Source organism: Phalacrocorax carbo, chromosome 7, assembly GCF_963921805.1.
Source record: "Phalacrocorax carbo chromosome 7, bPhaCar2.1, whole genome shotgun sequence".
In the NCBI taxonomy this organism is placed as follows: Eukaryota; Metazoa; Chordata; class Aves; order Suliformes; family Phalacrocoracidae; genus Phalacrocorax; species Phalacrocorax carbo.
The window spans coordinates 31,491,218-31,635,396 of record NC_087519.1 but is presented as its reverse complement, the minus strand read 5'-3'; the positions used below and the strand labels follow the sequence as shown (position 1 = coordinate 31,635,396).

At 38.0% G+C, this 144,179-nt stretch overlaps 3 protein-coding genes and 1 long non-coding RNA gene across 4 annotated transcripts; 3 read left to right on the top strand and 1 right to left on the bottom strand.

Annotated features, from left to right (window-relative positions):
* Positions 1-4,248: 4,248 nt before the first annotated feature.
* Positions 4,249-15,110, top strand: RBP2 (retinol binding protein 2). The gene is made up of 4 exons (XM_009507399.2): positions 4,249-4,321; positions 10,079-10,257; positions 13,146-13,247; positions 14,865-15,110. The coding sequence occupies exons 1-4, from the start codon at positions 4,249-4,251 to the stop codon at positions 14,916-14,918; spliced, it is 408 nt and encodes a 135-aa protein (XP_009505694.1). The 3' UTR covers positions 14,919-15,110.
* Positions 15,111-31,946: 16,836 nt separating this feature from the next.
* COPB2 (COPI coat complex subunit beta 2) lies at positions 31,947-47,252 on the top strand. Its single transcript, XM_064457334.1, has 22 exons — positions 31,947-32,065; positions 33,758-33,895; positions 34,521-34,607; positions 35,818-35,944; positions 37,053-37,201; positions 38,342-38,488; positions 39,536-39,635; positions 39,770-39,912; positions 40,135-40,334; positions 40,920-41,030; positions 41,305-41,393; positions 41,475-41,581; positions 41,879-42,022; positions 42,722-42,852; positions 43,157-43,364; positions 43,579-43,689; positions 44,494-44,708; positions 44,983-45,075; positions 45,155-45,335; positions 45,484-45,552; positions 46,412-46,483; positions 46,907-47,252. The coding sequence occupies exons 1-22, from the start codon at positions 32,063-32,065 to the stop codon at positions 47,000-47,002; spliced, it is 2,721 nt and encodes a 906-aa protein (XP_064313404.1). The 5' UTR covers positions 31,947-32,062; the 3' UTR covers positions 47,003-47,252.
* Positions 47,253-47,756: 504 nt separating this feature from the next.
* On the bottom strand, positions 47,757-54,036 carry MRPS22 (mitochondrial ribosomal protein S22). Its single transcript, XM_064457336.1, has 8 exons — positions 53,891-54,036; positions 53,478-53,632; positions 52,577-52,741; positions 51,230-51,373; positions 50,646-50,729; positions 49,544-49,689; positions 48,214-48,328; positions 47,757-47,934 (listed from the first exon to the last, which is right to left on the bottom strand). The coding sequence occupies exons 1-8, from the start codon at positions 54,009-54,011 to the stop codon at positions 47,842-47,844; spliced, it is 1,023 nt and encodes a 340-aa protein (XP_064313406.1). The 5' UTR covers positions 54,012-54,036; the 3' UTR covers positions 47,757-47,841.
* Positions 54,037-54,039: 3 nt separating this feature from the next.
* Positions 54,040-135,175, top strand: LOC135314346 (uncharacterized). The gene is made up of 3 exons (XR_010373863.1): positions 54,040-54,265; positions 61,359-61,485; positions 135,087-135,175. It is a non-coding gene; the product is annotated as an uncharacterized LOC135314346 (long non-coding RNA).
* Positions 135,176-144,179: the final 9,004 nt, after the last annotated feature.

Sequence of the window (144,179 nt, the reverse complement as noted above, 5' to 3'; positions counted from 1 at the left end):
GCTACTTCTTAGTAAATTTCTCTGCCCAGTAGCTGATGACTATTTCACACAGCTGAATCTCCAAGGCCTGCAAGCCATCTTACATACTGACATGAAGCGGATTGCCTCCCTCCAACTTACTTTTAGTTATCATAATGTGACTCCTCATGTTTGTGCTGAACAGAGCCGTGAGCCTGGTGAGATAGCACCTCTGACAGTTTTTGCAGTAGCAGCCATCACTGAATACATTTCAAGTGATTAATTTTCTTAAAAATAAAAATAAACCTAGTGAGTGCACATGTGCTAACAAGTTAAAAATAATAATAGGTGTCTGTGACCATGCTGCTTCTGCCTGAATCCTCCAGAATTCAGTTGCTAAGAACAACTTACGCAGCTTGCCATATTTCTATGTGTTAAACAACAACCAAATAACTATAGGCAAAAGTCCCAGCTGTCAAGCATGAGGAGTGTAGGGGCTGATCGGGGGAGTACAAGGCATTTTTCTCCTGTGTTATATATGCATATTAGATCATTTAAAAGGAAAATGAAATGAGGCAAGGACAGAGTGGGAAGCATGCTACCATGTCTTCAAAAGTACCATGTCCAAAAGTTTACAGAAAAAAAACCTGTTTGACCAGTAGCTCTTTTCTTTATATAGTGCTTTACAGCATAATCTTTCCCAAGGGGACTGCACTAGCAGCTCTTTCAGACAGCAAGCTACCCCAGGTAGCAAGCTACCCCACATAGGATTTCTCTTCCGGGCAGGTCTCAGATACAGTGAGAGGAACTGGAGGCAGGTGTCAGAAGTAGCATCCATGACTGCTGTCTCATTCCACAGAAACAACATTTGGGCCTCGCTTTTCAATCTTGTCAGTCTAGGATCTTTCTGTGAGCTGTTTTGTTTCAAACTGCCACTAATCAATATTGATTTGTAGGACAGAGGCAAGAAAAGCCATCTTTGTTTCTTTGCATACAAATAAAGGCTGAAAAAGTTACTTAGGCTTTAACAAAAGTCTTTTGATTTTTCATGACTTTATTTCCAAGTTCTTACTACTCAGCCATAAAACTTATCCCTCGGTTGAAACCTAACACACCAGCTGTGAGCTCACAGCTTTGGTTTTTAACATACATATAGGAAAACCTGAGGAAGACACCTCCCTCCCCCGTTCCCAGGGTTCAATACATGGAATCCCTAGTGATTTTACTGGTGGTCTTACAAGGAAAGGATGCTGAGAACAAAATAATATGACAATTACAAGAGGGCACCTTTTCTTCATTTCCCCAAACTTACATTCGTGGCATAGGAAGGAAATATTGTTTTGCCATTTTGAGAGTTTGTGTATGTACTATATAAACAATACACACCGAGCAAATAGATTAATTTCTAAGATTTGAAGTGGATAATAAGTCAAAATTTTAAAGCTGAAATGTGACGAGAGGCAGGTCAGTATAACTAGCAAGGCACAGACGCAAGAGAATGCTGAGGATACAGTGAGTCAGTGATCTGCAGACTTACAATTATTCACATAGGGCTTAAAAAAATTGTGTTAACAGCATCTGTACTGTCTCTTGGCTCCGGGTGAGTTAGGTAGGCATTTGAATGTGGTAGAGGTTTTACTGCCTATCAAGATATTGATTCGTAAATAGAAAATTCTCTTTGTGGACCTTAACACAATGGTCTTTAAAAGCTCATGAAGCATCACAGAACTCTGTCAAGCCAGTATTTCATGTTTTCTTAATTCCCTACTCAGCCAGTTCTTTGACTGGTTAAATTTAGTGTCTGTAAACCTCCTAGTTGCATACCTGCAAAGGCTCAAGCTCAAGCTATTTCAGGCTGATGTATAAACACGTGCTTAAAGAATTCCTAATATGGAGTTTACATAATACACACAAGGAAAAAAAGTTATTTAAACAGATAATAAGGGATGGGCATAAACAAAGCATCATTGTGAAAACCTGTGTAATTACATGTGTACGCTGTTAGTTAATTATGGCCTTACATGTAACAGATGTTCTCATCTCGTAATTCATTTCCTCTGAATGTGGCTAGCTCTGCGTATCTACAGCAATAGAACCACCTATTTCTTTATTAGTTCTTAATGGATGTTAATTGTTGATGATCACATGGTACAGTTTCAGTCAGTTCTGCATCCTACCAAAATGACTGTTATATAGGAAGCAAACTACTTCAGAACTAAAATCAATGAGCATATAAAATCTCTCACCATGAGCTTCTAGCATGTGCTCTGATTTTAGAAGGTGATTGTAGACATTCAGTCTGATTCATTCCTTATAAATGCACCGCTAGGCATTTGGAAATATAAGGCAAAACACTGAGTATCTGCTTATAAATTGGACATCATCTCTTTAGCACACTGAAGGAGAGAATAACTTCCAGTTGGAAAAACAGTGTGATAATGCACCTAAAGATTATTATGTATGTGCACAAGGGAACTCATGTAGCTTACACAACTGATTTTGAGTGGTTGTGAGTGGCTGACTTGGGAACAATAACCTTTTCTTTTTCTTGTTTTTATACAATCTTTTAGTGTATACATAAAATGTATAAATAATAATAATAATGTATTTATTAACATTGATGCAATGTGGAGGCTAAGAAAGTACACAAAGATGTGTAAAATCAAATATATTGCATAAATATTACCTATCACCACAGAACAATATTGTAAGCACAAAAATTTTCAAGTTTCACTTTCAACATAACATCATTCAGAGTGCTTCATCTAGAAATTCTTATAGTAGAAGCAAATACATAGTAGATGTATTCAGCCCAATAAATTGTGCTTGAAATGAGGCATATGTTTTAGAAAGCCACCCTCTGCCTATTTAAGGATTTCAGTGATTACCAGTTTCCCTGGGCAAACTGGTCTATAGACAAACTACGCTCTACAGTTAAGAATGCACTTATCTTCCTATGTGCATTCAAGTAGGAATTCACCTAGCTTCAGCTTTCAGTCACTGCAGTTCCTTTAGCCTTTGTCTGATGTCTGACTGAAAACCCTCTTAATACCTCTTGTAATTATAGGTCAATACTTCTTTTCTTTCTCTTAAATTAGCTCCTTAGGTATCACGCAAGGCATTTTAAGAACTCAGCTCCCAGAAACTCTCAACATTTTTTAGTTTTTTCTTTTTAATCTCTGTAAAATTTTTCAGCATTTGTGGATTACATTAAACTTTAACAAAGTGAAAGCATACAGAAGACGTAAGATCAGTAACTCTTCAACTTACTTATTTCTGAGTTGGAGTTCTAGAACTTACTACTTTTCTACTAAAGTTTTTAATACTATTCCCATAAAAAAAAAAAGAGAGAGAGAAAGAAAAGCAAGGAGTTTTGGGCTCTTGATCACTTCAATCTGTAGAGCTGTCTGAGTTATCTTGACTAATTAAATGCAAAGAATTTAAAACTTTAACTTACATTAATTTGCTTTTAGTGCTTACTTTAAATTCCAATGAAGTTCTACTGCACATTCCAATTCTCCATTCAGACACATTCTGAATGTGCTTATTTGCACAACTGAAATCTGTGCTTTTCCCCACAACAATATGATGCTACTGGATGAAAAATGCCTTTCTAACACAAACTGCTATGTTTCAGAGTAATTAAAAAATAATTTTAAGCTAGGATTGATACTAAATATGATTGATTTCAATTTACATTTGCTAAACCTGCTGCTACATTAAAGCAAAAACATAGAAGTGCAGCTGGTGTAAGTGCAGCTATTGGTATACAGATATTTTGAAAAACAAAGAAAAACAAAAATATTTTCAACGGAAATATTCCCTTTTCTGCTCTCCCTTACATTTGTTGCACATTCAAGCCTTCCTTCAATTTTAAGTGGGAGTTCTGGGTGTGCCAGCTCTGTAAGACTGGTGCTTCATAGGGGAAGGAACTGAAAAAGAGAATTCACCTTGGAAACTTTAGCTGGGTTGTACAATTTGCCACTGTGTTCAATATATTTCAAAGGTATTCCATAATGGCTAGTAGTTCTTTACAAAGGTCACTGTAAAATCATATCCTGTATTACTACATATTTCAGAAAGTGTTCCTTGTCTGCCAGCTGTTCAGCTGAACTTTGTTAATGAAGGCGAAGTCTTCTGAGGTTATCACTCTGACCCTTAAACTGTATTATCTAGAAAACCATAAACCCTATAAAAAAAGATATAAAAAGGTTTATAAAGCATTCTCTGAGCAGATCCTGTTTCCAGACTCACCTTTTGATCTGAAGTTGGTTTTAAGCTCTTACCACCATGCCTGCTGATTACAATGGAACGTGGGAAATGGAAAGCAGTGAAAACTTTGAAGGCTACATGGTTGCTTTAGGTAAATGAAAAAATATTAACTATATAAAGAGAAAATGTTTCAATTATAAGTAAAATCCTTCTAAAAATTAATGAGACTATTTCTGTAATGTGTGTTGGGGCATAAGGGTTTCTGCCAATGACATTAAAAATCAAGTAATTGTAATATGCCTATAATTACAATGATCTAAGCATATAAGCAAGAGAAGACTTGTAGCCAAAGATATTAGTCTTTATTTAGATAAATGAAAAAACAGAAACCAATGGGAAAATAAACAAAACAACCAAACAGGCTTTCAGAATCGTAAGCTCTTTTTTATTCCTGGTATATACTTACTGTACCAGTCCAGCCACAACCCCGTTGGCTCTGTTAAAGAGGAATAGGATATTCTATATCACTAAAGCAACAGTAGTGTTTAGTTCTTAATTAGTGCTTTGAACTAATAGAAGTTATATGTACCAGTTGCATGGTAAAGGCAATAAAAGCCTTTGAAAGCATTTAAGGATAAGCGGGCAGATATTTCTGACAATTTTTGTGGGAGTCATCCCTGCACAGCAAGGAACCTTAAGTCACAGGAGTTCTTAAACCTATGTTTATGTAGTTAACTAAGCTTAATTTCACTTGGTTATGACAATCATTGATGACAACAATATACATGTACATGCAAAAAGAGATGTTCTGCTCTTTAGGCAACTTTCATTTACTACTTTGTTAGCCTCTTTATCATTAGAGGCCTGATAGCAGCACTTTGTGTATCGGTTGTGTAGGATATTGAGCATACTCTTTGTAGATGCTAGAATACTAAAACACTGTTAACGGAATGCAAGCAATATACTTGTTGATTCATATCAAGATTAAGTTTGTGTTGTTTGTAGATGTATTTTTCTCCACACTGACAGACTCAGTTCTTGTAGTGACTGAAGACAATTTTATGAAGAAATGTCTTTTGTTGCACCTATTATTTTCAATATAAATTGCCTTTCAAGCATTTTTGTTCTTGTAAAGGCATAAACATTTTGTTCCAGGTCATTATGATTATGCGAGTAGTGTGCAGGAAATCCTTAATCTACTTAGGTTAGCAGAGATGCAGATCATTAATTTGCTGAAAAGAAGAAATAATAGAAGACATCAACATTTCCCAATAATTTCTTCAGTACACTCTGGATTGGCATTGAAAGAACAGTTATCACCTTTCTGGCACTGCAGCAATATAGCTGCATTCCAGAAACTGCAAAAAGTATGGGAGCTAGATTTATACATGTATGAGAAGTGTAATCTTTAGAATCGAGAATCTTCTCCCAGCTCTACTACGTCACAGATGAAGGGCATAAAGGGCTGTTGCTTCCTTACCACACATGGTGTCTATAAAACTTACAAAGAAAAGGAGTCATTACAGTTGGCTAATTTAACCTAGATTGGAGGAGTCTGCCTGGCTCTGAATCACAAATTAGCATGTGGCAAAAATCAAACCTGTATTTTATTTTTATGCTTAAAATTGATAGCCCTCAGGGGCCCAACTGGGTCTATGCACTCCTCATTCCCAGGTGTCTCATTGTTTCCTGTCTCATGGTCATTGATTTCTATCTTCTGTTTAACATTTGCTCTTCTTATTTCTCTGCCTTTCTACAGTAGCTGACACCACTGTAAGAGTGATGCTGATAAACAGGAGCTTTTTCAGGCCAAAGTATCTTGCACTTTTCACCAGAAGTCAAGATCAGACTTGTGGCTTCTTGTGCTTTGTTCAAAAGGTGTTGAGTCAAGTTAATGGAGATCTAAAGAACTTGCCTGCTCAGATTGCAAAATATTTATTTGTAAAGATGTAGATTATAAAAACAATTCAGTGGTTCAAAATCAATAAGTACACTGTATAGCCATTTTCCACAAGCTAAGAAAATATATTTGTTAGGAAGAAGAGTACAACACATGGAAAGTAATCAGGTAATTAAATCTAACAATTTTCAAGTCATTCTCAATGCCTACACTAGCGACTGATTTAGGAATAACTACCAAAAAATCCTTAACTGAGATGAAAAATTTCATGCTTTAACTGATTTTCTACTAGTTTTACTGTCATCAGAGAATCTTAACCCTAATTTATTTATCTGTTCAGATTGAAAGAGAAGAAATACACATAAACTCTCATCATTATTCAACAAGAATTGAAAATAGTTATCATTTCCTTAAAGCTTCAACTCCTTTGAGAGAGAAAAGCAACTTTCATTATTCATAGTTTTTAGCCTTTGGATTTATGGAGAAAAGCTCAATAAGTTTAGGGAAGTCTATAAATACACACATACACCTGCAGGGTACAAAAAAAATCCATTTTTTAGAAATAAGAAAGGTTAAGCCAATATTAATTTCAGGAGAAAGATACACACTAACTGAAGTGATTTGAGCACTGGGGTTCGACAGTTATACATAAAGAATAATTACTACTTTATATGCAACTGAAATGTGATTTCAGCGTTGAATACGCCAACTGCAAGTGAGCCATGGGGCCTGTTGGTCTAGATGATACTTAAGTCAACTCCTAGTTGTCACACATTGACTGTTCCAGGCCATCTTCATCTACCTCAGGCTTCTCGCACTGCCTGCCTCAGCCTCTGGTCATACATACAATTCGTGCCTCTAATCCAGTTCTCTCTGCTTTGGCTCTGCTTCAGTCCTGTCTCAGCTCTTTGCTCCAAAACCTGACCTACTTTTGTCGGGTGTTACTCTAAACACCAGTCATGATGGTCATCCTGCTCTAGTTCTGCCTTGCTTTCTAGCGATAAATTTCATCGTATTTGGTAACTCTCTTTGGATAATTTTCTTTATAAAATCTCTTTACCTTTTAGGTTTATTCTTTCCTTATTTTTTTAGGATGCAAATTAAACACTTGTGGTGTGCATATTTCCTTTCAAAAAGGATTTGCAATTATGATGATATCTTTTCATTTGGTTGTAGTGACCATCTCATTATTGTTCCTTTCTTCCGTTCCAGGGTATCATTGGATGAGATTCTTGTATTGTTTATTTCAGTTGAGCTATAACATTTCACTTGTGTTTGTCCTAAAATTCAGGAAAAATGTCAGGGAAAAGAATACCCGCTGCTTAATAGCATACATTTCTTTGAATTTTAATTTACTCACTGTAGAATTTAAACTGTGATTTTCACTCAAATTCGATAAAATTTTGGTGTCTGTCATAATACAAATATTAATTATATCTGCTTTAAACTAAACTTTAATTATTATCATCCTTATATTCTGATCCTTTTTTATTAAGTAATCCATTTTCCAATTTTATAATTCTTTTCTGTATCTCAAATGCTAGTATGAGTTGGTCTACAGCACTTCTTCATTGCATTTCAGTGGCACCCTTAGAACCATTTCAGTCAGCGGATAAATTATTACTTAGTTATTGTTCAAGGAGGTGGATTTTTGATCCCTTTCTGATCTTATATATCCCAATGGAAACTGGGAGAAAAATGGATGGATCCAGCCTACAACAGGGTCTGGACTACAGGCATCCAATACTGGGAAGCCTGCAGTTCATGAGCATAAAAGAGCTTGATCCACTCAATAGTCTAAAAAAAACCAAGGGGAAGAATGTGTTAGGATGAGGAATGTAATATAGGTGTATTTTTCCTCTGGTTCATTGCCTACCCTGGGCAGACTGTACTGGAGAGGTACTCACTGAACTTTCTGATAAAACTTTCAAACTACTTTCCCAATAAGAATGCCAGCAACTGGTTGGGATGAAGGAGGTATTTGCACCAGTTGTCTGGCTCTGGCCCTTCAAAGTATGTCATGATTTTTTGTGTATAAAGGCATATATGTAAGTTATAATAATTAAAAACTGCCAATAAATTAGCAAAAAAAAAAAGCAACACCAAAACCAATGCAAAGATTCATACGGCTATAGGTGATTCTCAGAATGGAAAGAAATTACGTGGAAAGGGTAAAAAGACATTCTTCTGCACTGTCTCTCACAGTTTTACATGTGATTGGTATTTTAAGTATTCAAGCGCTCAGGTTCAAAGCACGCTGAGGTTTCGGTTTTTTAAAATTCATCAATCCTTTTAATTAATGCATATGCATTTCTATACTTTAATTAAAGAATAGTTTTGCCCTTGAAGCCAGAAACTTTGATTTTATTATAAACATGTTACAAAGTATTTTAATCTACTATAATAGAACAATATATCATTTTTATTGCTTGTATTGTTCAAAATGCAGTTATGAAAACCATGCTTTAATAAAGCCTCCCCTGATTTTTCTCCAGGAGCTACAAGACTAATATATTAGTCAGAAATAGCATTTCTTTAGAAGTCTAGACATTTTTTTTCCCTCATAGAGAACTAAATTTTATTTTGCCTGGCTATAAATCAGACCCAGAGATGCCTTTAATCCACCACAGCAGATAAAATATACCTGAGAAGTCTTGAATATAAATACTGAACAAGAACATTATGCCCCATGTTAAAAAGTCACAATTTTTTGCAAGCCAATCCTCTTTCTCAATTTGATTAGTACTTCACAAGTAGTATAATGAATCTACCAAAAGAAAAAGGGCTCCATTAGTATGTGGCATTGGTGAGTTGACAATGATTAATTCACATGTGAAACCACTAAAGGATGGCTAACAAACCAAAACCATTTTTCAATCTCTTGCAGAAGCATGTGAGATTATTTCATTTGCATATAGCACCATAATAAGATTCACTGCCAGCTGGTCAGAAATATTTATTGCAGATGGTAATGCAGCTGGCATTAGGTGGATTGTCTGGGGCAAACTGTCATCATGGTAATATATATTCCCCTTCTGGTAACTTTCAATGCATTCAGTTGCAAGCAGTTGTTTACATTATAATGTTAGTCTTCATCATGAACAAAATAAGGATGTTAAGGAGATTGGTACGGCGTAAAATGTTGACAGAATATTAAACAGGAACTGTCAAATGCTGTCGTTTGATACTTTTTTGACTTTGAATTTATCTCCCTTTAACATCTAAACTACAATTTATTTCTGTCTAACAATAATGGATAAGCCAGGCTTTTATTTGATTGTTTCTTTTTTATTTGTTAGTATAATTTTCATTATTTTTAAATTAATTAATTAACCTTTTGTATACTCCCACAGACTGTAGGTTCATCATAAAAGTCACATGCCAAAATCCCCTCGATTACATACTCATTCTAACATGCTTCTTTGCTGAAAATTAATATTATTCTGAGATCCTTCTTTTGGGGGTGGCCAACATTTGTAACCCTGCAGGACACATACCAGTACCCTCATATGCCTAAGAACTACATGATTTACACTGCACGCTTAGAAAAGGGAATGGCTCCCAGGCATAAGAATAGCACTCCTGGCATCCCACAGCTTCATGTGTGAGTGAGGCCAAAAAGGCAATGTTTGTCTTAATAGCCCCTGTTGTTCCACATTATCCAAAAAACTGGAGATTTGGGTGATTTAACATGCCAGCATCTGTTCACTACTGGTTGTAAGTTGTAGATCTGCTCACAATATTCCCACAGATATCCTGCTAATAAATACATTTATAATCAGTGGAAGATCCTCAAATTGAAAGCCTACTTGCAAACACAAGATTCTTTTTGTTTGAAATTGTCTTTTTCTCTGCAAAATGTTGCAGGTAAAAGCATCATTTGTGGAACTATGTCCCACATAAAATGTATTTTTTAATTATGTGTAAATATAAGTGCTTTGGTTTTTTATTTTTGGTAATGAATATTGGAATTTTCAGTGTGATACTCTCCTTGCTGTTTTTTGGCAGGTATTGATTTTGCAACTCGTAAGATTGCAAAACACTTGAAACAAACAAAGGAGATTGTTCAAGATGGAGATAATTTTAAAACAAAAACACTGAGTACTTTCAGAAACTATGAACTGAATTACACTGTGGGAGTGGAGTTTGAAGAACATACCAAAGGACTGGATAACCGAGTGGTAAAGGTAAAAATTCAGCACCTGATATGTGTTTACACTTACTGTCAGCATTAGGAGTGAGCAGTTCCAAAAATCAGCTGAATACATAAAAAAAAACCCCACAACACAATATTTTACAGACATCAGAGGTTTTTTATAAAGCAGAAATAATTGGCATCTTGAGACAGTTTTCTTTCCTGCTACAAGGATTTATTATAAATGCAAATCAGGATGGTTACTCAGATACGTGAGGACAATCATTAATTACATGGTTTTCTACTAGGGGATTTTTCCAGCTTTTCTATGGTACACCTTTATGTATTTAGAAAGTAGCAAAACTGTATTTTTGCCTACGTATCTTCCTTAATGAAACTGGAAATTCATCCCTTTGAATTTAGGACTTTATCTGCGTCAAGATAAATTTTCCGTTCTAGATGGCTAGGGTCACACTGTATTTTTAATCTGAGCCTGCCCAACCTCAGTTGGACAGTTTAACAGTTGGAAACTGTTAAAAATAATCCTGCACTCAGCTATTAACCTTAAGGGAGCTTTGGGAAGGGACAAGAGAAAAATGTGAGCCAAAGTTACCACTGATACAGGTAGCAGGCCTACTGACAGTGGTAGACAGGCAAGGAAGCCCAGCAGTGCATGCTTTAATATCTTCAGGATTATAGGAGGAACCTGAGATCAGGATTCCCCTAGGAAACTGTGGGCATATGTTCAGACACCTTTCAGTGAGATATGTGGAAAGTAATGTTTAGATCAAGGACCTTATTGTGTGCTAGCCCATGCCCTACCTCCTGCAACAGACAGAGACAACTAATAAGTCTGTTCCTGTGAGGCATTCAGACAGGACAGTACTTAATCAAGATTTTCAAAGGTAGAAAGGCCTTAAATTTCCCTTGACTGTCCACGTCAGTCTTGCTAATCTCACATCACCTGCCTGTCTTTATCATCAGCCACGGAATCTACCTGCATCAACACTCCTGCCAATTACCTCAGTTTTGTTCTTCCACTCAGCTTTCAGCTCTCTTGCTCTTCGCCAAACATATGCTGTCTTTTCCATCAGTATCTTCTCAATAAACAAGGTTTCAGAACTTGTTGCCAAACTCTGAGAAGCTGAGATCAAAGCTCACTGTCAATGAGACCTGTTTTGTTTTGGCAATTGCCACAGGAGATTGGCAGCATAAAGGACATGTTTACATTTGAACTCACATTATCCGTCACTGCAGTGCCACAAATTTAACAGAGGCATTGTTTATTCACTATGGATCACTCCTCATTCTCAAACTAACTTTGTGCAGTGACTATGACTTCTTCCAAATTATTTCTCACTCGCAGCACTGCAAGCCATCAAATAATAAGACCCATTTTTTCCAGTATCCTGAATATCCCTATTTCTAAATTTTCTTCCTATCACTTTCTCCAGTGGGTGGGACATATTTCTGTGACAGAATTTATGCTTTAAAACATTGCTCCCAAATCTCTTTAGATCAGTTGAAGGCATTACTAAGGATCTAAGAACTCATTAGTTGCATCCCTCCTTAAATCCATAGACTAAAGCTCCTGTAGTGCTCTTCACCACTATCAAAGCCATTGACTTTCTGTGCAAAATCATTTCACTTGCAGACTCCCCTCTTCACTATCCATTATTTGGAAGGAAGGGGAAAAAACCAGCTTGTACAATTATAACCCTACCTGATTTAATCATTTTTGCCTAATATACTTTTCTAAACAAATTATATTATTTGTTTCTAACAAGAGAAGAAAGAAAAAGGAAGCGTGTCGAGCCATTATTCTCTGGACGGCTCTAAAATAATTTCCTGGTCATTTTACTAACAAAATAATGCTTCAAACACATTGAAGTTAGATGAAGGCAATAAAACTACTAGGCAACATTTAAATATAAAGAGGGCATGGATAATTTAAAGAGCATGTAGCTTAAAAATTCCGTAAATAAGAAAGAAGTTAAATGAAATTAGTTTTGTCTCATTATTAATAGAAAGCTCCCTCATAAGAGAAATAAATCATCCAGTGCTGAACTAGAAAATTAATTAAGCTCCCAATACTCTTAGAGCTTTTTAATAACTGAACTTCTACTGACTATAACTGGTCTCTGATGAGGATTTGCCTATGATACATGGTTAAATGTCTCCCTAAAGTACAATGGTTCAAATCTAGAACAATTCAAAGTTGCTTTGAATGTACTCTAGTGTATCTGGGTAGAGAATTTAGCCTGTAAAGAGAACTTTTCCTAATAGATATGGTCATCCTGCTCCTGGACAAGAATCAGCATATCCAAAACCCTGTATAAGTAATAGACTCCGAATCACACCAAATCATGAAATGGTTGAGGATGGAAGGGACCTCTTGAGATGACCTGGTCCAACCCTGCTCAGGCAGGGTCAGATAGAGCATGTTGCCCAGCTGATGATCATATTTTTTTAAAGGTCTTTTGTGAAAGTGCATGAAAATAAAGAAACTTATTGCATGAGATGATATTAACATACACTTCCTCTTGTTATTTTCTGCAGAGCTAGAAAAGGTGTTAGCACAGCACTAGTTGCTATAAGCCGCCAGGTCTTCGCTCATGACACCCTATAATCTTTTTATTAATTTCTTTAAACAGCAAGGAAAAAAGATACAATCTGCATACATTGCACAAGTATCTGTTAATTCACTCAGCTGTTCACTAGTTAGTATGAATCTATATTCATAGATGTGAAGAAATGCATGGAAATGACAACAAAACAGTAAAAGCTTGACATCAAAACGCTGTTTTTATCTTGAATGGTAGGAAGCATTTTCATCTTGAATGGTAGGAATTGTGTCTTCTGATTGTTTGATTGAGCTTATTTTCATGTATTTGTAAACTTCTCGTTAATGTATCTGAGTTAATTATCTGATTCACGCAGACACTAGTGACCTGGGATGGTGACAAACTGGTATGTGTTCAGCAAGGTGAAAAGAAAAATAGGGGCTGGAAGCACTGGATCGAAGGAGACCTACTGCATCTGGTAAGGGCTGCTATACAGATACGTAGCATGTAACTGAGACTGCAACAAAGTATGGTTTTCCGTTTCAAAGGGTTTATTACTTGTTCTAGTTAGAATGGTCTTTATTTAGACAGCTTTGATCTCTGAACTCTAAGAAAATCCCCTCCTCTGCTACAACTCAGGAATGCTTGGTTTCTTTCCATCTGCTCCCAATTAAGTCATAACCCTGCAGTGGTTTTTTTTGCTCCACCCCACTGCCCTCTAGCTATTAACCCTTCTTGTTACACTGCACCTCTAACATCATCTTGTTCGTATATAATCACTGGTAGGGGGGAAAAATTTTTTTAAAAGCCAGTATGGCACAGATTGCAAGAAAAAAAATAATTTTACATGGAGGCACTATGAAATCGTAGCATATCTCTGGATACTCAAGAGGATCCTGAAAACAACATACACTGCAATTATCTTGTGCTAGTACAATAAAAAGTCAAAATATTCATACATCTGAGTATGAAGTAAGCTGGAGCCCAAAGATAAAAGAGGTGAGTCCAAGAGAGGCCAGAAGAGCCTGTGCAGGAAATCAGCAGTCAGTGAAATCCAGAAAGATTACAAAATAATAGATACATAATGATAATTATTCCAGAGTTTCTTGGGAAGGCAATCAAGAAATGGGCGTGATAATGTTGGGTGGTGCAATAGGTGGGTGCCGAAAGATTATGGAAGAGACTTCATTGTTCTTTCTCGTGGTTTGCGTCTAGACTTGTACTCCTTCATCAGTTTACCCTCCAGATAGTTGGCATGGCCAACCACATTGCCTCAAGTCTGTATGCTTGAAAGGTCAAAGCAATGAATTAAAAAACACTACCTGCCACCTAACTTAAAGCCAACTGTCCAGTACACTCTTGCAACTCTAGTTTAACACATATTCAAAACCTGACCTGAAAAATGTTCTACATGCTGGCACTAGGATTCAGGCTAAGACTGGAGGAAACATAGAGGGAGAGCAAAGAGATACTTACAACAATCTTTAGAAACTCTGTTGCAGGTTTGGCCAACTACTGGACAAAACACCAGCTTCAGCTCACTTCAAACTCTTGTTTGGCACAGCAATGCTGGCTAATCAGAAGACTAAGCAAACTGCATTGCAATGTGCAGGTGTGCCAACCTTTACAAGGTCGGCTGCAACACCAGGCAAAAATGGCGTGTTGTTCTGGCCCCTGAAAAATGGCTGGGCACATCTCTGAAGCAAATGTCCTCATCTTTTAAAGATTCCTCCATATTTTTTTTTATTTCATTGCTTCTCATGAATTATGAGGTAACATGTGAATTATAAACTATTACAGTATAGTGCTCTAATAACAGAGCATGAAAAAACCTTGCATTAAAGAGCAAACTTTAGGCATTTTTCATGTTTATTCTTCTTAGTGGTTAATTCAAGTGTTAAAAACTAATTACTGCAACATGTGGTGTGTGCCTGCTGATTGGTTACATATACTACACTATTCTTTCTGTTCCCTTTCTCATAAGCATATCTTTTTAATGCAGTTGCTCAGTTGTAGTAATTTCTGGTGGGGTCTGCTGTGTATGCAAAATACAACCTGTACCAGTATATACTTACTAATTGTTTTAATACTGTAGGAACTGACATGTGAAGACCAGGTGTGCCATCAGATATTTAAGAAGAAAAACTAAAACTGACCCAAAAGCCACCCAGATCTTCATCACACTATTATGGTATTATGTTTTGTCTAAAAAGAAGAACCGAGCTAGATTTGCAATAATTCTTTGACACTGCTATGTGAATATATTTTGTGCCTGTTTCTGGAAACAAACATTTTATAGAAATAACATCAGTTACAAACATATAAATTCCTTTGCCTTTCAGTCTGGAGTTAAATAAAAGTAATTTTCTCTCAAATAATGCTTTCCTACATTTTTGTAATCATTTCCAGAGGAACGTCCTTTAGCAATAAGGCTGAAAATTAACAGTCACAATTATCGCAACTATAGTGTATCTCTCTGCAGTGCTGTAATATCATAATATATTTGGATGACTGAGTAAAACTGGGCATTCACTGGACTGTTTCTATTTGATTTAGTCCTTGATCACTTAGTCCACATTTTCAGGCAACACAATGGTTCACTGAACACAATATATGGCCTTTCATGTGTAGGTTATTCATTTGAATTTGGCCCAGGTCTACAGCTGCTAGTAGTTACCACCTGATAAATGTCTCACGGCCAATGTGAAATGCTGTAGCTCTTTAATATGGTCCTATGATCACTGACAATGCTGCTTAACACCAGTTAGAACAGGCATTCCACTAATAATCCCAGGGGAGAAGTCCACTGTCTGAAGCAAACTCTACATTCGAGTTGCTCCATGATGTGAAAACTAAGGCATGCTTATGGCTATAAGAGGAAAACCGCAGAGTATACACAGACTGCACACATCCTGTGCATCAAAAGTACCCAGCATGCTGCAATCTTCACCTTGTACCTACCTTTCACAGACTTCAAATCAAAAAGCCATCTCCATACAACTCTTCTCAGTTTTATTTAGGGTTTTTCAAAAGAATTCATGTTCTTTGCTAAAGGCAAGTTTAAGTTAACCATGGATGGTGAGTGCTACTTCAGTAGATGGAAACTGAAATTATTCAACAAAATCTGTGCACGCATTCTGCAGAACTGAAGAGGGGCTTGTATGCCTGAAAGTTCATTTGCTTTTTCCCCAACTATATGAATTATATGAATTTCAATTCCATCTTGTCCATAGGCCCCCATCTTCTGTTTAGTATGGGAGGAGTGGAAATTCACCAAACAGATCAGTGGTAGGAAATTAGAGAAAAGATGTGGAAAAAAACTTTGCAGAAATGGAGGAACATATGCTGTCTCCCCATCCCCACCTGCTGCTTAGCCTACTCACTGTCAATAGCTCAGGATAGGAAAGGAGTGAGACAAGTCTCCCAGCTGAAAACAAGGTTACATCTGCAAAAATCCAACTAATATGTCACTAATGCTTACATGGCCATGGGCATATAAGTACATACGTAGGGATATTTTTATGAATTGAATTTTGCTTCTCCTCATAAAAGTTGACCTGGTATCAAACTTCCTGCATACTTCAGCTGAGCAATGCTCTAATGTTAGTTTGCATAGAAGAAAATGCACTTGGAGTTGGTAAATTCCTTATTTTTCCTTATTCAGCCCTGACCTGGACTTTCCAATAGAAACATATTTAATTCTTATTTCTAAGTCTCTGCTACTTCCTAGGCTAAGAAGTACCACAGTTCATTAAGCTTTCGAAATGCTATCAGAGCAAAGTAATCACTAGGAAACAAAATGTGCATGTTTTAATCAGTGACATTTCCCTTAGCTGGTTCTTGCCAGGAGTAAGCCTGCACAATGCAGGGTTTCATAACTTCACACCAAATCATAAAACAAATTAAAAGCTTTTATATATCACAAAGAATTATCATTAATTCACAAATTATGAGTTTGAAGGTGGAAAGCAAGCATCCTTCGGTTGTTTTCCTATTATGCTTACAAGTTTTATGTAATAGATATAGTTGGGAAGTAAATCAAGTCGGCAGTTGGGCACTTGGGTAGACTTTGATTAGGATAAAACTGGATCTGACCCTGGGTTTTTTGCCAATTTTGGAAAAGAAAATTCCAGACTTTTTAACAGGGGGTGAGAAAATGTGCAAGATTTTTTACGCTCCAAAACAACATTGTCTTCCTGCACCTACTGATATTCAAGAACTTGCAGCTTCCTTTACAACTGTATGCACAGAACTGGAAGCAGAGAAGACATTCATCATGTTGCATTATAATTACTTCCAAAGGTATACTTGTATCATATTTGTGACATTAGGTTGGTCTTTAAGCTGTACAAAGTCCCTTATCTCCTTGTCAGCAGATTAAATACTTGCACTGGAGGAACAGACCTGGCTGGTAAATCAGAGAATGTTCATTCACATTTTTTCAGCCCTCTGGCATGCAGTGCTGTCTCAGCTCTTTTGAAGGATTACCATTTGCATTGATTCTTTTCCTCGTAGAGAATATTACTCAAATACAGATAACAGGAAGGGAATTTACTAGCAACCTTCTGATCCAGAAAACAGAAAAGCCTGTTCTCTAAGAAAAGCACTTTCTAGTGAGTACATTACTGGGCTGAGTCAGTACCATTACCTGCCACTGGACTTTTCAAGTGACAAAGACAAAGGTGTGTGTAAGAAGTGTTTATGGTAGAATTTCTAAAAATCCTCTGCATTGAGCCAATTTTTCTCCCTAAAAGTCAACTAGCATTTTCTTGTCAACTGTTAAAAGAAGCAGCACAGGCAAACACTGGAGAATAATGTTGTAAATGCTCCTACCAAAAATATTCTGTGGCTAGTTCCTAAGATGCTATCTTTCGATTAAGCTCTGAAGGGTCACCTAGGTACTATGTGCACAGAATGGCTTTCAAAGTTTCCATGAATATCCTATGCGCTCTGCTGATTTGCTGCTTGGGAAAGATGTCTACTCTACTGTCATCTGGCAAGAAGTCTGAGGTTTCTAAATCAGCATTTAATTCTAGAGCTGATGAAGACATAAAATTTCACAAAGAAGAAAAAGATGTTTAATTACATTTATTTGTATTGTTTTTAAATATAGGTACATATTTTGCCTTTGTAGCAGATGATTAATAGAAAGGATTTCTTTGGAAGGTTTTTTTTCCCCACTAGAACACATTTTTTTCAGGTTTAATTTGTGATTGATTTGAAGGGCAGAGGTTGCAGATATTTTAATTTCAGCTTGCTGATTACACTTGTTATGCAGATGGTGAAGATTAGAAGAAATAATTTTGTGAAAATGAGATTTAAAATAAAATTAACCACACAAGCTTTTCAATAGCTGCAAAACTTTTGTCAGTTATTCTCTAAATATCACACTTGCTTTATTTATATCTCATACTGCAGTGCTTCAGTCATCATTAAACAGAAACGAGAATGCAACAGAGGACAGTACATATTCCAGAATTCTTAGAGGTGGAGGAATCCATGCAAAGATTAGGAGTTTTGCCTTATGTGACAGCAAACAGAGACTCCATAAGAACATAAACATGAAAGGCTAAAGGAATGAGGGCACAGTATCAACCATATCCAAAGCCAGGAAAAGAAAGACAGAACAAGAAGTAACAGACTTAATTTGCAGTATGGAAACTTCAGGTGGACATTAGGCAACATCTCTGCACTCAAAAGATAGTGAGGGACTGGAAGAGGCTAGCAGATGAGCTTGTGGACACTCTAAGGTCCAATGATAGTATCCACTTTCTTCCACTAGCAAGTCAAGCTGAGTCTTTCATTGTACCTGCAGTAATAGTTGACAAATAATATCTCAAAGATATTATATTCTTACCATTTGTATGGAAAAAATGGCCAAATAGAGTACCTGCAGTAAGAAAAAGCCTACAACATAAACTCATGTTTACCAAGACCCAGAAACAAGCCTTAAGAACCATTGGAGATTCTCTTGTTTTTGTGCTGCTATACTTTGGATTCCTGCTGGTTTTAGTTTAGGTAACAGTCTGTCATCAAAAGGCTTTCTGAAAGTCTGATAAATACTTCACGAAGGCTTTTTCTGTAAACTTAGCTATGACTTCAGAATTAAACCATGGTATGAAAGTTAAATAGGATATTCTCCTGTAAAAGCTGCAAAAGGCATTCCTGTGAACTGCTTTTAATATGTAGTGCCCTTTGCTGCCTTTCATCACTGCACACAAAGTCAAGTATTTTCCTATAGTTTCTTAATTGTTTTTTCTGACACCTCTATTTAATTCACTTTTGGATTCATACATATGCACCTTTTCACACACACATATTTACATTGTGAGGAGAGGGGTTCGGTGGCCTAATTTGTTAAGAAAATGAGGCATAGGTGTCCACAATATTTGTTTGCCCACATCCCCACAGCTTTTGAGCCAGTTGCCCAGTGTAGATTGGCCAACTAAATCTGACAAAGGACAAAGACTCTTTAAGATATAATGGTTCTATAATTTTGTATGAAAATTAATGACCAGATAGAATGCCTTTATGGGGTGAACTCATGCTTATCAAGTCCCAAAAAAATCACTTACATAAAAACACAATAAACGCATGTAACCATGGAAAACCTTTGGCTGGAGTTCATATCTTGATGCAAATGAATTCAACCATGAAACAAAATCCATAGGAAACAAGCATCAGTAGTTCTGCTGCTCACAGTAGTACTGGTTTTATTGACTACTTTACCATATTTAATATTTTTGCTACTTACTCAATTCTCTGATTTGTCTTTTTCAGGCTATCTATCTCTAGTATCTAATCACTTGGGTTTTTTTCTAAATTTGCTCATCTCTTCCTACACATGAAAAAGAACTTTAATACCTGAATTGTAAGTTTTTTCCTGGAGGTGCCCTAAAGCCAAAGACAGCTTAAATTTTCTGCTGACCAGACTAAAGCAATGCTCTTCTAGCATGCCATCCAATGCGATAGTCCTAAAACCCAACTGAATACTGTAGTATGTCTTTTCAACACATTGATTCATTGACTGAAAAATACCATACTCCGTGGCCATACATTCTAGCTTGTTCAGAGAAAGACTATTGAGCCTTTGTTGCAAAAGCAAATAGTCTTAGTAAAATTCATTTGGCAAGACAAGTGAGCCAACAGTATATTCTCAAAATATATAATTTTATCTTTTCTTTACACCTTTTAATTAAATGTCAACTTCTGAAATAATTATAAAGGCCTCTAACTAGATTGGAGCTGGTTTTGCAAGTAGTTCTACTTCAATCAGAGCACTTCTGTGGAGGCATTTATTCCATTTAGCCATATCAGATTCTGAGTCAGGTCATACACATCTACTGATAACACAGACTATAGACTCTACACTTAATGCATTCTGAATTTAATGAATTCAAAGTATCAGTGTCAGAAAAATGTGTATTACTATTCACTGTTACTGATGTCTGCTTCAAAAGATTCAACAACTAACAAATTGAATAAACTTTCTGAATGTTTAGGGAAAAGGTTTTTAAGTTAAACATTTTTCTTTCCACTTAGATGTTCAAAACATGCTACATGTGACATATGACAATTTTTTTCTGTTATCTCAAAAAATATTTGAGAATTTACATTTATTTATATAGATATATATCACATTGTACTTTTTTAATAAGTCACAAACAAAATCTAAATTAGACTTTCATTTTCTAAACATTTATGAGAAGCCAATACCAGTAAAAGAGTCAGAATAACACCTGGAAGATGAGCTTTACTGGTTAGAGGGTTAAGGCAGAGTTGAATGGCTCCCTTTGTGAAATAACAGCCTTGGTTCTCTAAAAACACAGATTGCTGTTTGCTACTAATGGGTGCCTTGAGTAGCATTACAGCAAATTGCTTTCCTTGATGGCATAAACTGAATACACAGAAAACAAGAACACTTAGTTAAAATGTTAGCACATCAAAAGTGACTAAAGGAAAATAACTGTTTTCTAGAGAAGGGCTTTGTATGATCATAATTGAACTATTTCTGTTTTAGTGAACTTGTGAACAGGAAACAGAACCAGATTTTCTACCACCATGCTGATTGCATAGTCGTTCTGCAGCAGCGCAAAATGAATGCAGACTGTGAGTAAATTACAATGGCAGGAATAAATTAACTGTTAGCCATCAGGCTGCAGGATCCAGTGCAGTCTCCAGTGGAATTCTAGAGAGCTCCAGCCCTTGCCCCGAACTGGAGTTCCAGATACAACATCTGCTCACAGCAATAGGGTTATCAGACTGTTTTGGTTACACCTTTTCCTACCTGACTCACCTTGCTTAGCTTGTATTGTACTTGCTCTATGAGATTCTACAGGGAGAATGCAGTACTGCAAGAGGGTAATATTTATCAGGAGATGTTCTCATACCAACTGGCTGAACTCTTTCAGTGGAAGAAGTTAACTGAAAAGAACAGCAAAACATATTTTAGTATAGCAATTTAAACCTCTGTAGTGTTGCATTGTCACAGCATGAAGTGCAAGGCAATGAAAATTCTGGCCCTTGAGCTCAGACTTGGGTTTACAGGTTTTCATAACCTGTTTTTTCACAAGGATAAATCTCTGTATTCTGTTGATACAGTTTATGCTTGCCTTTTGTTTCAAAGAAGAAAGTCAATCCTTCCCAAAGTCATAAAGAAAAAAAATCTGTTTGGCTTACTATAGATCTCAATATAAACAAACTATAAGCAGGGCTGTGCATGAAAACGCTATAACAACTTCTCAGATAGGTGTTTTTATTTATAAAGTATATGACAGAACTCTAGCTGTCCTAGTACAAATAATTTAAATAAAATAAGACCTAGAACATATTAGGAATCTTCCAATGAAAAGCAGAAGATATTTTGGCACCTTGGAATAGGGTTAAAAAAGGTACAAATAATACAGCTCTCACTACAGATTTGTTTTGTAATGGAAATAGACACAGATTAAAATTCTTTCATAGGATAAATCGGTATCATTCTATTGGATATAACAGTGCGACAACTTATCTATAAATCCAGGCCTCCAAAATACCTAAAATTTATGTAGTGCTTTGCCTAGATTACACACAATAGTAACAATCAAGACTTCTAAATATATACACTGTGTATATAGTTCTGCAATCACATATGTATACATATTCACATAGAACAGTCAGTTTCACCTTAAGCAGTTTACAGTCCAAATCACTTTCTCAAATATTAGATCAATGCTAGAGCATTCAGGCTGCATGTTTTAGTTGTTTTCTGGATTCCACTTTGACTAAAAAACAAAAGATGGAAACATTTCAATCAGTTGGTCTCAGATTTTTACAACATTACAACTTACCCTTCTTTCCTGACCACTCCATTACATTTTGGTAATGAAAATGATTACTACTCCTATCCTTTCCTGTCAGCTGCATCAGCAGTAATTAATCTCCACTGACTGAAGACCATAAAGGTAACCTGGTCCTTTTATCACCTTTTTTTTCCCCGGCATTATAATGATTATGTATCAAAAAAAGATGCCAGAGACATCTTTAGGTAGGAGAGGATTCAATCTGAGAACTTCTACATCTAGTTCAATGCCAGGTCTTATTATCTGGCAGTATTAATTAGAGAGGTGGGGGGGGGAAATCCTGGTTTATTTAGCTCTCATTAATGTGTAAGATTGTAACCATGCCACTGTACAGTGAAATGAGCTGCAAAGTAAAGAGTGCCTGTCCTATATAATGCATGCTATAGGTAAGCTTTCTTAAATACATAATACATAATACAGAAATGCTCTGTGGCCCTTTATGAAGTTATCTGAAGCCACAGAAGAATTTGCAGCACTTCTCTGAAGACATACGTTTTAATTTAGTGATTATTTTTAGAAGAGAATTTATATAATGATAATTTTAATTTAAAAAATAATATAATAAGCATATATGTTTTTCTATTCTATCATCTTCAGCATAGAAAAACTTCCTTAAAATTCTGGTCTACACCGCAAAGACTTATTGCCTCCTTTTGTCACTGAAAGTATAAATACAAATCCGATGTAAGCTAGTAAAACCCAGTTTTTGCCTTGTCCAAATCACACCTCCTTTCTCAAACAGCAGAATTCTCTCAGCCAAACAGAATCACCAGAAATACAGCTGACAAAATAACCCTGGCTCCCAGTGTTATTTTATATAAGCTCCCAGGTTCTATTTGCTGTTGGAGCCAGTCTTCTGAGTCCCATCCCTGAGAAGCCCCTCCAGTAATTCCATCACTAATTTCTATTACATTTAACATAACATTATTCATCAATTGTCATGAAACAGTTCACATTAAAAAATCAAACAGTGGATAGCATCTCTTCCAGTTACAAACCCATCTAATGAGGCTGGATTTTGTCAGCAAAATGGTCAGCTATGCATAGGAACATAGCAGCGTCCTATCATACACGATCTGTTACAGTAAGCTTTTTGTAAAGGATGGCCTACTGCATCCCTTTGACACACAAAAAAGTTATCACAAAGAAAATAGCTCCTGTTGGTCAACTTGATGCCAGGAACTGCCCACATGCAACAGTCTACCTGCAAATGTCTACACTGAAGTACTGCTTAATCAAAAATGAGGAAATTCCCCGTCTTTCACTGAAAGGGAGGCTGCTGTGATTTTTCTTAGATTAATGGCAAGAAACTGCCAGGTAGAATGTGCACACAGTTTAGTGTGGAGCAGCTGACCCACGTTAATTTGTTATACCGTGGTAACTTGCCTGTGTATCACAGACTACAGACCTGAAGTTTATTAGTGCAGAGACTAACAAATAAGGAATAGGAACTACAATGCTTGCCTTGATCCATAGTTAAACAGAAGATTTCAGTCTCTCTCTAGCCTGGTCCACAGAAGAAATGTTTATGGAAATAAAAATGTCAGCACCAGGATCAGTGATAATTTTTACAAAAGTATGAGTACATATCATAAAATGGATACAGTTACGCCAGTATTACAATGCTTTACAGGAGTATAGTTTATTCCCCACCCCTAGTGGTATTTTTCGTACCTCCCAGTACAGAAAAATGTGCACCAAATGAAACATATTTATACAAGCATTTACCTACACATGCTAAATGTCTGTTAACAGGTAGTGTAAAGGACGCTCTCCTGACCTGCTTCTACCTTTAAGTTACTCTTGTGAAGCAGAGGAACATGAAGAAAATAATTTTTTTAAGAAGTATGAAGAAAAACTGTTTGTAAAAGGGTTTTGTCCAAGACAAATAAATTATCAGTGTAATAGAAGAAGAAAACCAATGACCAAAAGAAAAACCAAAACCCAAAACCCCCACAAAACAGGCTGGAGTTAAAAGCAGCAGTGAAAATTGAAATAAGCATTCTTTCCCAGCCGGGTTTACTAAAGAAACAGTTTCAGGGTTTCAGGCCCAGACATCAGTCAGGGGAAAAGAAAAGGATTAACAGAATCTAGGCGTCATCTAGTGGCTAATCTTTTAAGCACACAGTGGGGGGGGGGGGCACCCTGTGGTTTTGTTTTCTGTTTCCAATCCTTTTCACAGACTCAAAACATAAAATATTGTCATTATCGCAATTTTATATCTCCATAGTAAATGGAATAACATTTTAATAATTTTTTAAAGAACAGAAGTATTAAGAAAATGTGTGTAGTCTAAACCACATGACAACTTTACAAGTGCTTTTTCTTTGAAGGGATTAAATTCAAACTACATACTAGCTACATATTATTAAAATTAATCAGTTTTCATTTGGGTAGCCATATAAAAATAGTATATATCCATTTTTGATAGGAGAATTCAATGTGCTTCTTCATGAAGGCTATAAAACCTTATGTAGGTGATAGTTATTATTACTAATTAGAGGGAGGGGGGAGGCTGACTATGTGTTAGAGAATGGTACCGTTTTCAAGAATAGCAGCATAACAGGAGTTGAACCAGAAATCTCTAGGATTAAAAGCCTAAACTTTTTTAGCTTGAACTAAGACTACATTGACCCTCACTCATCAACAGATTATATACTTCATCTTTGAGAGTGATTCTGTCCAGAAGATCTGAATGCTGCAAATCCTGTGTCAGGTTCCATTTATGTAATATATTGACAAAGGACTGAAAAAGAGATATTCAAAGGTAAAAGCATTAATTGCTGCAGTCTGAGTTTAAAAATTCAAACATTGGACGGGTATGGTTGTGATACCTTGCAGTCTTCAGACTAGATGAAGAGGGTACATAGCACACGCTGTTACTATTGAATTACATACATAACCATCTCTGAGAAATGTAATGATTCAGGTTCTACTAGAAATGGGAAAACAAAAGAAACAGAGCTTGTATAGGTTTTGTGTGTATAAATACATTGTTACATTTGCCTCTGGCAATACATTACTTATGTGTGATTATTATAAAACAGCAAGGATAAAATCTAATACAGCTTTCATCACTGCCTCATCTCCTACATAAATAACTTGTTACTGTGTCATTCTGAAGAAAAAGCTTCAAATACAAAGACATACATTCAGTCCTACAGAAATGCCATACAATTCTGTGATTGCTAATTGTTTGAACTACAATACAAACTGGGAAACCATGTAACTGCAGCTGAAATCACTAATATAGAGTGGGTTTAACCTTTCCAAAAAAACCACCCTACTTATTACAACTACTGAAAACATTTTTTTTTTAATAATTTTTTAAAAAGCCCCAAACCTGTTGACAGAGCTGCTTTCAATTTGACAGGCATACCTTGAGACAATGGTTCTGGGCTACAGTCACATTTTGGGTTTCCAAAAGCTTCTTGTGACAGCCTGTGTAAATTAGCCTGTCCTGAAAACAAAACTTAGTAAGCAGGGTTTTGGTTTTATGTGCCTAGTGCACAACAAGCCTGACCTGCGCTTGAGCCCATGGTGAAACAACTGCTATCAAACTATAAAACAAAAGACTGCTCGTAGCAGAGCATTAGGTCATGTGGGCTAAGTGCCTAAGCAATAGGATCTTAGTAACAAGAATGATAGCTACTCTTTAACCTCAATTTCCTTCCCTTTGTTTGTTGAGAAAATACTCAACTGAAAGATACTGTCTTTTATCATTGCAGTCCCATAATAGTAGTTTCAACATCATTACTCTTCCTTTGAAACAGATCCTAATGTAGAATATTTAGATATTAATACTGTTCAGTTCATTTTAACTAAATAAATGTGCCTTTACAGTTTGATTTGGTATTGCTACATACATTGTATATGCAGTTGTTACACCAGGGGCTGAAACCTCACCTCTGCATCTGGAAAACACAAAACTGCCTTATCAAGAGAAAACAAACACCTTTGTTCATTCACAAGCTATAGACAATTATCAAAGTCTGGCCACTAGCCATTCACATTGACTAAGTGTCCATAGAGCTGTTCTTAAACTTCCTTTTATTACTGCTTTATATCGAGATAAAAAAATGACTGGCAACAGTTCATTCTGATGAGTGGTAATACTATTCAATAAACCTTTTTTGCAAGCTTTTGGAAAACCCTATGCTGAACCATTTCTCAAGCACACTCCAACTCTGTGGTCAGCAGAGATAAGGTAAGAGTATATAATATGCATATTTTTGTCCTGAAATCAGGAATATCCCTATAGAAATTTTTAAGTAGCTACTGGACTGATACTCCTCAGACAAGAAGAAATAATTTAATAGGTTTTCCAGTTCATGTTATCTCAAGATTATATTCAGGGCAAACTAAACTGCTTGCTGAATCAGATCTTAGAAATAGTTTGACAGGTTTAAAGAAGAGTAGAGAAAATGGAATAAGTTTATCTGAAGCCTCAAAACTCAATAAAAGAACCAACGTCCTGCCATAGTGGAAGGCATTGTAAATCTGATAAAAAAAAGAAATTATATGCCCTAAACTTGGAATACCTGGGAGGATATATACTGCTGCATTCCAAACCGCTTCTGTGGCCTTTTGCCACTGATCTTAATGGAATTGGAATCATGCCAAAATTGTGACTATGGCCTCCAGAAAATAAACCATGAAGAAGCAAGTGTTAATAAATCAGAAGCGCTAGCAGGTCAATCAAGATTTTTCCTGCTAAGTGATTACATAATGACATAAAGATAGCACTTCTCTAATGGACCAAATATACTCAAAGAAGCTGTAGCACAGAGGGTAAGAACTGGAATCTTTATATTATATAGAACACTTCATTCTCTCTCACCAATAACCTTTCTTTCCTCAGAGCTTCCTGTTTATGGACACGTCTCTCCTCATTATTAGCATGCAGGTAACCTACTGTGCTACCACGATTAATACTTTATGTTATATTTTCTGCTTAAAATAAGTCCGTTACCAGATGCTGCTCAAAACAGTGATGATTTTCCTGTTTCTGATTTTAAGGAAGCTGGCATTCTGTGCTCCCTTAATACCTTTTAAAAAATGACTACACATTTCTACTGAAACTTGAAAATACAAGCAGACATAGGTCCTTTGTCCAGATGAAAAAATCCAATATACAAAACTCTAAACCCACACAGCTGAAGTTTGGCAGAATTTTAAGTTGAAAAGGCAGGCCTGTAATAAAAGTGTCAGGTGATATTACTTTAGGTGACTTCAAATATAAAACTTCCAATCCCTTCTTTACATACTGCAGTATCTATTTTCTCCGTATGCACCACATATGATTGAAGCAGCAGCTATTTTTTTAAACGATCGGTTTATGCACCATCAGGCTGCTACTGGCAGGTTGCATGTTTTGGAGAGGACGGGATTATTTTTTTCTAATATGAATTCTATGGTTTTGACAGTTCTGCTAAAAGTTCTGGGTTCTTTACTGGTACTGTAATTCCTCATTATCCTAGTGAGTTTAATATTCTGATCTCTGTATATGATTCAGGATTGTATCCAAGGCTAGTATGTTTCCAAGAGAGTGAGAAAAGACAAAGGCTGGGCATCTCAGACTCAGAGACAAACTACATTCCTCAACACTGCTGTATCCCTGATCTGCAACAAAGTGAAATACTGTCATTTCAAGGGAGCTTTTAATTCAGATTTACAGTGGTTTTTGTCTCACAGCTCTGCCACTTACATGTTAATAACACCTTTCCTTTAAACCCGCTGTGTTCCATCAATCTTTACTATCTTCCAAGTTAAGGCTGCAATGAGTTCTACTTCAGTTCACTGCACTGCAGGTATTAACTCTTGCCAATGAACAGCACTTCCCATTAATTTTGCATATGAAATAAACACTTTACAATGCTATAGAGCTGACCTAAATATATAAAAGCCTCGTTATATTCTAAAAGAACAGATCTACTGAGAATAATGCAGTAATTCAGGTTACAATATAACTCACAGAATACTCTGGGAATTAGTAAGCCATACTACCTCAAGATAATAAAGTTAGTCAAGCTCAGAGATGCTGGCAAACTGGGCCCCAAAGTGAAATGTAGTGATCCCGGGAGGGGCCACATACCCCCATAAAGAAAATAAGCAATGGTTGAAGTCTGGAGAAACAAGGAATTTACATAACAGGGGTGGTGTCCTGGGTAGAACAATCAAGGCAAAGAGATATTGGGTCCTCAGGACTGAGCTGCCTACTGCAACAAGCAGCAGCATGCACTATATTCATTACACCAGCTATGGATCTAGGTAAAAGCACCTGTTAGATTTTTGGCTCAATATGGATTTCCAAGCATATGGAATGAGCCATATGTATATGGCTCTTATTTCCAGATGTCTAGTCTTTACCTGAGAGAAAAAGAAAGTGGACTGGTGTTTTATTGCTAGCCTTCCCCTTCTCTGTTAAAACTTATTTGGTACACCGAGGATAAACTATAGGTGCTTGTGATTGGTACCCCAAACTATTTCAACGTTCTTTTTTGGAAGAATGATATTGTACTATTTTTATCATAAAATGCTCTATCCTCCTTCCAGAAAACTTTTTATTGCCATACAAATTCAAAACCTGCCAATAATGTCATAGCCAAAAGGATCTAAACTGAAATCTCAGAAAAGTAAGGTTGAATGGATTGGCTATCCCGAGAAGCAAGAGCCTTGTAAAGAAGAAATTACCAGTAGGCTGAAACAGTACCATAGTTGCTTCCTTCTTACAACTGTTGTATCTCTTGTTGCAATCCCATTACAGCTGCTGTGTTTCTGACTAAATCACCAACAATAAAAATGTGCAGAATTCCTCTATTACAGAACTCCAGTCCATGTTTTAGTTCAACAAGATTTAATGTGTCAGAATGCAATTGCTTCAACTACCAGCACTTATCTGGCCAGTTGTTTAGAACATCCTTTTTTGGGAATTAAAAAAAGTCCTTTTTAATGTTTTGTCTTGAGAACTTTCAAGACATTTAAAAGTAGCTTTGCACCTACAGGAACTCTGTCCTGCAACATCATATTACCAGTCCCTTTATTATACCCTTCGTTACACATGCATATCCACACTTTACAGAAATGCTGTTTGTGTTTCTAACAAGAAGACAGTTGTAGAGTGGTACTAGACAATGCATTTTAAATATTCTGTACAGTTTTATTCTGATTTCCTAAGGAAGCAAGGCCTATGATTGCACTCTACTGATCTGTAGCCATCTCATCATTCTCTCCTCCCCCCTTTCCCTATCTATGGTCTTAAAGATAACGAGTAGCCACAAAAGTAACAGGAGGCAGATAAACCCAACTTTGTTCCCTTCCTCCAAGGTAAAGAAAATGCTACATTTTTTTGAGGCCCAGGAGGAAATAGCCAAATGCTCAGCAAGCATGTATATTGCTCCAGGTGAGCTGCAGCAAGCGCTACTGCAGAGCCACGCAGGCAGGGGCATGAAAGGGGAAATGGGGAACTTCAAAGTGCACAATGCCCACAAGGCACAAAGTTTCCTCTGTTCCATGACTCTGGAAGAAAACATTGTGTTGGCTTTTTTTACCTGAAAAATATCTTTCAGTAAATAGGCATAAGAATAAAAGAACCTGAAGCAGAGATGTTCTTATATGATGTCTGTATTGAAAGTCATCTTAGAGACTCCCCATGTTTCCAGCTACTTTGTACCCAACCCACAGTGAAACAGTGGCTAGTACAGGATATATAGGAAAGAGTATGAAATGGAAACAAATACATAATATTTCCTCTGTATAACCATTTGATTTCCGTAATTTATGGATCATGGGCTTCTTGACTCAACTGGTACCCTTGCATCTATCAGCTATGAGGGATATTTCTTATTCTTAATTTCATTGCTCCTCTCCTACTCTAAGGTCAGCCTTGGCTTATACCATGTGCCTCATTTCTGCACTTCAGATTTTCTATTATTACAACAGCAAAGTAATTTCTTCCTTTCCCTGTTGTTATTTTCTTGACTAACAATCTCTATTCCTTCATCTTTCACTTACCTTCCTTGCTGTCTTTGATTCCCCTGTAATACCCTCATTTCTCTCTGGACTAGGACCTCGTTGAGATTTTCAAGGAAAAGTACACAATGTGTGCGGTTCATCCTCCACTACCTACATTCTCTAATATGGGCATCGTTCCCCTACACCTCTTCTTTCAGCGTGCCACCTCAGCTGTCTAAAAATCATGAATTAGACTCAAAAGTCATAAATTTTACTCAGTTCATTACTTCTAAGCAAGCTTATCCAAATTCTGCATCCTGAAATTCTGTACTCAAATGCGTTATTCTACAATCATTAACATAATGAATTGAAAGTGAAAAGAAAGCCCTAAAGAAAGCCGAAAGTCTAAACTCACCCATAACGGTTGACAACATTGTGCCCCTTCTCTTGCTTCAGGCATTTCTTTTCTCACTCATTTTCACCAGGCTTGTGGTTTTTTGAATTTTAAGTATCTGTCTTCTTGGAGTGAAAATAACAAGAGCTGAAGTAATCTCTCTGTCACCCTTTTGTTTATGTCCTTCAAACTGTAAACACTCCAGGACAATGTAATCCTTTTTACTGTGTTGTAGGATAGAGCACATGAGGCTCCTAATCCCAAGGTGAACACTTGTATCAAAAGGGGTATTTTCTTTAACTGAATCCCAATGAATATAAATACCCCCCATGTTATTCCCCTCCTTTATACAATGAAATGTGGGGGTTGCAATTTTTAATTAAAGATGTAACTTCAATCTGGCAGGAATGCTAGGAGAAATTTTCTCAACAGTGGTTCCTTGTGCTGTGGTGCTTCCCAAAATGTCACATTCCCCATAACTTTTCTACTAGATGTTCTTTGTGGTTGCAGTATCTGTAGCTTTAGCTGGCAAAAAAAGATTAAGAAGAGGAAAAATGTGTCACATAGTCTTTCACTTCTACAAGGTCTGACCAGGATTATGTCGTTCTTACTGACTGGGGGAGGCAAGCTGGGCTCCTTCCAGGGGCTTGCTTCAGGGCCCTGTCACGCTCACCACTGAGGACCTGACCCCTCTGACCAATGTCACCATTAGCACAGAATCACAGAATGGAAGGGGTTGGAAGGGACCTCTGGAGATCATCTTGTCCAACCCCCCTGCTTGAGCAGGCACACCCAGAGCAGGGGGCACAGGAACGCATCCAGGCGGGTTTTGAATGTCTCCAGGGAAGGAGACTCCACACCCTCCCTGGGCAGCCTGTGCCACTGCTCTGTCACCCTCACAGGAAAGGAGTTTTTTTTCATGTTTAGCTGGAACTTTCTGTGTTCCAACTTGTGCCCATTGCCCCTTGTCCTGTCGTTGGGCACTACTGAAAAAAGTCCAGTCCTATCCTTTTGACACCCACCCTTTAGATATTTATAAGCATTGATAGCATCCCCCCTCAGTCTTCTCCAGGCTGAACAAACCAGGTCTTTCAGCCTTTCCTCACAAGAGAGTTGGTCCAGTCCCCTGATCATCTTGGTAGCTCTCCACTGGACTTGCTCCAGTGGTTCCCTGCCTCTCTGGAACTGGGGAGCCCAGAGCTGGACACTGTACTCCAAATTATGCACACCGAGAGACCGTGCCGATCAGGCAAAGGTGACCTCTTCTCCAGGTCACTCACAACAGGGCAGGGTCTGGCAGCTCTCCGCACCATCACCCAGCTGAGATGTCCCAGGTCGCGCAGAGGGAGGGTCTCACCGCAGCGCCCATCACCGCCGCCGTGAGGTGACGAGGCGCCCGCCCGCCGCAACTACAACTCCCATCGGGCCCTGCGGCGCCTACATGTCCCAGCTCCCGCCGCGCCGCCTCCCTCTCGCGAGGCCTGGGGCTCTGGCGTCACTCTCGCGGTACCGACGGGTCCGGAAGCTCCACGTCGGAGGGTCGGAGCCAGCCCGGGGCGCAGCGACACCTCAGCCGTCGGCGCTGCCGCGGGGCGACGTGGGGCCATGGTGAGTGCGGGGGGCCGCCCCGCCAGCGGGGCGCGGCGGGCGGGGGCCCGGCCACTGGAGCCCGGCGCGGAGCGGGGAGGGTCGGGGGGCTGCGGCGGCCGTCAGTGACCGGCTGCCGCACGGCGCGCAAAGCCCCGCTGCGGGAGGCTTGAGAAATCAATCCTGAGGTTGTTCTTAGGTGGCCCCGGCGGGGCCGCCCAGCCTTGCCCGCGCAGCTGCCGCCGCTTTGGGCGGCTCCCCCCGCGCCCCCAGAGGAGCGGCGCGGCTGGACGTGTTGCGAAGAGCAAGAGGCCGCGCCGGGGCGAGGGCCTGGGCAGCCGCCCCCCGCCAGGGCGAGCCGGGAGCCGGGCCGGGATGTCGCGGGGCCTTCGGCACACGGCTGGCCCTGCCTTGGGGGGCAGCTGGGTTGGGCTCTGGGCAGGACAGGCCGGGTGTCTGTGCGGGGTCTTCCTGCTCTCTTTGACCCGGCCTTCCCCGTTGCCGTGCTGCCTGAAGAAGTCGTAGTGTTATTCTGTGGTTTAAGTTAAATAACTTAATAAGAAGAAAGGACTTGAAAGTCCCCTAGCGCCATTCTGCTTGAAGTCATGGAGCAGATCCCCTGGGTTTTGTTACTAGCATGGTGTTCATCAGACAGACCTAACAGTTGTGAAAGCATTTCAGGTACATGTTGCAGTTCACCTCTTGGATCAGCCATAGTCTGGGTCTTAGTAGTGGCAGATAAGAGCACTTCCAAGGATAAGCAGAGAGTCACATGCAATTACTTTGCCTACTCTTATAGTATTTATGGCTGGAGAAATAAACCACAAGTTTGTCCTCTTCCAATCAGATGTCACGTCCATAAGTTACGGATACTATGTGGTAGCTGGGTGTCTCTTTCCTTGCAGTGTCTAACATGTGTAACTGCAGGTTTTATTAATTTTATTCTGCTACTAAACACATGCAGCATTCTGTGATCATATATTACTTATTAAGTTCTCTGAGATAAAATGTCAGCAGCATTAAGTGAGCTCAACAGCCTTTGAGTGTCTAAACAAATCTATAATGCTTCAAATATTTTAGAAAATCACTTTGCTACGCTTTATACCTTTTTAAATACTCTGGCTTTACATTGCCAGTGATGAAGTTGGAAGGTCAAATCCCTCTTCATAAGGGAAAGGCTTAACCTTTTCACTCCCCTCAGTTTTTCCAACATAGTGTTCCATTCCAAAACTTAATATGGGAATTGTGAACAGAAATAAACTTATAATGGGTGAATGTTGTTGTTTTCTGTTGTGATAACTGGCTTTTGCACGTGTTTTTTCAGGTGAAGTAGCAGGAAGATTCTTTTTCTATCGTTTGTATTAGAAGCAAAATCTCTTTCTTTTGCTTTAGTAGTTCAGGGACACCAGGAAGATGTGCAGTGCATCTTTTTTTGACTGCTGGAGATACCTTTTACATTATGAAAAAGTTCTGAATTTCACAGAAGTAAATTAAATGGACCCATGGCCATTGGTGGGGGTGTGATGTTTCTAGAAATCCTTATAATAACAAGTCAGCAGATGGATAGAAAAGCATAGCAGTCATCTGTCTGCTGGAAAAGGAGGACTGATTCTTTTTATTTTAAGGTTTAACTTCATCTTTCCTTCTTCCATCATATTTCTGTGCCAGTTTTATGTTGAATAACTTGGTATTCTCAATACTTTTCCTCTCTAGCCTCTCCGACTTGATATAAAACGGAAACTAACAGCCCGGTCCGACCGGGTGAAGAGTGTAGACTTGCATCCCACAGAACCATGGATGTTGGCTAGCCTTTACAATGGGAGCGTCTGTGTTTGGAACCATGAAACACAGGTGATGATTTTTATTTTCCTTTATTGTCAAATTTTCATAACGGACAGACATATAAATTCTATTTTTTGATACTAGACACACAAGAAGAATCTTAAATCACTGCTACTAATTGACTGTACTCTCCCCTGCCTTATTACAAAAGTCACTGTATTAATAGACAAGGAATATCTTTAGCTGTGACTTTTAATGACCTGTCATTTTCTATAAATTTATTTTTCAAGAATCATCTCTGTTGTGGATTCCTTGCAAATTAATGGCTTTCCTTCTGGAAGATTAGACACCTCTGTCTTGCATCTGCCATCTGTATTTGTGAAGGTTGTAGGAACTGTTAGACTTCTACCTGCCTGTCAAGTATAGTTGAAATTGGGCAGCAGCTCCAAAAATATTAGATGGGGTTGGATTAAGAATGGAGGGAGAACATAAAGGTGATGTTAAAAGAACAAAACAGGCAAGCATCTCCCTTCTTGGACAGGTATGTTCCTTTTAAAAAGTGCACATGTACTGTTGTAGGATTCTTGGAGAGTTGCTAAAGGCAACATACTAGACACTGTTAAGAAAAGATAAAGAGCTGATTTCAAAACTGATACTTTCTCTAGTGCTATAAACTTATTATTTTTATTTTTAGACTCTGGTGAAGACTTTTGAAGTGTGTGACCTTCCAGTGAGAGCTGCCAAATTCGTGGCAAGAAAGAACTGGGTTGTTACAGGAGCTGTAAGCTATCATCGTCTTGTGATATCCATATGCAATAGTACTTTCTCTAGTTTATTTTCATGCCACTCCTTTGTATATCACATAATAGTATGATTTTATATGAATTTGTAGATAAGAAAGGAATACTTCAGTACAGTTCCTTTAAGTTTCAAAACTTAAACTTTTCATTTCAAAGGAGAGCAATCTAATATGGTGGCTAATTCTGCATGTAGTGCAAGATAGATCTAGATTTAACTTTTATTGTCAACTAAGATGAAACTATTGACTGTCTTGGGTAAGAAGACTTAGAAGTGACTTTCTACTTTTTTCCTTGGTTATATTAAAAATAATTCTTTTAGTTGTACTCACCGCTAGAAAAATACTCTGCTTTTATTCAGTGAGTCTACTTTGAGAGGAATAGTTTTTTTCCTAATCTTGGTAACACATTTTTCTTGATAGAATGAATAGTTTTTTGTCTAAATGGAAGTAATACCTAAAATTTTTTTTCTTTTCTTCTGCCCTATACACAGAGTAAAAAGATTTCTTGTCTTGTCATTGTCTTATGCTGCCATGACCCAGTTACTTCAAGTGCACATAAGTTAGCACTGTTTCCCAAGAAGTGCAACACTGCCTTCTTGGCAGCACCAGAGTTCAAGCAGCTGCATGGGAACTAGATTAGTAACTGGTGAAAGTTGGTCTCAATTTTTATTTTTATCAACTTAATTTCACACACACACACTCCCCCCCCAAAAAAAAAATCTCAATTTTAAAGAATGAAGTTGAAATCACCTTTCCACTTGACTTAGAGTTACAAATTCTTTCCTCCTGGCCCCACAGCATTAACACCGTTGTAGATTTTATGTTGGGGAACCTTGCTTTTCATTGTCATATAAAGCATTAATAATTTTTAAAGCATTTTTGCACTTCCCTTAATTTTAAATCAAAAGGCTATTTGAAATACATGGTTTTTTAAAACGAAATTTTAGTCGAAGTTTTTTCCATTTTGTAAATGCCTTGGAATAGGATTGGATCATTTATATACTTCTGAATCAAAGTATAATTTGTATCGTTAGCAATGTACAGAAAATAACATTTTCTTAAATATTATGTTGTTAGAGGCTCTTCAATGGTGGAATGTTGGTTTGGTTTTTTTTTTCTTCCTAGTTACCCTGCATTGAAGGTGCAATATACAGAGTCCTATTCTAATGGTGGCTTTTCTTCCCTTTCGTAGGATGACATGCAAATTAGAGTTTTTAATTATAACACCTTGGAAAGAGTTCACATGTTTGAAGCACATTCAGATTACATTCGTTGTATTGCTGTGCATCCCACACAGCCTTTCATACTGACAAGTAGCGGTAAGAGTTCTTTGGTATATTTTTATATTTATTAACCATCTATTTTTAGGCTTCTGTTTTCTGTCTAGTGAGGGATTGCGTGTTTTTTCCTTTTTCTGCTGAAACAGCAATCCTTGAGCAAGTAGCCAACATGACAGCTGTCATTTCATCTTGTTCCTTTGCAAGATACATTCATGTTTTTTAATGGAATATCAACTGGTCTTGCAATTTAGAATATAATATCTTATGTCCCTGTTAGAGAAGACCGAAGAACATGTTGCTTAATATCTGCCAGAGGAAAGGTTCATATATGTGCCCCTTAGCTGTTGCTTGAGAGTTTGCCACACTAAAATTCTGTTTTTTAAAAAATTGCATAATAGTTTGGAGTATGTTTTCAGCTGGCAATCTGACTTAGCTAACTTTCATATTTTTTCCCTTAAATACTACTGAATTCTCTTTTATTTGAGGTGATCTATGTTACTTGGGATTGGAAGATCACAGTATCCCAACAGATCTTGCCGAAGAACATCTACATTGTGCTACTCAGTCCTTTTCATTCCTGGAAACCTTACCAATGCAGTCAGAGCTCTGCCAAAATGCAGAGAGCCTTGTGGGTCAGAGGCGCCATATATTTCTGTGTTTTGCTGTTCAAGCTAATACACTTACACTTGAAATAAAGGTATTAGGAAGCCAGCTTGGTTGTTTCTGCATCCTATTCCTTAGCGCTTGTCAGAGTAGGTGCTGCAGAAGAAGGCGTGGGTCCAGTTCCTTAATATCTGCCCAGTATTTTAAGATTAATAATTCAATACCTTAATATCAATTCTTAATCTCCCTTTTTAAGACAGATATATTTTTTTACTTAGTTTTATCACTATTTTACTGGACAATATTTTTGAGAAACTTGTACTCCCTGTGGTCCTTCTGCAAGGAAGGACTGGTAATCTTACAGATGGAAAATACATTGAGTATTAGCAGTGCCTCCTTCCAAGGGGGAAGGGATGAGTGAGCCTTTCACCTGAAGTTATGAACAACTGTGTGGTTTAAGAAGGTAGGTATCAGAATATATTAAACTAACTGAAGCTTATTTGGTTGTTTTTGGTTTTTGTGTTTGTTTTTTTTTTTCTTTCAGATGACATGCTCATTAAGCTCTGGGACTGGGATAAAAAATGGTCTTGTTCTCAGGTGTTTGAAGGGCACACCCATTATGTCATGCAGATTGTCATAAACCCAAAAGACAACAATCAGTTTGCCAGTGCCTCTTTGGATAGGACAATCAAGGTAGAGAAACTGCATTTTGGAGTTGAGGTTTTTTTGTCATTAAGTAATTATCAGCCAGAGTATACAAACCAATAATACTGTATGGACAATGAGTCAGAATTATAAAAAGCAGGTGCTATGATAGAATTTTTATTTAACAAGGACTTGAATGGTGGTCAAGTTACTATTCACCTACAAGATTACCTGTCACGTCTAATCACTGAAATGTGGTTCTCTAAACTTTAAGTGCTGCATTTCCATTTGGATTACTCAGAAATACTGCAGAGGGGTAATGGTTATACTATCAATGAGTAGTTTGGAAGAATTAAAACTAAATATAAAAAACATAAAGGTATTTCTCCCATTATTTTCATGTCCTTGGCTGTCTGTTGAATTGTTTCCAAAGGTGTCTTCAGCGTTCTTATGGGAGACCCTGATGAGTCTCATTTGCTGTGAAACTATTACTAAATACCTGGGACTATAGATTTACAGCCATCTGAGCAGTAAGACTTCCTCACTTTCCCCACAAATTATCATTGTATTGGCTGTAAAAATCCAGTTTTGATTTCATAAGTCCTCAATTGTTGAGATTAGGTGTGTAGGCTGATTTGATGTCATAACCATGGGAAAATAGCAGTATATCTACAACTTCACTTGGTTCATTTTGAGTCCTCATTTAGCATGAGATCTGTCAGCAGTTTAATGTAACTGGAAAAAATAAAGTTAAGGACACATTTGGGGGCAAATCCGTTTATGCACAAATAGTTGCTTTTTCTAGGTCTACTAGTTAATTTCGTAAACAGATATTACTTCTTACAAATAGTGTCTTACATGGTTTCATGTCCTAAAAGAAAAAGTTGGGAGAAACCAATTCCATTGTTTTGAGATTTTTGAGGTACAAGCACAGCATGTACAACTTGGCATATTATTTCTGTTTATTTGGTGGGGGAGGATTGGTAGTTTGATAAGCAGTTGTTCAGGTTTTTCACCTAAGAAAACAACTGTCTTTGGAATTCCATATTCTATATCTTTGGAATTGTAAAGTACATCTGAATACCTACTCTGTTTGGCAAGGTTGACCTGGATGCAAAAGATTAATAACTACCTGCGGTTGAGTTTTTTGGTGTGTTTTTTTTTGTTTTGTTTTGTTTTTCTGGGAAGGTGTGGCAGCTTGGCTCTTCTTCGCCCAACTTTACTTTGGAAGGCCATGAGAAAGGAGTAAACTGCATTGACTATTACAGTGGAGGAGACAAGCCATACCTCATTTCAGGTGCAGATGACCGGTTGGTTAAAATCTGGGACTACCAGGTATATGTTCAACTCTTCGTAAACTTTAGTGCTGACTGCCACAGCAAAACCAATAGTGAAGAAATAGAAAAGGAGGGAAAGGACTTGAATAGACCAACAGAAGTATTGTTCATTTATCAACTCTTTCCATCCTTTCAGTTCTCATTAATTTTTTCCCTTCTTTCTTTATTCCCTTCCCTCTCTCCTTTTTCATCCTATGCACATTTATATAGGGACATGTGTGCATGCACACACACGCATGTGCTTCTACTTGACAGTTTGCAGGGGTTATGAGGTGACTTGTTTGAATGCTCTACAGGAAAGAGAGACTGAATCCAGGGACTCAATTCTGTTGCTGGAACCTAGAGTCCATAAGTTCTTCCTGCATAGGAGTGTATGAATGGCCAGAAGGGCAAGACAAAATTTGTTAGATAGTCCTTTGTGGTTGTTAAAAACTGTTGCCCTAGAGTAAACACAAGCTCAGAAGTTAAAGCTAGTGCTGTTAATTTAAGCATGTGGTGCAGTAATGGCTGTTAGATCAGTACTTAAAATTTTGCCACCATGTATGGTTGTATACATCAGTTACGTAGCCTAACGTTAGTTGTCTCAAGCAGAGTAGGCTTTTCTTTCACCACTGTGAATGAACATTGTTGCTAAAGACAATATTAGATCTGTCTTCACCTGTAATTAGATTCAGGTAAATGGTTTGCTCTGATTTTTTTTGCAGTGAACTCCGTTCTCTATCTTGTTTTAATCTGTTGTGCTATGTAGCTCTGAGAAAGCATATCTTCTAGGCAGAAACCAATCTAAAAATAGAGGAAAAAAACTAAGTCAAGGGAAATATTTTCTTCTGGGGAGGAGAAATTAAGTCAATACAATCATAATTTTTAATGTCTAATGCTGTTGTTTGGGCATCTTGGAAATGTTACTGGAAGAAATTTAGAGAAATATGTTTTCAGATAAGTTTTAGATTTGGGGGAAGATTTTTTTAAAGAAATAAAGGTAAAAATGTAGCAATGTATATTATCTGTACCTGTACTTCCAACACTTTTTTTTTTTTCTTTGCAGAATAAAACATGTGTACAAACCCTGGAAGGACATGCTCAAAATGTGTCGTGTGTCAGCTTCCATCCTGAATTGCCTATCATTATCACAGGCTCAGAAGATGGTAATTTTGTATTTCCTGATATATAAAGGACAGGAGAAGAATTTATGGGAGAGCTCTTCTTCTGGTGTGGCTACACACCTCCTGCCCTCGCGTTGAGAGAAGAGATAAAAGCTATGTATTTCTTTCTCCTCTAGGAACTGTACGCATTTGGCATTCGAGTACTTACCGCCTGGAAAGTACCCTCAACTATGGCATGGAGAGAGTGTGGTGTGTGGCCAGTTTAAGAGGATCCAATAATGTGGCTTTGGGATATGATGAAGGCAGCATTATTGTTAAGGTACAATTAATGATTTGAAATGAGAAATGGTGATTCATCACTGTCCTGTGCACAGAGCAACTGATTTCTGATTCTGTGATAATATATACAATAGTAAAAATCTGACATTTTAATTGGCATTTTTTAGACAGAGCCAGGGTATTTCACTAGATATGTTCAACTGAAAAGAAAATCAAGAATGTATTTTCTCCATCTGCTAAATTCTTATGCCACACTTCCTAGCTTGGTCGTGAAGAACCTGCCATGTCCATGGATGCAAATGGAAAAATTATTTGGGCTAAACATTCAGAAGTCCAACAGGCTAACTTGAAAGCTATGGGAGATGCTGAGATCAAAGATGGAGAAAGATTGCCGCTGGCTGTAAAGGATATGGGGAGCTGTGAAATCTATCCTCAGACAATTCAGCACAACCCTAATGGACGGTAATAGATTTTAGAACAAAATACTATACTTAAACATTTCTGATTTTTCTTTTTTTTTTTTTTTTAAACATTGGAAAACTTTTTGAATGAGTAAGAGTTGCATGTGTGCTGGTGGCTGAGAGCCTATGGAGAACAGGTGTGTCAGAGCCAGTCACTGTAAAATCAGAGTAACAGATGGGCTTCACCTGTGAGAGCTGATTAAACAGACAAGTTGGACGTTCTAGGTAGAGGAAGAAGTATGCAAACAAAATACATAAGATAATAGCAGCAAACTACATTCTTTTATCGCTTTTGAATTTTTTTTTGCTAACAGATAAGCTAAATTAAAAGAAATGGTAAAGGGATACAAGGTACAACAGCTGCTCAGCAGAGACCAGAAGGGAAACCAAGTAGCTAGCAACATGATGCAGAGGAAAATCTGGTTCCGTGACATTTTTGGAATATACAAATATCTTTTATTCTGTCTGTATTTGCAGTGATTGTGTAGGGCTCGGGGCGTTTACCTTCTTGGATTTTTTGTCTGCTTGATCATGGCTGTTGAACTGAATACAGGTGTCTGACAAATGCATTGTTCTCCTGCTCTAGGTTTGTAGTAGTGTGTGGTGATGGTGAATACATCATCTACACAGCTATGGCTTTGAGAAACAAGAGCTTTGGTTCTGCACAGGAGTTTGTATGGGCACATGATTCTTCAGAGTAAGTGTTGCAGATTTTTTTTCCTTTGTATTAACTTGAGTTTGCTGCTGCTAGTTTTCAGGCTGTACAACTGGTAAACTGGCCTGAAGACTAAAGCATGTGAGGATAATGAACTTTCAATAACTGTCCTGCTTTAAAATTTTCCATTTGTAGTACTCTGCTAATTTTTGAAGATAAATCAAATGCAGTTGTTTTGTAGCAGCTTACAATTTTAGTAATTTTCTACTTAGGAAGGCGAATAATTTTTTTTTTTTTAACAATGCAATCTATTTAGATACGCAATCAGGGAGAGCAACAGTGTTGTGAAGATATTTAAAAATTTCAAAGAGAAGAAGTCATTCAAACCTGATTTTGGAGCAGAAGGTAAGTATTTACTTCTAAAATAGGTATGTTGGTACATTTCTTTGCACAACGTGGATTTCTTCCACCTTTATTTTCTTGCAGGCATCTACGGTGGCTTCCTGTTGGGTGTCAGATCTGTTAATGGTTTGGCATTCTATGATTGGGAAAACACAGAACTGATTCGCAGAATTGAGATTCAGCCCAAGCATGTAAGTTTCTAGGTGGGACTGAAGATATTCATCTGTCTGTGTTTACTGATTTTTTTAAATTTTTTTTTACTGGACTGCTGATTTTCTTAAATGAAGCCAAGGTGTCCATCATAAAGTAATAACTTCTTAGGTTTATCTCCATCTTATGGCAGAAGGGGGGGGAGTGGAAATCCCTGTTTGTGTTGGCTTCTCAGGTACTAAAGCTTCTGTTAGAGTTACTAGGTTTTAACCTTAATTTATATAACTTCCTTTCTTAACCTGGGGTCTCTAGTGTCATTATTGATTCTGATGATACAGATTTTCTGGTCTGACTCGGGTGAGCTTGTCTGCATTGCTACGGAAGAGTCATTCTTCATTCTGAAATACCTATCAGAAAAAGTTGCAGCAGCCCAAGAAACACATGAAGGTGTCACTGAGGATGGAATTGAAGATGCTTTTGAGGTACCTTCTATTCAAAACATGGAACAGGATTAGAGAGCATTGAAGCAAGTCTTCCCAGAGTATACCAACATTATTCCTTAACATAATCCTATTAAATTTTAGTTTCCAGAGCACTGGAATACAGTATACACAGTATAAATCATGTGAGGAATGCTGTTAATCATTTTATTTGGGTTTCCTGGGGAGAGTATCCCTGTTGGAATCCCAGTATGACAGCCCTTGATGCCTACATTTCTCTTCAGATGTCTCTTGATTATTCTCACAGAGTTATAGAAGCTATTTTTAAAGCACACACTCAGGTAGTATGTTCACATTGCTTAAACCTTTCTGCAATTTTCAAGTATTGAAATGTTATTGAAATTTGAGAACAATTAAAAAAAAACTTAAGCTGTGAAATGTCAGCTTTACTTGTGAAATTTGTCTTTGATGATTGTGCTTAATGCTTAGTTTGGTGCCTGTTTCCTGGATTTGTAATTGGTTTAGTTAAGTATTACGGTAGAGATTTCATATGTTACAGCATTTTTGTAAAGCTATAAAAGCATTATTTAAGTACTTCCAATCTGTATCTAAACTTCTTTGCAACTTGCCCAACTGTTGACTTAAGTATAGAATATTAAGTTTAATTGGAAAATGCAATAGTCTTACTGCTACCTAAAAGTACCTTTTTACATATGTAATTAAATCCAACTTAATTTACAGGTTCTTGGTGAGATTCAGGAGATTGTGAAAACAGGCTTGTGGGTAGGCGACTGCTTTATTTACACCAGTTCTGTGAACAGGCTCAACTACTATGTTGGAGGAGAAATTGTCACTATAGCCCATTTAGACAGGTAAGTTGCTGCATCGGGTTGTAAGCAAGTGATAAAGGTTCTTTCAGCAAAGTTAGGACAAGGTTAACCTTGTCACCTGCTTGCCATGCCTTACCACTTTTTCTTGCATATCTTGCTAATATATGTTTTGAGGCAGTATTGTAAATTGTGGAGGGAATAAACAGTGTTACGTGAAAGTGCCTATATAGTAAAAGTAGAGTTTTTCATGTGAGTATTCTTGCTATTGTAAGAACTACTGGACTTTTTTTTATAGATTCTTTGGTAGTGGATCTATTGAAGATGAATATTCTTTGTTTTGTTTCAGGACAATGTATCTTTTGGGGTATATCCCTAAGGACAACCGGCTTTATTTGGGTGATAAAGAGCTGAACATTGTTAGCTACTCTTTGCTGGTCTCAGTGCTTGAATATCAAACTGCTGTGATGAGAAGAGATTTCAGTATGGCTGATAAAGTTCTTCCCACGATTCCAAAAGAACAGAGAACCAGAGTTGCACATTTTCTTGAAAAACAGGCAAGTTACAAAAAGTTAATAAATCAATTTAGTCACACTTCTAATGGAATTTGCTAAGCAAAAGCAGATCACTTTATCTGTAAGCAGAAACTCTTGTTCATCACCCATATTTATTGGAGAATACTGTACCCTTCTGTTCAGAGGGCTTTTGTTAGAACATCTAGGATGCTGTTTGACCTGACAGATCAGTCTTACTTTCAGACTTTTATTTTAGGGCTTCAAACAACAAGCTCTTGCCGTATCTACAGATCCAGAGCATCGTTTTGAACTTGCTCTTCAACTTGGAGAATTAAAAATAGCCTATCAGCTTGCAGTGGAAGCAGAGGTAAACATAATTTTTAGTGATTTGTATGAATTCAGAGAATAAGTGTGAATCTAAGAGGCCCTGCAAAAAAAGGCAGTGGTATGTAGGGGTGCTGTACAGCTCCCTGAACACTACATAAATGCCTCCAACTTTCTTGATTAAGCTCTTCTGCCTGTAATTCTAAGGAATCTAAGCTGTGGGATGGGGACAGAAAACTGTTGTCTGCTCAGAAAGCTACAGGAACTCCTGGAGAACACAAAACTTGAACCAAGAATCAAGCCTTAATCTCCCATATTGAACAGTGAGAAGAGGAATGGTGGGACTGAAGCCTCTGGGCTTTTGTTCCAGCCTTGGCAAACTCAGACTGATGCATTAGGAGGACTGACAGGCAGTGACTTGTCCCATAGCCATTATTCAGAGAATTGGTCTCACAGTTCCTGTTGTAAATAATGAAGTTAGTGATAAGGAATGTTAACTTAGTTACAGACAGAAATGATATTACATTCTGAAGATTAACTTGGGAACTTTTTTTAAGAGATTGTTAGTGTTTAAATTTCCAAAGTTATTTCTACCTTCTCCTTCCATGTGTAATGAAAAACTGTTTATTTTATGTAATGGTACAGCCGTGTAATGATCTGCATCTAACACTCACTCTGTCATGCTGTGAAGCTGCAGTAATCATCGTATCTCAAAGGGAGGACGGTACCTTTACAAGTAAACTTATGTTCATATTGAATGCTGTGAAAAATCTTTAAATGCTGTTCAAAACTGAGGGTTCTTTTTCTGGTTTTTCTTTCCTTCCCTCTCACCTTTTTGTACCATTAGTCAGAACAGAAATGGAAGCAACTTGCTGAGCTTGCCATTAGTAAATGCCAGTTTGGCTTAGCTCAGGAGTGTCTCCACCATGCACAAGACTACGGAGGACTGCTGCTTCTGGCTACAGCTTCAGGAAATGCTAACATGGTGAATAAGTTAGCTGAAGGAGCAGAAAAAGATGGCAAGAACAATGTTGCATTTATGAGCTACTTCCTGCAGGGAAAGTAAGTAGCAAGCATAAGATTCAGATTGTTCTGTTATGCTTTCTGAAATGCAAAGAACCTCAGGTTCTTCAAATGGTTAACTCCAGCTGACTTAAAACTTCCTGGAGAAAGATTGTGGTATGTGCCTTTTCAGAAAAGCTATTTTATGAAGGTTGCTACTTTTAAAATGTGAAATGAAAGCACTTTGAATTAATGTAAATAGAATGAACAGCTAATCTAATACAAAAATTTGTCTTTATTTTACTGGTTAAAATAGTATTTTAAAACCTTTTAGGCTTGATTCATGCTTGGAACTCTTGATTAAAACCGGGCGTCTCCCAGAAGCTGCTTTTCTTGCACGGACATACTTGCCAAGCCAAGTTTCAAGGTAACTTCAAAGCATGTGCAGAGTGTGAATGGTGATGTCAAAATTAGCTGTATATAAGAAATATGGTTTGCATCTCCAGGGTTGTTAAGCTGTGGCGGGAGAATCTCTCTAAAGTCAATCAAAAAGCTGCCGAGTCCCTTGCTGATCCTACAGAGTATGAAAATCTTTTCCCTGGATTAAAGGAAGCTTTTGTTGCTGAAGAGTATGTTAAACAAAGTCTTGCCGACTTGCGGCCAGCCAGGGAATACCCCCTTGTCACTGTAAGTAATAAGTGTAGGAGCTTTTATCGTCTCTAGAAGAAAACTTTGGTGCTGTGTAAATTCAGCTTTAAGCAAGTCAGTACCACCACTTAAATGTTCCATGAAACCTATGTGTTGGTGGTTTTGGTTTTTTTTTTTTTACTTTCAGCCAAATGAAGAAAGAAACTTACTTGAAGAGGCAAAAGCCTTTGAGCCTTCTGGAGTAATGGCACCGCAGGTCAGTGTTAGTGCTAATTGATGAACGCTGAGAAAGAGGCAGTTTTTGCTAATGTACAGTAACATCTACCCTGGAGAATATTTCACCAATAATGGACATGTTATTGCTCTTACTGGCTTGACTGTAAGCACTGCAGCTGGAGTTCCATGTTCTTTTGCCTCAGACTCTTCTTAATCTATTTCTGTTACCTAAACCAAATTAAAACTAGCTTGCATTGGAAGCTGAAAACAAGACAACTAACGTTAGAAGCATGTATTTGTATTCAGTTAACGATTGCATAGAAGTCTAAGTACGGTTGTCTCTTACAGCTGAGGCTGAATATAGGAAGTTTTATAGGAGATAATTATATAATTAATCTAAATACGCTCAACTGAATAGTACTGTTACTTCAGTAATGGCACTAAGTTATAAATTGTCACAATAGAAAACGTGTGCAGCAGTGATGAGAGAAGGATAAGTGTTAAACCATTACAGGGTACAGAACACAAACCCCAGCAACAGTACTGATTTACCGCCTTTGCTAAAACTGCTCTGACAATCTCGAGTAACCTACCCTCTTTCCTGCTGAGGACCTTGAAAATCACATACTTTCTAACACCACTTCAGTATTTGAGATTAACTGATACTTTCTGAAGGTTGTTTTCATTGTATTGGTTCCATCATCAACTGCTTTAAGTAAACTGGTGGGGAAAGAGTAGTCTGCAGTGGATGGAGGGCTAGAACGCTTACTGGCTGTGAAGATGTGGTTTGAGAATTACTGAGGGAAACTTTGAAAGAGAACCACTGGAGCAGGGGCTTACAGGTCTTTTGTTGAACTAATTTAAATTCAAAAGAACTTAAGGAATCTCTTTTTCATTAGAAGACTGAAGAACCAGTTCCATCTCCTAAACAAGAACTGATGAAGACAGTTTTGCAGAATTCTGATCAAAAGGTACTGAAATATATTTTTATGAAGGGAAGTACAAGCACTAAATCCATTTTACATTTAAGACTTGAACTAATATTGTAATTAAACCAAGCTACTAGAAAATGTCACTTTCTACATTAAGAAACTTAGGCCCAGTACAGAGTATGGACCCCTCCTGTTCTATGCAGAAACTGTACACAGTAATGCAGAGCACTTCCTACAGCCTTATGGATTTACAAGGAACAAAGGATGAAGTCCAGAGAGAGTTGGTCAGAAAGTTGTAAAGAGTTGCTTTTCGCTTCAGCTTATTTTAACATTTACATGCCACCTGACTGCCTCAGCTTGGTGTTTTGCAGAATGTACAAATATATCAAGAGTCATACATCATATAAGGTGGCTAATGTAACCATATTACTATCCCCTTAATTGATTCTTTTCTTTTCTTAGACACTGCTGGACTTGGAAGATGACTTGGATAACTTAGATCTGGAGGATATTGATACCACAGATATCAATCTGGATGAAGAGATCTTAGATGAGTGAACATAATGCTTTAGGTGACCAAATCACTTACTCCAAACACAGGAATGAAATTCTGAGGACTGTGTGCTCCAAGTTAATTTGATTTTATACTGCAAGTGGACCATGTGTATGTAGAAAGAAGGGTAGACCCAGCAACTGTACAAAAAGAATCACCTTCTATGTTGAAATTCAAGATGTAGGCCTGCTCCAGTGCATACTAAAAAATGTTTTCATTTATTGAGCACTTCAATAAAAAGTTTTAAACATTCTATTCTTTGGTTCTCCGTTTAATAGAAACTCTACTATTCTTAACCCAGCCTCAATTGTGGGTATTGCAAATATGTGGAACAGGAGCATAGTAGCCAAGCATTAGTATTTTAACCTGACTTTTCTTAGCATATACACTTAGGTATGTTGTTGTTTTGTGTCTGTTCACACACTAAATAGTACAGTGAGAATCAGTAGCTCAGTTACTCTTTCAGACAACATATTTTAGACCTTTTAGCTAACAGAACAGTAATGTTTCTTAAGTGACAGCTGTGGTGTTATACGGTTTCCTAAATGAAGCTGTCCAGACCCTACACTTCATGATGTAAAATGAATTGTGAGCAATTGTGTAGATTTAAGGTGCAACAGCAAAGGAATTAAACTCAGGGTATATTGTCACCTCAAAAGAAGAGTCATGATGACTATGCTAAGTGCATTTACAGAACTTTAAAATATAAGAATTACTACAGCAGCTTATTTTCAAGTTAAAAACATTGTAAAACAGTCAGTTGTTTAACATATTTACTGTGGAATCCCATACATCAAATATTTATAAACAGACTTAAAACTTATGATGAAAACCAAAGTTTACTTCATGAAGCTGTAGAAGCAGCCATTGCTTCTTCATAAGCCTGGAGGGCCAGCTCTATATAGCCTTCTTTCTGTGATTCAGTTTTTGCAAATACCTGTAAACATGGCAGGAAAGAGATTAATGTACAATTAAGACCATAGTTGCATAAAAGATTTCATCATTCCAGTAGATCAGCCCGGTACAACTGAAATCCTGATGCAGCTATATATGTAGTTTAAAAAAAAACAACCCACACACAAACCTGGCATGCACAACAGTTCTAGTTAAATACCTGCTTCTTAAGGTAAGGAGAAATTTAGACTACTAAACAGGCTTCTGCTGTTCAAAAGCCTTCCTTTCTGTAGTTAAGCAGCCTTGAAGTAGAAAAGCATACCTTGATCAGATCAACTCCTTGAAGTTTCCCTTCCCCTTCTTTAGCTTCTTTTGCTGATTGACATTCAGGATGAAGCATATGATACAGCGTAATTAAACTCGTAGCATCATCCAGCCTAAACAAATAAAGGCCCAGCTGTAGCAATTACTTTCTCAATACTAAAAGACTATTTAGAGAAAGTACTTTGTGGTGCATTCTGTACACCACAGGCTTTCATAGACTTCTGCTTTCACTGAGTATACAGTCATTAGAATATACAGCTGAACAGGCAGCCTGTCATCTATTGCAATGGCAACCTGCTTGTGAGAAGGAAGACCAGAAACACGAACACCAAGGTGCACCAGGTACATTGATTTATCCATACTGCAGTTTAAGCCTGATGTACTGTTCAGCAGTAATAAAGATGAAATGTCTGTAAAATACAAATAATTACCCAGTAACAAGTACTTAGCGGAACAACCATGCCAAAGAGAAGCTTTCTAACTCTGACTGCAGTAACTGGCATGTTTTACAGAAGCAGTGGTAGAAACCTTGTGAGACCCAGCCCTCAGCAGCTGAATTTTAAATTGGAACAGGTGTTTTACATAAGCATAAGCCAGAAGTGGATGGGTGGCAGGTAAAGATGCTCCAAACTCTGGTAATTTAAGTGCTCCACGTATTTCAATTTTCCCTGTAATAACTTGATTCCGAAACTGGAAATTCCCTGTATTTCTTCATACCCTCAGGTTTAAAAGTAAGATCTGAGCACCTGTTCACAGTTTCTAACTTCAACAATAGGAAATGAATGCCACCATCGCTGCAACTTGGCATTCTAATTGTACAAATTTCTCTCAGCTCTAGTGACATTTTGAAAAATTAAATATTGTTTGCTTCAGGGAGTTTGAGTAAGTTTGGCAGCATATCTTACAGAAATCCATCAATTTAAAATTAAAGTATCTATCTGTTTCTAAGCTACTTAGGAATTGCTTTCAAACCCAGAGTGTGTCCATCTTAAAAGCCAAAATTGAGCTTGGTAGTATAAAAGTGTTAGGCTTTAACATCAGCACAGCTGGAAGTGTACTGACTATTACATGGGAAACAATAATAAAAACCCAACAACTACAAAAGGCTAATTTCTGCATAAACCTAGTGTAATACCCTACAGGGTAGGTCCATACTTTATGGACCATAGTTGGTGCTTCTGTTCAGCATCTATGTAGCTCCAAGTTACAGCTAGCCTAAAATTTCACGCAAATGAAAACCAACTTAAATAGTTTTTACTTTCAAACAATGGTACTTGTTTTCTATTTGTTTAGATAAGCAGAATTAATAAGTGACAAATACCACTTACAAGTCTCTGTGGATCATATCTATTAGCAAGCCATCCGTTTTCTTTCTGTTTACTAGATACCATACCATTCCTCCAAAGTGTCTTGTTGAACGGAGCAGATCATATTTGGCATGTTTCTCGATGTCATCATATGTCCGATGATGAACCTATACACAGAAGACGTTTTGGTAACTGGAATTTGATGACAGTTTCTCCCCTCTAACTCTCACTTAGAGGTTTTATTCTATTTTCAGGCCTCCTTAGAAATGCAGGAGTGAGCCACAGGCTGAACCATGCTACCTGAAAGCTTTATACATGTTACAATTCAGGGTAACACTGGGTAGCTCTTAGTACTTAGGCATAGACATCTTTAGGTTAAGAGAAAACTAAATACTAGCTATGTACTGAAAGTTTGAGGAGGGAGAGACATAACCACTGAACTTCATTTCACTGCTGTCATGTAATCTATTCTTTAAGGAGAAAAATGCTACAGTAAAGAGGTGAAATTTTACTTTGAAGGTACTTTTAAAATTGTCTAGCAGAAGTTACATCTCAGTGATTTGAGAGTTACTACAGCTTGAAGTAAACATTTTAAAGACAAGTGTCTACTAGCATATTCACCAGTACCTACAGTTACTAAATTTAAATATTTCAGCTAGAAATTTATTTTTGTGCCTGGTCTTTGTCAAAAATAACACTTGGTGTACAGTGCTCTCAGGGGCACTTCAGCAGTTATCTAACTTCATCAGTGATCTACCTGGTCCTTTCAAATCCTGACACAGCAGTTACCGTGACTTTAGAAGCACAACTCTGGTTGTGTCCACTTACGGGCATTATCGTCAATTCTGGTTTGATACCAGAAATACTTACATAAGGACCATTTTTATCTATCTATAGTTTCTTTCTACACTGTTGGAAGTTACATAAACAGAATACTGTTTTACTCTTTTTGCAAGAAAAAAACACCCCAAAACTCATCACAAGGATAACAAGTAATCTATAAGGGGAAAACACACATGAGCACCACCATTGGTCCCCAGATAATACTTATGTTTACGAAACAAACCCTAAAGTTGTTCACTAATACTATTTTTTTTACTAGACAAATGAAAAGTGAACTCACTCTGATATAGTCAGGTGAATCTGGCTCAAACTGAGCGATGCACATGTTAAGGATATCCTCATGACGGTCTTGCTGAAACACAGTCTAAAACAACAGTTCAAATTCAGGAATAGATTCTGTACCACACCATTCCAACTCTCCAAAATCAAGACAGCAGCCACACCACTTCTGTTCTGGGCAACACTTACTGTAAGTATCCCCTTAATGACAATACAAAATTGATAAAAGTACAGTAACTGCCCTGATGACATTAATACAATGTCTTGTGACTTTTGTTTCTGAAAGACCAGTTCACATTTTCAGATTAGGCATAGAATTTCAACAGTGCAAAACAACTAAATGTGTATTTCTAGTATGACAGAATATTTACACCTACCCAGGACTTACCTGGCCCTAACCTGGAACTTTATTACAAGCATTTTAACTAAGTTACAATGATGAGCAATTGCTCAAAAGAGAATTCAAGCAGCTTAAAACATACAAGCAGAATGACTTCTTCAGAGCTACTCTGTCCAAATAGCGGTTTCACTATCAGAGCACAATTAAGTAAAAATGATCAGTTTTCAAAACCAGGAAGATCTTACCACAAGGTGTTCGTCCTTGAATACAACTGGGGGAATAACTCTGCGCCCTTCTTTTGGGAAGAATATCTGTATCATTCTGTCTCGTTCTTCCCAGGTTGCTTTGCGTAATACACCATTTGGTTCTCTAACTACAATGAAACGTTCCTGAAAAGATGGTTACAAAAGAGCATTATCTCCCAAAGTCTTTTCTCTTCGTAGCCAGAACCATTGTAAAAAAGATTCTTATTTGGCAAAGTCCTTCTCTACCTAAACTCACACTAGTAATACCAGTTTCTAAATGATCGTTGCTATGTGCTAGATTCATTTCTCCCTTGATACCTGCTAATTAAATGCTATGTTTGCACCTTAATTTTGCCATATGACATAATCATGAATGCGTCTAAACTAAAAGCTATGATTCTGTGAAGTTTTGACAGATAACATAACTAATACCCAGAGAAAGGAGTTAGCGTTGCTGCCAGCCTGATTTTATGCATTTAGTAACACATACTAAATTAACAATGCAAGTGTCTTGTACTTCATTGTTTCAGGGGTAGGTGCTAGAATCAAGTAAAGGCAAGCACAAAACAAAAACTACAACAAATAAAACAATATACTCAGATCTGTTCACAAGCTTATTTGATTTAGGGCAACAAACAGGAAAGTTTGTTGGAACGAGGAAGTCTTCAATACATTTAGGCAGAAGAATAAATAGCAGGTTCATCTGAGAGCACTCAGATGGAGTAATAGAGGGAAGACTTGGCAATTCATTTCACAGGATCATCACCACATGCATGTTTGAACCACGGAGACTTCTTAGAATCATAACTATTTGTTAAGAATTTTTCCAGCCTCTTACTATTAGTACTTAAGACAATCTAGATGTTTCATTATACGAATAAATCTTTATCCCTATACTCCACAATTTTATTTGACGACTGTTTCTTCACAGCTTTCCCATGAATTCATTTATTTACTCAGCCTTCCACCAGATCTTTGTACCTGTGAAGCAGCTCCATCTTTTGGTCTATGCACAGTACTAAGTAATCCAATTCCACAGGAAGCTTCTAGGAAGTATGGAAGAACTCAGCACTCTTAGCATTTCACAAGCACCTGCTTTTAAAATAATTAACTAACTCTCCCACAGCTTCGCCCCCACACCTGCTTTTGAACACTGCAATGTAATTTATTATTATCAGTTAGAAAACATTTAGAAATATATGTCTTTGTATTGCCTTGTACCAGACAGAATTTACAACTCCTCCGCCTTTTTGCAAATTGCTATAACTACATTTTATTAAAACCTAGACCTTATTTTGAAATTAAGAATGAAAAGCTCTTAAAATATATTAGCACATTGTTACTCACACGATGTGGAATGGAGTAAGTTAAATCTGTAAACACGTATTTTGTGGTTTCCGTTCCTTCAATGAATTTGTCTTCTGCTAAGACATCGTCAATTGGCTCTCGTTCATTCAGAACAGGGGGCATGATTAGTTTTTCTTTAGCTTCCTCAATGGCTTTTCTTGTGGCCTTGGGGAAAAAAATTTACGATTTAAAAAAAATCATCCTATTAGAAAGTTAACATACAATTTTGGGACAAATATTTTCATTTAGAGAGACATTTAAAAGAAAATTTTTCTCTTCTGCAGTTAAGAAGTCTGACATTAATTCAATCTCCAGGTAGATGAACAGCATGTGAACAGTATAACGCTGCTGTAACTTGGGCAAATTGCTGCAGAAAGTTCCAAAACTAAAATCTACATATACTACTGCAAACACCAAGTTTATTTCAGGTATTTTTCTATGGTAAATTTTTCCCAAAGCCTAAACCACAATAAACAGTTTATATATAGCTGCAATGGTGTTTTCATGGCTAAAGACAGGCCCCTTCCTCATTCTGGACCCTAGGAAGACAACAGGAAAAAGAAGCAGTCAAAGGATTCCCAGAGCTATACTTTAAATATCAGATAAAGACATTTCACACAATTAAGAAGCATAAGGAAAGGGGATAATAAAGAGAACCTGTCACTCAAGGAAAAAAGCATCCAATTTCCCTCCATGTTCCACAAAAACTGAGAAAAAGTGGATAAATAAAACTACCTAAAGTGAAGAAACACCGATTTACACCAGTTCAGAAAATGACCTGAAACAAAGGAAAGAAACCGAAATGTTTTCAATAGCAGCATTAAAGAAAGCAGAAATACGGCCTGCTACAGACCTTTTGCTAAAATCAAAACTTATTTCAAAACGCAGCAGAGCAACCTACCTCTTCCAGCTGAGCTTCTGTCATCAGCTTGTACTTGGGCGGTTTAAGCTCCTTTTTCACCGGCCTAAAAACCTTCTGCAGGTTGAGCCCTGTCATTTTGTAAAGCAGATTCTGAACCGCTTCATCCGCAAAGGAAGGCTTGGCAGTTTTTCCTTCTGCGGGACGATTTTACACCGCGTTAACCCGCTTGGCGGGGAAGCCGCTGCCGGGGCAGGGGGAGAGAAACAGGCCCCACACGCCTCCTCCCCCCCCCGGCCGGGTCCCCCCGCGCCAGCACACCCACCCCGTCCCGCTTCCCGCCCCCCTCGGCCCCCCGGGAGCTACAGGCGCCCGCCGCGAGCGGCGAACGGGTGCCTGCGGTCTATATGAGGAGGCGGTGTGGGGGAATTCCATTCCGCGCCCCCCTCACGTACCGCTCTCAGTCCCCGTATCCTGCCCGAGCCCCCGCCGCGCGCGCCATCCCCACAGCGTTCTCGCCACGCGTGAGAGGCGCGCGGACCCCGCCGCGCAGCCCCACGCCCCGAGCGCCGCCATCTTGCACACGCCCCTTCGCGCGCCGCCGCTGCCGCGGCGCGCGCGCCGGACAGCCCCCGGAGGCAGGCCGGGAAATGGAGTCTCCCTTCGCCTCGGCGGCCTGTGAGAACGGCGCCGCGGGGGGAGCGGCGGCACCGGGCGGCGAGGCCGCCTCAGGGAGAGAGAAACGCGGTCCCCCGGGCCTTTTCCCCGAGGGAAAAGGCAAGAAACCGCTCCCAGTGCGCTTGTGTTATTAAAAGGCTGCTGAGGCGGAGGTGAGGGCCAGGTTAGGGTGGGAACCCGTTCTGCTGTTCCTGTCAGATCAGGGGCGACGCCGGCGGCGGGAGCGGGTGCAGAGCGGGAGGGCACGTCGGCAGCCGAGGGGATTGCCGGCTCCCGCAGGCGGGAAATGGACGGAGCAGGGCTCCGGGATGGCAGGTTTACTTGGCCAGAGGGGAGACAAAGTAGTAGAAAAAAGGAGGAATTGAGCCCACCGTGCGCACCGCCGCGATTAAACCGCCGGTAAACTGCGACTGCTCAGAGGTCAGGGAAGGTGCGAGGCGGTAGGTGCATGCGCTTCCCCAGCAGCTGCCCGGTCTGGTGCCCCTCCGGTCGGTCAGCCGGCAGGGCAGGCAACTGCCTGCCCTGGTTCTCGGGCAGTCTGCCCGAGAGGGGGAAATACTGTGGTAATTTATACAAAATTAAAAATCTCATGCGGCTCTGTCTGCTAATTTGGCACTTGCATGGTGACTGAAGGGCCAGTCTCGTTGTCAGGTGGTGGATTTTCTGTTTGGCCCATAATTTGTCCTCCAAAAATCGCAGCAAATGGTCATGCTGGAAGTACTACCTGAGGAGTTCCTGTGCCGGTACAGTGCGCCGGCTTCCTCGGTCTGGTATAAGCAGCCACTGCCATTGGTGGTGATGAGTTTAGTCTTCTCATGTTCAGGGAGCTTTAACATTTTTGTAAAAGAGGGAAAATAAATAACTGTAATCAAGCATAAAATCAATATTAAATTTTGTATCCAATAGATAGGGATATCAGGTCTAATGGCTGTGAAGAGGGGGTATGCAGTTGAAATGGGTGTGTTATTTCATTAAAAGAATAACTGACTTCTTATAACTGAGTCTATTTCAAGGGGTTGAAAGTTTATTATTACCTAAAGTTTTTCTCTAGCTGATGTGTATCTTCTATTGTGCATTTCAGTCACACAGACTGTTGTTAGGGATATGTGAAACAGAAAGAAAACCTATTATCAGCAGGCAAGGCTCTGTACAGGGGCCCTGAAAGCTCCACATTTTAAAATGTTCAAAGCCATGTGTTGATGCAAGCTGGCTGATGACTTCCTGTTGAAACAGGAAATATTTAATCTTCAGGAGGGAAGATCTGGAAACAAGTAATGGGCTTAAATTCTGAAGTTTTCCAATTGTTTTAAAGTTTAGTGGGTTGTTCACTGCTTTGCCAAATCAAAGTCTAAATTGTGTTACTTTGGAAAATGGTGACTGAAGTCCTGGAGAAAAGGAGATGGCATATGTATCATAGGGTATTGGTTTTCATTAGAATAAAGTTAAGCATCAGCTGAAAAATACATTTGTTTCTAATAATAGGTCTTAATTGTACTAGGGAGCATTCATGTTTTCCTTAGCCTTATTCAATATTCAAACACCTGTGCCGGGTTGAGTTTTATATTCAAGCATTTCAATATCCTGGCCTTTGCATTGTGAGAAAGGTTGCAGGAGGGCATATTCTTGTCATATTTATATTGGTACAATTAAGTTGAAATAACTGAGAACTGAAGAGTGCAAATGAACCCTTAATATTATTTTAATGTAAATTTATGCATAATTTATTTAAATACTGCTAAGAAAATGAAAAATTATTTTGAGAAAATTGAGAAGATTATGTTTTTCAGTTCTTGCTTGGAAGATCTCTGGAGTGAGAACTATACCCTATAAGGGAATTGGGAAGTTATTTGGCAACTTGCCTAAAAACCACTTCAGACCTGTTCATGAATTTGGATGGCAAGCCAACGTCCATTTTAATTCACAGAAGGGCTTAGAAAAACAACAGAATTTATTAGACTATATCCAGGAGAGGTTAAATTCACATTCATTCTGTACTGGAGTAGTAACAGCTGCTGTGAGGATTAGCCTTTTGGCTGGTGGGGTGAAAGGAAATATTAACTAACTATACTATACATGGAAGTACAGCAGGTTAACATAATGTATAAAATATCCATTTATATTGGATAGATTATATTTTATTTATGGTTTGTATTTGTACCGAAGTAACAATTTTAAGTAGGATGTTTTATATTGGTATACTTAAAAATACAACACCAGCTTGAAGAATCAGTGGTGTAAAAATTGATAATGAAATAAAGAATCTTTTTTAGCTTTTGTTACTATTTTGAATGCATCCCAGGACAGTTGCTGTTGGAAAATTACAAACATGTGATGATGGGTGGATGTCCCCTGTGAAACACATTGGTGGTCTCAGTCTGGATTCTGTTGGAAAAGTGTCAATACAAAATCACCTCCACAGTTGGCATTAATTTCCTTTTTGTTGGTAGTTTCAGGAGAGCGAAAGGATCAGATGGCTGCTGAGGTGAACCAGTTTGGTTAACATCTCAGGGAAAGAGAAGGCAAATGGGGAGCTGTAGGAGCTTACGTTGTTGCTTTGCCTATTTGATTGGTAAAATAAGGGGCTGTAGTTTACCAGTCTTTCTGGAAAATAAATATTTCAAATTAGTAGTATGAAGTTGTTAGGAAGGAAGAATTCTTTCTTGGAAAAAAACCAAAATGTAAGGTTTGGTAACTGCATCCAGCTGCTGTAAGAAGAAATAGAGTGAACCCAGTCAGGCTTTGTACACGTCCACAGTTGGTGACATGACCTTCTTCAAATTAGTGGTTGGTTCTCTTGTTCCTGGTAAGACAGAATCTGGCAATCTTGTGGAACATTTTTCTGAGGGACACAGTGGATCAGGTTGGAAGCTTTTTTTACTAAACATGCATGGATTAGTCTGGAGAGAAGTTATTTTTGACAGAGAAGGCAAAGAGTGCTGAAGTAAGAGAGATGACACAAACCTTAGTATATCATCAAATTTGTCTTCAAAGGAATAATATATTAGATGTGGTTGGTTTTGTTTCCCCGTGTACACAGATGGAGTGGGGTGTTTTTTTGCTAAAATTAGTGGTGTGGTCATTTGTAATATGATTGTCTATTCTCAGGCACATGACCTGCAAGCATCTTATTTGCCAGTTTCTTCTCTTTAAGGGAGAGAGTATTATTTTCTCTGGAATTGCCTTTTAAAGTCTGTAGCCATGGATTTGCATTGCCATCCAGCGCTCTGGGTAGCTATTTCAGTGGTGGTGGCGATGATGATGCATGAGCTTTTCCTAATACATCAGAGTTGCTATTTTCTTTCTTAAAGACCATAGCGATATCTGAAGCTGGTTTGTTTTCAAATTTCGTTTTAATACTTGACAGCAGGGACAGATCAATGTGGCTGTAGAGCTCTGTCGCAAGCTGCCAGGCCAAACTTGACTCCAAGGGTAGAGTTATGGGTAGTTCTGCTGGACAAAGCCCATTTTTATAAATAACAGTGATGCCCACTGAAACTGAAGTAGTTGAGGTCAGCTGTAGCTATTGTCATCCTGTGTAAACAGCTGCCTTCTGTTGCCTATGGAAATATCCTTAGTGAGAGGGAATGAGTGAAACATTATGTAAAAGTCTTCCAAGTTTGTTTCTTTGGTGCTATCAGTTTTAGTAAGTGCTAATACTAAGCACAGGTTGAAGACCAGATGTCGCTGTAGGTTTTATTTGTTCCTCGACTATTTGACATTTGTATTTCAAATTTGAAGGAAAAAAGGATTATACGTGCTCTTTATTTTTAATTTTCAGTCTATTTCAGATGAATTTATACTATACGTGTGTGCTATATTCCTATGGGCCACAGGGGGGCAAGATTGAGATTTTAAACATGAAGAATGAAAGTGCCTGAGGAGTTATAGTGGATAATGTAAATTAACTGTTTTCATTAATGACCCAGATTTGCCTCTGTCTCGCATAAAGCTGCCATAATCTCACTTTAATAATGATAAACTAGATATATACAAACACTGTCTCCAGTAATTGAGATTACATACATTATTTATAGTAGGGATATAAATCCCACCTCAGTTTATATTGTTTTCTTTGCTATGCTTTAAGGCCTTGAGCCAAAGCCCATTAAAGCCATTGGAATTCCTTCTCTGACTTCAGCAAGTTCTGAATGAAGAATACATATTTTTCAAATAAGTTTTATTCTTCCTTTCTGCTCTTGTAATACTTATCTTTTAAAAATTGTCAGAAAAAAAAATAGGAAATATTCAGTATTATTTAAAGTAAGATAGGATTTGTATAGTTGTTGTTTTCCCCCCTTCTTGATAATTTTTTAACCTCCCTCTCATTCCATCACTATTTAAAGTCCTGTCCATCTGAATCCAAGCATACGCCAGGGCATTGTGAACTAAATCTGGTGTCCAGCACAAATTGTTACGTGTGGGCAGGATGGGATGTATACTTTATTTCCATAGCAGAAGGACAGAGCAAGAATCCTGGCAGATTTGTTGGTTTGTTCTGTTCTCTGGGGACAGGAATGAGTGGAGGAGATGGCACCCTCCAGTTCAGAGGTTAATTATAATTTTTCCCTTCTCTCCTGTTGCTATCGCAAGTAGTCAATACCTTCCTCTCATAATTGTACTTTTATTTGGTTTTCACCAAACCTGACAGAATATTCTGAATCCTAGACTGTCCAGATTAAGTGTAGATGTGTATTATGTATATTGCCTGGCCTGTTGTCAAAGGCTTAATAAAGATGCAGTTCAGATGTGTCTACTAGTTACATCTTGTCATATTTTGTCACTCTCCCAAAGTAGCCTGGAGATATGATTTTCCCTGCTTTTTTAAATCCAAATTTCATCAGGACTATTGTATCATTTTATAGCTTTTCATTTAGTTCATTTATCAATGACCTTACCTGATCCAGAAGCATATCCTTCTAGTTATAAACTGTTCTAATACCTATTCAACGGCAACTGCAAAATTTTGTTTCTTCCAGCCTTTTCTCATAATAGTTGGTTTTATTAAAAGATACAACCACTTCATTCTTCAATTCTTTCAGAAATAGGTGAAGACATTTTTCTGCTGATGACTTGTTAAGGTTAAATAGGTTAATTTTTCCCCGAACTGGTTCAGTCTCTTTCATACTTTTCTTTGATTATTTTTTTTCCAGTTTAAAGAGCAGCTACCTCATGACTGGCCAGCTTGTTGCTTAGTGATGCCAAGAACCCACTCTTAACTGCATGACATTCCCTTCTCATGTTCTTTTTGCCTCTGATACTCCATCTGTCTTTGGGATTATTTCACAAGTTCACTTCTTCTGGTTTCTGTAATTATTTTTCTTTAAATCTCCTAATTGTTCTTCATATTATCTCTAAGCCTTCCTGTTCTGATCTTTTATAACTTTGAATTAATCTGGATTTATTAGGGTTTGTTTTGTTACTTTGTTTTCTCTTTCTTCTTTCCTCAAATTAATTTTTTGTGGAATTTAGCTCCTGTAGTTTGCTATTTAACAATATGCATTTTTTTACTTTGTTGTTGTTTTTGATAAGGGAGATGCACACCTTTGACTTGCTGGTATATATTTAAATAGCCTACATGACAGGGCCAACTTTTCTTAACCGATTTCTTACCCATACCAGACTAAAGGACTTTTTTTACACTATTTAAAATAAAATCCCCTTTTGTCTAAAGGTGGCGCTAGAGGGTTTTTTGGGGGGGATGGGGGGTGGGGGTGTTCTGGAGTTGGGTTTTTTTTTTTTCCCCCTCTTTGCTTTGGATCCAGAATGTAATACAAATTAAATTTGCTTAGGCAAACCCACTGTGAGTTTAAAAAAGTCATTATGAAGACAGGATCCTGGGGGTCTGACAGAAAAGCTAAAACAGCTGTGCTCTCCAGAACAAACAACACATAAATCTACAGTATCTTTTCTTCATGATCAAATAAGTGAAAGAAAAGGCTCAGAAAGTAAAAGATATTTTTACCTCACAGAACCAGAGCTAAAAGAATTGTCAGCTTAAATCTCTCCATTTCTGTTAGGCTGTTAAAATCTAACGGGTTTTTTTTGTTTTAAGCAGAATTATTTTAATTTGCTAGCCAAACAACTCTACGTGTTTGATATAGAGGTTGTATTTAGGTCCAAGATTAAATGGTTATTCAGCTCTTCAGTGAAGAGCGTATCTCACAAGAACATTTTCCTGTTGTGTTTATTCTTGCCACTTTCTTTCTACCCAAGCAAATAAAGAAAATCCTAGAAATAAAAATAGACATAGCATTAATCTGGTCAAATAGTTATCAGATTGTTTTCCCCATTTATTTCCAAGTAATACTCTTAGGGATTTATAAGGTTGCCCGCTAGAGTTAATAGGAAGACTCCCATCCATTTTTGGACAAACTGAGTATGTGATGTCACTACATGATTTCCAGAACAGCATGGACAAAATGATTCGGCTGGTGCTATACCTGCTTAATATGTGACAAAATACATACGTATAGACAAAATACAAATGTATATTCTTTACAAAGTGTTTTAAATGCAATTACTCATTCAGTGCACAGTTTTATGCTGCTTTTGGTTTTCAGAGAGTATGGGTAGAAACCTGTATACTCTGTTACCACAGCTCTTTCTCCTGTGTACCCATAATCCCTGTATATTTAGCCATGCCATTTTGCAATACATCATCATTAACATATGTCAATGTTTCTACATTTGGACTAGAATAAGTGCTTGGATCTTTATGAAGGCACATATTAGAAATCTAAATAAATAATGTATCGGGCTGGATAGATCTAGTAGTAGCTTTATAGAATGTTTCAGTGGAAAAAAACCAGCAGACGGACCAGCATGCCAGGAGAAATATTAGTGCCAGAAGCATAAAAAACACAGGCCTAACTCTGCCCCATGCACTGTATGCAGTGTGCCCCTCTTTGTCAGAGGGAGAGTCAACGAGACACAAAGTCAAAGTGTAGAGTTCTTCCCTTGTTGGGGAAGGGGATGAGAAACAACCTTACAGCAAGCAAGTAGACTGAAAATTAAGATTAAAAGAAGTCCAAATGTTTGTATCTGGTTAGGTGTTTGGGTTTTTTTTGTTTTTTACAACTGCACAACAAAAGGGGAATGTCTTGGTTCTCCCTTTTATTCACCCTGTTTCGGGCTGCCTAATTCTGATTCCTTCCCTTACACCCGCTCCATACACACACATCATATCTTTTCATAAACAGTCTCAGCTTATTTTCCAAGTGGAAACAATGAATAATTTTCTTTCAGGTTATTGAGCTGAATCAAGTCACAGAGGGGTCTAAAGAGTTCCAGAGCCTCTGAGGGAAAAAGAATGGAAGCAGGATCTTCTCATTTCATTAGCAGCAAGCCTCCAGATTGTGTTACAGCATTTCAGGTAACTATAGCCTCAGATGCAGTTCTATAACTGGCCAAAACTGATCTATGACCATCCTGCTCCTTCTGTTAGCCCTCCCTTGAGCTGTTTTGCTTGCTGGAAACATTTTGGTCTTCTTGGTAGTCGCTAAACAGAGTCAATGATTTTCTTCTGAATTTTGTTTAAAAGCACAATAGTTTGGGCCACATACAAGTTCAGGATCTGACTCTGAAAGGGACCTTATTTGCTGGATGGAAAAGCAAATGGGATTCTGTCCCCTTTGCATCTCTGCAACAGCACAAAGATTTCGTAAACCTTACAAGGTATTGAGATGCAGCTAACCCACATGATACTTTACAGTAGAGTTTTGCAGCACTGAGATAGCTTAATTTTTTCCTGTGTGCTTCAGTGCAGCAGAATTACTTCCAACAGCAGTTCCATTTACTTTGTAAGTAGGCAGTGGAATTTTTGATTGATACTTAATTTTTAAGTAGGCTATTGCTTGAAGGGTTTTAGTTTAGATCCAAAAACTAAAAGGACCGTTTGAGTGCTGAGGCAGCAGAAAATTAGGTCTGATCCTGTGACCCAAAGAGCAATAGGAGATGAGTATTGTATAGTTTTGGATAACTGCGTCCAAAATTATCTGTGCATTTGCAATGCATATTTCAGCCCTAAAGACCAAATATTTGCCCTTAAAGCAAGGCATCATTTTAATTACTTGTTCTCTCTCCCTCTCCTCAAATCTCTTTTTTTATGGTATATCCAATCAAACTTGTCTACATGCTGGTACAATATGTGATTCTGTGCAATATACTGTATGCTCTAAATATCATTATATCTCCTACTGATGACAGTTAAATGATGCTTACCTTATAGTCAGACAGTGTTTAGCTTTCTCCTACTAATTTCCTCAGTGCTACTCAAAAAAAAAAAATGGTCGTTCAGAATCTTCTACCTTGTCAGCTATTAGATGTGATTGTTTTATCACATAGTACTGTATTTCTGAAAAATAAAACTAATCCGGTTTATTATTGTGAATTAATTCAGAACATCCTTTCGAAGTTCTCAACGTTATTCCCTGTATGGCCACAGAACACTAGATGGCACTGTGTGGCTGTGTGTCATGGACGGGAATGACAGTAGCAAAAGTCTCTCAGCACATGAAAGAATCCTCATCTTTCAAAAATATTTGTAATATTGCCTTTTTATTATGAAAACAATTAAAACGTGTAAATGCTGTATTTTTTACACGCTAAAAGCATTGCAAACCTTTTTCCTGCATTATGATTACATGGGGAACATTTTTTTAATGAGTTAGAATGGTGAGTACATCATCTGCTCTTTTTTTTGTCTACTATAAAGCTTTCCAATCGATCAATCTACCAAAAGGGAGAATTTTCAGTTCCTGGTATCATCAGCATGCTCCTTACCATAGAACAGGAAGGAAGGAATGACAGCTAGTGCGTTGCCCTCTTCTATTTCCTCAAATAACCTTTTACTCAGTACCAGGGCATTGATGAGAACAGACTTCTTAAAAATTAAGTAAAAGCAAAAGGTGTTATGTAGCAACAGCAACTGTATACCCTTATTTTGAGCTAAAGAGTCATCTTGAAGACAACCAGTGCAACAGTTGTTACTTTGTCAGTTTGTGATTGGTTTTGGATTACTTCAAAAAAAGTGGTTTCAAAAACACTGATCTTAAACAGCTAACATGTTATTCAAAGTTAATTATCTCACCTTACAGAAATGCAGGCAGAAATAATTTTTAGAAGAATGAGATGATGATATGACTTTAATGTACCTCTGTACAATTTTGCACATAGTGTATTACTGCTGTACAAACAAGAGGGATATTTTTAACGGTGAGGATCCACTAAGAATATTGCGGATGGACATTATGCCTAAGACACCGCAGAACATTACCTTCCCTCTGCCCGCTGGTGCATTCTTAGTAGGGCAGGAAGGCTGTGTATCTCCCTCTTGGGACAGGGAGATTAAAAGGCTGTTTCATGTTCTGCTCCAGTGAAACTGATTGAAGGACTGTCCATGGCTTGTAGTTCCTGTTGAATCATAGGACTCAGTGATGGTAAGATGAACGTAGCATTGTCTCGTTCTTTCTCCTATTATGTATGGGCAATGCTGCTTTCTGTGCCGAAAAGGGGAGGCATAGCATAAAGCAGCCATTTTATTTCCAGTTCCTCCCCATTGTCTTTTCCATTGTACTGCAGCAACCAATGCTGTCTTGTGACAAACACCCACCATCATTCCATTTTGGAAACATGGCTAGCTGAAGCAGGGAGAATGTGGGGAAGAGGAAGCCTGCATGGGAAGAATAAGATGCTTAGGTCCTTTATTAATGACCCTTCTCCACGCCCATTTACTTTTTTGCTGTTCTGCGCTCTGCTCTGTGTTCCCCTCTGGTGCTTTATTTTGACATTTTTCACCCCTCATGCGATTTCTTTTTTCCAGCCATTGTCCCTTTCTCTCCTCTTCTTCTTTTCCTGGTAGAAGGCCATACCCCTGTGGCATTTTGTTTTGTTTGTTTCCGATACCTGTCCCCACTGAGAACATTCTTGGGGGTAGTCGTAACCACTGTGTGTTACTGTTACCTCTGGGTGCTACAATCCTTTATTTTCAAATGAGGAACACAGACAACAAAAGCCCTTGCTCAGTGGAAAAGAGATTTGGGACTTTCTGCAGTTTGCAGACTGATCAACTATAGAATTAAAACTGAATATTGTGGACAGCAGTACTAAAGTAAAACAAATATCACCGATCAATCATGAAAGAATTTTCCTGAGGTTTGAACTTATTGTTTGTCTTTCAATAATTCACAAAAAAGTCAGAATCCAAACTAGCCACAGAGCTGCCTCCATCCTCTTACAAAGCAACCAGTTTCTTAAAACAAGCAAATATATATTATGAGCAGATGCTGACCCCAAATTATGTCCCCAGTACTTTAGAAGTCAAGGATCTCTTTTTCTTCCCTCTGACAGGGGAGGGGCATGCATATCCCTTGCTGGGTTAGAGCGTGATGAGGCCCACCTGCTCTGACTGACCAGGTCACTCAGAAGCACTGCTGCTTTCTGCAGCCAGCCAGGTCAGGAGAGGAACTCAGCCCACCTGCTCTGCTGGAACACCACTGCTAGGAGCCCACAGGGCTTCATTAGTCTGCATTATGGTTTGCGTTGAAAGACAACCAGGGATGCAGGTATTGCTTGGGAACATCAGCTGTGTTTCGAGATTATCTTGGTGACCAGGATGTAGCCCATCCTTATAGAATTGTTTCTCCCCATCCTTCCCATTGGCAGCACTGGAACAGAGGACACTGAACTAAGTGTGCTGTGTCTGAGAAGGTATCCATGCCTCAAGATTCCCAGCTGGTGGTGAAAACCCTTCAAAACTCTCTTTGCAAATCAAATTGTTTTAATAGTAGCAAGACTAAATGCTCTCAAGTCTCCTACTTACGTTTTCAATGAGAAAATGGCCAAGCCATAGCCAAAGCCCCTCACAGAAACAGGACATCCTGAGCTGTGGCAGATGGACTTCCTTTATAAAGCTTTAATGAAAGTCTTCAAAAATAGCTCTGTGTATGTGCTTGGGGGGTTAGCATGTGTACACGCTTATGTACACACACCGTGCAATGCTCCACAAGCTTTTTAAAATAACATAGAAAATACTATGGGATGTATAGGTTTTGCTGGAAGAAATGTATTTTGTAAAAAAAGAAAAAAATATTTACTCTGTTTTGGCATAAAACAGGATTAGGTAGAGAGAAAATTTCAGGATGTGGGTGGCCACAGTTGAAGGTCTTACAGTGAGTGTTCGGTAAAATATCCTTGGAACATAAAATTAAAATAAATGAAGAGTATGTATCAGTGAACATAAACAAATCTTGATGCTAAGTAAATAGTCTGAGGAAGCTAAAGTGCAATAATTAGAAAGGGATAATTATGCTTCCTCTCCTTCCTAGAAGAGACAGATAAGATTTTTTTGTAATTTCCTAAATTCATAGCAAAAATAGCTAGTGTAAGATGCTAGTGAAAGATGACAAACCTCTCTTGAAGTTTATGATATAGAAGAATCTACTCTGGCTGAAGGCCTGTTCCATGGTAATAAAGACACAGTAAAGAAAAAAAATATTTTTTTAAAGTTATATCTGCTATCACATATAAAAACATCTGGAAGTGTCACATTTAATAAAGCAAAACAGTTACTATACTGTGATTTAGACAGGAATGGTGGCAAAGCATGTTACCCAATTATTGTTGAAGTTGTCTTTAGCTCATAGCTTTTCACACAAAACCAATGTGTTGCAAAATGCAAGGGGGAAAGATGGTACATGAATGCAGTTTTTACAAAGTTTTTGTTTGCATTTTATACCTGGGTTCCATCTCAGGCATCATTAATTACCTGTGCCTGGGCTTCTTTGCCATGGAAGGCTAGAAAGCCAGGAATGAGCTTTTCTGGGCCATTTAGTCAGTGGTGGCAGCAAAAGTATGGCTTCTGACACAAACAAGAGTATCTGAATATCTAAGATTGTGTCACTAAATGATCAAACTAGTGCTTATCTTTCCTCAGCTCTCACTGCTTTTTTTTCATAGGAGAAAAGGTACAAATCTGTGAATACTTGTAAATGATAGCAATGTGTCAAGGGCAATACATACCACATTTAAATGCAAGGTAAATGCGTATAAGGGGACTTCTTAGTAATGGTCATAGAAGCTTAAAAGTATCCTGAGATTTTAAAAAAAAAAAAAAAGGAGAAGGTTTGTTTTATTCCATCCTTCACCCAGTTCCAGATAATTTGACCTTGTGTTTCAAACAAAGTAGTCACCGTTTCAGTCATGTATCTTTAGCAGCCACCTCCATGGTCAGTACTCCTGGCTGAGTCTGACTGTTGGTTATTGACCTGGCTCTGAGGCGAAGTATCCTTATGCATGTGCTTTTGCTGTAACTCAACTGTGGTTGTAAGGAATTTCATGGTGTTTCATCTCTGGATAAAGTTTTGCAGAACTGGTGAAGGCGAACAGTAAAGAAATGAAAACCCTCTTAAGATCAGGTCTTATAGAAAGGATGTTTAAATGTTGGGGCATCCACCCACACATGTGCTTGTCTTATGTCAGTACTTATTGGAACAAAATTAAACTGACAGTGCCCTACTCAGGCCTGGTATCTTTTCAGTGGTCAGATAATGAAGCCCCAGTAAACAAATTATATTGAAGAGATCAATATGTGGTGGGGTTTTTCTTTCATCTTGAATTTTTGTTAATTAGTAGGCTGATTTGTGATAAGAATGTTGTCTTCTTTTTAGAATAAGTGTAATTATTTTATTTTACCTGGTGGTATTTAAGAGTATATTGCAAATATAAATAAACTCTCTCCTGTTTAGCATGTAGGCTTTCAGGAATTACTTTCCTCTCTCCATAGCTTAGAAAAAGCACACAACCTTGTTAGAGAATCCTATGTAAAATAGCAGTTAAGAGAATTCAGGAAGGCAAAGTGTAGTTACCCCAACTGGAATTTGGCCAAAACCTACCCCACTATGAGTAGACCTTATTTCCTTACATTAATTAAGATCATTCTGTACCCATACCCACCCTGAATCAATATAAAAGCCAAGACAGAGAGTTGAACATATCATCTGAGACACAGGCACTGCTAAATAGCTGTCCTCGGGATTCCAGGAATCGGATTTGCATGTAGAGCAATAGCATGTTTTGGAGGAGATTTGGTTTTTTTTAAGTTTGAGAGTGTTAACTTCAGTTCATTTCTGAGATGCCAGTCTTCTAGGAAGGACAACAGATGGACACTGTTCTGATGTCAGTTGTCTGGTACAGCTCTGTGGAACTCAAGAGAGTTTAGATTTTCAAGGAATGCTGTGAGATAACAAACTATTCTTATGATATTTTAACAAAATGATCTTGTTGTCAAAATCCAGTAACAGCTTGAAAAAAATATTTATTAAAAACTCTTTGTATTTTTGTCTTATATGGTAAACAGTCTGGTCTTCTAATCCCTTCTGAATGAGTTTAGGTTCATGCCCATGCTTAGAATACCCTAGTCATAACCGCAGTGGCACCTTCACCCTCTCTTCTTTTTTTAGTTTTTGTTGTACTGTATTCCCAGAAATCTATGTCAGAATTAGAGGCCCGTAGTGCTACGCGTTATGCAAACATACAGTTAAAAAAAGACATGCCCCAAATTTGATACTACTGTAATTGAGAGACTCTCCTATTGTTCCTATTATCACAGTATATAGAAGCCTTCCTAATGTGCTTTAGACAGGATGACCAAGGCTGAAAAAGAACAGCACTGGAAGGTTTAGAAAAGTTGTGTCATTAATGAAACTACAGTAAGGTAAAGACTTTTTGTCTGTCTTCTCGTAAATGAAGATGTGAAAAGTCTTTCTCATTTTGTATTTGCAAACTGGAACCTGGTTTTGATATTCCTGGGGGACAACTGAACATGGGCAGGAAGCATTTGCTATTAAGGAGAAATGCTGTGGTGTGCCACATCCATTTGAATCCCCAAGCCCTAGAAGTACAAAACTGTGTAAATACCACTTAATGTAGGTCAATAAGACCAGCCCCAGGTAGGTTAAAATTGCATTTAACACACAATGATATACAGTATTAGGGAGAAGTAGGAATGGTAGTGCTAGAAAACATGGATATCTGTGAACAAGGTTTGTGTAAAGATGGATTTGAATTCTTAAAAACAGAAAATACAAGCTTAAAATGCATACCATACAGAACAAATATTTCATAATCTTTTACTTACAAGTTAATTTTTGTAGAGATTTGACTGACTTGCATCTTATACTCTGCAAAACAAGGGGGTTTTTTACCATAAACTTAAATGTCCAACTATCTGAGAAGATTCATAAAGATTCTGATACAACACCAGAGGGAAAAATTACTTGGAACAATAAATGGCAATCAGGTACATTTTAGTGGGGCAGATTCTGAAATGATCCATGCTATGTCCAAGAGCAATAGAACTTAAACGGGAAACATCAGGAAGATGTTGGTTTTATACCTTGGGTCTGAAATCTCTTTGTTGTTGACCTCTTTAGAGTTACTATGGTTTTAAACAGAAAAATTATGACCAGGACATTTTTGTTCTTAAAGCCCTTAGGAAGAGTACAATGTCAATTATTTTGTGTCTTAATGCTGTACCTCTTCTGGATCAGTGGAATGCTTCATGTCTTCTGATGGATAATTAGGCCCGACTTGTTACTGGGAATGTCCCTGTAGGTATACATAGGAGCTAGTGAAGAGTGCCAAATGCTGGGCCCAAATCAGGAGAAGGTTCTTCGGTTTGGCACAATGTTGGAATCTGCTTGGTGACTCTGCCACCTGGAAGCTGGTTGAGCTCTTGGAGGGTCAAGCTGCACGTGGGGCTGAGGAGGAAGAGAGGATGAGTGTGAGCAGACAGATGTGACTCTGCACCAATGCAGTGAAAGAATTTGTAGGGATGTGTTATGCGTCCACACTAGAAGGAGGAGACTTATAGTGGACAAAAGGAATGTGTGCCCCTGCATCCTGAGCTTCCTGTTATATTATAAAGCTTTGATTTTGAGGTTTACATTTACATCTCTATTCAAATCCGATTTCAATCCCAAGCCTAAAGCTCAGGACACAAGCTCTTATCTTGCTTCCTGGTTTTTTAAGAGTTGTGCTGCTTATGGGCCAGAATAGAACCAGCATTCACTTGTTTCCAGTTAGGACTTCCAGTGAAATGACTGGTTTCTCACAATTGCCCAGCAGATCCAGTTGAGAGCAATGTTGCAAGAATAGCAAATGGATATCTCTGAGAAACCAGGTGTCTCATTTTCAGTGGTTAAATGTAGTTTCAGGTCTCCTAGAAATTTAATCACAGTCTCGAAAGGCAGTTTGTTAACAGAAGTTGTGATTTAGGGTTATATGGATGCAGCTATATGTTGTCATGTCTTTCATTTTTTAGGATGATTTAAGCAATTGGGATGTAGTATTATATTATGACCCTAGAGTCTGACTCCGGGCTTCTCTTTCCCTGAAAATGAAAGTTTGAGCAAATCATTTTCAGTTTAAGATTTGATGCACATATCAAAATAAATCACTTTATTTCTGAGGTTTGGTAAATTCTTCTTCACGCAGATCAAATTCAAAATAGGGCTTTTCTAGATTACTTTTTCCATTGCCCAAAATACTGTTTTTTATTTGTTTACTGACTATAAATAGCAAAAGTTTTAAATTAATTAAGAGCTCTGGTAGCATCTATTAGCATCACTAAAACAAGTAAAAATACATACTGTGATTTAATAACTGTATTGTCTAGCAGGTAGAATATTCAATTGAGTTCAAGATATGTTCCACTGAAGCTGAGAACAGCATTGAGCTGTTTTCTTGAGGTTTTGTTTCCCTTGTAGGTAGCAACATTGGGTAGAAACAAAATAGCTCAGAATGTAAGGGATAAAAATGGATCATCTGAGAGAACTGGGCAAGTGACCTAAAACAAAAGATGGTTTACTGTTGTGAGTTAGTTATTTTAACATTGGGCTAGTCCTCAGAGAATGGGTGGAACCCTCTCTCCAGCCAGAGGAACCCAAAAGGGTATGAGCTCACAACAGGAACATGTGGGATTTATTTTATTTTGCTCAAATCTGAGACATTAAGCCACCCAGGCCTGATAAATAAAACTGACCTGTAGAAATGACTGTAATACTTTGTGTAACTGAAACTTTTTTGCTAATTTTATAAAGTATGTGAAGATATCTTATAGAAGAATGAGCATCTTAGATTCCTGCCACTGGAGGCTAGATTTCAGGAGGAGAATGTGCTGTGTGTGAAAACTGCAAAGGAGGGGTAGTTTAACCTGCATTTTCCCCTTAGTTTTAATTCTTGGAAGGAAGCAGGGAAATGGAGTGTTGGATTCCAGTGAAAATAAATTGCTGCTTCCTGATCCTACCTGTGTAACAACTGCACCAGTCAATGCCTGGAGTCCACGTCCTTTTTATTCCCTCCCTGCTAGCTCCTGGGAAGGGGTATGTTGCCTGCCTTAGTATTTGTCCTTTCATTGCCTAGCCTGCTTTTGATCATATTGTTTCACCTGTGTTAGATCCTGACTTTGCTGTTGCTTATGTGCAGAGGTTGCACTAATAACAACATCTTACCTTTTGTGTTAACTAGCTCACGCTGCAGAGGGGTTGTTGAGATATGGGTACAAGCTGCTCTCAGAGGAAAGCAAGCCTTATGGCTGAAGTTAACCCTACAGGACTTTCTCAAAGCCACACAGGAAATCTGTGACAGATCCCAGAATAAATCCCAGATTTCCTGTCTCCTCCATTTGTGCTGTAACTACAGGGGCCATAATTTCTTAGCTAAGGAAAGTGTTGTCCAGTATTATCTTTCTTTTTCTGGTATACTGTTGCTTCAGTTTACTACACTAGTTGCTACCATATGTTGTGCTGTGGCAGTTCATCCCTATGACTCTGTCGTATTTTGTGGGATATGCACGCGCATTGTACACTGAACTGCATTAATGCTGAGTACCAGTACTGTTCAGCATTTAAGCAAATAAAACTCAGTAAAGTATTACGAGTTAACCATGGAGCATTTGGATTACTGTCTGATTCCCTCTTCAAAATAAACTGCTCATACTACTTCTAATCTAAATAGCATTCAGAGAAGCAGTTTTGGTATGTATCAAATGATAGCTGCCTGTGCTAAAATAATACATTTTTATAAAGTTAAATCATTTTAATAAAGTAATTTTCATTTTTGCATATGCCACTTTGTCCTTTGGAAAATTGATGCATTCTGTCATTCTTAAGCATCAGTCCTCTTTAATGAATTATAAATTAACAGATACAACTATCGAGGGAAAGTCATTTTTTGTGGATCTATAACAGAATGAGATACTCTTAAGATGTTATTACTTCTACTGTGGCTTGATAAATGGAAATTAGAGGAATTGGTGTGTTCATTAGGATTTCTTAGATGTTCCTGTATTCAGATGTATTGCTGAATGCCTAATCTTTTTTTAGATACTTTGCCGCTAGGTTAAACTTCAATAGTTTTCATTCTGTGCTGCTCAATTTGCCCTCATATGGTTCTTCTTTAGATAACATTACTTGTACAAATTCCAACTGAAGCAGAATCAGTAATCTTCAGCCAGTCTTGACAGCATTTCTAATGCAGTGCAGCTACGGAATTTCATTCTATCTTCTTGTTCTCTAAATTATATCTAAATAACTGAATAGAAACATGGGAACAAACGAGCTTTGCTAAACACCCTCTTCTTAATTTAAAGGATGACATTTAGAGCACTTATTAAATGTGTAATCATTTTGAATGCAAAATCTTTGTAGACTTCAGTACAAAATTCCACAAGCAGTAAGCTGAAGGTTTTTGCTTTACAGATATTTAAAAGCAAAAAGAAACTTCCAGAACATTTTTAGGTGTAAGCATTATCTCTTTCTTTGTCAGAAAAAAAAAATCATCCCGTGTCAGCCATTGTCACAAGCTGCATTTGTCTTCAGAAGTAGAGTAAGGATTTAAAATCCCTTTTCTGCCCAGTGATGTCAAGGTCAGTTTTGTTATTGAATTTGATGAGAGGAAGACTGGGTCCTAGAGGCTCCATCTTAGTACGGTCCTTAGGTATGCTGCAAACTTGCAGCATATGTGTAGTCCTCTTGAAGTGATGATACTGTACACAAGATAAAAGTTGCACGTACATCCAGGTGCCAAGCAACAGGTACGTAATACAAAACAGGCTGTAAAATAATTCTGAAAAAAATGGACACTGTTGTGGTTAGAATAAACAGAAAAAGGAAACAGCTGTGGCTTCTAAAACAAGTTTATTTTTAACTAAATACATTTTTCCCTTTCTCATATGATTTTAAGTCTCTTAGTACTGTGAAGCACAGCAATATGATATTAGTATGTAAAACTTAGAATGCACAGGCAAGAACAGCATCACCCAGCTGCTAGATTTGACAGATATTTGAGATGTAGAAGACTCACTTTCTCAGTCAAGTTGTGCTAATGTCAGCAAAGCCATCTGCTAAACAAAGGTTTCACTGGCTTGCTGCAATAGGCTAAAATTGACACAAAATGATAGTTGGAATATGATTTTCAGTGAGACCAGAGAGTATCTGAGAATGAGCTGCAGTTTGGCAATTGATTCCTGTGGGCATCTTTGAATATCCTACTCTTTAAGTCTAGCCTACTAAGTCATTCATTAAGCCCACTTAACAGTAAAAATGAACAAAGGTTTTGAATACATTTGAAAGGTTTTAGGCAATAAATCTGAACTTAGAAGTTTTTGTCAGTTACTGTAAAAATCTGCAGGCAGGTTTTTTCCAATTACTGTAAATGGAGAAGCAGAAGAGTGTAGAGTTAGCTAGGCCTTTGCAGATCACACAAACCACGCCATGGTGATCAGGGGTCTAGAAGCAGTATATCTGTACTTGCACAACTTAGAGCTATCAAATTGCACAAACGAGGGCTGCTGACTTTGTACAGAGCAAGTCTCATCACTGTTTCTGCGATGGTCAGCCCTGTGAAGTGAAATGCAAAAACACTCCAGTGGTTTTGCAGGAATCCTAAGGGACCATCAGGTTGTTATAACCACTCATGCTGGACTTGAGTTGGCTTGTGGTGCCACAGAAACCTGAGCAGCTGTCTGGGAATGGGGGACAGGGTGGGATGTCTAAAAGGATTGAGCACTGCCAACTCAGCAACGCTAAATCAGAGCATATGAGGTGTGCAAACACAACACTGGGCTCTGCAGGGAGCTGCTCTAAGTGTAATCTAACTAGTGCTAAGCCAGAGAGACACCCAAAGAGAGCTGACTGGGCATCTGTGGATTCTCCCCAGTATTGTGAGTCCCAAGAAGCTTGTCCATGAGGCAGACATGGTTCCAGAACAGAGATGATGCTCTGCCACATCCCCTGGTTCCTTTTATAACCAGGAGCAATGAGCACTGCTGTGCAAAAAGACTTTCCTCTGCAGGAGTAATTTCAAACCCAGAGGGACTAGTTATCTCCAACTCACCATTATCTCTGTTGGACCTAGACTGTCTCCACACGGCTGTCTCTGCACCGTGCAGTCTGGTAACCATTTTACCCGTGTTTTTTCCATTATTTTTACTGTCCTAGTTCCCATTTCAATGGATAATGGGGAGTCAGCTGTATTACAGGTGTTTTAATGTAAGACTAGTTATTACTCTTTGTAGTGGAAAGAGTTATTCTTTGGGATGGGTGCCACCAATGGTGGTAACATGTACTGATTCTGAATGTACTGCCTTGCAAAATAAAACAGAAGATATCAAATTAAGGACTGACAGTGCTCACTTGAGCCCATTACAAAAGCAGAAGGATAATGAAGATTTGGAGGGTGATGGTGTTCATTTTTTCGCCACATAGAGCTTTGATGAACATGAAAGTGAAATGGCACAGATCCAGATATTGAACTCCAGCTTAAATGAGAGTAAACTGGAAGGCTTTTAAGCCAGGTGGTTATCAAATTATTAGACTGTAACAAAGCATTAAGACAGTTAGCACATGAAAGATAAAACTTAGCCTGAATATGCTTTTGAGAAAGGACACACTGTGTTTCTTAGTTAATTTTTCATTTTACGAAAGAGAAATCTGTTGGTATCCTACCTGTCATCTCCTGACCAATGCTTTATATTGATCTCAGTATTTGCCATGCATGGCAAAAGGAGGCTAGTAGTTCACAGCAGACTCCAAATAAGGTGTGTGTGAACTGGCACCCAGCCTTTGAAATATTTTTCTGCTTTATTTCTGAGCTGGGGATGCTAGACTACATCAGCTACCAGTCTAAATCCTAAAGGGCATGGGAATAATGATGTTAGCCTTTCAGCCACTCTTATTAGGGTCTCTAGGAAGACAGTCCTGAATGAGGCATGGTTTAGAACTGCTGAGTAGGTGGTTCTACATGCTGAGGAACTTACAGCCTAAATCTTCAAGGTGGATGCAATTGGGAAAGGGTTATGATAATATGCTATCTGGTAACTGATTAAGTTATGTACTTTCTACTCAGAGGGAAAGATGCTTCCCTTAGCACTTCTATTTACTTTCCTTCATCTCTCACTGCTGATTTCTGACCATATTTACTACAACATATGTAAAATAGGTACAGTAGCCCCAGAAGAGGAAAGAATAGTCCCAAAAGCAAGGTCTGTGTGTGTGGGAAGAGTTCATCTAGTGCAGATACTGTCCCTGGTACATGGGACAAATCAGTATTTGGGCTGTAAGTAAAACACTCTTGCTAATAACAGGCTGTGAAAATGACTGAAGGCATTTGTCTCCCAGCTGCTGATGCCCAGGGCCTCCGAGACCCTGGGAGCCAAGCTAGCAGATCTCTGTGCCTACACTGAGCTCCTGAACTCTAGCTACACAAAATTTTCATTCGCTTTTCTAAATGAAGTAATTACATTCACAGAAATAGAGCAGTCTGCTAAATGACTATAGTAGTAGGGTATTGTAATGAATTAACAAGATTAACGAGCAGAATAACACTTAACTAATTATACATGAATGGACATGACATACACTTTTTGATCTCAGAGCACTCAGTGTTTAGCTGAGACTTTGAATATGGAAATGTATTTACCAACTGTTACTCTATATATGAATGAGGGCATGGTTCTTTCAAGGTTGGAGATTTAGTTGATACCAACAAATTTTGCTGGCCCATAATAGTCAATTCTGGGATCCATTACTTTGCTCCTTACTCATGATGGACAAAGCAATACCATTCCTCACCCTCCAATGGTACATTACCCCACAAAGTAGTGCCAACTTCTGGTTAGACCCTGTAATGTATTAAGGAATAATAGGGGATAACAGGCTGGTCACAGGTGGTCTTAAAGAGGTAAATAAGTTTCAGAGACAGAGGATTTTCACTGACTGCTCTGTGTTCATTTGATTGTTGTCTCTAGCCTCCTTTTTATCTTTGTAAAGATACTTGAATGTCTCTGAGGCTGCAGAATTCTTAAGATTGTGATGCTTTATAAATCCAAAGTGATATGATTAGCAGTTTATGTCATTAATTTGATTCCAATGAAGACAAGTTAGAGAGAATATAAACCAGCTTCAGTTAGAATGTCACATCTCTCACATAAAATAATCCTCATTTAATCCAGTTGTTTACAATGGTTCCGTCTGGTTAATGAAACTACGTGTAGTAGTGGTGTTACCGTAAGCCATTAAAGTTTTCTATGCTGTTGCTTTTAGTAAGTCTGATTTCTTTGTGAGGAACAGCTGTTATGCACTTGGACTATCTGAGTTCAAAGACATAATCAACAAACCTCACAGATCTGCAGTCAGAAAGCCATTTAGTTCTATGAGACTCAGTACTGATTGCAGAATTAGAAATATCCCGAACAACAGCTGGGTGCATCTGGAGAGTTACACAGCCACACGTTCTTTTTTCATCTCATTACAGCTGTGGTTTCTATCTTTAAATTTTCTTTCCAAATTGATCTGAGATGCAAATATTTTTTCAAATTTCAATTTAATTTCCCAAATGAAACTTAACTGAGATGCTTTTCAGGATTAAAGAAAGAAATATAACCATTATATAGCCATATGCGCTATGCAAAGTAAAGGAAAACTTAAATATTATTTGCTTTGTATTGGGATATAGGGGCATACACATAAAGTATTAATAATGTATATAATAAGTATCAATTAAAACAATAACAGTATAATCAGCAATGTTTAACACGGGCACAGGAGTTCAACATTATACGTGCAGTGAAAGACTTATGCCTTCAATGAGTAGTATAATAGTTGCAACCAGAGGTACCACACCACCTAGTCAGCACAGACAATCACAGCCATTCTCAATTTACAGGCTAAAATGGCTCTTCTAATATCCCTTTGTCCTTCTTGTGGATTCCATCATTTGGATGCCTATTTTGGAGACAAAAACAGACCCTTGTTTTAATACCTTGCTGATTTGCAAAGCCAATTCTGCTACACGAGATGGAACTAGATTGACAATAGGTTTCTGCAGTAAATGTGAATCCATTCATAAGTTGTAGCAAGTGATCACCTGAGAAGCTATAGAACCAAAGTAAAATATGCTTTACAAATAAAGCAGGTGGCTTGAGAGTTACCTGTAGTAAGACCATTCCACTTTGTTGTCAGAGCATACTTTTCCTATGTGCAGACCTGTTAACATTTATGAGGTAAGGGTTCTGTCTTCTGCAGGTGGATGCAATCTCTGAGCTGATGAATATGGTGTATTTGGTGGCAGGAAGGGAGGCAGGATTTGAGCCAGTGCAGCTGCAGCGTTTTATCAAAAAGCTTGATAGTCTACCTATTGCTTGAGCTTACTAGTTTGTGAATTTGTTCATATGTCAGCACTTGCAGTTTAAGATTCCTGAAGTCCTTAACAGCACAAGCTGTATGGAATTGCACTGGTATTTTTCTGCCTAAATAATACATGTAGTTCTGCGATCCCTGTAAAGTAATCATCTGAAGCTGTCAGGTAGGATTTCTTTTCCTCAAATTTTACTCAATTAAATACTAACATGGTGTAAAGTCCTTTAATTGCTGATTGTTTTTGTTTTGTCTAATAATAATTTTTGAAGATGAACTTTTAATCATAGCACTTAAGTAATTTTATAGGGATTTAGCATTAGACCACATGTATTCAGTGGTTTAACATACGCTGACAATCATTAGTGTAGTATTCTTTGGAAAGGAGAAGAACTCATTCTTCTAGAATAATCTGTTATTGTGCTACTTTGTGAAAATAGTTTAATTAAATTATTTTCCCAGAAGGTGAGCAAAGATAAATGTAAAAAGTAAGTGTAAATAATAAAGAACTGCTTAGATTACCAGCTGTATCCCAAAATACTTTAGGCAGACAACAGAAGACTACTTTGCATGCAGAAATTTTTGGCCTAAGATCTAATCTTCCAAGACATAGAAGCAGTATCTTTTTTTCTTCCAGTTTGTGCCTTTAAAAGAAATGCTGTGTTCCTTGACTAGATGCTTTGGAATCACAAAAAGGCTTTTCAGTTTCATTGCAGGGGATATTTTCTTTTGGCAAGGTTTGTTGCTTCTATCAGACAGACCCCCTCTTAAAATCTTACTGAAAACTTCTTGATCTAGAACTGAGTTCAGAATTTGTGCAAACTCAGAAATCATTATTCACAAGGAATAGCTGTAGTAGACACATGAGTAACTTCTGAAAGACTGTGCTTTAACTGGAAGGGTCAACCCTTAATCCTCCTTTTGCCCACCTTTGTGCTGTCATTAGTATCTCCTCAGCGTGAAGGAGAAACTAGATCAGAAGCAAGGCAACTCAAAACTGATAAAAAGTTATTTTGAAGACATTCTTCCCTCTGAAGCCACCACGCTCCGTTACTAAAGTAAAGGCTGTTTTATATAGCATCTCGTTTCTCTCAGCTTCTTCAAATGATAATGAAAAGAGCAGGGCATATCTGCTGAGTCAGCTACTGCTTTATTATAAAATAAACTGGAAGGGGGGAAAGAAAAAAAAAAAGTAAAAATACCCTGGTGTAGAGAGTTCACTGCAGAGTCAGTTCAATAAAACTTGCGCTTCCCAGTTCTGGCAAAGCTTTTGGACATTTCAAAGGGCTTGATAAACAGCAATAGCCTTGTCTCCCACACATTAAAGCTTCATCAACGACATTATACGAAAAGAAGAAAAACCTGGCAGAACAGTAAAGCAAAGGGTAAGGTGTTCCTTAGATGGGTCAAGGTGCTCTGAGTTCTTCTTGCTTTACTGAAATAACAGCATTTTTTTTCTGGCAGCAGAACATCTGTAACCTCCATCTGTGTCGAAGCAGCACATCTGTTCACAGTTATGGGTCAGTACCCATACAGGAAGCATAGTTACACTGCACTCAGATCCTGGATCATAGCTCACAAAAAGCATTTCTAAAACTTTAATTAGTGAAGGGACAGGAGGATAAAATGAATGCAAATCATATCCATGAGCGTTAAAAAACCCAAACAACTGCTTTCAGCCTGATGAACATCTAGATAGGTCTGTAGGTGAAAATAGTAGAGTTTTAATTTAGTGCTGTTTTTTTTTTAATTGATTTTTAGTTAAAAGCTGTGATTCTAAAAACTACAGAGGGAAAAAAAGTTGTGACAGAAATGCAGCAAAGCACGTGGTGAGCCTGGTGGGCTGTCTGATTAGATGGAGTTCATAGCACAACATGTTTTCTGAAGTAATTTCTGTCCTTTCAACCCACAGCTGTTGTCAGTGTTTCCCCTCTGTCAGGTAGCTTCTTGGAAATACTTCCAACTTTAGAAGGAATATGGAAGCATACAGCACACGGTTTGCGGTAACATTAAAACCAGTTTACTGTTGCTGGAGTTGCTCTGTAAAGAACCCAGGTATTTCTCTTACCTCTGAAAAAATATTTTGAAAGGATTAAGGTGCATATTTTCACTCTGTAGGCCTATGTAGATGCAGCTCTCTAATTATAATATCTGCCTTAAATCAAGTTATTCTAAGTCTGCTTAAATTGAAACATGGAAATATTTCAGAAGAATAGTAGCACCAAACCCTTCAGTCCTGTGGCAGGAAAGATACATTAAAAGGCAATTTAGGAAGCTAAAATTTAAAATACCTTTGTATTTCATAAGATCATCCAATGACTTTGTTCAAAAGATTTAATCGGCTTGTTTTGAAGCATACAAATATTAATATAAAGTAGACTGAGCTGATGTTTTCCCTTGGATTGGTTCTGCTTCTTGATAACCATAACTATGAGGTTGACCTTCTTCTCCAACTTAAAACCATTTAATGTAGTCCAGTTTCATTGCCTGTAAGTTAGAATCAGCTGATAACATTGAAATTTGACTGTAAGTTGCTCCACTACCCAGCTGTTGGAAGTATGGTGTTAATCTTTCATGAAAAAGGAAATTACACTTCCATTTTCCCATTTCCTCAAACCATAGGCACTTAAGCATTTAAGTGTTCTAGCAATGTCTTTTTTGTGACCTCTAAATTCCATCATGAAGCCCTCAAAAAAAGGTCACTGCTGTAGGAAACAGCTTCTAATACACCAAAATAAGTAATTACTAAAAAAATTTAGTCTAGTGACTGATCTTTCATTCTTAATTGACGGTGGTAACTTTTAACAAGAATACTCATCATGACATTGTATTCATGCGTGTGGGCAGAAAGCACTGTATAACTTTAAGAAATAATGTATAAGATATGACTAGGACATAAAAATGTCTAAGTTATTTACATAAAGACACTTGGGAGATTTATAATGTACTCATCTCTGGCTTAACTCTCTTTTAATTGCAGTTAATGAAATCCCTGCCCTTCCCAAAGTTCGAAGGGCAATAATGATCTTGCTGAGTAAGTTGTAGCTGAACCTCTAGCTCCTGAGAGTTAGGCAATATGCTATCCAGTATCCAGCAGTGAAAATTTTGTTTGTTTCTCTGTTGTAGGAATTTTGTCTGACATATCTGTCCACTTGCCAACCACATACCAGACACTAGAGAGTCACTACATTGCATTAGACAAACTCCTGCTCTGATGCAACAGAATTTTGGGATTCCCTGATCCATTTAAGCAGTTACTGCAAAAGTACATAACTGCAAAACAGTGTTCTCAGTCACTGGGAGGTAAGTTGAGTCTGGTCTTACTGTTCAAGAGACTGATATTTATATTTACTAACCTGTCATTAATAAACCTTCTAAACATTGACCCTTATGCATTCAAAGATAAGTCAATATTCTAATGAGTTGTCTTCCTATATAAATATTTATGTAGGATTTGTGATGCAACCTTCTCCACTGGGGATAAATTCTACAAAAACTTTGACTCAAGCCCAATACTTATGCAGTTACACGTGGAGAAATTCATCATGTATTATTGAACTGTACAACTTGGTCCTTATAAGATGCTTGAGTATCAGTATTTTTTCCTGTGTAAAGTTTTGGATACATGTGAGGTACATAAAAGGAAAAGTAACATTAATGATCACACTGAGGCATGGTATAAATATAGAAAAAACATTTGCAAATATGTATTTTTACTTTTATTAATAAATATTATCAGTTTATTACTGACAAGTATTTGAATAACAACAGTTTAAGGTTTTGATTGATAGTAAAGCTCTAAAGGCAAGACGGTGGGATGAGAGAGAAGAGCATTCAGCATGGATTCTACTGTGTTGCATGTATTCTGTTGGTTTTGTGAGCTTGATAAATCTTCAGAATAACTTGTAACTCAAAACTGGCTTCAGACGTCTCTTTCCAAAGACCTCAGTGCACAAGCAAGCTGATCCTATATATGGATTGCTAGCTTGCAATACATGCTCCTGCATCTCTATTATTTGATGATTAGCATTTTTTAATCTCTCACCTGCAGTGTAGGCATATTTGAGCATGCTTAGTTTTGCATGCATTGCTACAGTCATGAGGTATTCAGCAGTTAAAGCTGACCTAGTCCTTAGGCTGTAGGAAGAAGTAGGTTGAATCAGTCCACTTTTCTACAACTTTCCACAAACAAGCTAAGATACAGGGAGACTTCTTGAAAGTGGACACAATTGTATTTCTCTACTTTCCAATTTTTTTTTTGAGGGTAACTACATTAGGACTACACTCAGTACCACAGAAATAGAGGTTATAAAAAAATATATACTTGCTGGGCATAGTCTAGAGGATGAGAAGTTTGATTTTTAGAGGATGAGCAGAAACACAAGCATAACAAATGTTGTTGCAAATGTTCTTATGACACAAAGGTCAGAAAATTACATAAGAGACAGCAAGTGCCTAGTTAAGGAAGAGAGTTCTACTAATTTTTGCTGTCCACAAGCTGAGGGGGGCGAAGAGACTATCAGTGATGATAATAGAAATAAAGCCTGTTATCTGCATTAACAAGCTTATTTCAGAATTAGCAAATATAAAATCCTTGTGCGAAACTAGGCAAAATTGGTCAAAATATATTTGAAGGCTGGGAATCAGACTGAAGGAGTTACTGGACTTGATGTAGTTAGATTCAAGGCTTGTTATCATAGCATATAGCTTGAGTTTCTTCTTAAAAAAAAATGTTATCTCTCAATGACAATGTATGCTGTCTGGCAGGAGATATCAAAATCTCAAAGTATACTATAGGTTGCAATGCTAAAAAAAATAGTGTAATAAGTTGTTTCATGTAACTGTTTCTTCCAAAATATTCAGAGCAGGTAAGTTTTCATGCTTGCTTTCTTAGGAATCTGGATTGTAATAGTAGCAACTATCAGACATTTAGCAAGGCCCTTATTAACTTCAGGTTTATCTACTTATCAGATAGAACAATGGCATGGATACCATTCAGTGGAGTCATTCAGAAAATGGGATCATAAAGTTTCACATGGGTGAACCATGCACCTGTATGCCTTGTATGTGGTTGATGCTGCATGTTAAAATAAGTTAGAGAAACCTGTAAAGATTTCTTCAGTAAACATGGTAATGTGTGGAAAAGAACACTGGCAAAAGTGTTGAGAATAGTTATAACACTGTAGGCTATGATTTATATTGATGTTTGAGGCCGGAGAGAAGCATATGATTGTTTTGTCAAACATTAGGAGTTTTCCCAGGGAAACTTTGCTGGTTTTGTTGATAAGGGTACAGCTGACCAGTTGCTTTATACTCTAGCAAATTATTCTGTTGATTGATAGCTCAGTTAATTTCAGAAGTATCCTTCTTGCTGCAGATGCAGCTGTGAATTCTAATCAACTGAAGCAATTAACTACTATCTCTGTGACTGCAGAGGAGCCAACTGGAGAACTAAATGTACTGACAATGGGCTTCTCCAGATAACTGAGAAGAGTGAATTCATGCCTAATGTTTACTCCCTATAACATTCCCTTAAAGTCCAATATTCAGTAACTGGATTTGTCACTGTATTACTTGATCGAGCTTTCTATTTTCACTGTATTTAGTTTTACTTAGTTTAGCAATTGGTAAGTGGGATTAAATAAGGAAGACTTTATGCTGTGAATAAGTTAAATAACTCACTTCCACATTTTTAAACTGGGTACAATTTAAGTACTCTCTACTGTGTCCCCAGTGTACTTTTAAAGATAGTCTGCAACAGGCTTCCTTGAGAGCAAGCTTGATACTAGAAAAAGGTAGAGTAGTTAGTATCAAAGTGAGAGAGAAAAGAAACACATGTTCTAAAGCACTTGTTTTCTGTGAGGGGGGAACCAACATGTCATCATTTCATAGCCCTGGCACCTTTTTAAAAGCATAGGAGTGTTAACCCTAGTGTCCTGACCAGAACCCATCTTGGTTAAATATAACTTGCTAATATTAACTTCCCTCATAGATTCAGCTGGTTATGATAGGGTTTTATTTCCTGTCATAGGGTTTCAAACTGTAGCCATACTGCTTTTCTTTTTTTAATGTAAGGTAAAAAAGAGTGGCCAACTTTAGGATTATTTACAGTTTATTTAGTTCTGATGGCCAGTGATCTCAATGGGCCTTGTCTTCTTGAGAATGATTTGAGACCAATTCTCCAGACTATACAAGGTCATATAAAGCCTGATGTAAGTATATCAAGCCATACTAGCACAAAAACTTTTAATGATTAGGTCTTTATCATTTGGTGTTCAGATACAGAAGTCTTAGTATTTCTTTACAAGTTGTAACTGTTAATACTGAAATTCATATGAATAAGTAGTAAGAAGAACAAGAGAGAAGCAGATGTAGTTTTTCAGAACTCAGGAACTACAGCATAAAAATAGTAGCACTGAGAAGAGTCTTTAACCTGGCCTATAATATTCTTCCACACAATTTTTCACTTCCACGTCAGTTAAATCCTATTCTTACTGAGTGGAAAAACTACCAGTTTTAAAAGAAAAGAGTGACAATCAATTATTTAAGAGAACAATGATATAACAAGTTTATCTTATATGAGCATAATACAATAATATCCCTTCTTTTTATATTCTATATAAAGAAAAATAATTTTCTATAAAAATAATGCATAAACAAGTCAGGTTTCATCAACAAGCATTATACTTACCTCTTACAGCTGCTATTGTGAAATAAAAAAAAGACCCAAAATAACTTTCACAACACCAGTTGTTACTGATTTTCATTATCTCATTTGCATGTTGCATTTGCAAACTGATAAGAGAAGGGAATTGTGCCAATGTTTCAAGAACTGGGGCCTACCTGACCTCCAGCTGTTCCTGATCTTGAAAATTGCAAGGCTGTAAACTATCAAATTAAGATTTACCAGAATAGCTGAATTGTACTGGCTTAGAATTGAACTGAAAGAAATTAAAGCTGCTGCTGAGTGTTTTAATCTGGAAGTAGAAGGAAGTGGTTATTGATTATTATTTTATGTAACCACAGGCACACACCTCTTACCCAGGAGACCTGTTCCAACTCAGCCCAGGGCCTTCCCTCCGTGCCTGACTATGTATGCCCATCTGCAGCTCTGTCTTGCCCACCATGCCTGTGCCCAGCCATGGGCCCCACTGATACAAGCTCTGATCTGCGGACTGATTTCTTGGCCTGACCTTGGCTCTGCTTCATCACTTTGGCCTGTCCAGCAGTCACTGGGCTGTGTCTGACCCTGGTTACCAGCACTGGGCCTGGTCCTGATTTGTCAACTTGTGTTGCTGGCTAAACCTCAGACCTGGCTATCATCATGATCTTTCTCAGTCATCTGGACTTTTTGCTGAAGCTGGCTGCCATGCCTGGCACTGTCCAGTTTGCTGTGTTCAGGTACTGTGGGGCTGCTGAGGCCCATGCCCTGACAGCTGCATTATTGCGCTCGGCTCCTCACCCCGGTGCAGCAGCGGGTCCTGCTGCTCCCTGCCAGTTCCTTTTAGCAAGGCAACTGTTTCATTTGCACGCAGAACTCATACCTGGGTCACATGGTAATTTTAAATATGCTTCCTAATGACATGGTAGGGAAATTTTCGTTTTAAAAATCCAGCCATCGTGGGCAAGAATTGTAAGCACTAAAATGAGTTAGAGACTTCCTGAGTCACTGAATGCAGAATCCAGCAGTTGAAGATAGCCACATTTCATTCAGAGTAGTCCAGAGAAGATCTATTTTCTTTTCTCTCACAGATAACAAACTGTATAACTTCCTCTAGCATGCAATAATATCCATCCAAGCTTTAGTGTAAGACAAATTGCATGGTGTCAGTTACATAGAGGACAGCAGGCAGTATGGGAAAAGGCAGGCTTTTAGGGTCTGGCAAATTTGTCCTCATTCATCCAAAGTTAAAATTAACTGCTGTTGGATCAGTACTATGTTAACTGTAGAGGTTGTTTCTCTTTTTTCAGCTTTTAAAAATCAAGACATCTCTCCAGGGGTTGACTAATCTATGCATCCAGCTCTTTCATTTAGTTCTGTTTGGAAAATTGATTCTGGAAAGACTCCGAATTCTAAAGCCAAAATTTAGACTGGGCAAGTTCCACTGATGGCAAGAAATTTCTGCTGGTGCAGATTTGACTTAGCCTTTTAACTGTCCCTTTATAAATAGCTTTGTGTATGCCAACCCACTAGCAGGTTCATTGCTGATAGACACCGCAAAAATGTTCTTTTCATATGATTACTTATCAAGATCACTAATTTTTTTAGACACATAGGCACTGGTAATGTTTATGATAGATTTTGCTTCCTACTTGCTGTGACCGATGTTTATCATTGCTTCTTCCAAAAAAATAAACTACATCTCCCCTTCTGTGCCCTAAATCCATTATGTTTTATTTACTATCCTGGCACAGAACTTTCAAGAGGGTAGCAATAATTTCAGGATAACTGAAATGCCACTTTTTTGTTTTTATTCCATCCAACAAAAAGAGAAATATTTTAACTGCAAAATATTTGGTCAAGATGTACTGCTAGCTCTACCCAAATAAATTCCCTGTGTTTGCCAAGAAAAAAAAAAAAAAAACAAAACCCACAGACCTGCAGAACAAAAGAAAGTTTGGAATGAATAAAAAGTTCAATAGGAGTCGATGCTATCAGAACTGCTCTTTTACTTGAAAGGAACATGAAAAACCTTTTGTAGTGTTCATATTAAACTCTTAGATGACACTAGCTTCTCGGAAAAGTCCTCCTGTTTGTAATAGGGGTATGCATCGTCATTGACTCACAAGCTGAAAGACATTTAGCATCTCACTTTTAACCTACCATTTTATTTTTATTTTTTTTTCATAATCAGGAATTTAACAGTCTATAGCAGTGGTTCAGTCAGGCACTGTCTCTCAGTGATACTGGTGAAAGGTACTCCTACCCCTTTCAATTCCAGCAGTTTGCTCCATGCCACCATCACTGGTCCCTCAGTTGTCACAAAGGGCACAGCCATGCCATGAGCAGTGCCAAGAACTGTGTTTAGGAATAAACACGCGTTATTCTGATTTTTAAAATGACTGTTGAATCCCCATCTGACTTTAGCCCCTTCTTTCTAGACATCTGGATCTGGAGTACTACCTTTATTTCTTGCAGTTGACAAACTGCCAACAGATATGTAAAAACCCTGTAACTTAACTTCTGATGTTCTGAGTTACATATTCCCTTTTAATAATGAACGGCTTTTACCTATTTTGAAAGGAATATTGACATCTGTTTTGACAGTCTTGGTTGAGTGTTTTCATAGTAATTATTCTTGAAAAAGGAAAAGCAGTTTGAAATGCTGCTCTAGGCTGAGTTCCAACTGGGATAATTACATGTTACCTCCCTTCAAGCCCCCTCCAACATTGTTCCTTATGATGTTCCTTAGCTGTTGTCTTTAAACTGTTGTTCACTGCTGCTCAACAGAAGCCACCCTAATTTTCAGAGATGGATATGGTTATTTGCTGACTGACACAGTCTTTGTGTATCATTATGTTAATCAAGAAGTCCTGCAGTTTTAAATTGCTCCGTTTTGGTCTACATTCCTTCAGGCAGACCACAACTGATCCAGAGCAAATCCTACTCTAGCTCTTCACATATAGTATCACAGAATATCTCAAGTTGGAAGGGATCTATCAGGATCGTCATATAGTCAGTGTACTTCCACAGGTGAACTTTTTTTTAAGGTGAGAAGAAACTGGAGTAAACTCTTCAATGTTTATTGAAGCAATCCAGATATTTTATTCATTAGCTGTGGTGACTTTTTCTAAGCTGAAGACCTGTGAGCCTGCTTTTTGACTGAATGTGCTGCCCAAGAAGCGAAACAAACTGCTCATGGCTCACAGTGTCATCGACCCAGGACAGGTAATATAGTGTGATCAGAGAACTGATTTATTTTGCCTACTCAGTATGTCTCTTATCCTTGCTTAGTCTGGCCAACACATGAAATTATATATTTTTACCACACTGATAACAGATGTATTTTGAAGAGTGGTCATATTAATCCTAACTAGCATTTTATAATAGCCCTTCTTAAAAGAAGAATTACTTTGAATTTTTATCCACAAGGAGTGGAGGAAAAATGAAGTGTCTCTCTTTCACTATGATTTAGCCTTTATATCAGTAAATGGTCCTCCAGAAACTATAATATCCTTGATTCTGTGGCACCTCCCCTCTGTTTCACAGTTGAGATGCGAGTCTTGTAGCTATCTCAGAGTGGGAAAGGCTGTTTTGTTTCCTTTAGCCAAATCAGTAGCCTTGTTTTCAGAACAAAATGTCACTGATGGGAATAACAGTTCTTTTTGGTGAGAACTGAACTGGTTCTCAGTGTAACAACTGTGATAAACGTCACCTCTGTGGTTTGACTGAACCAAAACAACTTGGCATTTCCTAGCAATTAGAACACAAGCGATGAAGATTAGATGGTATTAAAAGAAAGAAAGGAGAAAAAAAAGAAAAAAAATTGAATACGGATAACTAAATTCCAGCTGGGGAAGGTCAGATTCACAGCACAAAACCTGGGCCACAGTCCCATGTGAATCCAAAAGGGATGAGCTAGTGACTGATAATGTAGGAAAAAGGAGACACAACCTTCCTCTTTGGAATTTTCATCCCACTGATGTGGCATGGCCTTGCCTCCTCGTCTCTTCCAGAAAGCTTAACTGCTTTACTATCTTTTTTTCCCTTTCTATTTATTGAAGGCAAGGGAGAACAAAACAGACTTGAGGATTGTATTGCAGAAGATGTGGTGGAATGTGGAGGATGTGCTGTTTGAATTAGTAGAGTGTGTGCAGTATTTAACTCCTTTGTAAATAGGCAGTGGGTTCAAAAGGAAAAAAACAGCTTCCTCAATATTGTGCCTTTTTACTGTGTTTCAAGCCCTTTGTTGAACTTGCTGATATCTTATAAGTTTGTGAAATCACTTCACAAACTGTGGCTGTGTCACAATAATCAGTATTACAAGGTTCTGCTTCATCTTACTCTCTCTCTCTTCACTTCAGTTTTGTTGGAATAAAGTTTCACATTGACTAAACTGTACAGATGGGGACATTGGTATAAATCACTGTTATGTTCCAGTGACTTCCATGGAGCTACACTGGTTTTTATGTTAGTTGAAGGTGTGGTCCACTAAAGTGATAGACACTGAGGGATGCAAGAGAATAATCCAAGATTCATAGGGGCTAAGGAAAGAGAAAAATGGGAAGGAATATGGAAGTTGTGGTATACTGTGTTTCAGGAGTAGTTGACTGAAGAATCACATCTGGTATCATTGAGAAGGGAATTTAATATGCACAAAAATTATTTCTGGAAGACCAGTGAGAGTTTAACCACATTAGTGGTCAGATTGGCAGGCTGTATAAGAAAATGGGAATTTTCCATAGAAAATGCTGTCAAGAGAGAAGAGAAGGTAGCATGGGCTAGGAGACAAATCCAATTCCTAATATAAATGCCAAAATACAAAAACTCCTTGGAGAAAAAAAAAAAGAATGTTACAAAAATATGGTACATGTAACAGAGAAAATCATCAGAGTAATAACGCTATCAATCAAATGAGTGTGTGATGACTTATTCAATGGCTGTGAAGTTAGTGACATAACGTAGTAGTAATAAAGCCTTTAGCAGTTATTTGTGTATTTGTTTGCTGTATTTTAATGTGTTAGTCAGATGTGTGATTTACTTCTGCTTTGCTTCTACTTAATATAAGATGGTAACAAGCCCTAGGAGAAGTTATCCAGAGAATGCAAAATGAAATTTTTGTTAGTTCCAATCATGATGACTCATTTGTAAACAAGCGTAAAAACTCAGAGAAAAAAATACATAGCTTTAACAGCAATGGTAAGGTTCTTTGGTCAAAGGACCTCTCTTAGTTTATGTAGCCTCAGAGATCTAACTTTTGATTTTCAATCAGAAGTTTATGGGAAGCATTTTAACAAAAAGCCAGGGGAGTTTCACTTTAAGCACAGTGTATCTTATATGAAAGGTATTATAATATTAGTTACAAAATATGTAGTTTCCCAGACATTGATAAGGAACATTGTTCATCCAGAAAACAACAGTTAATTTTGCTTTTAATTCATGGAGAGGTTCATCTGTTGAAATCTGAGTGAATTTCCACATTCAGACCAAAACTGGCACATGCACACCGACGTTCACATGTGTCTGCCTATACACACATCTGTCTAAAATACTGAATTGAAAATTTGCAGGCTTCCAGAGATTTTGTGAGAGCAATTTTGATATGCAGAGCTGGTCAAATAATTTGACTTTTTTATAAACAAAAAAAACATCAATACAGAACATATTTTCCATTTCAGTTTGCTTTTCAATTTAAAAAAAAAAAAATTGCAGTAGCCTATTTTGATATTTTCTAAGCCAAATAACATTCTTTTTAGTTTGAAATTGCTGTCATAGCTAATGATTCCATGGAGCTACACTGGTTTTCATGTTGGTTGAGGTCTTGGTCCACTAAGGTGATAGTCTCAAGCATAGGATCACTCAAATTTCTATCCCAGTTTCACATGGGGAGAATTTCTGAAATCTCAGGCATGGTCATATGACAAAAGATACTTTCCTGCCTACCTTTGGTGTCCATTTTGAAATTATTAAATGTAGCATGAAGTGTTGCCCCGATTGGCTACACTAGGAAGACTTTCACAAAAATTCCTTTGAGTGTTGAGAGAGATAAGTCACTTAATGTAAGCCTTATTAAATAGCGCAATATCCATACACTCTGTAGGTATCGCTGTATTGAGTTCAAAGTGCACCTTCCAGTAATGCACCTGAAAACAAAATTAAGATACCAGAAATAATGTTTATTAATTGCTCCTTTATATTATCAACTTCAGAACAGAGGCCCTTTTACCCACAGCCAATATATTTTATCTTCTGCATAAAAAAATGCAAAACCCTATTCAGACTAATCCAGTCATCAGAATACAGCAAACACAGTGTGACTAATACTAGACTAATTTGAGAAGGAAATAGATTGACCAATTGCACCAATTGCTCCCACAAATTGACTATGTGACAATCATGAACTTTCATCTCATCAATCCTGATGTTTTACCCTTCTTGTTAGGTATAGCTAATGAGGAAATAGTACCCTAAGAACAATAACAGGAAGATAAGCGTAAGAAGAAAATGCAGTTGGTGCAACAGTTGTCAGTAGGAAAATGCCAAAATAGGTGTATCAACTAAAGCTAATTTCCAATATTTTTCAGTGCTTTTTGATAAATAAGCAAACTCCATGAAGAATGCCAAATAACAAAAATTTTTTTTAATTGCATTAGAAATTTTTGCTCTTTCATATAATTTGACTGTTTCTAGAGTCCTATATCACAAACCCTTAGCTTGTATATGATATGAGCTACTTACATATTTGTAATCTGTACAGCATGGTCCCAGACACAGAGTATCCTAGAGTTTTGCCTTTGGTTTCTGTAATGTGATTTCAGGGGACCTCTACTGATTTATATATCAGTATATAAATTTATATATATATATAAATATTTTTATATATAAATATATATATAAATATATATATATATCACAAGCTTTATAAAATATTTAGTTTTGGTAGCAATCAGAGCTACAAATTCCAGGAAGTATTGCTGTAATCCTGTAAATATAAAAATAAAACTGGGTTCCTGGTCTTTCAAAAAACTTTTTGTAAAGTCACTATGACAGTTAAACATGTTTGGAAAGCAATAATTGGCCATTTTATTTCCACAGTACTGTCCTCATTTTTTCAAGCACAAATAGTCCTTAGGGTTGCATAATTTAAGCTATGTTAAACCCAGTTCTCAGCAAATGCTAATAAGCAGCATTGTGCTATAGATACACCAGGAGAAATTGTATTAATCCTATGACTCAGTTGGCAGAGCCATCATATCTGAAAGATATGATTTCTGTATAATTTGAGCCACTGATCAACAATTAAAAGATATGATTGTAATGCCCAGAAGAAGGTCCCTAATATTAACAGTGTGAGTTTGGGAAGATATAGTTCTTGGATTTTTCTGGGGTTTGTTTTTTAATCTTACAGTATTTCAATAAAATGTGAAATATAGAAACAAACCCAAGTCTTAGGTGAGTTTTTGAGACCTCTCAGGCAGTTTATTTCTGATCAGATGGAACTTCAAATGAAGATGTACCTGGTTTTCTGTGATCAGTTATCCACGCATTTCAATATTTTTCTGGCAGTTTTGTTCCCTTATTATTACTTAATTTTTTTATAGATCCATAGTTTTTGAAGAAATGGAGGGGCATTGGCCTTTTAGGGACAGCACACCACAAACATAGGGGCTGGGATATCTGAGGTGTACCATTCCTGGTAACTGTTATTGTTGTTCCTGACAGCTTGTACCAGGAGAACTTGATATCCAGAGTGCCAACCCATTCTGAAAATCTGGAGGCAGCAATCTTCTGCTGAAATACTAATGTTGGTGGATAGACATTGACTAACAGAGACAGATGGATAAGTAGAATGCGTAAAAGCTACAAGAGCAACTATTTAAAAAAGATGACAGCTATAAATATAACACATTGAAAATTAATTTACAATGTTCAGCCTGTCTGTCCCACTCTTCTGTCTGGGACCTCTGTTAACATTATACACTTAAGACATTATATCATTATTCTTATTTTAGTGCATTTCATGCCTATAGATTTAATATAAACAGAGGTGCTGACAGGAGCTTCAGTTTAAACAGGTTTAAATGTGAATTTGACTTTATGATTTTCATCAGGGAAAAAGACTAAACAGTTTAAGTTGATTAAATTTTCTTAAAGCTGCAGCTAAATATAATGAAAGCCACTTGTGCATTTTTTTGTAGGAAAATTGAGTGTCTCGATGTTAGTGACTGACAGCTTCATGTGATGAATTCTTTTCTTGTGAAACGGAGTCAAAACAGTTTCCATTTTTCATAAACTTCTGCAAGTTAGTTTCACTTTTCTGATTTTTAGAGGAAACGTAGCTTTCCCATTTAAGTGTTGGCTTATTAGACCAAACCATATATGTTAAATTACTAAAAATACAGATCATGCTAGATATACCTTGTTTTCTTGTACTGTGGACATCAGTGATCAATTTTTTTCTTCCTTTTTTAAATTAAATTTCTCCTTTTTTATTGTTATTTATGAAGTGTCCTAATTAGGTAAAGCCTAGAACTTTGATTCAGCCTGAATACCTATTTAAGTGTGGACCAGGTTCCAAGCACAGTCACATGAACAAAGTGGTGTTGTGAACTTGGAAGTAGATATATAAATCAGGCTCCGGCTAAAGTTAGTATGTGTTTACTAGAGTTTATTCTTTCATATGAGAAATGGAAGGTTCTAAGAGCTTTGATTAGAAAGGGAAAACCATGTCGCTCTGGCATGTTGAGATGAGTCTTGGAAAACACCTTGTGAAATTTTTTATTACGTTGGGTCAGTTTCTCTTAAGTGCAGTACTTCAGACAGTTTATATTGTATTGCTTATGGCTAATGCTTATCCTTGTATATTTTGTAGGCAGAGTAGATTAAAAAACAGTGGCTCTTTTGTCCTTTTAATCACTACTTTAGTTCATTAATATTTTGGGAAGCCGTCTGGAAAATCATTGGTGCTCCCTTTTCCTCTTGATTCTTAAGGCAGAGTAGGATTCTGTGATGGAGAAATTCAAAGCCAGCATTGTGGCAGAGTAAAGCAGGTGAACACATAAGAGACTTCTAGGGAAGAACTAAGTGGAAGAAGCTGTTGTGAGCTCTGCCTTCGAACTTCTCCAAGAGTTTTGCAGCACCTGTCCATGAAAGCAAAAATTGTATTGGCAAATGCAGAAATCCTTTCTGCAAAGATAACATGGGCTGATGTTTCTTGAAACAAATGCTGATATTGATCTGGTTATGTCTTGATGTTTGATCTCCGTTTCCCTAAAGGCTCTATTTTCAGGGAGTAGAACTTACCTACCCTTCAAAACTGAGAACCATTCAGAGTTTGTACATTGAACAGTTCAAGCGTTCCCAAATCAGTACTACCTTGGGATGATACACTTGGCTGCCCAAAAACCACAGGCTTTCCCTGGCTTTGTACAAGCTGAAAAAAGGCATGCAGAAAGATTGACAAGTTCTGTGTTGTCCACCTGGTGGCCGGCCCAGCAGTCAGATTCAGACTGTGTATTACAGAATCACAGAATCACAGAATGGTAGGGGTTGGAAGGGATGTCTGGAGATCATCTCATCCAACCCCCCTGCTTGAGCAGGCACACCTAGAGCAGGGGGCACAGGAACGCATCCAGGCGGGTTTTTAATGTCTCCAGGGAAGGAGACTCCACACCGTCCCTGGGCAGCCTGTTCCACTGTTCTGTCACCCTCAGTGTAGAGAAGATTTTCCTTATATTCAGGTGGAACTTCCTGAGTTCCAATTTATGCCCATTGCCCCTTGTCCTGTCGTTGGGCACTATTGAAAAGAGTCCAGTCCTATCCTTTTGACACCCATCCTTTAGATATTTATAACTATTGATAAAATTCCCCCTCAGTCTTCTCTTCTCCAGGCTGAATTAACCCATGTCTCAGCCTTTCCTCAAAGGGAGATACTCCGGTCCCCTGATCACCTTGGTAGCTCTCCGCTGGACTTGCTCAAGCAGTTCCATGTCTTTCTTAAACTGGGGGGCCCAAAACAGGACACAGTACTCCAAATGTGGTCTCACTAGGGCAGAGTAGAAGGGGAGGATATCTCTCTTGACCTGCTGGCCACGCTGCTTCTGATGAACCCCAGGACACCATAGTCTTTCTTGGCCACAAGGGCACATTGCTGGCTCATGGCCAACTAACTGTCCACCAGCACTCCCAGGTCCTTCTCAACAGAGCTGCTTTCCAGCAGGTCAGCCCCCAACCTGTACTGGTTCATGGGGTTGTTCCTCCCCAGGTGCAGGACCTTGCACTTGCCCTTGTTGAATTTCACGAGGTTCCCCTCAGCTCAGCTCTCCCGCCTGTCCAGGTCTCGTTTGATGGCAGCACAGCCTTCTGGTGTATCAGTCAGTTTTGTATCATCAGCAAACTTGCTGAGGGTACAATCTGTCCCTTCGTCCAGGTCCTTGATGATTATATTAAACAGGACAGGACCCAGCAGAGACCCCTGGGGAACACCACAGGTGACAGGCCTCCATCCAGACTCTGCTCCGTTGATCACTACCCTCTGAGCTCTGCCGCTCAGCCAGTTCTCTCCACCTCACCGACCTCTCATCTAACCCACAATTCTTAAGCTTGCCTACGCGGATGTTATGGCAGACAGTGTCAAAAGCCTTACTGAAGCCGAGGGAAACAACATCCACTGACCTTCCTTCCTCTACCCAGCCAGTCACGCCATCACAGAAGGCTATCAGGTTGGTCAAGAACAATCTCCCCTTGGTGAATCCATGTTGACTCTTTCTGATAACCTTCTGTCCCCTACATGCCTGGAGATGACCTCCAGGATGAATGGCTCCATCACCTTTCTGGGTATGGAGGTGAGGCTGACCGGCCTATAGCTTCCCAGGTCCTCCTTCTTGCTCTTTTTGAAGACTGGAGTGACATTTGCTTTCCTCCAGTCCTCGGGTGCCTCTCCTGTCCTCCGTGACCTTTCATAGATGATGGAGAGTGGCTCAGCAAGAATATCCACCAGCTCCTTCAGCACTTATGGGTGCAGCCCATTGGGGCCCATGGATTTGCGAGGATCCAGTTTGCCTAAATGATCTCTAACCCAATTCTCCTCAGCCAAGGGGAAGTCTTCCTTTCTCCAGATTTTCTCTCCCACCTCTGGTGTCTGGGATGCCTGAGGGCCAGCCTTAGCAGTAAAGACTGAAGCAGAGGAGGCATTCAATAACTCTGCCTTTTCTGCATCCTGAGTCACCAGGGCACCCACCTCGTTCAGAAGCAGGCCAGCGGTTTCCCCAGTCTTTCTTTTACTACTGACGTATTTGAAGAAGCCCTTCTTGTCTTCCTTGAGATCTCTTGCCAGACTGAGCTCCAAATCGGCCTTGGCCTTCCTCGTTGCATCTTGTTCCTGTATTCCTCCCAAGTGGCCAGACCCTTTTTCCACATACTGTGAACCTCCTTCTTCCATTTGAGTTTTTCTAGAAGCTCTTTGCTCATCCATGTGGGCCTCCTGGCTCCTTTGCTTGACTTCTTCCTCCTAGGGAACCACAAGTATCCCAAGCTTACTCCTCAGAAATAAAACACTTGGAAATAAAGCAAGTATAATCAGACGTTTTTAAGCCACAATTACTCTCACTCTGAGGTAGACATGTGAAACAGATGAACTGCTCTGCCTATTTCTGTCCACTGACTGTAAGGAAAACACAGACCTAAAGAAAATGCAGCTCAGTAGCTCAGACATCCACGTCCCCACTTCTTACCTTCTTACACAGATCAGATGAATCCCACCTTGGGCAGACACTAAGTACTTTTCTTTGAGATGGATAACTGCAGTGAGATTTATCTGGAGCTCAGCAAGTGCCTACAGTACAGAGAAAGACTGAGAGGAAAAGAACCTGCAGTGTACATTTACAAATTATCATAAAACAAGCCCTTTGGGATTCCCAAAATTTTACACTGGATATAGAACACCTGTCCTGGCTTAGGCAGAGGGTATGGGACATCTACGTTGCAGTGAAGTCTGAGATTATTCTGAATATTAATAATTTGCAAAGTGCTACAGGTATATGCAACTGGTCCCCATCCCTGAAGATTTACGATCAGATTGAGTCCTGCTGAAATTTTTTTGAGTCTTTGTATTAATTGCCATAGGATTTTATGGGGGGCACCAGCAAAACCACCCAAGACGTTTCAAAACTGCTTTTGTATTTTTTATGCACTAACATGTACAAAGTAAAAAACCTATGGCTGTAAGAAGTTTAATTAATTTAGGAATCCTGCCCTCTGCATTCCTCCAGTCTTACACATCTTTACACTAGGTATAGCACAGGTTTAGAAAGAAGACCCATAATATAACTCAAAAGAAGAGAAAAAGAAAAAAATCTGGAGAGAACAGCTCCATATCCCAAAGCAGTTTGTGTGGCCTTTGCTCGTCAGTGAAGGTACTGCAGATACCAATATGCAGCCCAAAGCATTTTTGAATAGCATGTTCCGGTGAATGCATTTTAAAAATATGCATTAAAAAAGCCACTCAGAATGAGCCTCTTTCACAATAAAAATAATTCTGCACACAAGGGGGAAAAAAGTATTCATGACTAATTTTATTGCTAATTGTTAAGCATCCAGCTGTTTATCTTTATTGCCTTTTGTTTAAGATCTAGTTCACTGTGTGTTTTACGAATGAGAGGGTGGACTGGATTCAAGGAAATATTTTTTTAATGTCTTGTCACAGGCCACTACTGATCTCTCTTTTTTAAACCTGCGTCTATTACCTTCCACTAGAAAGCCTTCACAGAAAGAGAACTTCCTTATAATTAAAAAGGTTTCTTTTGTTTACTTCTTATTGCTTTACTCAAATAACAGAAGATTTTTGTTCCCTAAGTAAGCCAATTTGAGTTGTACATTCCAGTTCATGAGGCAATTATGGCTAAGTTAAGAGGAAGTTAATAGCAATGTTGTATTTGGTGTGTCTCCAAACATGCTTTCACAGTTTTGATAGCTGACAGAGAGATGGTCATTTTATGCAAGACAAAATCCACTTACCACTGAAGTTACTTTGCCAGATTTTTCACACTGTCTCCAGTAATAACCCAACATATAAATGAATCCTATTACTAAATAATAAGTCTTGACTAAATACATGTATTTAGTATCTCCATTCTCCAACAGAAAGCACATTATTATTGCACCATACTGGTGCGTGTAAGACAATGTCTCACACTATGTAATGGTAAGTTTCATGGGAACTCTCTCAAGAAAAGCAGCCAGACAGGGCAATATACACGGCCCTGCACTTGCCTGCTCTCTAGCATTGCATACTATATGCTACCCAACCAAGTACTTGGAACAGTTCTGGAGCTAATGCTTGCAGGAGAATCTTTCCTTCAAGCCACTTTATCAAATGCACCAATTCCAGTATAACAGGGTGGAATTTGAATTACGTACAATAGTGGGATCAAGAAGCTTTATTAGTTATGATACCTGAAATAGTTGTAAGGCAACAGTCCAAGCATTGGTTCCACAGTCATTTTTATTAGGATGAAATCTCTTACTGGAATGAATCATTACATATGGTTGTCTTTACTGCTTCTACTGATCCTCTTTCCCATGCACTCATTGACCTCTCTGACTTTCTGAATAAATCTAATAGTGGAGCTATCCAAAGATATCCTTGGAAACTTGCAATCTGGTGACACAAGAGGGATATGTTTCCAAATATTGAGACAGTTATCCCCAAGGATATTTCCTATGGCAGGCCTGGCAAGTATGGAAGCTGCTATAGTCTTATTTTATGCTCAAAAAATGTCCAAGAAGTTAAGGTACTGGTGCCAAAAATATGCCCTAAAATATTAGAGGATGACAGAACTAATAGCAAGTTTTTAAGCTGGTGAAAAAACAGCTGAGATTCTATTGCTCAGTGTGGTAGCTGGAACGCAGGCTGTGCCTAGCAGGAGAAAATGCGGAAACACACCTGAAAGACTTTTCAATATCCACCTAAATACAGACTCTTGGTCACTAACAGAACTAAGATTGACACATAAGACCTGAGAATCTCTCTTATTTTCTATGTAACTCTAACTTTAGAAAAACTTAATTTTAACTGATATGTATACACTCATTGCAGAAAATTTTGCTTTTCTATTTCTAAGCTTCTAAATTTGCATTAAACACAAGATTTGGCATAATCAATCCATAGAGAGGTGAAGGGAAACTGAGGCACACAGCAGTGATGTGATTTCTCATGATGTCAGAGGGAACCAGCGGCCACGTGTTCAAACCCACAAGTTAACATCAGTAGACTTGCATGACTTTTAACACCAACAGGGCAAAAGATGTCAAACAAACTTGCAGCAAAATACTGCAAGTTTTAATAATATGCACTGAAAAGCAACAGTCCATGATGTCTAATCCGATTTTTTTAGGCAGCTTCAAAAAAAACTTGCAACAACACACAGCATTTGTCTCTGAGTTCCTGTCCTATGAAATAGCACTCTGGAGCCAGGAATATTAAATAATTCCTAAGACCATGTCAAAAAGGATTGAGTTTTTGACCAAGCATATTTCTGTAATTTGCAAGAACAGGAAGAGGATGAATCACTTTCTGAACAAAAATAAAGCAGAAGCTTTCCTAGGTTTCCATTTCTAAGAAAACTGACTTGTGTGTGTGTGCAGTCTAGGATCTCTTGGAGTCTCCAAGTGGCACTTACCCTTCTCAGGTGATCACCACTGAGCCAATATATCTGCTTTTTTATACCAAAGTTGGCTGTATACAGGGATGGTGCCCTCTCACTGTGCTGAGGAAATTGTTAACAATTAGAAAATATTGTACAACGGTGAATATTGAAGGTATTATTTCCATTCAGTGACTGAAGACAATTACACTCAAAATGCATTGACCACACAGTGCATCCCAAATGCCTGCTCCAGTGACAAGCTGACAAAGAAGTCTGCATTTGGATACAGTATTCCCCCTGAATATAGTTTAAGTTGCTTTGTTGCAGATCAGGGACCTTATACATTATCTGACATTGAACACACTCAGGACGTGGAAACCTTAGTTTTAAATATATTGCCATGATACTCTAAATGATTACTGGTTGCAGTTTACTGTATGATATCAGCAGTGTCATGAACCTGTTCTAATCCCCGGTGCTTATTCAACCCTGAAGGTTCCTAGACCCATTAATAAACTGCGGTCAAGGGAAGCACCTTGTAATAGACAGGGACATTTTACTAGAAGATATATACATGCAAACACTACAAGCAAAATTGCTTTGGGGTAGAAGCTTTTCATTGACTTTAGTAATTGCTATATTGAGTGTTAGTCCTCTTATTTCAACATCAAGATCATTCCAAGCCCTTAGGGCAGAAGCAGAAGGAAGGATGGAAGCAATGGCACTGGCTCAACAACAGAACTACTGGCTCAACAACAGAACTCAGAGGGTCAGGATCAACGCGGCAGAGTCTGGATGGAGGCCTGTCACCTGTGGTGTTCCCCAGGGGTCTCTGCTGGGTCCTGTCCTGTTTAATATATTCATCAAGGACCTGGACAATGGGATAGAGTATAACCTCAGCAAGTTCGCTGACAATACCAAGCTGGGAAGAGTGGCTGATACACCAGAAGGCTGTGCTGCCATCAAACGAGACCTGGACAGGCGGGAGAGCTGGGCCGAGGGGAATCTCGTGAAATTCAACAAGGGCAAGTGCAAGGTCCTGCACCTGGGGAGGAACAACCCCATGAACCAGTACAGGTTGGGGGCTGACCTGCTGGAAAGCAGCTCTGTTGAGAAGGACCTGGGAGTGCTGGTGGACAGTTAGTTGGCCATGAGCCAGCAATGCGCCCTTGTGGCCAAGAAAGACTATGGTGTCCTGGGGTTCATCAGAAGCAGCGTGGCCAGCAGGTCAAGAGAGATATCCTCCCCTTCTACTCTGCCCTAGTGAGACCACATTTGGAGTACTGTGTCCTGTTTCGGGCCCCCCAGTTTAAGAAAGACACGGAACTGCTTGAGCAAGTCCAGCGGAGAGCTACCAAGGTGATCAGGGGACCGGAGTATCTCCCTTTGAGGAAAGGCTGAGACATGGGTTAATTCAGCCTGGAGAAGAGAAGACTGAGGGGGAATTTTATCAATAGTTATAAATATCTAAAGGGTGGGTGTCAAAAGGATAGGACTGGACTCTTTTCAATAGTGCCCAACGACAGGACAAGGGGCAATGGGCATAAATTGGAACTCAGGAAGTTCCACCTGAATATAAGGAAAATCTTCTCTACACTGAGGGTGACAGAACAGTGGAACAGGCTGTCCAGGGACGGTGTGGAGTCTCCTTCCCTGGAGACATTCAAAACCCGCCTGGATGCGTTCCTGTGCCCCCTGCTCTAGGTGTGCCTGCTCAAGCAGGGGGGTTGGACAAGATGATCTCCAGACATCCCTTCTAACCCCTACCATTCTGTGATTCTGTGGAGGAAGGGTATTTTTCTGTGCTTTAAAGAAATATCAAAATGAACAGGAAATTGAGAAAAAACCCCATATTTCTGATAAAGAAACTTATTGCAGTGTATGGATATAGAGAACTCCTTAATCCAGCAATGTATGCCGCACAGGTATGCAATTGTGATAATAAAATTATCTTGAGAGCAAAAGTTTTAAAAACAATAAAATTGAACTTTAAGACCATTCATTACTACATGGCCATGAGTCCATAACAGTATTCCAACAAATGTGGGAGGAAGCAATATAAGCAATTTCATAAAAATATTCATTTATGCCTAAAATGGCATCAGAGGCGCAGTTTGTCACAAACTTCAGGCAAGAGACCTTCTGAAAACTACAAGCTCATATATAGACATGTGATGCTCGCAACTGTGACAGTTTATTTTATAAGCATTCACTTAACCACTGCACTACAAAAATGTAACACTTAACTCTCGCTGTTCTCGCATTTCATAACAGTGCACAGAGAATTGCATTTTTATGTTCTCCAGAATTTATGCGATGTCTACATTTAAGAGAATATATAATGCACTGTTCTCCTTGCATAAAGTATATTGTCACTTTCATGTTTATTGGACTCAGACAACTCTTTTTGAAAAGGATCGTATACTGACATTTGTGCTGTGTAGGGGCTGAATCAGGAAATACGCCGTTACTTCTTGGCTTGAGAAAACTAGGAAAGTATGTGCGTTTCTGGATCCGCTTTTTCCCACCAGCCTTCTTTGGCTTGAGGTTTTCTAATGCCCTTTTAAAGTGAGAAAAGAATTCTTTTTTAATTCTTTCTTACTGACTTAATGAAGCCCATGTACACCTCAACTTCCCCATCTTCATGGGCTGTAATGAAGATTAGGAGTTGTCTTTCCTCATCCACAGGGTATGATGTTAATGTGGGATTTCCAGAGAGGATTTTAGACACTTCTCTTCTACTTAGGCCTCCCATGCGTTCTATGTCACAAACAATCAAAAGTTTAAATTCTCAGACTTGTGGCTATAGCCGGTCAGATAGACTTCATTTTGCTGTTTACCAAACCCCCTTAAAAGTTCACCCTTTTCTAAAGATCATTTTCCAAATAAACTACTTAGATTCCAACCATAAACTTTGATTCAGCCAAACACAACTAGCTGCTCCTCAACAGTTAGATCTTACTGAACTACATTTCTCAGCACTCTTGGGAGCCAATGATTAAAGTCACTTTCCCTCCACAGAGAGAAGCACAAGTGGTCTGAAGACTTAGAGTATCTTTGTAAATATTACTTCTGCTACACATAATGAGTTTTCCTGCTCCAGCTCTCACTGATCATTTAAGTGACTATTGAAATGGTAGCCATGTATTAATCAAACTCTATGCTCAGTGAGGTTACTTTCAATAATGATACAAATCTAAGTTTTTATAGCAGAATTTATTTTAATAATTATAAAAAATGTTAAGCACATCTGTCATAAGCTAAGTTCTATACTACTAAACTTCTTGTTGACTAATTAAACTGAGCAGAGGACATAAGCCCTTTTCATCCACTTCTCTGTCATCTGACCTGCGCAGTCTAGAATTTCATCCCAAAATAAACACATATCAACAATTTACTAAATGTGTGAACAGGTTCTAATGGTGTGTGTGCTTAATTTTAATCACAGGAGCAATTCTATAGAAGATTCATTTAGATAAATAAGCCTAAATTCAGAGACAGGACGCCTTTTATGCTTATATTAAGTTTCCTAAGTGAAATCCTATGACTTTTCTGGCACTGGAAATGCAGGTACTAGGTTATTTGATACATCAGTTTGTGGGAACATCCCCTTGTTCTTACGTGCAACTGATCTGAATACCAATTCAGCAATGTTATAAATATTGACTGTCTCACTAAAAAAAGTATAGGGTAAATTTAGTAAATAATTATGACTTTCATCAGGTCTGTAGGAGCTGAAGTGAGTATAAGTATCTCCTAGGTAGAGAACCGATCTCTGGTTTCATTTGTAATATTGGTTTTTACTAGGACATTCTTAGAATATACACAAAGCTTAACTCAAAATAGTATGGGAAGACATTATCAGAGAATCTGGATACCATCAACCACAATGAGTGAAAAACTTCACAAGCTAAAAGTGTAAGTGCAATTCAGTATGTTTGAATACACCTGTTTGTTACGCAGAGGTCCTCCTAAATACAATGGGCTGCTTTGTAGGTAAATCCTTTTTCAGGATCCAGGCTTAAAGAACTTGAAATCTTCATATTCATTCTACTAAATAATGCATTAAAATGCTTTCTTACCAGTGTGGAATGCAGCCTAGCACAGCCTTTGATGAACAGCAGAAGGTTGTTCAACACCACCGTTAAAGAGCTTCTAGCATAACGTCTTATGCCTATATAAGCAAACAATTTGTTAAGCAGGCAAGAAGAATTTTGGTTCTGTGCCATCTGCCCATTTGAAAGCTTGTCCCACTTGCAGCACAAATGGCTTAATTCTGCACTTAACAGGGCGGGAGATGTTGTTGCCAAAATTGCTATCTCAATTGCCACATTTGTTTTTATTACCATAGTTCTGCAATGAGGTTTTGCAGCTTTACACTCCCCAGAAAAAAAATATAAATACAGGCTGCCACAATAAAGGAGGCCCAAGAAACCTGAGAAGACTGAGGCAAAGCTGTTCTCATTTGCATATTCTTATTCTGAAAATCTGTGTTTGCTTCTTCTAATATAAAATACCAGTGGGAAGGTATTTCGGGAGAATTAATCAATGGGGTGTTCAGAAAGAAGCGCAGCGAGAATGAAGAGAGGCAGAGAGACAGGCTTTGTTGAAGTCAATAGAAAACTTCTCATTTAGTACAATAAATGCTAAGTATTTTTATGACCAGAGCGTTCATGATCCATTGATCAGGACCACTGTGAGTAAAGCATTCTACAAACAGAGCAAAAGATGGTCCTGGTCCCAGAGGGCTTACAACTGAAGTGTAAAAGAAACATAAACACAATAGAGAGATGTGAGAACATGAGTGAGACATTGTGGGTCAATATGATGTGCAGTTTACTTAGAAAATACGTTTCAAGATCTAATGAGCAGATGAGGTAGCATGGTGTGCTCAGCAGATCCAGTTTTGGTATTTCACAAAAAATCTTACTGTTACGGAATTAATCAGGAGTATATGTCAAGTTACAAGAATTTCTTGATGTCAAAATGGGATGAGCCCTTTACAAACCCAGCACTTTCACAGAACACTGCCAATAATGAAAAGGTGAATGTTCTTTAAAAAGTTTCAAGATGGCACTCTTAGAGACAATACAGTTGATCAGCTACTGTTGTATGGGCCCATAAAAGGTATCTACTTTGGGCTTTTCTAATGAATATGAATCTGTGCCTTTCTAATAGACAACTGGTTTTCAATACCACCTGTGTTTCCTAACTGGTTATGAGGAAGCACATATATACACACACACACACATATATATTTGTCTTTTTTCCATATTCTCTTTTTTCAAATTTTCTTTTCTGATCTCTGAGAATGTTAAGCTGCATGAAGGCTTTTAGGCAGAAACCTACAATATAAACTTTATGATTAATCAGTAATAACCATTTTTGCTTTTTGATAGCATGTACAAATTGTATTTGAGGATCAGTGTGACTATTTAATGTGGTGCTCATTTTAAAAAAAAAAATATACAGTTAGCTACCGTAAAATAATAACAAAGCCTTAAATGCAAAATAAAAATCAGTAAATGTAAAATTTAATACAGGCCCATGGAAAATATTTGCAATGGTTCCTTATGGCTACACCTAATAATAAATAGATATTCATAGTTGTTAAAAAGACACTGTTGTAATCTGTATTAGAACTGATAACATACATTTACCAGGACTGGGCAGAATAATTTGTCAGTTGAAACTGCTGCCCTTTGCACTTAACCACTTTTATGTTGTACATCAGTACTTGAGGATTTTCAGAGTGGACTTAGAAAAGGCTCCAACCTCTTACAAGGCAGCGTGATCAAGACGTCCTGATTAGGACTTTGGTATCAACTGTCTCAGAGGTTTGGCCCCATGTCTATCTACTGGAGGTATGCAGACTTTGCACGATAAGAAACAGCATGTGTCCATTAACAGAGAGCTTTTCATCACCTTCTTTTCTCTCCGTGGCCATAAATACAGTTAAAAAAACCTCATATGACTTGTTTCAGAGAGTTATAAAAATCAGGTGTTGTCTCCCCTGAAATATTTTCCTGCTAAAAGCGCTCATTCTCCTGTTCTCCTCTTGCATCCTTTTCCGATCTGTTTTTATTCCTCTGCCCTCCTTTTGCCTAATTCCTTTTCGGCAAACTAAAAGCAGTGGGTGATGACTGAGCCAAACATTTTAGCAAATGACTGACCCCTTCCTTGGCACTGAGCTCATACAAGAGATTGAAAGGACCTCCCTGACTGTGAAATGGGAGACAGTAGAGAGACCCCTGGACTTCATTGTGTAGGAGCCTGACTGTAGTTTGAACTGAAGGAAACAAAATAATGATTCTTGGAGGCTGGGTACTGTGTTGATCAAGTGTGGCTTTTCTTGGTTTGTAAGGTACTGAACTACACAGGCAGGAATACTCTCTTTTAGATGCTTTTTAGCTAGGTTCCTGCTAAGCAGCTACTGCAGAAATAATAATTTTTTAAAAATCTCTTAGGGTATGTGGATGCACTTTGAAAAAAACATGTGTAGCATTCCTTATTCCGCAGTATCTCAGCAACCCTTGTAACTTGGACACGGCCCTATATCATACTTGCAGCATGAGCCTTTTACAGCATCAGTACTTTGATATTATGTAGCTTAACAGAAGCACAACTGCCACCTTAGCAAAGAGGTCACACAGTCGTCTTTTGCATTTTAAGATGCAAACCCTTGTGGGTGGATTAAGACTGTTATCCTTCTTCAAGGAACAAGTATTCTGATCCTTTAATTGAGGATCCCCTGTAAACTTCTGTCATGTTGCTAAAGGATGCAAGTGTAGCTTGCAAATAACTGATCTGTGAAGGACAAGTCCCAAAATGTGTTTTCCTCTTATTTCTGTGATTCTATGAAGGAAGCAAAATTTATTTAAACAGCAGGCTCTTAGGATTGCACTCTGATCTCAGTCTAGTCGAGTTTTGACTCCATTTTATTTCCTTTGGGCAAGTCAATGCATAGTTTTCCTATGCTGATAGTGCTAATTTCTTTGTGGCTTTACAATCCTTTGTTCCATCTCTAGAGATCTATTCATTTTTCCTACGGCATGTATATGATTTGGAAGGTCAAGTGATGAGAGAAGCTCCAAAGCAGACAATGGCCTTAACTTAAACCAGCAAAGAAAGGCTTGTTAACAGTATTGCAAAGTCGCAGCATTTAGAAATCTTAAATTTGGGTCCTCAAAAAATCAGAGGAGGCTTAACAACTGGGGGAGTTGAAAAAGTTGTAGTTTGTATTTATTTGACCTGTGGTTTTTAATTGCTTGAGTGCTTAGGAGTCGTACCATTAAGACTTTTCCCACAACTGTGAGCGTAAGTGATTTACTTTAAGTAAAGGAGTATAGGACTTGTCAAATTGCATGCCTTCACAAGCTAGAAATATCAAACATTGTGCAACTTGAAGTAAAACATTGGGAATTTACAATGCTGAAATTAAGACAAGCTCTTCAGTTCAGCATTGGCATGGATGTAATCATTGCAAAACAAATTGACTGTATTTGGTATATCATTAGGCATTTATGATAGGATTACTGTTCGTTGCACATTGGCATTCTGGAATGAAGAGCTAAACTTCAACTATCTGTCTGCCAGAACTCAGTCAATTTGGACTGGAAGGGAAGCTGCAGCATAAACATTGATCATTTTCTCCAGCACCTTGTTTATTCATTTCCATTCTGCCAACAGTATCCTGGGCTGCATTAAAAGGAGTGTGGCCAGCAGGTCAAGAGAGGTTATTCTGTCCCTCTGCTCTGCCCTAGTGAGACCACATTTGGAGTACTGTGTCCTGTTTTGGGGCCCCCAGTTTAAGAAAGACATGGAACTGCTTGAGCAAGTCCAGCGGAGAGCTACCAAGGTGATCAGGGGACCGGAGTATCTCCCTTTGAGGAAAGGCTGAGACATGGGTTAATTCAGCCTGGAGAAGAGAAGACTGAGGGGGAATTTTATCAATAGTTATAAATATCTGAAGGGTGGGTGTCAGGACGATGGGACTAGGCTCTTTTCAATAGTGCCCAACGACAGGACAAGGGGCAATGGGCATAAATTGGAACTCGGGAAGTTCCACCTGAATATAAGGAAAATCTTCTCTACACTGAGGGTGACAGAACAGTGGAACAGGCTGCCCAGGGACGGTGTGGAGTCTCCTTCCCTGGAGACATTCAAAACCCGCCTGGATGCGTTCCTGTGCCCCCAGCTCTAGGTGTGCCTGCTCAAGCAGGGGGGTTGGACAAGATGATCTCCAGAGGTCCCTTCCAACCCCTCCCATTCTGTGATTCTGTGATTCTGTATGTAGTAGTACTTCTCATGCTTTGTGATGACTTCATCATTTTCTATGAAAAAAAATTCTGTTCTCTGGCCACTGCTGGGATTATTTGCTGGGGAGGAGGGGGAAGCAGACCAGGTGAGCTGCCTAAGGCTATGCCTTTTATCAGTAACAGAGCTGGGCTCAGAGCTCAAAGCCTGCTCAAGCCTAGCTCTCCAGATACATCTGCTACATTGTCTATGCCTATGTGTGGCACTGACAAGGATGTCTTGATGGAGACAATGCTATTTAAACATTTTATGAGAAGCACACACTTTATCACCCAGCTCTAAAATGCTTTTGAAACAACTAGTGTAGACTACAGATGTCTTTTATAGGTGTGGCCTGAATTAACATTAACCATACCTGAGGTCTCATTCTCATCATTTGCTACCACTTTGGCATACACACAGTAGGTGTATTTTGAGAAGTGTGTCTGAGGTTTTTATCAGGGTCCTCCATCAGAGATAACTGAGCTTTTGTTAAACTACTGGGTTGGAGTGGGGAAGAGGCTAGTGGTAAGAAATTCTTGCTGTAGCTGTTGCAACCTAGATATTAAAGTCTCAGTAAAATGGGAGCAGAGCTCTGCAAAAAAAAGCTTATGTATGCCACAGTCTAGGGTTTTTTCTCCTTTTAATTGCAGTCTTTGGCTTCTCCAAATTAATATTTTGGATGAGAATTTTCACAGTTTCCTCTGAATGTTCATGTGCTACAGGACTGCACCAAAGGCCCAAATTTGCAGGTTTTTCTTCAACGAGAGTCCCATTCAGAAGGAACATGAATATTTTTAATTTTTCAGACTAGTAATTTACATTATTTCTACTATTTTTTTCTTTTTAACACATAGCCTGTTAAAAGTACCCTGTGGCCATATTTATGACATGAAGCAGAACAAACAGATTTGGTTGTGTATTTTGTAACTGAAGCTAGACCAATTTCTACCTTGTTGCTTATGGAGTAACATGATGTCTAATTTGACTATTTTAATTTCAACCATTAAAGAAATAAATGTGGTGAAAATGCAGTAAATGACAAAACATAAATTATTATTACATGAAGCCAAAGTGTTACTATGTAAAAATTACGTTATTCTTTGATTAGAGAGTCCAGGCTTAGGTTTCTCTTTTTTTCTTCTGTATTTGTTTTTTGGTAATTTTTGGTCTTTATAGATTTGGGGAAAATGTTTAAGGAAATATATTAAAATTCTTACTCCACAAACACAAGCAGAAACTGTCTGTTTCATTAGAAATAAAATAGGAGGTTTCTTAACGTCTTTTTTTATTTATTTTGTACAAAATTTATTATCCAGGCAGCTATTTCTGACCCAGATACAGCCAAGCAAGAAAAGAAAAAGCTATTATAAATCCTCATTTGCAGTGGGCAAAACAAGTAGAAAATAAAGAAAATTTTCTTTGTTTTTATTCTCTACTGACTCTACAGTGTATCTTTTTTTAAACAATTCACAGAGAGTACCAAAGTCTCCCTCTTCAAAATCAAAATATTCCTGTCTAAACCAAACATGTATGACTTCTGGTATGAAGCTTCAGTTCTTTAAACATAATCAACAAACAAGAACCTTTGGGCCTGGAATAGGAGATACAGAACTGTGCCACAGAGTTCTTCGCAACTTTCCCAAGAAATCTTAACATTTTGCCTTTTACCTTCTAGCATTTGTATTTTAAGCATATTTTTTAGCCTGATATACGTGTGGGTAAGGCTAGTTTGAAGCATATGTACATCAAGTATTCGCTGGGAGATGTGTCATTGCATGTCAGTGTCGCAATTTATATTAAAATAAAGGCATGTTTATGGGAATCAAGAGACCTTGGCCCGTTCCCATTCCTGTCACTGCTGGGTGACCTTGGGCAAGTCACAGACTCTGGGCTTCCGCTTGACTTCTCTGTGCAGTGCTGGTTCTGAGTACCTTTCATTCATGGATACTTGTACAAGGTCATATTATTCTTTGAGAGTATTCTGGAAGTTACTTTTCTATTCCGCTTCACCCCGATATTCATGCACCCCTCTCTAGATTTAACAAGCCAAAACACCCATGTGAAATGTGTAAATACATACAATTTCAGTGTCTCTCTAACACCCACTGGGCATAGTTGTGCAACAGATAACCAAAATCTAAATAATCACAGGTAAAATTTTATTTTAAATGCAATTTATTTGTTAGACTTGCGAGGGAAGAGAGCAAGAAATTTTGAAACATGCAAATGCTCGTTAAGCGCCTACCTTTCTTTCATAGTCACTGCATTCTATTTCAGAAAGAATTGGCAAAAGTTCCCATGACGTACAAGGCCACGGTCTGGCCTTCCTCCCCTTTCTGTGCTATGTTCTCTGCTAGTAGATTTTTCTTTTTCTGATATAGGTGCACATGTCTGGAGGTGGAAAGCTCCAATAAGGAAGAATATACACAGCAACACAAGAAAAGGCAGAGGCTGCAGCTTTTATTTTACTTTAGGCTGCAGTAGAAGATTCTGAACTAAATTTTCAGGCAGCCTGAAAGTTGGATTGATTTTCATTTTACCAGATGGCCCTTCTGAATAAACGCTTGTTCCTCTGTCTTTAAAAGGATGAATTGAGTTTCATCCTCTATAAATAACAGGTACATGAAATACTTAGGTTTTCAGAGAGTTTATTTTTTTAAAAAGCTCAGGGTGGACAGCTGAGGAAGGGCTCAGAAAATGGTATGTCTCTCTTTGTAATCTTTCTGCAGCTCTGATTTGTGATGATGAATGTTCCTCTCTGCCCTCTTGCCTAAACGTCTGCCCAGGAGCAGTACACATCTTCCCAGGGTTAACACACCACTGAGAGGGAATGTGGGCTTGTTCCAGGGGCTGCTCAGTACAAACCCTGCCCAAGGAGAAGAGGGGTCTTTCACATTTAATAGAGAGGTAAACAATGATGGAATAAGATGATCTTTCACATGAAGACTTGGCAGTTGTAAAGACAGAGCTTCAGCTTCTGCCTTTCAGTTTCTGTCACTAACAACTTCATGACTAACTTCAGCAATCACTTAATATGTGTAACTCAGTCACATGTCCCCACAATGAAGCTAATATACAGAAGCATTGAAAATGAATCTGTACATGCAGAAGTGACACTTACAACAAAACTAATAGCTAAAAACAGAGATAAGTTGCTCTAATGAGAAAAATAGCTGTGAGGTTTAGACAGACGTGAATCTTGTATTTTCTCCCATTGATGATATCAGCTTAGTGGGGCATAACCACATAGCTAGGTATCATGAAGATCATTAAAAAGAATTATTATTCACATGTCTATTGTATATTGCACAAATATGTCTTTGTTATTACATAATAATTAAAGAAGGCTGTATGTATAAACCAAAATGCATTATTCTCATATGAAACTCATCCATATAAACATATACACATATAAATGAAAGCCAACCTACATATATGCATACAAAATTTCTAGTATTAATTTGATACTCTCTACGTATATATCGGTTACATCCTAGCCATATTCCTGGTACTTAATTCAGTCTCCACAGTACTGTAGCCATGTACAGCATGTCACAACCAGCAGCCATGAACCTCTGGTGAGAGATTTTGTTCTGCATCATTTTGGGCTGTATTCTGTAACTGAGTTATAACTGAATTCTTGCTAACGTTCATGATTTTGGCTGACTTTTATAGTCTGTTGTGTTGGCAACTGAAGAAATACTGTGGAGTGTCTTTAGGCCAATGGTGCCTTCTACTGTATAATCTTGTTTCAAAATTTGCACTAAGTCTGACTTACCTTTTTGATGTTTTACGTCAATGTATGACAAAGAATACCCGTAACAGTCACATTTCATTCTGTACGATGTAGCAAAAGTGTGTGATGTTTCCCTCTGATATATTTTCTTTCAGTTGTAGATACTTTGTAACATCCAGTGTTTACCTAGGATCCTTCTACCTCCCTGTGCAGAAAGTAGAATCAGTTCAGACATTCTTCTAACTCAACTCATATTAAAGGACACCTCCTTCTGTGAGCACTCAAAGTATCTGTCACTTGGATAAGATCTGCTTAGTTAGCTCATGGTGGCACTAAAATCAGAAAGTGTTTTGTGTTGAAAAAAAAAAGGGAAATTAATTCTTTAAAGTAATATAGTAAATTGAGCTATAGCTTTAAAATGAAACAGTCTTCCCTCCCAACGAGCCAAGGAAGGAACTTAAAAACTTTGCTCATTGCAATAAAACATAATAATCTCTTAGATCTTGCAGTAAACTGATATTATTCTAACTTTTTTTAATCTGACACACTTTCACAAGAACCTATTCTCTCAGCGTAGCCCCCTGACATAGAGCTAATTTAGAGAAGATTTGGGAGTATGATGCAATATCAGCTGCGTTTGCATAACTCATCGCTGTTTTCATTTGAAATCTCTCGTTAAGACTCATATTACTGTTTGGAAACTTACTTGGTTCTTTCCTTTTCAATGACTGGGCTGATTCGGTAAACTTCTATTAAATATGCTGGGAATAAAAAATAAGCTTAAGGTCATACTAGATATTAAATTATAGTGTTATTCATATCCAAATGAAGATTTAAGGCTAGGATGCTAATTGAAAATTCCAGGTTTACAAATAAACAAATTATTTTGTGCACAAACAAATAACTTAGACTGTCTGCATTATTTCCTTGTTATGTAATTTGTTCCAAGAATTCAATTTTCCTGAATCCTTTCTTAATTTTTTGGAACTAAAATCTGAGCAGTTCATTCAAATGTCTTTAAACACCACCTAGAAAGTATTTGATCAGTATTTCAGTGTTTAAAAGTGTGTATGTCAGAGAAAAGCCTGAAAAAACCTCATTGTCTAAAGTAAAATTAATTTTTAGCATAGTGAGTGCTTTATTTTAAAAAGCTTATACACCTAGTATTCCCAGATTGTCTGCAACTAGTTTTGTAGTTGAATTTGCTCCCATTCATTATTATATTAAATTTTATTCTAGTTAAAGCATAAACCATCCACTTGTTTTCCATTAAAGCTATTGTACAGAAAAATGTGAAGTAAATTAAATCATCCTTTTATGCTCTTTCTCCTTAACTCTATTCAGTAAGTCATTTTAAAATCAATAAAAACTTGAAACTCAACAAACATTTTTCAAAATGGTATTTATATGCTTAAAATACATTTTCTTACAATTTACAGTAGTTGAAATGATTCCACTTAAAACATTTTTAAAAGGTCCCACAGAACTCTCTATGAAGTATTATTCAGAACTGTCAACATCATGTACTGACTTCAAAAAATACCTCTAACCAAAACTGAAAACACAAGTTTTACATTGCACTTGTTCTCTTTACGTATTAAAAAATTGTTAAATGACCATGTATCAGAGGAAAAAACAAGAACTGAGCTACAGCATGTGCAGTTAAGAATTTCACTTAGATACCAAAGTTTCTGGCTGCTAAAGCTGAGTCAATAGAGTTCGTATTGATTGGAATTCGGCAACGTCTAGGGCAAATGTTAAGTTGAAATAGACAGCATTTTAAATCTGTTTTGCCATTCAGATGCATATAATCCACTGAGTTCTGACAAACCTGGGCCTTATAGACCTTACAGATTCAGCCCAGAGTTCGACCAGTCAGGTTAAATTTCCTGACCCACTTCTGCTACTCTGATTGTGACCATTGCTCAGTAAAAATAGAAAAAAAGGAAAAGAAAAAAAAAACCACACAGACCTCCGAAAGGATCATCATAGAAACTATATTTCTTTAGTGAAAATTCTTACTTAACCTGTTAATAAAGAAATACATTAACAAAAAAAAAAAAACCCCACACTTGAACCAAGTCATCAAGTTTTTGTTTTATTATTTAAAAAAAGGTAGTTTTGAGAATGAAAACCACCTTCGGTGACAGTATTGAATCCTGTTTGCATTGAAATAGATTTGTTTTCTTCTTTTGCGTTGGCTTTTTTTTTTAATATGAAGGGAGAGAAAAGCAGTGGTAAAACAGCTAGTGAGTATTCAGAGCAGAGAAGTCGTAGAAACCCATGTAAAAAAGGGAAGCGTGCATGAGGATGAACGAGCGTGTTCTGAACGACCCACTGAAAAAGATCTGTGTTGCCTCAGCAGCTTTCCCAAATGACTGTGTTTGGGTACTGGCCTGAGGTTCTCTCCAAACGTCCCGTTGTTTCAATAGTGAATTTACACTGTGGTCCAGATATCTTACTTCATTAGGTCGTGCAGGACAGTTACCCAGCCCAAACAGAAACAAAAAACTACTTCATATTTTCCTGTGAAAAAACAAACTAATTTCAAATGAAACTTCCTTATTTCTTTGCCTGTTTTTAAATACATGTAACGTACCTTTGTGATACCTTTGTTTTGAACATCTGTTGTGAGATTAAAATAAGATCTTAATTTCTGGTATGCTATTGATGTTCAAAAAATATAGGATAGAAAGCATTATTAGCTATCTGCTGGTTGACAAGAGGGCAGGATTAGATTTCTTTAAGGGAATTACACTTTTGATGACCCCGCTACATATAAAACATGTTAGCTAATGGGGGTGCAGAGGGGGCAGATTTAAGTGTTTGATCAGGAAATCCTGCATGAGCATATTGGATGGAAATTTGATTAGTAACCTTAGTGACAAGGGGATCAGATCCACTCTCTACATACAATCAGATCTGGCAGTACATGCTTTTTTGTCTCTTTGAAGGAAGGGAACATTTGTACAGAATCAAGACAGCGTATTGGATAATTTAAAAAGCTGTTACATATTGAAACCTGGAAAATCACCTTTTTCATTTTATTTTGGAAATATGCTTGCAGTTATCCTGGTGTGTTCTTTCTTTTAAAAAAAAAAGAGAGAGAGAGAGAAAAGAGTAAGGCTAGCCTATTTTTTAGAAATATTTTCTAAGAAATAGGCTTTTTCTGAAAGTAATTGTATTTTACCTCAGTGTTGTAAAGAATGTTGGAAAAAGAACAGAATAAGAAAAAGAATTATTTTATCTATATTTACCTAATATTTGTGCAAGAATTTCATTATGCTTTTATACTGGTTGCAAGCATTATATGTGTTGAGAAAGTTGATTTAGTTTTGAAAACCAGTTTATTTTTTTAGATCATTAAAGCATGCTATCATATTTTTAACTAACGTGTTAAAAATAAATATTTCTGTGTTTTGATAGCAAAGCTCTTTTATTTGTGTTTGATTTTTGAGGGGAGCTCAAACTGGCTGTAGATATCAAAAGTGTAAATTGAGGATGATAATGTGGTGACGCTGATTCGCACTAGCCAAGCATCTGGACCCAACTGTTTGTTTTATAAAGAAAGAAGGCAAAATGAACTACCTCCTGCTCTCAGATATCTTGTGCATGAGAGGGACCAATATTGCATGTAGCTGCACAGGAGCTTTTAATGTAGAAGTGTCCGGGTCGTATTTTGCTTACACTGCTGCCTGTACACATTGAGAATAAAGCAGTCCATCGACTCCACGTAGACTCCTTAGCCATGAAGAGCTGAGTGTCCTCTGCTTCATGTGAAGAGCTAGCAAGGTCTGATACAGTACTGGCATGTGAGGCAGGAAATTTTGCTGATAATGCACCACCATATAGAGTAGAAGACCCGGGTTCAATCCTGGCTCTGCTACTGACCTTAAATAAGTCATTTCCTATCTCTTTGCTCCCTCTTCCGCTGACCTACTCTGTTTTGATTTGCAGTTACTGAGGGTGGGATGAGGCTTGGAGCATCTACCACATGTCAGTACAGCATTTAGCATCAGTGCCTCTCGGGTTGTGGTTGAGTGTCAGGATACTACTGTATTATAAATAAGATTTAGTTATCACAGGAAATCCTGGCACCTGGCAAGGCAGGCTGTTCCTGTGCTTTAAACTGGGTGTAGACTTTAGCTCTCACTTACTTGGGATTTTCATATTTTTAAGGACATGGAAATTCAGGACATGAAATCAGCCTTTGAGTTTGAAAAGGAAAAGCATGTCAAATTTTCCAGTGTGTTGTGGAAAAAAATACTCAGAGTAACCTTTTTATATGAAGTCCACTGCTAGAAGTAATTAAGTAATAACATCTGATGACACAAGGACTGTCATCTGTTTAAACTCAGAAAACTGGAAAGCTCAAGGAGCCTAGATATCAGATAACAGGAGTGCCTGCATTGTGGAGCTCCTTAGTGACTCCATCCTTGGGGTGGATGAGAACTAACATTTGAAAATGCTAATTTTTAAAAAGCCATGCATCCAGGAAAAAATAGACAAGTGGCATGGGAATGGTTCTGAACAGCCTCAGACCTTTAACTAGCATTGCTCCTCTGATGCCAGTGGAACATCTTTTTCTTCGTATGTACATGATCTACAGGAGAATCAGGCCCTGTGTATATTATCTGAACCCAGATGTGTGTACAGTCTTGGGACACCCTGAAGAATTTGCCATTTATTTTCTAAAAGTAGTTAAATGAGTATTAGCCTTTCCAGTGAGTTTGATAACATTATTTTGCATTTCATTTATCTAATAGTCTCATGAGAACACCCAATACTGTCATTGTAATTAATTCATCTAATAGTTCAAAAATAACACACCCAGCAGTTTAAGGCCTCCTGCCCTGAGGATACAGTAAATGTTTGAGGTTAGTTTTTTTCATTTTACTACTTGATGTCAAAATACTTAGAATTGCTTTCTCCTTATAGCTAATATTAATTTTTTCTCTTTTTAATACTGTGGTCATAATGGCAGAGAGCTATAAAGGAATGACAAAATATAGTGGAAAAAAAGATTCTGATCGGATTATAAAGGCTAACAACTAACCAGCAAAGTGGAACTTTTTTTTTAACACCATCCAATGATGTCACCAGTTTGAGGTTTCTCTGGGACTTTATTAAAATGTTTGTGACAGAGCCAATGTAAACCATCCTAAATCTAACACAGAGCTGAAAGGACTGATTTTAGGGAATGCAAAGATATGGATCATTGGGTCTGTCGAAGCGGCATCTTGAGCCAATTATTGGTGTCATCTTGAGCCAATTTAATCAATCCAAGGGGGACTCAAAGGGGGTGGGGGTGCAGGGTTGCAAGTGTTGGTCAAACATTCTGGCAAAAACGCATTTGTTGTAACAGCAACCAATCTCTAGTGTGTTGACTTACTTCCTATACATCTTGGTTTGTGCGTACTGTAAATAACTGATCAATCATTTGAACTGCTTTTAGGTTTTTAATTGCTGGATACAGTTTTAGATGGTGTGACTGTACGTACGCATATGTGGGCTTAAATTTATTTAAGACACTTCTGAAGTGGAGGTAATTTAGCGTAAAAGAACCTGAAATACCATACAGTGTTACTTTCAAAATAGTAAAAGTATACAAGTATATTTCTAAAGAGTAACATCTACTGACATTATCTGAGCTAATCATCTTGCACACAAGTAAACTTGAGAGTTGTAACTCGTATAATATACACTGCTCACACAGTGTAAAGGCAACTCGGTTGAGGAAAGCTAACCTGCAACACAGTTATTACTAAAAGAGAATTTCAGTGAGAAGTGTAGCTCTTAAAGCTTAATAATGTAATTTTGTTTTATCCTGGCAGATCCTTAACAACAGTTTTCAGTCAGAAAATATATGTGAAAAATCATTTAATTTAAATTCTCCTCAAAGCTTCTGCTGAAGAGTTTTGTTTTGCTTTTTCACTTTAGGATAACATAATGTCATGGTATGATTAAGAGAGTTTTATATGAGTTAAAATCCCACAAACTCTCTATCATTCAGTAACTTCTGAAAAAAAAACAAACAGGGAATCCTCTTCATCACTGGGATTTTTCACCTGGATGAGCATTTGGAAGTCAGGGTACTATACATTTTCTCTTGTAACTACATATGCAGTTGTTATTTATAATGCATTTAGTGCTTGGCTATTACTGAAATTTTAGGTCACAAATGGTTCCTAATAGTTCTACAATCTGCATCTTACATTATTTTAAAGGTAGAGACATGGTTAACTCTATACAATAAGAATTGAGAGAATAAAATATAATCAGATATAGGAAACATATAGGAAACAGTAAGGACAAACAGTAGAAACAGCATACAAATCCAGGCATATTCGGATTAAAAATACATTTCTTACATGTAATAAATGTAGTATGTGTATTTTAAGTATGTCTCATAAAGATTATCTATGAATATTCAAAGTAAATTAGTGAGAAGGGGATATTTGTTTTGGATAAGATGTCTTGGAAAAGCAATTTACATGTTTTGGAACTGTTAACACTGCAACAAGTTATGTCACACTGCGGCACAGAAACGACTGAATGCAATGAGATGGAATGTGAGATGAACCGATAAAATAAAAGCTAAAATTTAAAGAAGTACACACTCAACTTTACTATTGTATCTTTGCTGTCAAAAAATGGCTATTTCCTTTAACATATCCCAGCAGATGAAGAAAAGAACACTTAGGTAAGTGTCCAAGAACAACCTCTTCTACCTTACTGCATTCACTCAGTGGGCCTGTTCTTTTCCTTCAAGTCGTTTTTCTCTCTTACTGCTAAATGCACTTTGTAAAAATAACAATGAATACGTTGAAGAATGTTTGTAGTGTGTTTACTTAGCTCTACAACTATCCTATTTCTTCGCATGCCCACTGTTGTCAGTGCATATTTTCCTCCAGAATAAGGAATGGAAATCTTCAGATGGGTAGACAGGCAAAAGGCCAGTTACTCCTCCGTGTGTTGAGGGTATTTCAGAATAGGTAAGCATAACTCTGCAGCAGGATATGCTTCTCACAGTAGTGCAAGGAAGAGGTGTGACAGTAGAGCAATAATGTTAAAGTAAGGTGAATCATAAAAGCAATACTTAAATCATTTGAGATTGGATCTTTCAAATAAACATCTGCAAAAGTGTTGGTTTGTTTGACAATGAATTAGTTCTATATTTCACCAGCGGAAAAAAGTTGATTTTAAATTTAAGATGCAAGGTTTGCCAACTTACAAGAATCACATATAAATTCCTACTCTTCAATGCATTCACAGCTCAAAAAATATTATTACTGTTTAATTTGTCAGTAGAAGAACATTTTCGTTATATTTGTAAATAGTATTATACTTCTTATCACTTCTATCCAGTGTACCTTTTCATCTTAGACATAGCAACATATTTATGATGGTTCAACTTCAGCTACAATCTGCTGGCTCTAGGTCTGTAATTTATTATTTGCACTAAAAGATCAGGTCCAGAGTTTAAACGTCCCTAGATGAAAGTTTATACCAGTCAGGACAGAAAATTATTCTCTATGCCTAGGTTGAAGTACATTACTTCTTTATTGAATTAATTATGATAAGGATCATAACTTTAAACTAGGGGTGAGGTGCTGGCTTTCTACTAGGATTGCTTGAAGCAATTTTCATCTGAACATTTTTGTAGAGTTATTGAGTCTGGCAGGTCTGAACTTTATGAGAGAGTAACTTTCTCCATAACTTAAAAGAGGTTGGACATTGATCCAGGCAAAGGTTTACCATATCCCATGTCTGTAGCCAGAAAAATTTGCACTGCATACTGAACAAATAACTACAGAACCAAATTAAACACATCTTATGAGCTTTTAAAATAAAAGCAATGCTGGCCCTTTCCCTGAGGGATCGATCAGGGAACGGAATTAATATGACAGCTTTACTTCTTTTTTGTTTGTTTGAAGTAGAAGTATGAAATGAGTTTTGGTCAAGAAGGAATTAGTCTACTAAATATGTATACATGAGTCTATTGAACCATGTATATTCAGTGACAAATTTTATATCTCTATCAGATTGGAAAAAGTTGGGCTTCAAAAGCAGGTAACGATGTTAATCCTACAATGACTGTTTCCCCCCCAGTTGGATTAAAAGGCCTATGAACAGCAGAAGGAAATTACAGATCTTTGGAAAATTTAAAAAGCAGTTAAGAAAGAAGAAAAACATTCTGTTTGAGAAAAGCAGGTTCCCATAGCTGTTCTGTTGTCTTGAGTCAAACACTCAGTTTGTGCAAGACCGTAAACATTTCCCTCTGGGAAATCTATGGGTTAAGTGTCTTACATAGAATTACATAAGAATTCTGTGGCTCAGATTGGATTAGGAATAATTTATCTGGGTGAGAGGTGACTATTTTTTCATCCACTTTGTGTTGCATTGCCTATTTTACACCTACTTTTTTCAGAGTAAGGCAACAGGCTCTCATTTAACACCCTCAGTCATATAACTACTCAAGAAAGTAAATTGTAACTTAGTGTAACTTTTTGAAATTTCAGACCTGTTTCTATGAAAAGAAGGCTGAAACTCAGTTGAACTTTTTTTGGATGTTATTTTATACTATAAAAGATTAATCTTTTAAATCTTCAGAATTTTCAATTATTCTTTTATGCCACTGAGTCAAATAACAGGAATAACGTCCAAGATACTATTTTCTTTCATTTTTATTTTGCTACTAAATTTTATTTTGCTGCCTAATATCTGTCCTGGGATGTTTAGAGTAGCAAATGGAGAGACAGCAATCTGTAACAATGCCCCTCTGCATTTTCAAAACTTTCTGACAATGGAAAGGGGGGTTTTTTCCAGCCTTAATAGCATTACTTTCACATACATATTTGTGTTGTTCTTTAATTTGTTAGTTTGAAAAATAAAAATACCTTTTTTTCTATTACAAGCAAACAATAAGAAATCTACACCCAATTTGACAATATAAATTTGTAGGAATAATCTTGAGAGCTGGGCCACTGAAGTAGCAAATACAATTGCTATTTTAACTTACAAACATCATGAAAAGCTTTGTCTTGTCATGAGAGCAGAGAGGAAGAAGGAGGATATGCTCATTTACTACAAAGAGATAATAGATGCCTGTTATTACTCAATGGGTTGGTATTTATGTGTATATAAGACCATCTATTAAATGCTCTAGCCTCATTGAAATGCTGAATTTGGAGGCAAAACTCCCTTTGTCTCTATGCGCTTACCAAGTCTTACGTTACATTATAAACATAAGTCAATTTTATTTGATATACTGATCTTTTACCTTGTCAAGTCAGTAGATATTTTAGCTCTGCCCCATTTCCATTATTTACTTCCTGTTCAACATTGTGGCAGTGCAAATGCAAAACCTGCATTCCACAGGTCAGTGTATCCTGTAAACTACAGTGGCATATGGCAGATGATCTCCTGTCCCATAACAAAGGAACTAAGAATATTACGTTCTTGCTGTGCACATTAGAGAAAAAAAAAAAGAAAGAAGAAAAGAACATTCATGCCATCCCTTTTTGGGGGCTCTTTTTGCCAATTCTTTAAATCCTTAAATCTAATGGAATACTCAGTGCTCAGCTGGAATAGACAAGACACTGCAATACCAAGCAAGGAATGGATGAAAAAAAGAAATTTTACCTTTGTGATGTGATCCCTTCCTAAACTGTGCATGCAGGCTTGGTCATCCCAGCTCAAAAATGTATGACAGATCGAGAAAAGATGTGCAATAGTGCAACAACGATAATCAAAGGCACAAAACATGTTCCCTCAAGGGAGCTAAACAGAGTAGGATTCTGCCTTGAAAGAGGTAATTGGTGGGCAGACATTAAATATGACAGATACAAAATTTGTAATAATATTAAGTACTATGAAGGAGAGTTAGAAATGTCTATTCACTGTTTTTCCCAAAACAAAACTTATATGCTGTCCAGTGAATTTGTCAAGCAATAGGTTTAAAACAAAAGAAACATGACTTTTTTTGTGAAGTTAGTAACTATACAATAAAATTTGTAGCCATTTGGGGTAAAACAGGGTCTCAGAAAGACACTACAGAAGTTTGAGGAGGGTAGTCATCAGTGACATCTAAGCAAAATGCAGACTTCATCTCTGGAAGCCCTTCAACCATTGATTTCTAGATGATGTGAGGTTACACCAGAGAGCAGACTGGTCTCAAGTTCTGGCTTTCTTCAAGACCATACTATTGGCAGCTGTGGAAGACTGTAGGCTAGGCAGCCTTGTCATGGCTGTTCATAGCTACTGCCACTATCGGAGTGGCCTTTGCCAGTATCTTTTATCCCAGCTGTACTTTCTGGGGTCTGTTTTGTTTGGTCTTGAAAATATTTTCAAAAGGTCTACTTCATTCTGCATCTTGTTCCTCCTGACTGCACTGGAGAGCCCAGCATTTAATGGCCCTGGGTCCAGTACCTCATTCAATGCCAAATATAAGTGCTAATAATAATACAAGGTAGAATTCAAAATACAGTTCGCTGAGAACTGTTCATTTAGTGTTTAGGATGCCCTGAGCAATTCTTCAGACAAGTGCTTTATCAGGCTGAAAGTCCTGTTGGTCTGGTTGTTTGTGTCCTCATGCCCTGTTATCTCAACCTTTTGAGTTTGCTTCTTGCCTGAAGCCACTAGGCAAACGGCCAGGGGCACCATGCTTGGTCCCCCTTTTAATCTTTTCTGGTATCTGTGAAAGCTGGTCTTCAGGACTAATAGATTTATGTGAGCAAACTCTTAGGTTAACATCTCCATTTGTAGCCAGTTTCTAGGGAAGTAGAACAGCATTTACAAAAGATGTGGATTATCTCAGAATCCCAAATCACATGGACTATTTCTATGTTTTCCCTGTTACCTGTGGCTTGGCAGTCCTTAATGATTTTGGCATCTTTTTCACACATGGTGCCATTTTGGTTGTCACTTTTCTTCCTGAGCAAAGCATGAACTGGTGACAGGCGATATCACACAGTTGTTATTTGTAATTTAGTAGGACCATATCCACGTGATCATCTGATCTTCATAGTGCTCTATTTAGCCATTTAGTGATTTTGGCAACATTTTCCAGCAGCCCTACATGAGGGGTTGACTGGTCTCACACTTCTATTGCCCTCCTACCCCGTGGGTTAATATTATAATAATATAATAACTTTATTTTAGGCCTTTAAAATTTCTAGTATATTTTCAAGTGCCTCATTTCTGGTACTGAGTGTAACAAAAATGACATGAAAAGGGTATGTTGTCTCCCAAAGAGAAGACTGAGTGTACACAAACGTATGCATAGGATGTTACTTATTTATCCTTACTTACATCTAAAAATGTGTATCTCCTGATTTATTTTTCCATTCTTTTATTTATATTTATTTATACTTGCATTGTTTCTTTTCTGATGAAACATAGCTGTAATCTCTAATATCCAGTTAGATGAAAACAGTGGTTTGTGTGCTTCTGGACTGATGCCTCAGTCATTGACAATGTTGCCCATTACTCAAAAAAACCAGTTTTGCTTTTCTCCTTCAGTCTAAGTAGTGCACCCTCTGCTGCTGCTGAGAAGCATTTCCAAAGTGTTGTAATCCACTTAATTTCTTCCATCTTTTTTCCTACTGCCAGGCATTGTCTTAGTTTGAGATGGTTCCTGCAATGTTGTTGACATGTTTGGGTTAGTTTTGGTGAACTCTGTCTGTATTCTACCTTTTTTCTTACAGTATTTTGAATTCTGTTTAGGAGATACTGTATCAGAGCCGGCTGCTTCCATAAACTCCGTTCTTGGACAGCGTGAATTTCTTTATTTGGCAAATGTTCATTTCTGGGGTTTCTTATATCTCTTTCCAAGAGTTTTGCCCTGATTTTCAATAATTATCAGATCTTTTGTCAAGGACTCATCCCTTCTCCATAATTGGCTTCTTATTTTATGATTAGCAAAGTTTTTTATCACCACCTTTTTCTGTTTTGCTTAACGTATATTTGTTTTTCTTTATATCCTTCAGCCCAGGTCTTCTCATGCTTCTTTAATGCAATTAGTTAATGGCTAGCTTGCTCCTCTTGATTAACGCAAGCACCTTAAAGAGCTTGCTATCAGAAATACAGATCAGTTCTGACTGTTCTCCCTATGGCTGTAGCCCAGAGTTTGCAGATTCTGAGCACATCTGTGAGAACATTTGCAGGCTGATTGCCTTGTCCACACTGGTCAGGAGCTGTGTCACTGTGGTAGCGTGAAGAAGCATGTCCTGTTGAAACTGAACCATGCTTTCAGTCCATGTTTCTGGGCCTTCCAAAACCTTTTTTTTGATGTTGTTTTATGAGAGTGATTTTAAAAACAGTTATGTCCCTTCATGATTTGTCAAGATTTTGATTTCTGTAAACTATTTTGATATGGAAGGTGACTTTTTTGAGAACTTGACGAAGCAACTCAGTTGATAAAAACATTGTGTTCCATAATAACAGTGATAATGACGGGTCCTATGAGACAAAGCTATGGTAGCAAATATTTCCCATAAAAGGGGAGTCCAAATCTTCTGTTTCTCCATGCTCAAATAGTGGTGCATCTGGCCAGATGGAGAAAGCTCAGCGTGCCACATGCCACTGAACAGTTCTGAACATCTGGCCTCCATGTTCTAATGACAAAAATGGAGTTGAATTCTCTCAAAGGTCCGGGCCTTAGTTGCCAATTCTGAGCATTACTGAAAAGCAGGTCCCTTTAATTCCAATCAGTAAAGACAATCAGAGGTTTCCCTAACATCAAATTTTCCTCAAGTCATTTTGCTGAGGATTTCCCCTGCCTTTATGCCAGAGCAATTTCTCCAGTGCATATGTGTATGCTGAAGGGAGGAGATTAAACCAAGGCGCTGCCTCTTGCACTCCACTGATGCTTCTGCTTCAGGCCTCTGAAAAAGAAGAGAAAAAATTTATCTTCCATGAATATTTCTTTAAGGTAATAATTGGTAGCTAGGGAAGTGAAGAGGAGGGAGCTGGTTTCTGTATTAAGGAATTGATTCTTCATAAATGAGAATTTTTATTTCTATTGTTTTATCGCACATCCTTTCCATTGCACTGAAACATGAGTTTTCTTCTAAGGCAGTTGCAATGTTTTTCTCACAGACAGATGAGGAGTTAAGCCCTGATGTGCAAGACCCTTCAAAAGCCTTGAATTTTGCAAGTATTGTTACTGTATCCTATTTTCACATCAAATAGACAAAAAGCCATTTGAAAAACCTCTTTGCACTTTACATGAAGAGTTGTGGCAGAAGTGCTGCATATGCATTTGGCTCTGACAATCTCTTTTTATGCAGGAATTTAGCCTTTATCTTTTAATTTTGAAGTACTTTATCTTTTAATTCTGATGGTGCATAGTTAACTGCCAATAGGGGTTATCTTCTAGCGCCACCATATATTTTGTACAGCGTGCAGAAAACCAAGTTCTCCTCTTAACCCATTTGTTTAGGCTTTATAGTATACTAATACTATGTTATTGATGTTTGTAAGACTGTTTTTCATGTTTGGAAGCTATCACTGCATTTGATTTTAATTTTGCTCTGCTTTTTGCAGTCTACTATAGATTAATGCAGTGTTTAAAAGAGATGGCAACCTACTTTAATGACATTCTTAAGTCTCAGGCCAGATTAATTATAGCATAGTAACATTTTTGCCTTAGTAACAGCTGAAGTGAGTTGTGTCAACAAGATGGAATTTGACTCACTTGGGCTGTAGCACCCCTTTTTAGGACTGCATGTCAATGATTACGGTTACAGAGAACATGTGGACAGTGAGTGTGTTTTACTGTGAACTCGGCAGTGGATGAAAAACATCTGCCTTATTAAGCATCCTTTTAGAGACAACCATCCAAGATATGCCTTTTGAAATCATCATTCTTGATTTTTTTGTATCAGCCAAGGTAAGCATAACCTTAGCCTTTCCAAGAAACCATTTCTAGGTGTGATGCTGACAGGGATTGTGAACCTTAAAGTCTGGGTATTACATTGTCTGTTTAGAGCACATGCATACCGTCAGTTCTCTAAATTCATGATCTATCATGAAAACACCAGAGTGCTCTGGGCAGCCATGTTTTTACATAACTGCTGGAAGCATGTGTTTTGGAACTAACTAGGCCTTTGAGAAGGCATTCAGGCTGTGTGTGATGGTGTGCACTGAGCCTACCATGAATAATGTGTAGAATTTGCCCCTAACTGTATGCAAGCTGTGGGCTCAAAAACATCCAAGACTTGATAGGAAGCTTTCTGTAATAAAGCAGCTCTCCATGAGAACTGAATGAGGAGACAGCTAACCTGGGTGGTTACATTCAAAGAACTAGTCTGAAGTCAGGGATTGCCACCTTTTCTTAAGGATGTATGTATTTTGTGGAGAGGTGGCTTCATGTTTGTCATGTGTATGCTGTGACTCATGTTTGGTTTTTTAACATGCTTCTTGGCTTGTTTACCCAGTCTTCAAATGCCAGTGCAGGTGAGCAAACAAGCTCTGGACTTTGGGCTGAACATGAGCCCTGTACCTGCATTTGTGTGGCATTTGGCTGGAACCAATAATTTCTGCCTTTCAGCAGGACTGAGGAACCTGAGGTTCAACAAACACCATCTGTGACAACCTGGTTTCTGGTCAGTGCAGAGTACAGTCAGGAATGGCCTCGCATCTGCTTGCAAAAGATGATGGAAACATATTCCACCTTTTACTGCATCTCTCAGTATCATATCTCAGGTCTTCACTCCCAAAAAAAGAAAGTAGTATTTATTTAGTCAAATCGCCTGTGGTCAATCTCTAGCAGATATGTAAAGGGATTTTCAGAAGCACTGGGAAGCTAATGGAAGAAACCGAAACACTTCTAAAAATTTCTTTGGGTGTATGTCTGTACCTAGAAACCTGAAACTTGAAAAGCATCTTCAAGCATTAAAGCACTGTTACACCTGTTACCTTAACTGACTTTCTAAAACACTCCAGAATGTGTGAACTTCAATTCCTTGTGCTCCAGCACTGAACTGAAAGACAGTCTCCCCTTCTTGGTTCTTTGCACCAGTTTTGGTACTAATAACCTTGTAGCTCTAAACTTAACACAGATTAGTCAATCCAAACACCAATAGATCTGAGCCTTTGAATACTTTTTTTTTTAGGTATTCTGTTATGGGTAAAAATCAGATTAAATGTCAGTGGCACTGAAGTCCAATTTAAATCAGCTTTCATAATCAGTAATAGGTTTCACTGCAAATGGCAAAGCCTGGTGAGAAAATACTTGTGATTTGCCAACAGTGTACATCCCTGGCACCCTATCACTGTTAACAGAAGTTCCTGTTCGAGGACATTGCAAAATGATTCTCCTTGATTACATTTGTTATTAAAAACAACTGATAGAATGAATTTGAAATTTATCTTGCATGTTAAGGACAAGCCTCAACAATGTCAGCATGTTCTCACATTTAAACTCTTGTGAAAAAATAGATAGAAAAATAATATGAACTTCTAATACAGAAAGTATTTTAGCTTTTCAAATTCTCCTTGATACCAAATGTGAGACTGGAGTGTATACTCGGTGGCAGTTATTCATGCACAATTTGCTTAATGTCAGTAAGATTCGTGCACGTGGAAAAAGGCCGTAGCCAGTCAGAACTCCTAAAAGCATGTTTAATTTAGCACTGAACTGACTGCTCAGTACCAAATGCATGCTTAGATGCTCTGCTGTGGTCAAGTACTGAGCAGATACCTGCTTTGCTGTAGAACTCAGTAAACAATGAACTCTTGCTCCAGATTAATATAGAGATTTTCCTCTTAAAGCCAAAGTCTGTTCAGTGCTTTCACACTTTGCTTCGCAGATGGATCTTCTGCTGTGACTTTTCTGATGGCAAAGCATAACATTGCTGAGAATGCTAAAATATCTTTAGCTGCTTTGAAGCAGAGATTTGTAACATTTTAATGGTGGGTATTACCAAGAAACAGCAGCTGAAGTAGAAGGTCCAGGCTGAGGCTGCCCTATGAGAACAGCTGATCTTATGAAATATTTTTACTAATACTGTTCTGAGTCTCATGAGAACTGCACATAGTTAAGTTCTAAGCTAATAAGAAAGTGATTATTCTTAAGATACAAGTAAAATCTATTCAGGGCTATGTACTTCTAGAAGCCTGAGGAGAAGTTGTGTTTGTTGCTTGTGGTACCAAATGCAGGGAATGTGTCTGAGCCAGCTTTCTTTAAATCCAGGTTGTCAGCAGAAGTGAGCAATGGTGTCTGAATAGTTTCTGTGCCTCACACTAAAGGCCAGACTCTCTGATGGTACAAACTGGCAAAGCTTTACTTAGTTCTCTCTAGCTCTAATTTACCATTTGCTTCAGCAAGAGTATTAGAACTGGCCCAGTGTTAGAGTGTTAGCCCAAGGAAAGAGCTCATGAGTCAGAGAAAAATAACATTTCTGTTTAAGGTCTCTGTTTCTTTTAAATAGAAAAAGCTCTTTGGGGAAATACAGAAATAAAGGCAGAATAAAAGACCCTCAGGTTCAAAATCCAAAATCTTGCTCTCAGCCACAGAGAAGGAAAGCTGCCCCCATGTTTGTATTTTCAGTATCAGTGCATGAAATGTTTCAGTGGCTATTTGAGGCATAGCCAGTATAACTTTGCTAGATACCTGAGAATAAAACAGGCCTGGGTTTTCTGCAGGAGTGCTAGGAGTGACAGGAACACGTGGCTGTAACCCTAAACAGTATTGTGAAGGCCTTTATCCAGAAGCCAAGTTTACAGATTTTGCAAAGACATTAAACAAACACTGTAACTTTTAACATAAACACAATTAACTAACATAAATATTTATGCAGTTTCTTTTCATTTCACTCAATGCATATACTGCACATGAATCAGAGTTTACCCTTAAACAGATAGCTTTAGGATACTACTATCATTCTTAACAATAATTAAACTTCTCTGGAGCAAATAACTTCCTTGCTTAGCACAAAGACATATTCTGAACTTAGTACCTGCTCCTAAGGATTTCAGGATTTGTTCAACATCTTAGCCTGGTGAGCTGTTAGGTACAGACAGTTCCCTTCAAGTTTCAGATAGACAGGAATTTTTTTTTTTCTCGCCATGCTAAATGTCTATATATTCCAACAGGGCAAAAGAACTTTTGCAATGTGAAAGTAAGGACTGAATAATGGATATAGAAATTTCTTTCTTAAACCAGCATATAGCATTACTATAATATTAATGTAGTATTACTATAATTCCTATTGTATGAGTAAGATGTCTTACTGTGAGAAACGGTTTAGTTGTACAGTCAGCTAGAGGTGCTTTACAGATACAAACCCCTTGGAGAGCGTACGTTTTAAACACAATATGTGACCACAGTAACTACTGCTGCCCCAACAACATGGATTCATAGTCAGTTCCACTAGATTCAGTGAAGAGTTTCAAGTTGCATGTCAGTCTTATGTGTGACTTACCAAGGTTGCAGAGCTGAACTGAGCCTTGTAAAGTGAAGTTTTATCTGGGGAAGTTAAGCATCTCCACCAGAAGATATTCCTTACTTGATAAACCTTTTTGAATTTAGTCCAACAAAAAGCAAAATGTTTTATGGACATAGAAACTAAGGCACAGACTTTATACAAGTCAATCAGTCCCATAAAAAACCCACCGTTTAATAACCACAGCGGCTTGTGTGTATACCAGCATGATGAAGAGAAATGTAAAATTTAGGTATATCTGGAATTCCCATCTTTATCCTACACCAATCAGAGATGTCATTTCTTTGCTTTTCCCGTTTTCCTTACTCTGCCAGGCAAAGTGGCTATTTCATTTAATTCTATTATGACTTTTCAACACTTTCATTGTCTTTTTCTTCTTACGTACTGCATTGTTATCGAGTGTCTCTGGATATTCTAGTGTATTACAGCTTTGCCTTCATCCAAAAAAGCCTCTCTCCTGAGGAATCACAAGAGAAAGAATGGAAGTCACTGGCAAAGCATAAAAGACAAACAAGCATCCTACCCAATGTGCCCTTACATGGATCCAATAGCCAATAGTCCTTAAATAGCATTATACATGGAGAGTTTCAAACATTTTCCAGTAAATAGCTAAGTAGCCCTGAATGTAGTATCTCTGCACAGCGGGTAAATACTATGATAGTAATTTCATGGGAGAGTTAAACCAGATAACTTCAGGTTGTCTGCACTCAGATCACTCCAGAATTGAGGGACAAAGCTGACAAGGGAGCTGACATTCAGCTTTTGCAGCTGTTCATAAGCTGTCTATCTTCAGTTGCATTCTCCATCACCTGCTATCAAGGAATTGAACATCCTTACTAAACCCCCAAAATCAGAGTTAGAAGAATGGGGTTTTTGTCATTCCAGCATTCAAGAGTTAGGAAATGTCAGGATTAAGCTTGCCTCTATGACTTTCGAATCAATCCTCTCTATATATACATTCTTATACCGTTTTAAATTACCTGATTTCCACTATTTTTCCCATAGGACCCTTATATTGTTCAGGGGAAAGCTTGGAACTGTGTGGAAATATTCAGGCTGATGAATCAGAACCAATGTTGTTTCTGGGATCTCTTTGTTGCATCAACTGGAGGACATATAGTGAATGATGCAGAGGTAAAAGAAATCAGATGATAGAAAATGTGGAACTGTTACTATATTTCATCATATTAACACCCACAACCTATTTCACCATTTTAACACTATAAAATAAATTCAGTCAAGCCAAAAATTGCTTTTTATGAAGATCAATGTTTAAAGATAAAGTTTACCCCAGGTCATTTTTGTGATTGCATAAACAACAGTAAAACTATTTTCAAACTATGGAAAAATAAAAAATGTTCCAAGCCCTGGAAATTAAAACTGCTTCTGTGACTCAACCTTATTCACGCATGCACACAAAAAGAGTCTTTTTGGCCCCAAATGAAAGCGTATGTCTTTTCAGGCTGATTAGTGAATTTGGGGGTGTTTCTTGGAAGACTGTGTGCTGTATATTAATAGGTTTTGGCTAGAAAACCCTCTTTCATCTTAGATATGTATATGGCCTACATTGTAATGATAGCTGACACTTTGTTGTACACATCCTTGCAATCCTAAAGAAATTAATCTCACCCCCATTTAACAGAAAGCATCGAGAGTCTAAATACCTCTTCCAAGTTCACCCTGGAAGTCAATGTCAGACCAGGATGTGGAAACCAAGTCTTCCAATTCATTGGCTGGTACCCCAGACAAGGAAATACTCATCTTCATTAATTAGTAATGTAATACAAAATTCCTAAGACATGCTGTGGTTTTCTTACATAGGTTATATTCTAAATGATTTAGTAATACCTTGTCCCCTATGTCAACAACTAGTAAAGAATTATTAGAGGATCTCAGTAAAGGTGTCAGGATGTTAACCTGGTACTGTCATTATCACATTCATATTCATATAATGAAGGTGACAACATTCAGACAGCTTGATACATCAGGTTGCTGGAATTGCATGTCCTGTTACAAAGTGTCTAGTAGGAGTAGCCTTGCTAAAGAAAAAAGATTTCTGTACATGGTGCTGCAAAAATTGTGAAGAAACAGAGTTCTGCTTTTGTCTAAGGGCTTGGAAAAAGATGGGAATCTGAAACTGGAAACTCTTGAGCAGTTACACTGACTCTATACTAAGAGGTTGATGAGAACTTGCTTTGTCTGAATCATGTTTTCTGTGCTGTTGTTTCTCCACTCTTCTAGGTTGGGTGGTTTGCTTATTAGTGTAATATATGAAGTGATCTCTTCCCCAGTGTGCCGAAGAAAGGAAGGAGTAGATGTAGTGCTGAGAATCCTCATAGGCTGTTTATTCAGAACATCAGGGTGACCAAAGTTCATGACGAGGAAGAGTTTTCTGCCCTAACTGCAGCAGGTGTAGGTAGAAAGGAGCTATTTAACTCAACGAAGCAGGAAGCTGGCAATGCCACAAGGCCCATTTTTCTAGGACTCTCATTATAGAAAACCTGTGAAAAGTGTCCTGACTTGTTTTAACTTGTGCTGACCGCTTGCGCCACCTCCATATGAAATATAAGATCAACTGTATTGGGTGAGATCAGTTAGCCCACTTTTCTGTCTTAAATACTACAGAAATCTTGGGAGAAAGGATGAGAACCCAGCAAGCATATATTTATCTTTTGTATCTTCTGCAAGATACTTTTTGAGCCAAAGGCATAGGATATCAAGGGGAATGCAGCTGATTCAACCTCTTCCCCCTGATCTGCGCAGATTTTGATTAAGCTGGTGTATGTGTTCTTGGTTCACCAATGGAATTAATCACTTGTGCATAAGCTAGTGAGAGTTTATATAAATAATAATGAAGTCCAATCTCACTCCTCAGCTTCATTACATTGGCAGTAGAATTGTGCAGCATTTAAAATTCATGTCCATTTTTTACAATGATAATCTCCAGGAGTTATATTATGGTTCCATGAATCTACTTGTGTGGTATCTTGTGTCTTATCAAAATTAATTAAATACAGAAGCCTTATGATACACTTAAATGAAGTCAATAGTCCTATTTCGTCCCATAATTCTTAATGCAGATGCAAGGACTGAGTAGGAGAAGGGCTATCAATGTGGAAGTGGGATCTGTTTTGGAAAAAAGAGAAAATAAATGGAAACAACTTTTGTGGTTGTACTGATTCTCTTGTTTTCTGAGACACTGCCAAGTCAAATTTGAAGATACTCAGAGCTTAAAAACAGTCTTTGGGAGCTTGTTGCAGTCTACTATTTCTTTAGGTGACTAAGTATGGACATGAGTTCTTAAAGAGAGGGTAAACATTCTCTTTTAATATGTGTATCTACTTATTCCTTCCAGTTAAGAGTTTGGTGAAAGATATGAAGAAAATGCGTGCCTCTTCTGTATTAATAATATCAAGCAGTGACCTAAGAAAAACCCACATACAAAGCCCATTTACATAGTGGAAGTTTTTATGTTGGTTTCCAATAATACTAGCTCAGGCATATACTGAAGTAATGAGGAACTGTAATAGAAATAGAAATAAATCAGAATATGTATATTCTACAAGACCTTGTTTACTCTCCAAAAGGATGTTTAAAAAGAGTTCTAACATAGACACAATTAAATTAGCTTTATCTTTGCAATCTATTATGTTTAAACAGGTTATTTTTGTGGCAGAAGCATATTAAAGTACTTTGTGCAGTGTGACTGGAAAAAAATTATTTAAGAAACATATTTGAAATGCTGGAAACATGCAAGATCCCTTAACCATGGCTGGTTTCAAGTATCTTACTAGAACTTTCAAGATAGCATCTGACTGGATGCAAATCAGGAAATAAAACTTAGTTGCTTCGCTTTATGTTTGTGAGGCAAAACAGAGATGTGAATTTGATCTACCGAAGTGACTGTAAACTGCTGCCTTCACGCATCCTACAGTTTATTAATCCATGGGTAATACTTAGCTGGACTATGCACCTGCTCTAAGAGCTGTATTTACAGTAAGAATAATTTGAAGCTATCTTCAACTCCTTGGGTAAATTCTGCCAAGCAATTTCAGGTTATTAAGCTGATGTACCCAGTTTATATAGACCAAAATAACATCTATATTTGCTTTCTGAACGTCTTCAGATGTTGTGAAATACATATGTTTTAATTTAATTCTGCTATATTTCTTTGCTCTTTCCATATAGGCCAGATTCAGCATACCCCATCTGTGAAGGCTGGATTTCCTATTATAACAGAAATACAACCACAACATCACAAGGTTTTTTAGTCACCAGGCAGTATGTTTAGTGTCAGAGAAATGACTGAGAAATAATGTAGACGGTGATGTGAAATATAAGGAGTATCTATTTTTAGAAGCTAGAATATATTTGTACGTAATCCCTCCGAACGTGAAAAGAAACAAGCTGGAGTACATTTAAGTGTGGTCGTCTGGTGTGAATGTTTTAGGCAACTAAATTCTGCTATTATGATTACTTTCCATTCTCACATGCCATTTAATATTGCAGGAAGCAAAATAGTTCTGTGTGGTTGTAGTATATCCAATATCAGTGTGTTACTGGGAATTTAAAGTTTCATCTAAGGCAGAAATGTAAATCTGCCAGACCTCCCAAGAGTACTGAAAGCTTTTATTCCTCTCTCTGTCCTTTAAAGGGTGGCAGAGATAGCATCACTTCGTTTGTATCTGGGAAATCATTCTTTCTGCTTATTCCTAAAAAGTTGTCCCTCTTTCAGGTCCTTCTTCAAAGGAAGATTGCTTTTCTGAACCCTCTTGGTTCCTTTTGATTTATCCTTTCAAAGCTAAATAAAAATCAAGGTGTGCAAACACAGAAATAATGTAGGGTCCTGTCATTTTATCTGGAGTCTTTTAAAAAACTGTTTTCAGTTGGTGACCTTTTAAATTCTGTCTATTAGTGAGGAAATTAAAATGTCTGAAGGTTTGGGATTTTGCTTTTTTTTTTTCAGTAAATATCATATGCATCTCGCTTTACCTAGCTGATGTTAATACTGTTCAGCTTTAGAGAGTTAAACTAGGAAAGGCTGGGAAGGAGAAAATGGAGCATGGCAACGAAAAGATCACATCGTAAAGTATGCTTAGATGCTTGGGGAACTGTGCCTAACCAAGCTAGCAAGGTTTCTGACACTCAAACTGGAGTCTGTGAGCAAAGAAAATGCAAAAACATTAACGATGCTGTCCTAGGAAAGAAGAGAAATGAAGAACATCCCAAAGGAATGCCAGGAGCATACTACAGTAAAATAGTTTGCATCTTCATGGAAGCTTTAGCATAGGCATTGTAGCTTATCAAAGATGCAAAGAAAGATTAAGGTCTAGTTTAGCACATTCTGCATACACAATTGCGTTGTTTTAATCTTTTGCTGTGTATCTTGGGGTGAATAAACAAGGTGAATAAATAGGGAAGAAGTTATTTCTCAGTCAATTTCATAGGCTTCTGATCACAGAGTCCCTGCACAGCTTACAGCTATGTGTGTCGGGTACACAGAGCGTCCACTGCAGAATAAATGAGCCATTTGGTAAAGACCACAGAAGCTATCCTCTGATGATGCACTTGACAGAGCCTAGAGGAGATCTCAAGCTTACCGTGGTGGCTGTGCTAATGTTATCTCTGTAAGGGCCAGCAAAGACTTTTTTCCTTAAAAAAATGATAAAACTTCCCAGTGACACCTATTATTTCTTTGTAATTCTTTGGAGAAAATTTAAATTTGAATATGGACAGCCATAGCATTAAGGTGCCTGAGTGAACTCTTTGAAGAGAGTTTTAAAGGTATTAGGAATAAAAAGACCAGCTTGTTCCCAAGAACCTGTGGTCAAGTGTCTTAAGTATATTCTGATGCAAAGCATAAACTGGCTCTGAGCATGCAGTGATTCATCACTGGTGCCATTGGGAAGAGCAGACTACATAGGCTGGGGGCTTGCCAGCATAACTGCTGTGTTTAATGCTGTGGTTCTGTGAACCAGTGGGGCAAATTAATGTCTTCTGTGATAATTCCATTAAAGACTTACTATTTTGATAAATCACAGGAGGCAAATGTCATGACCTCCTGGGAACTTTGATTTCGAGCTATTTTGCTCAGGATTCCTATATTTAACTTTATGGTTGGGTTACTGCAGACTTTTGGTACAGACTTTCAAGTTTTGTTCTTCCCTTACCAATGATTCCTGAAAACATCTTGATTACTTATTTTAAAATATTTAATCCAGAGAATTATCTTCTCTAATATGTTTTCACCTGATGAGTATATATTAGGGAGAAAATATGAACTGGAGTAAAAATTCTTTGAGCTCTTTAGGTATGTTTTGCATATTAGGAATGTTTAATATAAAGATACTACTGAGAACTGAAGGATTAGCTTAGTAAATGCCGTTGGTGCAAACTTGGGGATCATGTCCAGTTAAATAAGTATCTGAGAAATCTGTGTTGGAGGAGTATCACCTAAAAACTGTCATTTGAGTATTTTATTCATCATGCACAAAATAAAAGAAACTAAGTTTCCTTTACAATGGTGATTGCTGATCTTCAGAATACAAGCACTAGTTATTCACTGAGAGTTGGGGTAATTCAGAGGTAATTCTCTGGAGTTACCTCTGCTTCTAGAGGTTGATCCTTTCCCAGACAGCTGTTCTGTTATGACAGTACAAAGCTTGGGTCTGGCTAGAGGGCATGTGTTTTAAAATTACATTCTCTTATACCTTGGTATATATTTGATGGTTAATTCATCAGAAGAAAACATACTTGATGGGAGAGTGCTCAGACTCTGTTATGAGGTGAACTTTCATTTGAGTACATAATCCTAGTAAAACATCCTACCACTGCTCAACAAAACAGTGCTGACAAGAGAAAGAAACAGTTTGTATATGTTATTCTGTTCACAGCATTGGAAAAGTTATATCAGCAAAGGGTTTTTATAGTGGTGTAAGTTGCATCTCCCTTAAGGGTGCAAATGTACTTTCATTTGGAGCTCCAGCTGTTCCACATGGGCCAGCTTCATGGAAGGCAAGGCAAGCTGCTGGCTGGACCCTCCTCTTTCTCCTCTAACCTTAGGGGCAAGGACTTGTGTGTCTAAATCAGAGGAGGATGAGCCTGACCCCCTCTCAGGCAGCAAAGCTCTTGTAATGAGGAGACGGAAGCACAGCAGGAACACGTTTGGCAATCTGGGATCTGCTTGTAGGAACAAAATGCCATTTTACCAGTTTAAAACTACATGGGACTGCATCCAACATAGCCCTGTCCCCGGGGATTGACCAGGACAGTTTTAGCTCTTTTAAGAACAAAGAAAGCAGAGGCCTTGCTGCAAGAGCTCAGTGCCGTTTCACAGAGTTCCTAGCAAAGGAATGACATTTTATTTATTTATTTTATGTCTTCAGCTAAGCTTTGATGAGAGGTTCCTTAACTCTTCTGTAAAGGCTAAGTTTCCTGTCTGAGATAATATTTAAGATGAAGACTGACTCCTTCTCCTGTTTCCTTCCTACAGACCAAAAGGAGACCCTTTCAAAGTATACAGCCTTTAATCTGGAGATAAATATATGACCAGTTTGTAGCCCACAATGGCTAGTGTGGCTGCTTCAGGTAACAGTTTTTTATCTCATTTAATCCCCCCTTCTTTCACTTGTATTATGCCACAGACGAATTAGATCCTTTTTGTGCTGTGCTTCTGCTTATATATCATCATGCTGTTGTGGATAAATAAATACATATTTAAGCCAATAAATTGGCATTACGTCAGCAATGTCTTTTTTTATTCAACGTGGCAGCAATTGTACAGCACATTTAATTTTAAATGAAAGGGTGTTTCATTACCAGTCTCTAGATATATAGGATCAAATTTGCACAAACATGTTTTTATTTATTACTTTACTGTAATATTATTTCTAATACTACTACTATTGATATTATTATTATTCATTCAATGTGGATTTCAAGGTGTAAATCACTAGAGAATTTTTCCACTAAAAGGCCGATTCGACAGTCATTGCAAATAGTGGAGAAAAAATACTTAAGACTTCTTCGTATTAACCAGCTGTGACATAAAACACATTCTCTAACAGCTTGATATCCATGTGAGAGGCTTTATGGTCTGATGACTAATCATTATCATCCTGTTTGTTGGCCAAATATTAGGTTGATAGCTTGTAATTAGATAAGGACAGAGAAAAAGAGCCACTAATTTAATGTAAATGGATATCCCTTCCCCTCCTGTATGCTGACTAACATGTTGTTCATTGGACCATTGATTAGAAAACACTTTTTTCCCTCCCATGTGGCTTGTAATGTTTCTTTTCCGGTGATTTCTTTGTTTGTCTTGAAGTTGTGAAATCTGGAGGTTTATTTATATGAGTTAGTATCAATGTGAATTATACATGTCAAACTATAACTTGGAAATTACTTGCTCTGTTTTTTGTACTTTTTTAAAATGTGCCCCTTCACCTGTAAACTTAGTAAAATACACAGATGTTTTGGATAAGTGTATTTTACTGTCTCTTCTGCCCTCTTATGGAACTGCTCATACACATTAAGGATTTAACCCAACTCCCATTCAGTGGGACATTTGCCACCAATCTCAGTAGCAGTTGGATCAGGCTCTTCATTTGGAGGAAATGGATAGCAAATGCCTTATAAAAGATGTTTTGAATAGGTGAATAAGGTAGAAACAAATGAGTTGAAGGAGTGGCCAGTTGCTGTTCTTAGCACCTGAATAACAACAAGCAAGTACAACTTAAATATGCATCACAGGTATATGCATTAGACAGCTCCAGGGCTGCGATTATTTCTACATATTCCTAAATATTGTTTTTGACAAGTTGCTGTAGGTTACTCTGACTGTCTTCATTTATGGAAACAGATGTTTCTTTGTGTCACTGTTTATGGCAGTTTGGTCATGGAGATCAGGTCCCATGTAGCTGCCAGTTCCATAAGCGCTAAAACCAGCAGTATTGCTTCTCTTTGCTTGTTGTTCTACAAAATATGCTTCCCTTCCTTCTCTGTTGCAATTTACAGAGTGAAAACTGAATAAATCTGTTGTTGTTTGAGCAGCTGCTTCTGTTCAGATTCACCTGCTTGTTAGAAGATGGAGATTCCAAAGGTTCCATTGCTTTCTAGAAATACACAGGCTCCTGATGCTCATGCTCTCTCTTGCATGTTTTTAAGTTAATTTCTTCCCAGCTATTTTTTTCTACCTCCTAGACCTTACCTGTGGCAAATCTGTGGGGGGAAAGCTTTAGTCAGGCAGGGCAAAATTACCTGAGAAACTCCAGTGGAAAAATAAAGCAGTATAGCTAAGAAGCAACATTAAGCATCTCTTAGAATTCTGTTGCAGGGTTGGTATAAATTCTTAGCGCTACAGAATGCCTTAAAGTGGATTTTTTTCTTGTTAAATTTTGTAAGACTAATAGAGAACTGGTGGTTGTTCCACATTCATGTTGTGTTGTCTAAAACAGAATGTAGAAGATCACATTTTTTTGGACAGAAATTATAGGCTTACAAATCATTAGATAGCTGCTTGACACTAGTCATACAACTAGTTCAAGTTCAGCAGAGCTGTTTATAACAAGTGCTAAGTTAAGTATGTGCAAAAGTTTTTGCAAGATCGGCACCTAAGATTTTTAAGATGTCTGCACAGAGTCAGATAATCTTACAAAGAGGTCACAAAAATTAGTTCTGTGAATACAGCCATAAATCTGTGGTGGCTTCCTCTATATCATATCACAATAGCTTTGATTAACCACAAATCCCTGCAATAACATTTCTGTCCTCCCAAATCCTTGTTCCACCCAAACACATACGATCCATTTTACCAGGACAATTTCTGAACTGTACATTTTTCCTTCTGATCCCTCTATCCATCTCCCTGGTTTGGCGCACTAGGACATAGAGCTTAGAGGAGTGACAGATGTGAAGATTTCTTCAGAAGAAAGGTGTGTTCATTTCTTCTGTATTCGGAGAGGCAAGAATATTATTATTTCTTTAACAAATTACATCAAAAAGACACCTGACTCCTCTCACTGATTTCCCATCCTCATGGTAACAGCATCCCGAGGGCTCACGTACTGGCTATCGATGGAAACCTGAGGGACACTGGTGCAAATGGGAACAAGAAAAGTTAATTGTTTCAATAGTGCAATATATTGTTGATCCTTGTAGAACATTTTCAGTTTTCTCTATGCATGTGATATATAAAATGGAAGCATGAAATGAAAATACTCTGTTTGGAAAAGCTGAGGATTCTGTTTGATAAACAGGACTAAAGGATTCGTAAGACTTCAACATTTCCTTTTTGGGTCAATGCGTTGTCATTTTCTTCCCCTGGGCTAAAATCTCAGCATATTCTCAGGCATTCAAATCATGGCCTGAACTCACATATGAAGAATTGGAAGATGAGCCTGATAGTGAGCATTCTGTTTCCTCTGTCTACCTGTCTTGTGTCACAGGTGTGTCTTCCACTTTTGTATGCTGGTTCTTCCAGCAAAAGACCAACACACATCAGGTGTTTTGCTCCCTTTCCTCCTTCTACAGGAGACTGAGGTTAGTCCCTCGAAAACTGTTGAGATTCAGATGCCAACCCTAATTCCCATATTTGATAATGTCATGGAAGCAAAAACAGTCAAATGCAGTCTGTCCTTCCTCTATCCCACCACACTCCCTCCTCTTCACAGTCATTAAAAACTTTTGGCAATGGCCTGTCCAGTTTTGGAGATCTAGAGAAGAAAGATGGAAAATTGTCAGTTACTAAAGGCATTTTATCCCTTTAAAGGAGCCGGGGCTTCAAATACAAAGGGTAGGTCAGAGCAAGGCAGTGTTGTGTTCTCAATCCTCTACACTTCATGTGGCACAGTACTGTGGGCTCCTGCTCCCTTCTGTGACAAGGTCAAGTCCCCCCGCCCCTACAGGAGCGTGAGTTGAAGAAAGGCCCAGACCTGTAGCAGTGATTCTGTTTCAGAACAGGATATAATGTAGTAGCTGAAACTCATACCTATTATTCTGTTCTTCTAATGAGATCCTAATTAACAATCACTTTTTCATAGAACCCATTGTTTTGGGAGTATTTTGACATACACGTCATGATCAACAGGCTGCACAGACAGTCTAGGCTGGGACCAACCAAAGTCAGTGGGAACAATACTTTGAGCTCTTACTTTGGTTTCTACCACTTCCATCTGCACCGATTAGTAGCTTACACTGACATCAGCCCTATTGTCTTCTGGGGACAATTAGTAAAATACCATTTTGTTCAGTTTGACTAGAAAAGAGCTTCAATATTTGACCTTTAGATAATTGGAAGGAGGTGGGGTGGAAAGAGAAAAGGAAGAGGAGAACTACAAAGGACATCTATTAATAGATCCAAAGTAAAGATCTCCTCCTCTGAAGTAATTCTGTAGCATAAAAATAGCAGTGAGATCCTAAACTGGTGAGCATCAGCAATCGGTCTTCAGAAACTGATGGAAGCTATGTGTGCAGCTAGGCTGACTGGCATGATCTGAGTGTGTAGCTGTGGTATGATTCTAAGCTTTCCAGAAGCAGACTGCAGTAGGATAGCTTTATTACAGCCATTTTATCTAGATGAAACTAAATTGGTACTTACTGAATGCAAACAAGTGCATAAATTAACAGCACGTAATTTATATAATTAAAGATTGGTACAGAATGCTAGTTAGAAACTTATGTTATTTTCATTGATGCTCTTACTGTAGTGAAATTGAACTAACCAGTCTCCCAAAATTTACAGACACACACAAATTGTCAAGTTGTCATTTATGGATATTAAATTATGCACATTATATTATAAACAAATCATCTTGCCCCTATGGGCTTTTTTTTTATTAGCTTCCCTTAGTTGAAACCTTTTAACAGTCATATTATGCACTAGATTAAGCGTTCATCCTTACTGCCTGCTTTCAAAGCAGTCTGTCAGTTGTCATCAGACATGCTGTATGCTACAAAGCACAAAACTCAACCTGATGCCTTCTAACCGGGAAAGCAGTCGGCAGGAAGTTCCAGCTGAGGTTCACAGTTCCAAAGTCCACAACCTTCTAATATTTTCAAGGTTTCATGTGTTTTGCACAGGTCAACACATGGCCTGCTTCTCCTAGAAGTTCACCAACAGTTTAGTAACATCATGAGCTCCAAGGTTAGGAGACGGAAAAAAAGTACATTTATGTAAAATACCTATTATTATTGTAATTTTTATAGCCTAGACATTTCAGTAAAATCTCATGAGGGATCAAATTCTCAGCTGTGAAAAATACACAGGGTTCTCTTTGAGTCAGTGAAACAGTTAATTTACATCAGGTGAGGATCTGACCTAAATTTGTTTCAGCTCTGATTTACCAGTGCATACGCTGCATTACTCTCACATATGGAATCCTATCACTGCTGTATCAAAGTTGTAATTAAAAACCTGCCATAACAAATGTGCACTATGCCCTACCAAGTTCTTGTGCTGACAAACTGCCAGAGGGGAAGAGTTTGATCTTTTACTCAATGTGGCTTGCCTCTGGTCCTAAAGGTTTTATCAAAGAACTTGAGAGAAGCAAGCCATGATGGAGTAGTAGGGAGAGGCAGCTTCAAGTAATCGGTTGCCAGGCTATCTGGCCTTCTTGAGTACAACTTGCACACTGTTGTAGCACCAAGAAAAAGATAGGCAGAGCAAAACACTGAGCACAGTTTGTTTTATGGTGATAGCAGCTTCGTTCTACTAAGAATGTGAGTAGCAGAGTTCTGCACCAGCTGGTACTTCTGGGTGGTCTTCAAGGCTAACTTCAAATAGAGGCCAGTGCAGTAAAACAGCATGGAAGTGTCAAAGACACAAGTAACTCTGGTAAGGTTCTTATCAGCAGACAGACCTCCATTTTTTGACCAGCTACATACTAAGAAGGATCATAACAAGCCACCATTCCTGCCTAAAAATCCTAAGGCAAGGTTGTGTATAAAGAAATAGCGTATGCAGGGTGTTTCTTTGAATAAATGAGTTCTCAGACTGAGTGCCAAAAAGTAATGATCAAATGCTAATAAGTATCTTCATCTACTTCCCAAATTCATTAATCTCTCATGAAAACACAGCTGATAGAAACATGCTAGATTTGAGTGGTGGCAGGCCAGAGGATGGTCATAGACATTGTTTACATATATGAAACATCCAATTCATTTCTTAGTTCTTTTTGTTTGTATTCCTCTAAAAGTTTTCAGTATATCTCTTAATGCCACCACTCAAAATAAATTCCTATATAACCATTATTCACATCATTTAATAAACAAAGCTGAAACCAAACTTAATCAGAATAAGTATAAAAGAACCCTTGATGTTAGCATGCAGGACGTGATTCCCAAATAGCTCCTTTAACAAAATTGTAAGAAACAGTTTTGCCTAAGGACTATATCCAGAGTCCCCAGAAATCAATGGGGGTATTTTTATTATTCACTAGGATGTACATGAGACCATAAATGAGCAGCATATTTTATAAAATATATCCGTTATTTACAGCAGGCAGAAACCCTTGCTTTCTTTGCATGGGACTGATATATTGTTTCAAAAGCACATGGAAGAAGATGGCTGCCTCTTTGTTTAGGAAATTTGTAAAGTTTTAAATCACTGGAGAATTTTTCTACTGATTTTACTGATGAGGAACTGGGCATATATTAAACTTCATCAGTGATTTAAATAGATGCAAAATCAAATACTGGGGATAGATATCTGAAGTGATACTAAAGATAAAATGCTTCCATTCAAAGGTGTATAAAATCTGAAAGTTTTATCATATATTTTTCTGCCATTGCTTCATAATAATTCAATTTAAAAATAAATGTTATTTTACATAATATTGCATTAATTTGAATAACTAAGATTTTTATAATTGCAGAACTTAAAAGGTGTCCAGAATTCCTTCTGCACTAAAGACTAATACAAAAAAAAAATCACCTGGGAATGTTAAAATTCAAAGACCTAAATGTATCTATGACATATTCCAGCTGTATACAAAATGCACTTAATCCTGTACTGAGAACTTGGCATTCAAACCAACAGCCCTAATAAACAGAACTACATGTTTTCATTTGCTATTACCGCCCTTCACTTTTGTCTGCTGAGGGAAAGGTTAGTTTCAAGACAAAGCTTTTGTTGGGCGGAACAGCAGAGCACACACTGTCAGTGTTATCAGTGTCTTTCAATGTGGAACATATTTAACTTGACATAGGAGTAGAAAGAAAAATAGAAATACGACTTGTGAACTGAAGTAAAAATATATTGAGCTATATTATATCTCTCAGGAACAGAGAAGAAGAAGAGAAGCAGTGGCACCTTCAGCGTCCCACATCATGGAGGAAGAAATACTTTTGTTAAAATACACTGGGGCAAAGCCTGGATTTTTAGGGGAGCCACAGTTCATGTCCAGAGCCTTTACACAGCTGAGGATAGCAGAACCAATAAAAAAATCTTTAGCAGCAACAATGGCTGGCCCGAGACAGCAAGTCTCTTACTTGACAGCTGAACTCCAATTATCTTCTGAGACCCATACCATACTCTAATTCCTCAATGGCGGTTGTACTTGTACACCACAGTTGTACTTGCACCACAGCAGTCTCCCAAATTGCTTTGATATTTATAATACTTTTGGTGTTCAAACCTGTTCATTGAAGAAATTATGCCTTTTTTTGTTTGCCCACTGATAGCAAAAATAGCTCTTTTGGCGTAAAAATGAAGATTCCTGCAGTTTTCTGAAGAGTATCAGGAAACAGCAAGAACAGGGCTACTCCATGAGGGAGGACAAGCCAGGAGTCACGGATGACCCTGGAAGAGGCAGTGCCCTCACTTGACTACAGCGCAGGCCCTTGGCATCTGCACAGGGTGCTAATAACAGAATCCATTGACAGCCCCAGGCAGGGTGAGGTGGTGAACCAGGTCCAATGTCCTGTTGGGAGCAGCAGGGAATAGGGCCAGAGAAAATACATGAAACCAGCTACAGTTTAGGCCCAAGGTCCTTCCAAGAGCCAAGACGGAGACAAAGCTACAACTCAGATCTAAGGGCTATGCTCAGGGGTTAAGAGCAGAAACAAATCTGAACTATGTACAACTGCAATATAGGTCAGAACAGGACTAAACACCCCCACCTGATTTTAAAGGGAGTTTCTTCGGGAGGGAAAGGGGGTGTGGGTACCAGGTGGGGCTGATAAGGGCAATGAAGGCAAATTAGTGTAGTCACAGCCCTGAGCAAGGCTAATCTTTGAGTGTCTTGCTCAAAGAACGGTTTTAAGTTTTTAGTCTGGCTGGCTGGCAGCATAGAGGATCTAAGTTAATAGTCATTGTTCAGCTTACAATGAATTTACCAAGTGTCTAGGGTAACGTTTTCGTCTTTGCAGTTAGTCATGTTTATGTATCAGAATGTTTATCCTTTCTCAAAGTGAAGTAATTCTAATATACAACAATAGTCTCTTGTCCCCCTCAATCCACAAGGTAGAAAAAGGTATTCAGGATTTTTTTCCAGGTATGCAAAGCTATTTTATTATTGTGTCTATGGTTATACCTTCAGTACACTAGCAAAATTCTGATAGTTGTGAAAACTGTTTTCAAAATAAATGTATATATTGGAGCTCCTATTCTTAGTTCACCTGGTTATTTTTCAGGTAATATGAGGGATTAGCTTGTTTCACTATAGGTATAACTTAAGTCAAGGTCCTAGAGTTTAGAACAACTGAATCAAACAGGTTATCACATCATCATATCTATCTAAAGCAGGCAATTGCTACCTAAGAGAATGTAAAAAAAAACCAGATTTCAGATATGCTAGTGCTAAAAAATGTGGAAGTTAGTTTATAACAATGTATGAATGATCATCATACTATTTCTAGCAAAGAATTTTATACTTCAAATTGATACCAATGCCACTGTACCTGCTACTACACAAAGTTGAAAGGGAAGGTTAATGCAACTTTTCAAACCAGTGGTAAAAGTGAAATAGATTTAAATTCTAGCAGTGCAACTTGAAATAGTTACTATTCCTTCCAACTTTACCTCTGTTGTGTCATAGGAGCAGGAGGGGAACTGTTGATCGTGGGCCCTAGTCAAAGGAGGAAAGGCAGAAAGAAATTAAGAATCTTTTTTTAATTGTTGAAGTGAATTACTTTTACTCTATCATGCCATAAAATGCATAAATTCAATTTACAAGGTCAATAGCAATAGCTTAATGAAATAAGTATCTGTTTTTATATATGCATTTTATTCACGTTTAAGGCAGGAGGGTATTTGAATAAATCCCTGAGACCGTTGTATTATTGGCACAGGGTTCTATCCTCCACTTCTAGGAACCATACATGCTCACAAGACTAAATATCTTTCCCAAACAGTTCCTCCACCCAGTGTAAATCTGTTGCTGCTTTTATAATGCTGAATTCCTGACACTCGAGGTGCTGGGATAAAGGGATAGAAAGCAACACATAAGCCAAAATGTAGTCTGAGAGTTGTTGAACAGTTTGTGATCTCCCGTAGTGCAGAAACAAATTCACCAAGCAGTGTCTCAGGGTTCTGGGTGACTGTCTCCATTTTCTAAAGGAAGTGCAATTAGAATAAAGGAAGAGAAGT

Bases quoted from the DNA above. Each gene is read 5' to 3' on its own strand.
- RBP2 (XM_009507399.2), top strand. From the start codon at position 4,249: ATGCCTGCTGATTACAATGGAACGTGGGAAATGGAAAGCAGTGAAAAC. The intron at 4,322-10,078 runs GTAAATGAAAAA...GTTTTTTGGCAG, and splicing joins AGGCTACATGGTTGCTTTAG to GTATTGATTTTGCAACTCGT. The intron at 13,248-14,864 runs GTAAGGGCTGCT...TTAATACTGTAG, and splicing joins AAGGAGACCTACTGCATCTG to GAACTGACATGTGAAGACCA.
- COPB2 (XM_064457334.1), top strand. The intron at 42,023-42,721 runs GTACCTTCTATT...CTTAATTTACAG, and splicing joins GAATTGAAGATGCTTTTGAG to GTTCTTGGTGAGATTCAGGA. The intron at 46,484-46,906 runs GTACTGAAATAT...TTCTTTTCTTAG, and splicing joins TGCAGAATTCTGATCAAAAG to ACACTGCTGGACTTGGAAGA.
- MRPS22 (XM_064457336.1), bottom strand. From the start codon at position 54,011: ATGGCGGCGCTCGGGGCGTGGGGCTGCGCGGCGGGGTCCGCGCGCCTC. The intron at 50,730-51,229 runs GTAAGATCTTCC...CTGTTGTTTTAG, and splicing joins TCAAGGACGAACACCTTGTG to ACTGTGTTTCAGCAAGACCG. The intron at 47,935-48,213 runs GTATGCTTTTCT...CCATGTTTACAG, and splicing joins AAGGAGTTGATCTGATCAAG to GTATTTGCAAAAACTGAATC.